The 144,179-nt window shown below is 46.5% G+C and overlaps 1 protein-coding gene across 10 annotated transcripts; it reads right to left on the bottom strand.

Moving 5' to 3' along the window:
* Positions 1–25,043: 25,043 nt before the first annotated feature.
* Positions 25,044–118,618, bottom strand: LOC146856466 (uncharacterized). 10 transcript variants are annotated; one of them, XR_014981497.1, is made up of 5 exons: positions 118,452–118,611; positions 87,256–87,316; positions 86,286–86,330; positions 72,109–72,279; positions 25,044–25,554 (listed from the first exon to the last, which is right to left on the bottom strand). XR_014981497.1 is itself a non-coding variant. In XM_085654632.1 (5 exons), exons 1-4 carry the CDS (start codon positions 118,508–118,510, stop codon positions 72,143–72,145), a joined length of 252 nt encoding a protein of 83 aa, XP_085510758.1. In that variant the 5' UTR covers positions 118,511–118,618; the 3' UTR covers positions 25,044–25,554; positions 72,109–72,142. The 10 variants fall into 10 exon arrangements, 2 of the variants coding, with proteins under 2 accessions (XP_085510758.1, XP_085510757.1); XR_014981496.1 differs by having other exon boundaries at positions 118,430–118,611; XM_085654632.1 differs by having other exon boundaries at positions 118,502–118,618.
* Positions 118,619–144,179: the final 25,561 nt, after the last annotated feature.

The following is a 144,179-nucleotide window of genomic DNA, read 5'->3' on the forward strand; positions in this document are numbered from 1 at the left end:
GAGCCACACTGGTGGGACACTTAGTATTGGAAATACATACTGGCTACAGGTGAGATACACTAGTGGGGCACTTAGTATTGGAAATACATACTGGATACAGGTGAGATACACTAGTGGGACACTTAGGCTTGGAAATACATACTGGATACAGGTGAGCTACACTAGTGGGACACTTTTAGTATTGGAAATACATACTGGATACAGGTGAGATACACTAGTGGGACACTTAGTATTGAAAATACATACTGAATACAGGTGAGCTACACTAGTGGGACACTTAGTATTGGAAATACATACTGGCTACAGGTGAGCTACACTAGTGGGACACTTAGTATTGGAAATACATACTGGCTACAGGTGAGCTACACTAGTGGGACACTTAGTATTGAAAATACATACTGGATACAGGTGAGATACACTAGTGGGGCACTTAGTATTGGAAATACATACAGGTGAGCTACACTGGTGGGATACAGGTGAGCTACACTAGTGGGACACTTAGTATTGGAAATACATACTGGATACAGGTGAGTTACACTAGTGGGACACTTTTAGTATTGGAAATACATACTGGATACAGGTGAGATACACTAGTGGGACACTTAGTATTGAAAATACATACAGGTGAGATACACTAGTGGGGCACTTAGTATTGGAAATACATACTGGATACAGGTGAGCTACACTAGTGGGACACTTAGTATTGGAAATACATACTGGATACAGGTGAGCTACACTTAGTATTGGAAATACATACAGGTGAGCCACACTGGTGGGACACTTAGTATTGGAAATACATACTGGATACAGGTGAGCTACACTAGTGGGACACTTAGTATTGGAAATACATACTGGATACAGGTGAGATACACTAGTGGGACACTTAGGCTTGGAAATACATACTGGATACAGGTGAGCTACACTAGTGGGACACTTTGTATTGGAAATACATACTGGATACAGGTGAGCTACACTGGTGGGACACTTAGTATTGGAAATACATACTGGATACAGGTGAGCTACACTGGTGGGGCACTTAGTATTGAAAATACAGGTGAGCTACACTTAGTATTGGAAATACATACTGGTGGGACACTTAGTATTGGAAATACATACTGGCTACAGGTGAGCTACACTACTGGGGCACTTAGTATTGGAAATACATACTAGCTACACTAGTGGGACACTTTTAGTATTGGAAATACATACTGGATACAGGTGAGCTACACCTAGTATTGGAAATACATACTGGATACAGGTGTGGGACACTTAGTATTGGAAATACATACTGGATACAGGTGAGCTACACTGGTGGGACACTTAGTATTGGAAATACATACTGGATACAGGTGAGCTACACTGGTGGGATACAGGTGAGCTACACTAGTGGGACACTTAGTATTGGAAATACATACTGGATACAGGTGAGCTACACTTAGTATTGGAAATACATACAGGTGAGCCACACTGGTGGGACACTTAGTATTGGAAATACATACTGGATACAGGTGAGCTACACTAGTGGGACACTTAGTATTGGAAATACATACTGGATACAGGTGTGGGACACTTAGTATTGGAAATACATACAGGTGAGCTACACTGGTGGGATACAGGTGAGCTACACTAGTGGGACACTTAGTATTGAAAATACATACTGAATACAGGTGAGCTACACTTAGTATTGGAAATACATACAGGTGAGCCACACTGGTGGGACACTTAGTATTGGAAATACATACTGGATACAGGTGAGCTACACTAGTGGGACACTTAGGCTTGGAAATACATACTAGATACAGGTGAGCTACACTAGTGGGACACTTAGTATTGGAAATACATACTGGCTACAGGTGAGCTACACTAGTGGGGCACTTAGTATTGGAAATACATACTGGATACAGGTGAGCTACACTAGTGGGGCACTTAGTATTGGAAATACATACTGGCTACAGGTGAGATACACTAGTGGGGCACTTAGTATTGGAAATACATACTGGCTACAGGTGAGCTACACTAGTGGGGCACTTAGTATTGAAAATACATACTGGATACAGGTGAGCTACACTAGTGGGACACTTAGTATTGGAAATACATACTGGATACAGGTGAGCTACACCTAGTATTGGAAATACATACTGGATACAGGTGTGGGACACTTAGTATTGAAAATACATACTGAATACAGGTGAGCTACACTAGTGTGGCACTTAGTATTGGAAATACATACAGGTGAGCTACACTAGTGGGACACTTAGTATTGGAAATACATACAGGTGAGCCACACTGGTGGGACACTTAGTATTGGAAATACATACTGGCTACAGGTGAGATACACTAGTGGGGCACTTAGTATTGGAAATACATACTGGATACAGGTGAGCTACACCTAGTATTGGAAATACATACTGGATACAGGTGTGGGACACTTAGTATTGGAAATACATACTGGATACAGGTGAGCTACACTGGTGGGACACTTAGTATTGGAAATACATACTGGATACAGGTGAGCTACACTAGTGGGGCACTTAGTATTGGAAATACATACTGGCTACAGGTGAGATACACTAGTGGGGCACTTAGTATTGGAAATACATACTGGCTACAGGTGAGCTACACTAGTGTGACACTTAGTATTGGAAATACATACAGGTGAGCTACACTAGTGGGACACTTAGCATTGGAAATACATACAGGTGTGGGACACTTAGTATTGGAAATACATACTGGATACAGGTGAGCTACACCTAGTATTGGAAATACATACTGGATACAGGTGAGCTACACTAGTGTGACACTTAGTATTGGAAATACATACTGGATACAGGTGAGCCACACTGGTGGGACACTTAGTATTGGAAATACATACTGGCTACAGGTGAGATACACTAGTGGGGCACTTAGTATTGGAAATACATACTGGCTACAGGTGAGCTACACTAGTGGGGCACTTAGTATTGGAAATACATACTGGATACAGGTGAGCTACACTGGTGGGACACTTAGTATTGGAAATACATACTGGATACAGGTGAGCTACACCTAGTATTGGAAATACATACTGGATACAGGTGTGGGACACTTAGTATTGGAAATACATACAGGTGAGCTACACTGGTGGGATACAGGTGAGCTACACTAGTGGGACACTTAGTATTGGAAATACATACTGGATACAGGTGAGCTACACTAGTGGGACACTTTTAGTATTGGAAATACATACTGGATACAGGTGAGATACACTAGTGGGACACTTAGGCTTGGAAATACATACTGAATACAGGTGAGCTACACTAGTGTGACACTTAGTATTGGAAATACATACAGGTGAGCTACACTAGTGGGACACTTTGTATTGGAAATACATACTGGATACAGGTGAGCTACACTGGTGGGACACTTAGTATTGGAAATACATACTGGATACAGGTGAGCTACACTGGTGGGACACTTAGGCTTGGAAATACATACTAGATACAGGTGAGCTACACTAGTGGGACACTTAGTATTGGAAAAACATACTGGATACAGGTGAGCTACACCTAGTATTGGAAATACATACTGGATACAGGTGAGCTACACTGGTGGGACACTTAGTATTGAAAATACATACTGAATACAGGTGAGCTACACTTAGTATTGGAAATACATACAGGTGAGCCACACTAGTGGGACACTTAGTATTGGAAATACATACTGGATACAGGTGAGTTACACTAGTGGGACACTTTGTATTGGAAATACATACTGGATACAGGTGAGCTACACTGGTGGGACACTTAGTATTGGAAATACATACAGGTGTGGGACACTTAGTATTGGAAATACATACTGGATACAGGTGAGCTACACTAGTGGGGCACTTAGTATTGGAAATACATACTGGCTACAGGTGAGATACACTAGTGGGGCACTTAGTATTGGAAATACATACTGGCTACAGGTGAGCTACACTAGTGGGGCACTTAGTATTGAAAATACATACTGGATACAGGTGAGCTACACTAGTGGGACACTTAGTATTGGAAATACATACTGGATACAGGTGAGCTACACCTAGTATTGGAAATACATACTGGATACAGGTGTGGGACACTTAGTATTGAAAATACATACTGGCTACAGGTGAGCTACACTAGTGGGGCACTTAGTATTGGAAATACATACTGGATACAGGTGAGCTACACTAGTGGGGCACTTAGTATTGGAAATACATACAGGTGAGCTACACTAGTGTGACACTTAGTATTGAAAATACAGGTGAGCTACACTTAGTATTGGAAATACATACAGGTGAGCCACACTGGTGGGACACTTAGTATTGGAAATACATACTGGCTACAGGTGAGATACACTAGTGGGGCACTTAGTATTGGAAATACATACTGGATACAGGTGAGATACACTAGTGGGACACTTAGGCTTGGAAATACATACTGGATACAGGTGAGCTACACTAGTGGGACACTTTTAGTATTGGAAATACATACTGGATACAGGTGAGATACACTAGTGGGACACTTAGTATTGAAAATACATACTGAATACAGGTGAGCTACACTAGTGGGACACTTAGTATTGGAAATACATACTGGCTACAGGTGAGCTACACTAGTGGGACACTTAGTATTGGAAATACATACTGGCTACAGGTGAGCTACACTAGTGGGACACTTAGTATTGAAAATACATACTGGATACAGGTGAGATACACTAGTGGGGCACTTAGTATTGGAAATACATACAGGTGAGCTACACTGGTGGGATACAGGTGAGCTACACTAGTGGGACACTTAGTATTGGAAATACATACAGGTGTGGGACACTTAGTATTGGAAATACATACTGGATACAGGTGAGTTACACTAGTGGGACACTTTTAGTATTGGAAATACATACTGGATACAGGTGAGATACACTAGTGGGACACTTAGTATTGAAAATACATACAGGTGAGATACACTAGTGGGGCACTTAGTATTGGAAATACATACTGGATACAGGTGAGCTACACTAGTGGGACACTTAGTATTGGAAATACATACTGGATACAGGTGAGCTACACTTAGTATTGGAAATACATACAGGTGAGCCACACTGGTGGGACACTTAGTATTGGAAATACATACTGGATACAGGTGAGCTACACTAGTGGGACACTTAGTATTGGAAATACATACTGGATACAGGTGAGATACACTAGTGGGACACTTAGGCTTGGAAATACATACTGGATACAGGTGAGCTACACTAGTGGGACACTTTGTATTGGAAATACATACTGGATACAGGTGAGCTACACTGGTGGGACACTTAGTATTGGAAATACATACTGGATACAGGTGAGCTACACTGGTGGGGCACTTAGTATTGAAAATACAGGTGAGCTACACTTAGTATTGGAAATACATACTGGTGGGACACTTAGTATTGGAAATACATACTGGCTACAGGTGAGCTACACTACTGGGGCACTTAGTATTGGAAATACATACTAGCTACACTAGTGGGACACTTTTAGTATTGGAAATACATACTGGATACAGGTGAGCTACACCTAGTATTGGAAATACATACTGGATACAGGTGTGGGACACTTAGTATTGGAAATACATACTGGATACAGGTGAGCTACACTGGTGGGACACTTAGTATTGGAAATACATACTGGATACAGGTGAGCTACACTGGTGGGATACAGGTGAGCTACACTAGTGGGACACTTAGTATTGGAAATACATACTGGATACAGGTGAGCCACACTGGTGGGACACTTAGTATTGGAAATACATACTGGCTACAGGTGAGATACACTAGTGGGGCACTTAGTATTGGAAATACATACTGGCTACAGGTGAGCTACACTAGTGGGGCACTTAGTATTGGAAATACATACTGGATACAGGTGAGATACACTAGTGGGACACTTAGGCTTGGAAATACATACTAGATACAGGTGAGCTACACTAGTGGGACACTTTTAGTATTGGAAATACATACTGGATACAGGTGAGATACACTAGTGGGACACTTAGTATTGGAAATACATACAGGTGAGATACACTAGTGGGGCACTTAGTATTGGAAATACATACAGGTGGGATACAGGTGAGCTACACTAGTGGGACACTTAGTATTGGAAATACATACTGGATACAGGTGAGCTACACTAGTGTGACACTTAGTATTGGAAATACATACTGGATACAGGTGAGCTACACTAGTGGGACACTTAGGCTTGGAAATACATACTGAATACAGGTGAGCTACACTAGTGGGACACTTAGTATTGAAAATACATACTGAATACAGGTGAGCTACACTTAGTATTGGAAATACATACTGGATACAGGTGAGCTACACTTAGTATTGGAAATACATACTGGATACAGGTGAGCTACACTAGTGGGACACTTAGTATTGAAAATACATACTGGATACAGGTGAGCTACACTAGTGGGACACTTAGTATTGGAAATACATACTGGATACAGGTGTTATACACTAGTGGGACACTTAGGCTTGGAAATACATACTGAATACAGGTGAGCTACACTAGTGGGACACTTAGTATTGGAAATACATACTGGCTACAGGTGAGATACACTAGTGGGGCACTTAGTATTGGAAATACATACTGGCTACAGGTGAGCTACACTAGTGGGGCACTTAGTATTGGAAATACATACTGGATACAGGTGAGCTACACTAGTGGGGCACTTAGTATTGAAAATACAGGTGAGCTACACTTAGTATTGGAAATACATACAGGTGAGCCACACTGGTGGGACACTTAGTATTGGAAATACATACTGGCTACAGGTGAGCTACACTTAGTATTGGAAATACATACAGGTGAGCCACACTGGTGGGACACTTAGTATTGGAAATACATACTGGATACAGGTGAGCTACACTAGTGGGACACTTAGTATTGGAAATACATACTGGATACAGGTGAGATACACTAGTGGGACACTTAGTATTGGAAATACAGGTGAGCTACACTTAGTATTGGAAATACATACAGGTGAGCCACACTGGTGGGACACTTAGTATTGGAAATACATACTGGCTACAGGTGAGATACACTAGTGGGGCACTTAGTATTGGAAATACATACTGGATACAGGTGAGCTACACCTAGTATTGGAAATACATACTGGATACAGGTGTGGGACACTTAGTATTGGAAATACATACAGGTGAGCCACACTGGTGGGACACTTAGTATTGGAAATACATACTGGATACAGGTGAGCTACACTAGTGGGACACTTAGTATTGGAAATACATACTGGATACAGGTGAGATACACTAGTGGGACACTTAGTATTGGAAATACAGGTGAGCTACACTTAGTATTGGAAATACATACAGGTGAGCCACACTGGTGGGACACTTAGTATTGGAAATACATACTGGCTACAGGTGAGATACACTAGTGGGGCACTTAGTATTGGAAATACATACTGGATACAGGTGAGCTACACCTAGTATTGGAAATACATACTGGATACAGGTGTGGGACACTTAGTATTGGAAATACATTCTGGATACAGGTGAGCTACACTGGTGGGACACTTAGTATTGGAAATACATACTGGATACAGGTGAGCTACACTGGTGGGATACAGGTGAGCTACACTAGTGTGACACTTAGTATTGGAAATACATACAGGTGAGCTACACTAGTGGGACACTTAGCATTGGAAATACATACAGGTGTGGGACACTTAGTATTGGAAATACATACTGGATACAGGTGAGCTACACTGGTGGGACACTTAGTATTGGAAAAACATACTGGATACAGGTGAGCTACACTAGTGGGGCACTTAGTATTGGAAATACATACAGGTGAGCTACACTAGTGTGACACTTAGTATTGAAAATACATACTGGATACAGGTGAGATACACTAGTGGGGCACTTAGTATTGGAAATACATACTGGATACAGGTGAGCTACACTAGTGGGACACTTAGTATTGAAAATACATACTGGATACAGGTGAGCTACACTTAGTATTGGAAATACATACAGGTGAGCCACACTGGTGGGACACTTAGTATTGGAAATACATACTGGATACAGGTGAGATACACTAGTGGGACACTTAGGCTTGGAAATACATACTGAATACAGGTGAGCTACACTAGTGTGACACTTAGTATTGGAAATACATACTGGATACAGGTGAGCCACACTGGTGGGACACTTAGTATTGGAAATACATACTGGCTACAGGTGAGATACACTAGTGGGGCACTTAGTATTGGAAATACATACTGGCTACAGGTGAGCTACACTAGTGGGGCACTTAGTATTGGAAATACATACTGGATACAGGTGAGCTACACTGGTGGGACACTTAGTATTGGAAATACATACTGGATACAGGTGAGCTACACTGGTGGGACACTTAGTATTGGAAATACATACTGGATACAGGTGAGCTACACCTAGTATTGGAAATACATACTGGATACAGGTGTGGGACACTTAGTATTGGAAATACATACAGGTGAGCTACACTGGTGGGATACAGGTGAGCTACACTAGTGGGACACTTAGTATTGGAAATACATACTGGATACAGGTGAGCTACACTAGTGGGACACTTTTAGTATTGGAAATACATACTGGATACAGGTGAGATACACTAGTGGGACACTTAGGCTTGGAAATACATACTGAATACAGGTGAGCTACACTAGTGTGACACTTAGTATTGGAAATACATACAGGTGAGCTACACTAGTGGGACACTTTGTATTGGAAATACATACTGGATACAGGTGAGCTACACTGGTGGGACACTTAGTATTGGAAATACATACTGGATACAGGTGAGCTACACTGGTGGGACACTTAGGCTTGGAAATACATACTAGATACAGGTGAGCTACACTAGTGGGACACTTAGTATTGGAAAAACATACTGGATACAGGTGAGCTACACTAGTGGGGCACTTAGTATTGAAAATACAGGTGAGCTACACTTAGTATTGGAAATACATACAGGTGAGCCACACTGGTGGGACACTTAGTATTGGAAATACATACTGGCTACAGGTGAGCTACACTTAGTATTGGAAATACATACAGGTGAGCCACACTGGTGGGACACTTAGTATTGGAAATACATACTGGATACAGGTGAGCTACACTAGTGGGACACTTAGTATTGGAAATACATACTGGATACAGGTGAGATACACTAGTGGGACACTTAGTATTGGAAATACAGGTGAGCTACACTTAGTATTGGAAATACATACAGGTGAGCCACACTGGTGGGACACTTAGTATTGGAAATACATACTGGATACAGGTGAGCTACACTAGTGGGACACTTAGTATTGGAAATACATACTGGATACAGGTGAGCTACACTAGTGGGACACTTAGGCTTGGAAATACATACTAGATACAGGTGAGCTACACTAGTGGGGCACTTAGTATTGGAAATACATACAGGTGAGCTACACTAGTGTGACACTTAGTATTGAAAATACATACTGGATACAGGTGAGCTACACCTAGTATTGGAAATACATACTGGATACAGGTGTGGGACACTTAGTATTGGAAATACATACAGGTGAGCTACACTGGTGGGACACTTAGTATTGAAAATACATACTGGATACAGGTGAGCTACACCTAGTATTGGAAATACATACTGGATACAGGTGAGCTACACTGGTGGGACACTTAGTATTGAAAATACATACTGAATACAGGTGAGCTACACTTAGTATTGGAAATACATACAGGTGAGCCACACTAGTGGGACACTTAGTATTGGAAATACATACTGGATACAGGTGAGTTACACTAGTGGGACACTTTGTATTGGAAATACATACTGGATACAGGTGAGCTACACTGGTGGGACACTTAGTATTGGAAATACATACAGGTGTGGGACACTTAGTATTGGAAATACATACTGGATACAGGTGAGCTACACTAGTGGGGCACTTAGTATTGGAAATACATACTGGCTACAGGTGAGATACACTAGTGGGGCACTTAGTATTGGAAATACATACTGGCTACAGGTGAGCTACACTAGTGGGGCACTTAGTATTGAAAATACATACTGGATACAGGTGAGCTACACTAGTGGGACACTTAGTATTGGAAATACATACTGGATACAGGTGAGCTACACCTAGTATTGGAAATACATACTGGATACAGGTGTGGGACACTTAGTATTGAAAATACATACTGGCTACAGGTGAGCTACACTAGTGGGGCACTTAGTATTGGAAATACATACTGGATACAGGTGAGCTACACTAGTGGGGCACTTAGTATTGGAAATACATACAGGTGAGCTACACTAGTGTGACACTTAGTATTGAAAATACAGGTGAGCTACACTTAGTATTGGAAATACATACAGGTGAGCCACACTGGTGGGACACTTAGTATTGGAAATACATACTGGATACAGGTGAGCTACACTAGTGGGGCACTTAGTATTGGAAATACATACTGGCTACAGGTGAGCTACACTAGTGGGGCACTTAGTATTGGAAATACATACTGGATACAGGTGAGCTACACTAGTGGGACACTTAGTATTGGAAATACATACTGGCTACAGGTGAGATACACTAGTGGGGCACTTAGTATTGGAAATACATACTGGATACAGGTGAGCTACACTTAGTATTGGAAATACATACAGGTGAGCCACACTGGTGGGACACTTAGTATTGGAAATACATACTGGATACAGGTGAGCTACACTAGTGGGACACTTAGTATTGGAAATACATACTGGATACAGGTGTGGGACACTTAGTATTGGAAATACATACAGGTGAGCTACACTGGTGGGATACAGGTGAGCTACACTAGTGGGACACTTAGTATTGAAAATACATACTGAATACAGGTGAGCTACACTTAGTATTGGAAATACATACAGGTGAGCCACACTGGTGGGACACTTAGTATTGGAAATACATACTGGATACAGGTGAGCTACACTAGTGGGACACTTAGGCTTGGAAATACATACTAGATACAGGTGAGCTACACTAGTGGGACACTTAGTATTGGAAATACATACTGGCTACAGGTGAGCTACACTAGTGGGGCACTTAGTATTGGAAATACATACTGGATACAGGTGAGCTACACTAGTGGGGCACTTAGTATTGGAAATACATACTGGCTACAGGTGAGATACACTAGTGGGGCACTTAGTATTGGAAATACATACTGGCTACAGGTGAGCTACACTAGTGGGGCACTTAGTATTGAAAATACATACTGGATACAGGTGAGCTACACTAGTGGGACACTTAGTATTGGAAATACATACTGGATACAGGTGAGCTACACCTAGTATTGGAAATACATACTGGATACAGGTGTGGGACACTTAGTATTGAAAATACATACTGAATACAGGTGAGCTACACTAGTGTGGCACTTAGTATTGGAAATACATACAGGTGAGCTACACTAGTGGGACACTTAGTATTGGAAATACATACAGGTGAGCCACACTGGTGGGACACTTAGTATTGGAAATACATACTGGCTACAGGTGAGATACACTAGTGGGGCACTTAGTATTGGAAATACATACTGGATACAGGTGAGCTACACCTAGTATTGGAAATACATACTGGATACAGGTGTGGGACACTTAGTATTGGAAATACATACTGGATACAGGTGAGCTACACTGGTGGGACACTTAGTATTGGAAATACATACTGGATACAGGTGAGCTACACTAGTGGGGCACTTAGTATTGGAAATACATACTGGCTACAGGTGAGATACACTAGTGGGGCACTTAGTATTGGAAATACATACTGGCTACAGGTGAGCTACACTAGTGTGACACTTAGTATTGGAAATACATACAGGTGAGCTACACTAGTGGGACACTTAGCATTGGAAATACATACAGGTGTGGGACACTTAGTATTGGAAATACATACTGGATACAGGTGAGCTACACTGGTGGGACACTTAGTATTGGAAATACATACTGGATACAGGTGAGCTACACTGGTGGGACACTTAGTATTGGAAATACATACTGGATACAGGTGAGCTACACTAGTGGGACACTTAGGCTTGGAAATACATACTAGATACAGGTGAGCTACACTAGTGGGGCACTTAGTATTGGAAATACATACAGGTGAGCTACACTAGTGTGACACTTAGTATTGAAAATACATACTGGATACAGGTGAGCTACACCTAGTATTGGAAATACATACTGGATACAGGTGTGGGACACTTAGTATTGGAAATACATACAGGTGAGCTACACTGGTGGGACACTTAGTATTGAAAATACATACTGGATACAGGTGAGCTACACCTAGTATTGGAAATACATACTGGATACAGGTGAGCTACACTGGTGGGACACTTAGTATTGAAAATACATACTGAATACAGGTGAGCTACACTGGTGGGACACTTAGTATTGGAAATACATACTGGATACAGGTGAGCTACACCTAGTATTGGAAATACATACTGGATACAGGTGTGGGACACTTAGTATTGGAAATACATACAGGTGAGCTACACTGGTGGGATACAGGTGAGCTACACTAGTGGGACACTTAGTATTGGAAATACATACTGGATACAGGTGAGCTACACTAGTGGGACACTTTTAGTATTGGAAATACATACTGGATACAGGTGAGCTACACCTAGTATTGGAAATACATACTGGATACAGGTGTGGGACACTTAGTATTGAAAATACATACTGGCTACAGGTGAGCTACACTAGTGGGGCACTTAGTATTGGAAATACATACTGGCTACAGGTGAGCTACACTAGTGGGGCACTTAGTATTGAAAATACATACTGGATACAGGTGAGCTACACTAGTGGGACACTTAGTATTGGAAATACATACTGGATACAGGTGAGCTACACCTAGTATTGGAAATACATACTGGATACAGGTGTGGGACACTTAGTATTGAAAATACATACTGGCTACAGGTGAGCTACACTAGTGGGGCACTTAGTATTGGAAATACATACTGGATACAGGTGAGCTACACTAGTGGGGCACTTAGTATTGGAAATACATACTGGATACAGGTGAGCTACACCTAGTATTGGAAATACATACTGGATACAGGTGTGGGACACTTAGTATTGGAAATACATACTGGATACAGGTGAGCTACACTGGTGGGACACTTAGTATTGGAAATACATACTGGATACAGGTGAGCTACACTAGTGGGGCACTTAGTATTGGAAATACATACTGGCTACAGGTGAGATACACTAGTGGGGCACTTAGTATTGGAAATACATACTGGCTACAGGTGAGCTACACTAGTGTGACACTTAGTATTGGAAATACATACAGGTGAGCTACACTAGTGGGACACTTAGCATTGGAAATACATACAGGTGTGGGACACTTAGTATTGGAAATACATACTGGATACAGGTGAGCTACACTGGTGGGACACTTAGTATTGGAAATACATACTGGATACAGGTGAGCTACACTGGTGGGACACTTAGTATTAGAAATACATACTGGATACAGGTGAGCTACACTAGTGGGACACTTAGGCTTGGAAATACATACTAGATACAGGTGAGCTACACTAGTGGGGCACTTAGTATTGGAAATACATACAGGTGAGCTACACTAGTGTGACACTTAGTATTGAAAATACATACTGGATACAGGTGAGCTACACCTAGTATTGGAAATACATACTGGATACAGGTGTGGGACACTTAGTATTGGAAATACATACAGGTGAGCTACACTGGTGGGACACTTAGTATTGAAAATACATACTGGATACAGGTGAGCTACACCTAGTATTGGAAATACATACTGGATACAGGTGAGCTACACTGGTGGGACACTTAGTATTGAAAATACATACTGAATACAGGTGAGCTACACTTAGTATTGGAAATACATACTGGATACAGGTGAGTTACACTAGTGGGACACTTTGTATTGGAAATACATACTGGATACAGGTGAGCTACACTGGTGGGACACTTAGTATTGGAAATACATACAGGTGTGGGACACTTAGTATTGGAAATACATACTGGATACAGGTGAGCTACACTGGTGGGACACTTAGGCTTGGAAATACATACTAGATACAGGTGAGCTACACTAGTGGGACACTTAGTATTGGAAATACATACTGGCTACAGGTGAGCTACACTAGTGGGGCACTTAGTATTGGAAATACATACTGGATACAGGTGAGCTACAGTAGTGGGGCACTTAGTATTGGAAATACATACTGGCTACAGGTGAGATACACTAGTGGGGCACTTAGTATTGGAAATACATACTGGCTACAGGTGAGCTACACTAGTGGGGCACTTAGTATTGAAAATACATACTGGATACAGGTGAGCTACACTAGTGGGACACTTAGTATTGGAAATACATACTGGATACAGGTGAGCTACACCTAGTATTGGAAATACATACTGGATACAGGTGTGGGACACTTAGTATTGAAAATACATACTGGCTACAGGTGAGCTACACTAGTGGGGCACTTAGTATTGGAAATACATACTGGATACAGGTGAGCTACACTAGTGGGGCACTTAGTATTGGAAATACATACAGGTGAGCTACACTAGTGTGACACTTAGTATTGAAAATACAGGTGAGCTACACTTAGTATTGGAAATACATACAGGTGAGCCACACTGGTGGGACACTTAGTATTGGAAATACATACTGGCTACAGGTGAGCTACACTAGTGGGACACTTAGTATTGGAAATACATACTGGCTACAGGTGAGATACACTAGTGGGGCACTTAGTATTGGAAATACATACTGGCTACAGGTGAGCTACACTAGTGGGGCACTTAGTATTGGAAATACATACTGGCTACAGGTGAGATACACTAGTGGGAAACTTAGTATTGGAAATACATACTGAATACAGGTGAGCTACACTTAGTATTGGAAATACATACAGGTGAGCCACACTAGTGGGACACTTAGTATTGGAAATACATACAGGTGAGCTACACTGGTGGGACACTTAGTATTGGAAATACATACTGGATACAGGTGAGCTACACCTAGTATTGGAAATACATACTGGATACAGGTGTGGGACACTTAGTATTGGAAATACATACAGGTGAGCTACACTGGTGGGATACAGGTGAGCTACACTAGTGGGACACTTAGTATTGGAAATACATACTGGATACAGGTGAGCTACACTAGTGGGACACTTAGTATTGAAAATACATACTGGATACAGGTGAGCTACACTAGTGGGACACTTTGTATTGGAAATACATACTGGATACAGGTGAGCTACACTGGTGGGACACTTAGTATTGGAAATACATACAGGTGTGGGACACTTAGTATTGGAAATACATACAGGTGAGCTACACTAGTGTGACACTTAGTATTGGAAATACATACAGGTGAGCCACACTGGTGGGACACTTAGTATTGGAAATACATACAGGTGAGCCACACTGGTGGGACACTTAGTATTGGAAATACATACTGGCTACAGGTGAGCTACACTAGTGGGGCACTTAGTATTGGAAATACATACTGGCTACAGGTGAGATACACTAGTGGGGCACTTAGTATTGGAAATACATACTGGCTACAGGTGAGCTACACTAGTGGGGCACTTAGTATTGGAAATACATACTGGATACAGGTGAGCTACACTAGTGGGGCACTTAGTATTGGAAATACATACTGAATACAGGTGAGCTACACTTAGTATTGGAAATACATACAGGTGAGCCACACTGGTGGGACACTTAGTATTGGAAATACATACTGGATACAGGTGAGCTACACTAGTGGGACACTTAGTATTGAAAATACATACTGAATACAGGTGAGCTACACTTAGTATTGGAAATACATACAGGTGAGCTACACTGGTGGGATACAGGTGAGCTACACTAGTGGGACACTTAGTATTGAAAATACATACTGAATACAGGTGAGCTACACTTAGTTTTGGAAATACATACAGGTGAGCCACACTAGTGGGACACTTAGTATTGGAAATACATACAGGTGAGCTACACTGGTGGGACACTTAGTATTGGAAATACATACTGGATACAGGTGAGCTACACTAGTGGGACACTTAGTATTGGAAATACATACTGGATACAGGTGAGATACACTAGTGGGAAACTTAGTATTGGAAATACATACTGGCTACAGGTGAGCTACACTAGTGGGACACTTAGTATTGGAAATACATACTGGATACAGGTGAGATACACTAGTGGGACACTTAGTATTGGAAATACATACTGGCTACAGGTGAGATACACTAGTGGGGCACTTAGTATTGGAAATACATACTGGCTACAGGTGAGATACACTAGTGGGGCACTTAGTATTGGAAATACATACTGGATACAGGTGAGCTACACTAGTGGGGCACTTAGTATTGGAAATACATACTGAATACAGGTGAGCTACACTTAGTATTGGAAATACATACAGGTGAGCCACACTGGTGGGACACTTAGTATTGGAAATACATACTGGATACAGGTGAGCTACACTAGTGGGACACTTAGTATTGGAAATACATACTGGATACAGGTGTGGGACACTTAGTATTGGAAATACATACAGGTGAGCTACACTGGTGGGATACAGGTGAGCTACACTAGTGGGACACTTAGTATTGAAAATACATACTGAATACAGGTGAGCTACACTTAGTATTGGAAATACATACAGGTGAGCCACACTGGTGGGACACTTAGTATTGGAAATACATACTGGATACAGGTGAGCTACACTAGTGGGACACTTAGTATTGGAAATACATACTGGATACAGGTGTGGGACACTTAGTATTGGAAATACATACAGGTGAGCTACACTGGTGGGATACAGGTGAGCTACACTGGTGGGACACTTAGTATTGGAAATACATACTGGATACAGGTGAGCTACACTAGTGGGACACTTAGTATTGGAAATACATACTGGATACAGGTGAGATACACTAGTGGGAAACTTAGTATTGGAAATACATACAGGTGAGCTACACTAGTGGGACACTTAGTATTGGAAATACATACTGGATACAGGTGAGATACACTAGTGGGGCACTTAGTATTGGAAATACATACAGGTGAGCTACACTGGTGGGATACAGGTGAGCTACACTAGTGGGACACTTAGTATTGGAAATACATACTGGATACAGGTGAGCTACACTAGTGGGACACTTAGTATTGGAAATACATACAGGTGGGACACTTAGTATTGGAAATACATACTGGCTACAGGTGAGCTACACTAGTGGGACACTTAGTATTGAAAATACATACTGGATACAGGTGAGCTACACTTAGTATTGGAAATACATACTGGATACAGGTGAGCTACACTAGTGGGACACTTAGTATTGAAAATACATACTGGATACAGGTGAGCTACACTAGTGGGACACTTAGTATTGAAAATACATACTGGATACAGGTGAACTACACTTAGTATTGGAAATACATACTGGATACAGGTGAGCTACACTAGTGGGACACTTAGTATTGAAAATACATACTGAATACAGGTGAGCTACACTTAGTATTGGAAATACATACAGGTGAGCTACGCCAGTGGGACACTTAGTATTGGAAATACATACTGGATACAGGTGAGCTACACTTAGTATTGGAAATACATACTGGATACAGGTGAGCTACACTAGTGGGACACTTAGTATTGAAAATACATACTGGATACAGGTGAGCTACACTAGTGGGACACTTAGTATTGGAAATACATACTGGATACAGGTGAGATACACTAGTGGGACACTTAGGCTTGGAAATACATACTGAATACAGGTGAGCTACACTAGTGGGACACTTAGTATTGGAAATACATACTGGCTACAGGTGAGATACACTAGTGGGGCACTTAGTATTGGAAATACATACTGGCTACAGGTGAGCTACACTAGTGGGGCACTTAGTATTGGAAATACATACTGGCTACAGGTGAGATACACTAGTGGGAAACTTAGTATTGGAAATACATACTGAATACAGGTGAGCTACACTTAGTATTGGAAATACATACAGGTGAGCCACACTAGTGGGACACTTAGTATTGGAAATACATACAGGTGAGCTACACTGGTGGGACACTTAGTATTGGAAATACATACTGGATACAGGTGAGCTACACCTAGTATTGGAAATACATACTGGATACAGGTGTGGGACACTTAGTATTGGAAATACATACAGGTGAGCTACACTGGTGGGATACAGGTGAGCTACACTAGTGGGACACTTAGTATTGGAAATACATACTGGATACAGGTGAGCTACACTAGTGGGACACTTAGTATTGAAAATACATACTGGATACAGGTGAGCTACACTAGTGGGACACTTTTAGTATTGGAAATACATACTGGATACAGGTGAGATACACTAGTGGGACACTTAGGCTTGGAAATACATACTGAATACAGGTGAGCTACACTAGTGGGACACTTAGCATTGGAAATACATACAGGTGTGGGACACTTTGTATTGGAAATACATACTGGATACAGGTGAGCTAACTGGTGGGACACTTAGTATTGGAAATACATACAGGTGTGGGACACTTAGTATTGGAAATACATACAGGTGAGCTACACTAGTGTGACACTTAGTATTGGAAATACATACAGGTGAGCCACACTGGTGGGACACTTAGTATTGGAAATACATACAGGTGAGCCACACTGGTGGGACACTTAGTATTGGAAATACATACTGGCTACAGGTGAGCTACACTAGTGGGGCACTTAGTATTGGAAATACATACTGGCTACAGGTGAGATACACTAGTGGGGCACTTAGTATTGGAAATACATACTGGCTACAGGTGAGCTACACTAGTGGGGCACTTAGTATTGGAAATACATACTGGATACAGGTGAGCTACACTAGTGGGGCACTTAGTATTGGAAATACATACTGAATACAGGTGAGCTACACTTAGTATTGGAAATACATACAGGTGAGCCACACTGGTGGGACACTTAGTATTGGAAATACATACTGGATACAGGTGAGCTACACTAGTGGGACACTTAGTATTGAAAATACATACTGAATACAGGTGAGCTACACTTAGTATTGGAAATACATACAGGTGAGCTACACTGGTGGGATACAGGTGAGCTACACTAGTGGGACACTTAGTATTGAAAATACATACTGAATACAGGTGAGCTACACTTAGTATTGGAAATACATACAGGTGAGCCACACTAGTGGGACACTTAGTATTGGAAATACATACAGGTGAGCTACACTGGTGGGACACTTAGTATTGGAAATACATACTGGATACAGGTGAGCTACACTAGTGGGACACTTAGTATTGGAAATACATACTGGCTACAGGTGAGATACACTAGTGGGGCACTTAGTATTGGAAATACATACTGGCTACAGGTGAGCTACACTAGTGGGACACTTAGTATTGGAAATACATACTGGATACAGGTGAGCTACACTAGTGGGACACTTAGTATTGAAAATACATACTGGATACAGGTGAGCTACACTTAGTATTGGAAATACATACTGGCTACAGGTGAGCTACACTAGTGGGACACTTAGTATTGAAAATACATACTGGATACAGGTGAGCTACACTAGTGGGACACTTAGTATTGAAAATACATACTGGATACAGGTGAGCTACACTTAGTATTGGAAATACATACTGGATACAGGTGAGCTACACTAGTGGGACACTTAGGCTTGGAAATACATACAGGTGAGCTACACTAGTGGGACACTTAGTATTGAAAATACATACTGGATACAGGTGAGCTACACTAGTGTGACACTTAGTATTGAAAATACATACTGGATACAGGTGAGCTACACTAGTGGGACACTTAGGCTTGGAAATACATACTGAATACAGGTGAGCTACACTAGTGGGACACTTAGTATTGAAAATACATACTGAATACAGGTGAGCTACACTTAGTATTGGAAATACATACAGGTGAGCTACGCCAGTGGGACACTTAGTATTGGAAATACATACTGGATACAGGTGAGCTACACTAGTGGGGCACTTAGTATTGGAAATACATACTGGATACAGGTGAGCTACACTAGTGTGACACTTAGTATTGAAAATACATACTGGATACAGGTGAGCTACACTAGTGGGACACTTAGTATTGGAAATACATACTGAATACAGGTGAGCTACACTTAGTATTGGAAATACATACAGGTGAGCTACACTAGTGTGACACTTAGTATTGAAAATACATACTGAATACAGGTGAGCTACACTTAGTATTGGAAATACATACAGGTGAGCCACACTGGTGGGACACTTAGTATTGGAAATACATACTGGATACAGGTGAGCTACACTAGTGGGACACTTAGTATTGGAAATACATACTGGATACAGGTGAGATACACTAGTGGGACACTTAGGCTTGGAAATACATACTGAATACAGGTGAGCTACACTAGTGTGACACTTAGTATTGGAAATACATACAGGTGAGCTACACTAGTGGGACACTTAGCATTGGAAATACATACTGGATACAGGTGTGGGACACTTAGGCTTGGAAATACATACTGGCTACAGGTGAGCTACACTTAGTATTGGAAATACATACTGGATACAGGTGAGCTACACTAGTGGGACACTTAGTATTGAAAATACATACTGGATACAGGTGAGCTACACTAGTGGGACACTTAGTATTGGAAATACATACTGGATACAGGTGAGATACACTAGTGGGACACTTAGGCTTGGAAATACATACTGAATACAGGTGAGCTACACTAGTGGGACACTTAGTATTGGAAATACATACAGGTGAGCTACACTAGTGGGACACTTAGCATTGGAAATACATACTGGATACAGGTGTGGGACACTTAGGCTTGGAAATACATACTGGCTACAGGTGAGCTACGCCAGTGGGACACTTAGTATTGGAAATACATACTGGATACAGGTGTGGGACACTTAGGCTTGGAAATACATACTGGCTACAGGTGAGCTACGCCAGTGGGACACTTAGTATTGGAAATACATACTGGATACAGGTGTGGGACACTTAGTATTGGAAATACATACAGGTGTGGGACACTTAGTATTGGAAATACATACTGGATACAGGTGAGCTACACTAGTGGGACACTAAGGGCCTCATGTAGGTAGCGAAATACCGGTCGGTAACGGCCGATTTTCGGTAAATATGCCGTTACCGACCGGTATTCAGACAAGTGAGATGTAGGAGTCCAAAAACCACTGTTCGGTAAATATGAGGCGGTAAATACCGATTCATAGTTACCGAATGCTAAAATACCGATTCATATTTACCAAATCGGTAAATATGAAGTGGTAAACAGTTAAAATGACATGTAGGAGCACTCGGTAATTAAGAAATCCAAGAAAATCGGTAAATAAGAGTCGGTAATTAACACGGATTGAAAGCAGGTGGTAACCAACAACAGTGCAGCTAAGCAATCCCAAAATGCAACAGCGTGGACACCCTGGCAGCTATGTACGTCATTGCAAGGCGCCTACGTCTACAGGCAGCAGGACTGAGGGTTTGGCGACGGAAGGAACGCATCCACAGACAGCGCATCACACTATTCCAGCTGACTGATGCAGAGATACATGAGAGGTACAGGCTACACCCCGAAACCATCATGGACTCAATCAGGGACCCGCACCCACTCCTGGACCAGCCAATAAGAAGGGCGCACGCCATACCCCCACATGTGCAGGTGCTCTGCAGCCCACATCTGCTGGCATCCGGCATTTCTCAGGTGGTGACAGCTGCGGTGGGTGGTGTATCCCAGAGTTGCCTGTCCCGTTCCTTCAGGAATTTCTTCCACCATTATATTGGCTGCATTGATGGGACACACATCCCACTCTGTCCACCAGCTGACACAGAGCACATCTACAGGATCAGGAAGTCCACCCACTCCATCAATGTGCATACCGAATGGAATGATGTTGTGAATGGTCCCGTGGGTGGCAGAACCAAAAGGTGCGCGTATGCTATTTACAACGAGGTCTGCAAGTTGTCGCACAGTGAGGCGGCTTCCAGACTGAGAGCTATTGACCAAGCAAACATGGAGAAGGCCTAAGCCGTTATAGATATTAGCTCTAGCACTCTCACTTCTAGGATTCATACATGAGACAATAGGCACATGCAAGTACACGGCGCATGCAATGTACAAGCCCCGATTTTGGCGTGCGTCCTACGAGGTATCCCAGTGCCTGTGATTACACCTTCTTTCACTGTGCTTGCAAACGGTATTCATTTAATTATGATTAATGAAGTTTGCTGCGGGATGTGAGTGGTAATCCCGTACATAACTGTCTCGCATAAAGTTGTCTGCTGCAATACTGTTCTTCTTCCACCCCCGCATGGGCGGCGGGATGTTTCCATCTGGCCTTCGATTCCAACCTTGAAAGCAGAGTCCAACAAGTTGAGCAGAATAGAGCGCCATTGTCCCACAAAGAGGTGCCTTTGACTTCCTCTCGTGAAATATTTGTCCTTCACGTTGCTACTACGCGCACTGAGGAACAGGCGCCTCTGAATACTGACCTCCCCCTGCATTTCGGCTCTTTGATCCAAAGTATTATCAATGCCTCGTCCACGACCGGCCTGGCTCAATTTTTTTAACATGTGGGGCTCGGGTCTCGTGACCTCTTTCCAAACTATTTTTGGTGTCATTCCGGCATTTGTTCATTCACTGTTCTCGAGCATCTTTGGAGGTGTTCCGCTGCTTCTGGCGCTGGTGGCAGGTGTGCTGCTTTTACTTTTCATACTACGGAATGGCTGCTCCTACTGTGCCACACGAGCACCTGTCCCGTCTGCATCTTCTTCGTGATAGGATGCTTGACTTCTATGGTACTTTGCCATTGGCGACTTTGAGCCTGGCTTATGGATTATCCTTCAGGTATTCCTACTTCACCTGCGTACAACCTGTATTACACTGCCTGGATTGTCCCTTTGAATGGCCTCTGGATTTGTGCTTGACCAACATGGTGTCTCCGGTGCCGGATTTCGATCGACTGATGCGGCCCTTAGTGTCTCACGAGTTGTCCTGTTCTGGTGTCCGGATCATGGCGTGTGGAGCGGCGCATGGTATCCTGGGTAATTGGGACATCTCAGCGGCAGCCTACGACTTCTTGTCCATGAGCTATTTGGAGGAACATTCCGGGTGCCCTCTGATTGTGCTAGAGGCTCCGTTGGTTGGAGAACACGTATGTTCCTTTTCTTTACTCAATTGGATGGCTGAGACTTTTAGTGGCCCTGAAAACGATTGCTTGTTGGAAGCCGTGGCCACATATGCTGCCTATACATTCATGGATTAACTGGATTGTCGTCCATTGCGCCTGTGCTACTGGACAGCACCCTGGCGCAACATTTATTTCTTTTATTTCTCGTTTTTCTCTTCCTGATGGTCTGCTTGAGTTTTTTACTATACTTGCATTGTGTTTTTTGGAATTGTATGCTGCAATTAATTGGACTGTAGGACTTTGGCGCTGCATTGGTTACGCCCTGTTCTGCTCTGACGAAACTGAACTCTGCGTTCTCTCTTTTCTTGCCTATTACATATTGCTTCGCTCAAGGGGGCGTGTAGTGAGTTCTCCCTGAATACGTACATGCATTGTTCAGTTGGCATAACCACGTTGAATGTTATGTAGCCATATTTGTGTCTTTGCACACGACACTGCGTTTACATGTTCTTTCTTGAATAAACTGCTGACTCGAGACTTCCTTCCGACGAGTGCATTCTGTTGTTCCCATCCCAAGCTCTGCGCAGCGACCTTGGTCTGTACATGCTGTGACACACAGTCTGGAATTTTACACAATGCATGTTTTCCACTCTAGGTTGTTCGACCCACGATTTAGCCATGGCACACGCGCAGCTGCACATACCTGACAGTTGGTGCTTTTCATATCTCAGACATCATGTTTATTATTCAGACCGAAGACGAGCCTTCCTGCGAGGAGACTCCTGATGCTCCTGTGATGTGATTTCACTAAGCTGATCTTTGAGGTATGGGGTCCCCTATTCAAGCCTGAGAGACCTTCTATAATGACATGATTATGATATTGGCTACTTAGTTAAGGGAAGGTGGTAGTATCCTCGGTATTTTCCGATTCGCTAAATACCACCTCGGTATTTACCGATTCGGTGGATACCACCTCGGTATTTACCGATTCGGTGAATTCCGATTCGTATTTACCGAATGTTACCGAATCGGTAACTGTTACCGAATTTTTACCTACATATAACTTACCGGTTCTAATTTACCGATTCGGTACGGCTCGGTATTTATGAACCGGTAAAATTTATTTACCTACATGAGGCCCTTAGTATTGGAAATACATACAGGTGAGCTACACTAGTGGGACACTTAGTATTGGAAATACATACTGGATACAGGTGAGCTACACTGGTGGGATACAGGTGAGCTACACTTAGTATTGGAAATACATACTGGATACAGGTGAGCTACACTGGTGGGACACTTAGTATTGGAAATACATACTGGATACAGGTGAGCGACACTAGTGGGATACAGGTGAGCTACACGTAGTATTGGAAATACATACTGGATACAGGTGAGCTACACTAGTTGGATACAGGTGAGCTACACTAGTGGGACACTTGGTATTGGAAATACATTCTGGATACAGGTGAGCGACACTTGGTATTGGAAATACATTCTGGATACAGGTTTAATTTCTTATTAACTTTTACAGTCTCACCCTTTGTAACCTTGAGAACATAAATCAGCAACACAAGTGGAGAAGAAAAGACTCAAGACCTACTAGGCTAAGGTTGTCCCTGGATTCAATTAAGAGTTATCAATGCAGAAACTACATTTCACAAGTCTTAAATTAGACTTACTGTGGGTGCAGCATCAAAATAAAGACTGCAGAGTCTTGGAAAATTAAAATTGTTTGATTTTATTGAATCACTAGTTCATAGCGAACAAAAAGAACCAACCACATTACAATGAAAGATGGGAATATAATGCACATTTGGTCTTCTAGCTTTGACATTTGATTTCTCAAGGATCCCCCCCCCCCCAAATACTCAGTGACCCTTAACACAGAACTTAGTGAAACAACCAATAGGACATGATTCAATTCACTTACACAACCCATTGTCTATGAGAAATCCTAAATACAAGCTATCAAAATAAATTATTTCAGCCACAATAACAGCATCACATTTCAGGGGTTACAAAATAGTTCTGTGCAAACTTCCTTTAAACTGCCCGAGAGCTTGAAGAGTCTGGAGTACCTTATTCTTATTCAAAACTCCAATTAGCGCAGCTCCAACAACCAGTCAAAGGTAATATATTACCTTCTGGATCACTTAGGCAATATACTGGCGTCCAGTGAATCCGAGTATACAACAATTTTGAAATGAAGTTCAAGCACATATTGTCCAAACATGTTAATCTAAAAAAAAAAAAAGCAAAAGAGTTACATATGCTAGGTGACTAGCCAAGCACAGGATGGAAGGACACATTTTGAGCTCTAGTGTCACATTTATGCTAATCTCACAAATCAGAAACTGTTCAACTAATCAATGCCATGCCAGTTCTTCTATCGTTAATTACCAGCACTTGTTCACAACTTACTGGAAACACGTGGTAAATGATGTCAACAGGAAGACTAGAGAAGAGCAAGCCAATTGAGCTATTTCCACTTGTTTAACTGACCTCTTTTGGATTTTAAATCTCCAAGTTTTTCCTAAAAACTCATCAGGTGGTTTGGGCATTTAGGCTGTGAGGAGATACTTTTTGTTTCAAGAGAAGTGGTTTTGAAGCCTAAACAACTGCATACTAAGCACAACACACTTATTTCACATCCCCGTGCTGAAGGTGAGTAATCACTGGAAAGCATCACAGAGCTTATTCCTGTTTTCAGCTGAAACAGGCATTACCTGGGCAAAGACTTGGAAGAAACCCACTCAAGTGTATGTGGCAGATAAAGACTGGGCAGTGAGAGTATTATAACATGTATCCAGAGTAACAACAGGAGCAAACATTGCATGAGCTGCACAACATTTAAAGCCATTTTGGAAGGAGCGCAAGGTTGGGAATTGGACTGGTTGACATAATGGTGTGAAATCTTTGTTGGGCCATCATCATTATAGATTATTCTACTATCTCTTTCAAAGCTAAGTCTCAGAATTTTTCGGCGTAGTCGCTGCCCTGAAGTTACACGCTCTACCAGTGTGCTCTTTGGTGGTACTGACCACCTCACAATCTGATGTCCATTCTTTTGGAGATACTCACCCACAGCAGCCGGGACGGAAGTACAACCGGCGGAGAGATAGATGCCCTCCCAGCCCATCGGCCCATTAGCCCTGAAGAAGTCTTGGGTCCAATACCCTGACGAAACACGTGTTGGTTGGGCATATGATCGGCAATAAACAGAGAACAAACGCAACATTGGATTACTGCGATTGTTGTGTATCTGTACACTTGTATTATAGACTTGCAGTATTCGCTCTGCTTTTATTATTCACTTGTGCACAGGCCACTTGTATCAATTGTTCAGAGACCTTGTATCTGGTTTGGGGTTATCACCCTGCTTGTGGCACCGTCTCCTACTGTCCTTTTCCACACACACACGAGCAGGCGCCAACGCATACCGCATCACTTGAAACCCGTTTTGATTGTCATGCTAGTGTTGATGGCACAAGATGCTGTGTCTGCCGCATCTAGTGCACAGTTGATGGAAGTGTTGGTAATGAGCTTCCCTTCCTGAATGAGGTCATTAGCTTTGGTTTTCTACTCATCTGGCAAATGTTGCATGAGTTTTTCCAACTCATCGTAGTGAGCACTATCATAGCGTGCTAAGAGAGCTTGAGTATTGGCAATACGCCAATGGTTAGCAGCCTGCGAAGCCACTCTTTTGCCTGAGGAATCAATGAATTAAGACTACTCATGAGGAGGAGGGGCGTCTCCTGTGGTTTGAGAGTTAGCGCTCTTGCGGGCATTAGATACTACCAGAGTCTCTAAGTGCAACTGTCCTTTTATATATACAGGGTCTGTAGGAGCGGGTTTGTATTTTTTTATCTACTCTAGGTGTGAGTATTCTGGATCTAACGGGGTTTTTGCATACCTCATCCGTGTGTTTTAACATGCCCTTGAGCATTGGTAAAGTATTAGTAGACCTTGGTGAGTGCGTTAGTGTCTCAACAAGAAAATCCTCTTAGAGGATCAGTACGAAGCTCCACCCCGTGATATTGAGCAGCCCTGTTGATAACCTGAACATAGTCAATGTTGTCGTCAGGTGGGGAGGGTCTGGAGGGCTACAGGTCGGGGTCATTGTCTTGATCTGGTTCCCTATTATATTTCTCCCAGGGTTCAGTGTCCTGTGGTATGTCCTCATCTTGTGGCATATCCTGCTCTTTATCCCCATCCCCATAATCTTTATCCTGTGGGTCAGGTGATAGTGGAGGTGGTGGTGAATTTGATGGTGTAATGATTACATTTGGGTTAGGAGGAGAAGAGGGAGGTATGTAAGGGGGAGAAGGGTTAGTACCCATGTCCTTTTTCCTTCAGAGGTATAGGGCAATCCTCTGAGAGATCCAGCTTCCGTTTGTTAGGAAGAGTGGCCAGGAGGTGTCCAGTTTTATGGTCAATACATAGTCTCTTTTGTTTTGGATCCAAAGGTGGGTCCTCAGACGGATGCTCTTTGGATGAAGTATCTTTTCCTTTATGAGTTAAATTCGACGTTGAAGATTTGGGCTGAGAGTCTTTGGGCGTCGAATGTTTCGAATCAAGAGTGCTTGGCTTTAGCCGGTTTGGGCTCTGAAGCTTTCGGGGTGGCAGGTTTCGGCTCCGATCTTTTTGGCGCAGAGGATCTCGGCTCCGAGCCTTCAGGTGTTGAGGATTTTGGCTCCTAAGCTTTAGGTTTGGAAGATTTCTGATCCAAAGTTTTAGGTTTGGAGGATTTCGGCTCCGAGGCCTTCGGTGTCAAAGTTGTCTTCGGTGCCGACGGTATGGAGACTGGCAAATGCTTCGTCTTATGTTTCGGTGCCGAAGGTGTTGGTTCGGCACTGGAATGGGCCAGCTTGAGCCTGAGCCGGAAGGCTTGTCTTTGTGTTTCATAGCCGAGCTGGAGGGCGGGGCATCTGAAACTTTTTCTCGGTGTCGACCTGAGCCCGAGGGCGAAGGTGATACTGGAGCCTTAGATTTTGGTTGAGTGGGCACATGGGGATCTGTACTCGCAGTACGTTGATCTGGAAAGATGTTTAGTTCTTCTTCCATAGCCTCAGACACGGAGACTAGTTCTTCGTCCTCGGCTTCTGCAGATGGGCGGTGGTAATCTGAATCTTCACCGAAGATGTCTAGTATGGAGCCGCTAACGCGTTGCATCTCGGGGCGTCGAGCCAGACGATCACTAACTGTCTTCTTCGATCGTCAAGCTTCACAGTCCTGTTCGTTGTGTTCCAGGGATAAGCAGAGGTTGCAGACCTCATGCAAATCAGTGCGTGGAAATTTCGCATGACACCTGGGACATAGCTTAAATGGAGTCTGTTCCATCGACTGCTGGCGTGGTTAGCATGGGTTGGTCCGACGGCCCGCCTCGAAGTTCCAGATCAAAGGTTTTCTCAGTTTAAACAATAGGTGTGGAATGGGAAACCACAATCGAAACACAATACCATCAAGGGTAGAGGATTGCGCGATGAAGGGGTTCGAGAACGATACCGAACCGGAGCACAGCAATACACATCCGAACCTGATGGCGGAAAAAAACAATCTGGGGATGGAGTCGATGCCCATGCGCACCATCACCGAAAGGAGGAGTGACGTACCTCGTGACTGCAAAGACTTCTTCAAACAAAAACAAAGTGCAAATATCTGGACCCAACACTAGATAGCGATCTATGCTAAAGCATATGATCTACAGCTCATATGCCTCGAACAGCCAGTTTAAGTAATGAATGCAGTTAGCACCATATTCCCAGAGTAACAATCTACCCCAGAACAGCATTCTCTCATCGCAACACATCCCAACGGGAGCAAATTTACAAAGGGTGTTATTATATATAGAGCTGTATTAGCCCACAGTATACACACTATCCTTTCAAAACAATGCAGTCTAGTACAGTGCTCGGTCATTCCTTTAGACAGTATCCAGCTCAGTTCTGATATGAATAAGGCGGGAGACCTAGCATTCATCCCTGAAGCTCTGCTCACCGCCGCCAGCTTCCCTCAGCTGGGGTCCCTATGCTCCGCCCGTCCCAGAGCATATGCCTCTGCACAGCACACAAGGAAACACCAGCAGAGGCCTTGACAATAAATCACAGCCCATAGGACTTGAACAATCATTAGGAGTCCCACCCCACCCGCCTCTTCATGTAGGACTCAAGCCGGAAGTCACCTGCCTGATGGGAGTAGAGTCCCCAACAGGCAACAGCACAGCGCACAGCACTCCCCACATGCTAACCTTGTTGCAGGGATTCTGCTTATGCGCAGAACTATGCGCAGGAACCCAGGCCCTCAGTGAATTGTGGTGTACCAAAAACTCACCTCAGAACCCAGAACCCCTTATCCGGCCAGCATCAGTGTCCCATTCGTTATCCGAGGTTTAGCTCGGCGGTCCGAATGTATAGACAACCCAGAACAAGCGACTTAGTATATTTCTCAGGAATGGTGGGAATCAGAAATACCTTTTCATAATTATTCTCGTACCAGTCCACAACAGAATAAACAGAGACACGGTAAAAGTTTAAAGAGTTTATTTTATAAACCTTGTGTCCTAAGATGCAGCAGTTTGGCTAACATAAGCAGACAAACGATTAAAATCAAAACCATCAGCATAGTTACAATACCATAGAAAATGAAAGGAGTAATCATACTAAGATGACAGTGGATCTAAGCCACCTTCCTTTCTCTAACACTAATAGTATTATTAGACTAATAAAAGGTCTCTAGGCTTGAATGGGGAACCCCATACCGTCAAGATCAGCTCAGAGAGTTCACATCACAGGATCAGCTATGCTCTGCTCCTAGGAACGCTCTTCTTCCGAATGTAATGAAAACATGTAACACTGCAATATTAAAAGCACTCGTCTTTCAGGTATTTGCAGCTGTGTGCGTGTTATGGCTAAACTAGTGGGCCGATCAACCTGAACTCAACAACATGCACCGTCTAGCGACCCAGACTGTTTCTTTTACACTGTGTACAGACCAAGGTCGCTGCTCACTGTTTGGGATGTTAACAACAGACAGTTCTCATGTGAAGCAAAGTCGAGTAAGCATTTCTCAATTTAAATAACATGTGACTACAGTGTCGTGTGCAAAAGCAGCAAAAGCGGCAAGATGGCTTTCTAACATCTAACGCGGTTATGCTAACTTAGCATTGTACATATGTAGATCACGATCTTCACTACAACCTAGCCCCTAATCATGAACTCAGCGCAACACACTTATCAGCTCAGACGGAGCAAACAGGCCTTTCTTCCTCCTAGGGCCGCGCTCCTCTATCCAACCCTATAACTGCTCTTCACGGACCCCCGGGCAGCCTAAAAACATTAATAGCAGGACGCTATTGCTCTATTTCCACAAAGGGCGTCTAGGTCATACAACAAGGGAATTTAAGGAAAACTGTTCCACAATTGACTATCTTCATGTGCTGGAGGACACCCAGAGGTCCATAGAAAGGTTCCGGGGCCAAATATTGAGTGGCTTAGAGGGACGTGGCTAGCAGTTGACCTAGATGACCGCATCTTGAAGGGGTTCCGGCGGCTCTCCGAGTAATGCCCCTATAAAATATGTCCGAATATCCAATCCTGCATAGGCCATTAACTGGGCAGCACTAAATAGGAGCCCAGACGGCCCGGAGAAGAGATGTGGGCCACGAGAAGCGAGAGAATCGCCGAAGGCAGCAAGAACAAAGCAGAGCCTACGTGCATAAGCAGCACTCGGGCGTAGTGGTTGGGAGTGGTCGAGAGAGACACCCATGAGACACGGCTGACAGACCAGAGCACAGCCCGGTGAGAAGTGAGGGAGCAAGGTGATCGATGCGGCTGCTCCCAGTCGGGAGCTGTGAATAAAGTACCTGTGAATGGCGACTGCGGGACCGCAGCGAGTGCGGCAGCAGACGGATTGGCTGTCTCAAGCCACAATGGAGGGCTGCGCGCCGGATGTGAGAGTGCCAAAGACGATCGCAGAGGATGCCGTTGAGTAGGCAGAAGCAGTGGTGGCCGACCGTGTGCTGCCTACAGGTACCGGAGATGGGAGGTCCCAAAATCAAGGCAATCGGTTACTACCGGCTTGACGGCAAGGCCATGTTCAGTTGCATCCTAGTGACAATACGACCTGCAGCTCAGGCCCGGGCTCCCCCGCAATCCATTCTCTTTCGCGCTCCCCCCCCCCAGTTGTCTGACCTGTCTAGAGAGCTGCCTCAACCAGGAGACAAGGGCAGATACGGGCCCTAACTGAGCCTCAACCCATATACTATACGCCTCGAAGACTGGTCTCAGGCCATAGTGTCTATATAGTGTCACCATTTCTCTTGTTTGCCGAGGTCCTAATCACTCCCAAAAATTGAAGGGTGACCAACCCGATAAGAACGATGTCGGGGAACAAGGGTGCGCGTGCAAAGCACCAAACAAAACTAGATACATATGCCCATGCCAAACCAAACTCCCGGAAATACCAAATGAGGAACAACTAACGCTCTCCCTTGTCCTGATGACACTCCTATACTACAGGACATCATGACGGCAATCCAGGAGGGACGCACGGCTCTGAAAGGGAAAATAGACACAGTGGCATCAGAAGTCACCCTTAAGCATGCAGATCTCTGAAACCTCGGCTCTTGCGTCAAATCTATAGACACCTTGCAGACCTTCAACAAAACATTGGAAACTTGACACTTTACTAACCACTATGGCTGCACTGGAAGCAAAGGTGGAGGATTTCGAGGGGCGATGCTGGAGAAATAATGTCAGAATTCTGGGGGTGCCAGCGCGGGCGGAGGGCCCAGCATGGATCTCTTCGTGGAAGACCTCATAACAAAACAGCTACAGCCTTGTAATCTCTCTACCTTTTTCTCCGTGAAACGAGCACATTGAGTTCCACAGGGCCCACCAAGACCTGGGCTCACACATCGCCCAATAGTGGCACAAATTTTCAATTATAGAGACAGACATTATATTACAGACAGCTCGCACTGGTCCATCTCTCAAATTTGAACATGCGGCAATAACTTTCTTTCCGGACTTTACAATTAACCCCTTCGGTGCTCATGACGGAATGGTTCCGTCATGACCCACGGTTGAGCTGTGCTCATGACGGAACCATTCCGTCATGACCACACCCGCGCAAGATTCCGTCAGCACAGCGGCGGAATCTGCGCAGCATCGAAGGGGTTAAAGTACAGAAGTTGCAATGCTTGTTTATAGAAGTCAAGAAGGCCCTAAGGGAATGAGAAATTAAATATGCAAGGATATTTCCAGCCAAGCTCAGAGGTCAAGACTTGGTTTTTTCAGACCCCTGATGATGCATGGGCCTGGGTGGGCAGCTGGTGTAAAGTAGGGAACCAAAAAACACGGACCGACCAACGGAGAAATGATAAAGACCCTGCAAGTAAAGAACTACATCGGAACCCGAGGGTCCACACGATGGATAAAAACTCCTCCAAGACTGTAGCTACCTAGACTCTCAGGCGCTGCTGCAACTAAAATCAAAGCCATTACAGCCCATCTATACGAGTCCGCAGAGCTGGAAGCTGCTCTGGGTCTCACTGATCTGCCTACAAGCTGTACAAGTGACTGATTGACTTGAAGGGGGGGAGAGGAAGGGTGGCCGCGCCAGGTTTGGGTCACGTTTTCCCCCATAATGGGGTATTGGGAACAGGGTACACAGGCATTCTGCACAGTTGGGGGGGGCAGTTTTGAGTCCACAATGCAGGGAGGCAGGGGAGGGGGTTGAGACGTCAATGTTTTACCGTTTTGAAAGTGATGGTTACTAGAATTGGCAGGGGGCACGATACGGCTCGGATGCCCAAGCACCTTATAATGATATGTGGGATTGTTGCACTTAATAGCAGATGGAGGGGCCCTGTCTGGTCCCCCGGGAGACATGGTAACCTACCTTTTTCACCACGTGTTGCGGTTCCATCCAGCGTTGACACATTAAAAACCAGAAAAGACACCCAAGCACGGCACATCGGAGTACTCATAGCTTCTAGACCCTATCCTGGAACATGAATCATCTGAGTAATAAGATTAAGAGAGGAGTGGTACTACAATATTTGAAAAGACAATTACCGGACGTTAGCCTTCTGCAGCAGACTCATTTACAGGGGACATCCTATGGTGCACTAAACAGACGGGGTTACAAATTAGTCGCACACGCATGATATACCAGAGGATCAAGGGAAGTGGTCACCCTACTCCGAAATACATTTCCTTTTACTATCCAACAAATTTCACATGACCCACAAGGGCGCTTTGTGGCTATCTCCGGGTACTAAGTTATTTAACATCGTTTCTCTTGACATTCCAATCTTGTCTTCCAATCAAAATATATAAAATAATAAGATTGCCCCCCACTTGGTAACCTTTTTTAATGAAAGCCTAGAGGCAGGGATATTACCAAATGATCAAAGGCTAGCCAATATTGTTGTGATCAACAAGGTGGGAAAACTGCCGGACTGTTTTTCATCTTATAGACCAATTTCATTGCTGAATGCCGAAGTAAAGATCTTCGCTAAATTATTGACAAGTAGTTTAGCCCCAGTCTTGGACTCCTTATTACATCCTGATCAGTCAGGCTTTATGGCATTAAATATGAGAGTCACCAATGAGCCTAGGATCTTCCTTGATGATCCCATCTTCAAAAAAAAAAAGAGTGGTCACTGATCGCTTGGAGATGCATACGCGATTGGGTGATCTAGATTATTACCACGGCATAGAGCCTGTCGGAAGTCCTTCTCATCAATATCAATACGAGTGCGGATGCATTGAACACACAGATCAAAATAACCATTTATAAAAAGAAACTCAAGGAGGTTAATAAGGAGATCAGCAAACACAAAGAGTATTTGAAGCAAAGCAAAATCAATAAGTTGCAGAAAGACTTAAAGAAATTCTCCCATGAGAAAGTTTACACGTATATCTGGGACGATTACAAAAAACAGCAAGACACGGACACAGGTTCATCCAACAGAAGTGAGCCTGGATCTTCATTTTCAGATCAAGATGAATGGTCTAGCAATAACTCCACCAAGAGCTGGAGAGAGAAACAAAGAAGACCAAGGAGAGGGGGTTTTAATCAAGCGTACCCTCCACCACAGATGTATCCATGGCCAGACCCATATGGTCACCCGCATTTTCAAGGCCCTCCCCCTGTACAAAACATACCATACTTCCAGCCTAACTAGAACCAACAGCATTTATTAGGCCTGGGCGGGAGAGGAGGCAGACAAGCCAACAGAAGGGTCCAATGGGACGACAGCACTGAAGGGGTGAACACAAGGAGCCAAACAAAGGACCAACAGCCAAGGACGAGCTCACCCCTGATGAACTGGGGGTACTTAATAAGGGCCTCGGTTTTGTTCCAACCGCCAGCATCGATAAATTCAAGACTCGGTGCAAAATCAGCAAATTCTTCAGGAAGATCCGCATAAAAACCTCCTTTACAGGAAAACCCCAACAGGAGACAGACACGATTGAAGTCAACTTTCTGTCCACCCCTATTCCTTATGCCACCTGAAGTAATCACCTTTGAGGAAGTGGTCACAAAGGAGAGAGAGGCCTTGCAATCAAGAAGGAACACATACAATAACCTAAAGAAAGAAAGAACGAAAGGCACTCAACACTTTGAGTAAGCGATACAATCTGATTATCAAACCTGCTGATAAAGGAGGAGCAATCGTGATACAGGAAGTCCCTGCCTATAGAACTGCATGTTTATCCCTACTCCCAGATGAGACATTACAAGAAACTGCAGAGGTACCCGACTCACTGATTGCAAAAAACGATATCTACTATCACGACGGAAGCACTGGAGAGGGATTGAAAAACGAAAAATGAGAGGGATTTCTTGAATAAGAACCCAGGACACCTCTGATCTATACCATCCCAAAAATACACAAGGGCAGGGTGCCCCCACTAGGCAGGCCCATCGTCTTCGGCATTGGAACCCCTCTCTAAATACACCGACTGGTTTTTGCGCCCCCTAGTGACCAAAATTAGGTCCTATGTGAGGACACAAAACATCTGCTTAACATCCTAGCAGAGTTCGATTATGACCCACTTAGGGAAACCATGGTGTGTCTAGACGTGGAGGCCCTCCTACACTAGCATTCCTCAGGAATAAAGCTTACGTGTGATTGAAAAGATACTCAACACACAAGAGTGGCCCTGGGAGGGCCCTGTCAAATGGATCATGGAACTTATGTGCATCGCCCTCATGGAAAACTACTTTAGGTTTGAAGATCAACTTTACCTAAAAGTACACGGATCATCCATGGGCAGTACTTTTGCCCCAAGTATTGCCTGTCTGTATATGAGTCAGCTGGAGGAGGAACACGTTTGGGCGAACGACCCGTTTGCGGAAAATACCCGTTGCTGGCTCAGTTACATAAATGACATTTTCATCATATGGCACGGAGATGAAGCCAGCACTAGGGCCGTTGGAGCATGGGTTAATAACCTTAACCCCTTCCTGAAATTCACAATGACCACCAACAATATGAAGGTCTCATTTCTGGATATCAACATCACTGCTAGGAATGGGAGACTGGAGAGCACATTATACACCAAACCTACGGATCGTAATAGTCTACTGCATTTTGACAGCGCTCAACCAAGATCGCTGAGAGAGAACCTCCTTGTTGGGGAGTACCTAAGAATACGCAGAAACTGCTCAGACCTTGCAAGCATCAACGATGAAGCAGACAAACTCTCAGCTAAACTAAGAGAAAAGGTACACCCTAGAAAGGTTATTGAGCAGGCACGAAAAAGGTCACGCAACACACCAAGGGCGGCCCTACTAGAAACCAACACAAGAAGGGACACAGGCATTAATATGTGTCACCAGATACTTTCTTGATGGTATTAGATGATGAATTGTAACAGAAAATGGCCCATACTGACCTCAAATAACCTAACTTTTGAGAAACCCATGTTTTCATTTAGAAGCAATAAAAGTATTAGGAACTCTATGATACACACAGACAGCTGGACACAAAAACAAAGCACTCAACTTAGACTATGGAGCCAACCACATGTGAAAGGCCATTATCCATGTGGCTCATGTGTTGTATGTTGTTTCACGTCGCACACCACCAGCATCGATCTGGGACTGACAAGTCAGTGGGAAGAAAGGAACCATACCAATTGTAATACTGCAAACGCAGTATACATGATCACATGCCCCTGCAAATACATCGGAATGACCACGATGAAGGTAAAGGTGCAGATCAGTGAACATTGGAGTACGATCAGACGGTCAGTCACAGCTACCAAACTCACTCCCCATTATGTAGAAATGGAACACACTGATAACGATCTTGAGTGGACAATAATTGAGAGAATAAAAGGTGGCCCCAACTTAAGTAAAAGACGACTGGAGAAAGAGCAGCGGTGGGTTTATAGATTACAGACACATACCCAGGGACTCAACAATTCCATTCCTTGGAACCAACTGAATCAACACTGACAAAAGCAGATACTAACAGGGTTTGAGGATTACCCTGTATGGACTGTCTCTTTACTTTCCCCCACACCCCCTTATTGGGGTTGAAGAGGAGTACAAATGATGAATAATAGTTTTTTTAGGGGTTACACTGATTAGCCATAAGACTCTTTAGGGGTTCACAGCTGCCCCCCCCACAGCTCCTGGAGGTTCATGCACCCCAGTCTTTGTTCAGTCACAGACTACTCAGCACCATATGCCATAATCAAAACCACTTAACTCAGTAGCCCGTTGGGGTGTCGCATTATTTATGCAGAAATTACACTTGGGTAATATTGACATTTTTTTGGGATGCACATCCCCAGATGAATGCGGTATTATCCCCTGAGGTTGTGTTTACGTATTATTATAATACAAACAAGTTCATCAGTATACCATTAAAATATGTTCCGATATTACACACTCTAGGACACTAGGAATATTGTGATTTAAAAAAATTAATGTATTTATGTTTCATACAATGACAAATAAACATGCCAAAAAATAAACATTCGGTTCCAGCATTGGTACAGACACTACAGCACGACAATACACAATACAAAGAAGAGGATGCATGCATTATTTGTTGATAGACCTAAAGACCGTTTCTTCTGTGCTTCTTAGTGCCAGCCAAGGCAAGTAGCATAGTCATGTCCATGTTTGTGCAGGAAGAAGTAGCGACATCCTGGAAAGACAGTCCCTATACGCAGCCATAGGGAACAAATCAAATATGCAATTGATCAATTCTTGTACATAATACAGAACAGCTTCCCCAGTTGTGCGTGTGCGAGATCAAACACTCTAGGCAGATGTTGAGATCTTGTCAATAAACGCCGTGAGTGGGTGTTCTATTAAGTACACTGTTAGGGGAGCCCATATATCTCAAGGTCTGGATGATACAGGGAGGGACTCAGCGTAAGTGTTCAGTTGCTCCTGCTACAGGATCAGATCACCTAGCCATTCCTTAAATTTTGGTGCCCTCCCCCTGCCCCACCGACAGGCCACCCTGCGCTTGGCTAAAAGTATGCTGAAGGAGACGAACAATGCCGAGATTGGTATTTCCAGCTGGGTCATGTGTGCCAGGGCTTCGAATATCTGCTGCCAATATAACTGTACTGCCGCACAGGATCATGCCAGAAGTAAGAAATCGGCATTATCTGCCTTGAATCTATCGCAGCGTGCATCCTCCCTGAGCCCATAACGATGTAGCCGAGCATGAGTGTAATATGTACGATGCAAGAATTTACTGTGTGCGATACGGAGCCGGCTATTGGAGGAGACAATTTCGGTTTGCTTGCAGCAGTAGTCCCACTGCTGGTCTGTAATATCATAACCCAGCTCCATGTCCCACTTATTTCGGGCTGGGCAGAGCTTGTAGGCAATCTCAGTGTACAGGCTATGGTATGAAGTCAGGACCAGATGGGAGGCCTCAGGGCCGCGTAGCATATTATGGAACAGGGCCACTGTGGGGGGATCTCTAGGGTATGATGGGAGTATATTCCCTAATACCCTGCCTCAGTCACACGTACAAAAAAAAAATATCCATGGAGGACGCTTGTGCTGTGTGAAACTGTTGCGTCATATCTTTAAATTTACCATTTAAATAAAGGTCCCCCCAGGTAGTGATCTGGAATTTTGATTTAGTCTTGGAGAATACTCCCTCTGAGAGAAGGGGCATCTTCGGATGATAAGTCAATGGGAGCCTTGGAGAATAGAGCATTGGTGCCTTAAGTAGATGAAGGAGACGTTGCCTGACCTTAATAGTGCAATCTACGGAAGACGGCCCCCCCAGGCCTACCCTCCGGTTCAGACAGAAGAATCCCGTCCAGCGGGATGGGATGCGCTAGCCAATGTTCTGTGGCTACCTGTATCTGGGGGGGTGAAACCAATAGTGTGCAAAGTGCACCTGGGCACATAAGTAGTACAATTAGAGATTGGGCACATCGAAACCGTTCTGTGAATAAGGCTGAGTAAGTATCTCCCACTGTAACCGGGGTTGCTTACCCCCCCCAGACCAATCTTATGAGCTCCGATCAGAGCATATTAAAGAAGGGCCGTCCGGGGTAGAGCGGTATGTTTAAAATTAAATATAAGAATTTAGGGAGGATGATCATTTTAATAAGGGAAATACGTCCTTCCATCGTAAAAGGGAGGGCTATCCATCTATTGATGCAGGTGGTGACATACTCCAATGTACGTCCATAATTGCAGCGTAGGAGTTCTTCACGATCATTCGTGATCTGTACCCCCAGATATCACACAGTGTCAAGACACCATTCCATGGGGTAGTCTATGGGGAAAGGCTCCGCAGCGGCAGTGAGTGGCAACACCTGTGACTTAGTCCAGTTAATGGTGATTCCCGACAGGCCGCCGAAGCGTATGAATTCCCCCAACAGTGGGTTGAGATTTTGGATAGGGTTTTTCACATATAGAGTAACATCGTCCGCATATAATGAGACCAATATGGGACGCTAGAAACACCAAAGGCCCTTTTCCGGATGATGTTGCCGGAGTCTCGCTGCGAGGGGTTCAATTGCAAGGGCAAACAATAACGTGGAGAGCGGACATCCCTGCCGAGTACCTCTTGTAAGCATGATAGGGGACGAAACATAGCCATTTATATGTACCCGAGCTGTGGGGGAGACATAAAGAAGACGGATCCACGAGATAAACCCACCCGGGAGGCCCATGCATTGTAGTATGGTAAACAAGTAATCCCATTCTACTGAATCAAAGGCTTTCGAGGCATCCAGAAAGACCGCCACAAGCGCTAGTTGCGGGTGAACGCTGTGCATAACTGAGAACAGGGTATGCAAATTGTGAGAAGTCACTCTCCCCAGTATGAAGCCCGCCTGGTCTGGCAGCACCAGGTTCTCCATTAGGAGGCGAAGTCTATTCGCCACAAGCTTGGCCAGGATCTTCGCGTCCGTGTTGATCAGGGAGAGCGGCCTATATGAATCGCATCGATCTGCAGGCTTGTCTGGTTATAGTAGGGATACAATGAGGGCCTCCCTTAGAGATGCCGGCAAGACCTGAGATTCCAGCGATTCATCATAAACTTCCCTTAATATGGGGATCAACTGTTCGATGTAGGTTTTATAGAAGTCAACCGGCAGGCAGGCAGAGCCCGGGGCCTTGCCCGATTTCATTTTCATAATCGCTTCTCTAAATTAGTCTGTCTCAAAGGGTGTGGCGAGAAATTCTCGGTGGTGATCTCCCAACCATCCCAAAGCAATATCTTTCAGGAAGAGATTGAAATCTGGTGGCGTGGAACGCCGGGTGGCATACAGTGTCTCATAGAAAGTGGTAAACGTATCAAGAACTGCACGACTATCCCTGTGACATGTGCCGGATGCATCTTGCACCTCTAAAATATAATTAGAAAATCTTGGCTTTTGCAGGGTCATGGCGAGCGCTTTACCTGGCCTCTCACCTTCCCCATAGCGACGGGCAGTGAAATCTTTCCCTCTAAAGCGATTCTCCCGCTCTGCAGTATCCATATATTCGGTGAGTTTGGACCCAAGGTCGGCTCTCCGGGTGCCCGTTGGATCGCACCACATATCCGTTTCTAAAAGTTTGAGTTCCCCCTCCAGTCTGCGCAAGCTACGCCAAATGTCCCGAAGCACTACAAATCTTTTAGCAATACAGAAGCCGCGAATAGTAACCTTAAAAGCCTCCCAGAGAGTGCTGATGCTAGAAACAGATCCCCTGTTCCGGCTAAAAAAATCTGAGATCTCCATTCCCAGTTCAGCCTGAAAGACCGTGTCCAGGAGTACCTCCGGCACCAGCCTCCAGCTGACAGGAGGAGCAACGGTGCAGGGGAGGGTCAACCGCAAAAGCACAGGCGAGTGGTCGGTGAACGTTCTGGCCATATGGGTCACGGAGGTTATCCAAGGGAGCACCCCCCGGGAGACAAACCAATAGTCCAGGCGGGACCAGGTGGCCTGAGCGGTGGTGTAATATGTACCTTCTCTCTGCCCCAGGTGACCATGACGCCAGGTATCCACCAGACCGTGAGTTTGGAGGAGCTGTGACAGAGTTTCCTGTGTTCGCGTGTAGTGGTGGGGCTGAGGGTGAGACCGGTCTAGTGTGGGGCAAAGCGTCATGTTGAAATCCCCTCCCCAACATATATGCGTGGAGCCCACTCCCAAAATTTGCCCCCAAAGCGAAGTATAATAATTGGGGTCATCTATGTTAGGGCCGTAGCAACAGACCAAGGTGATTGATTGTCCTCCTAGACTACCCCACAGCAGACAATACCTGCCCGAGGGGGTCACCTGCTGAGCCGCCCAAGACAAAGGGAGAGCTCTTTTTTGATCAGTATTAGTGTGCCTCTGGAGTAAGACAAGTATGAAGAGAATACCCTTATCGGCGCCCACCTACTCCCAAAGCACAGCAATTTGTGGGGGGTGGGGTACGTTTCCTGTAATGCGGCTTTGTGTATTTGCTGTCGTTCTAGGTAGGCTAAGAGTTGTCTGCATTTACGGGGGTCTCCCAGGCCTCTAACATTCCACGTGAGTAGATCGATCCGCCAGGGGTCAGTGTTGGATGCCATGGTCATGATGTGAAAAGACAATAGTTGATGCCCCATGCAATAATCTGCCTGGAAGCCGTGTCATATGCGTCAGGAGATGCAGTTGGTGGTGCATCATATTGGAACCGTTGAAGTACAATAACAAAGCTCTCCCCACCCCCACCCACCGCAGCACCCCAATCGTGCCGGGAATAGCCCGCCCACCCACATCACGAGTTTGCAAGAAGCTTGCAAAGCAATTGAAGATATGTTGAACAGTTAAAACAAATAGAACCAAACATTGACGAGGGGGATTTCCCATGGTGGGGGTCACTAGGGGAGCACAGAAACCACTCCTCCTACCACCCGGGCCGAGCTGTACACAGAGTCCCACTACAGGGAAAAATCGACCGGGGGGGGGGGCGGGGGAGGAGGGGGTCCCTTGGCTCAAACAGAGTTTTTACCATTTGCCATGCTGCAGAAGGGTTACCAACAAAATACATAAAAGGGGGCGAACAAGATGCGTGTTTCAAGTATAGTCACTTATCTGGATACCGCCGCCAGTGAACCACCCCTCGGTCAGCACGCCGTCTCCGTCAGGCCCCCAGCTCCTGCTCACATGGATCATGTATAGCGAGATCTGCCGAGGGCGCCAGTTCGAGAGGGGTCCCGCAGAGCTCTCCGCATCACCCTCTCCAGGGAAAGTCAGCGACCAGTTTGAGGGGAGTGAGACCTAGATACTCGATCCTCCGAAGCACCTCCGGGAGAGCGACGTTGTATAGATTTAAGGAACTCTTCCACCTGTTGCGGATTGGTGAAGATGTTGCTCCTCCCTCGATGAGACCCGTAGGCGCGCCGGGTACAGGAGGACGTATTCGATCTGAGCTTTTCGGAGCTTCTGTTTAACTCCCATGAACTTTCGCCTCGCCTCCTGCACTGCCACAGTGAAGTCCAGAATTGTGGGGAGAACGGATTTCCTTCACTCGTAACAAGTGCTCCACATATTCCTCCATACGGCCCGTGTTTGTGCTCTCCGGAATTACCAGGATTCTGATGTTATTGCGGCGACTGTGGGCCTCCAACTCCTCATTCTTCACTGCGATGACTTTGAGCAGCTTGTCCATTTGCGAGGTCTGTTGCTGTAGCTTCAAGGTGGAATCTTCGTTGTTCGATATACGCCTCTCCGCTTCTTTCAGCTACCCATCGTGTTTGTCAACCTTATGGACCAGGAAGTCCAGACACGTATTCATGGTGTCCATCTTCCCGGACAGATCGGTCTGCTGTGTTGTAGGGCTAGGAGCAATGACTTGACCTCATCTCCCTGCACTGGAGGCTGTGCCTGCGCCATATCTCCTGTAGCTGAGTTGGAGTCTTCGGAATTGGAGCACGTGGCCGCTCTCTTTGCATCGAACACCAGCCGCGTCTGCCGACGATCTGGCTTGCCCATGTCAGACGCCGGAGTCGTAGGAATAACCCTAGTCAAGTGTCCAGGGGGGCCGCACCCTGTCGGGCTGAAAGATGGCAGAGGGAGAGCAGGACGCAACGCAGTGCTGGTAGTCACAGAATCCCACTATCCACCGGGGGCTCCCGTCACTTCTACGGCAGCCCGCCCCGAAGAAGGGCGCCAAGGAATGAGCCACCACCCCTGCTCAACTCCGATGTGGCAAGCCAGAGCCTGGTCCTTCTTAAAGGGTAGAGCTTCAGCCAGAGTCTTGTCAGTCTCCGCACGAGAGCCGTTCACGCAGTGTGTGGAAAAATTGCCCAATTGTGCCGTCTCGGGGAGGAGGGGGGGTGACAGCATGCAGTGTTCCCATAAACGCCCGGTCTCCGTGCGCCCACAGGGCTCAATAAGGACCAACCCGCCAGGAGAGAGAGACAAGGTGCGCAGATGATGGTGCTAGCAGTCCGAGGGGGGCCGCAGTATGTCCCAGCCCGTCCCCACAACACCACGAGTCGGCTACACCCCAGGGCTGCAGAGACTCCGGGGCTGCAGCGCGCGGTTCACACCTACTGCTCTCCCTCTGAAGTCAGAGCACCAAAGTGAAGCTCGCTGGGCCCGAAGGCCGATCCTCTCAAGTCTTTAAAGTGCGGGCCGCGCAGGGGACACCTGCCCGCACTTTCAGCTCTCACCACTGGCCGCAGTCGGTGGTCCGCACACTCACAGATGGAAGGCTCAGCTCAGGTGTATTTTGCTTTCCCCCGCTGACCCGCAGACGGGCGTCTCGCGGCCTACCACCCAAGTGGGCAGCCACGGCACTAGAGTAAGCAGCGCCACCGAGCCGGGCTCCAAGCAGGACACTGGGGCACACCGCTGTCTGTCCTCCGCGGCTCCGATCACCGCCCGGAGCGTAGACCGGCAGCCGAAAAACGGCAGCGGAGCTTGTGGGAGTTATAAATTGCCGATTCCCAGTGTCCGCCCGCAAAAAGCACAGCAGAGGCAGAGGATTATTGAAGGATATTGGAGCCAGGTTGGCGGGGCCTCACAGGCGTGCGGCCATCTTGGTCGTGCACCACCTAGCGCCCCGAGGAATATTGTGATCTTTCCTAGTTTAACCAAATTTTGAACTACTCCTCCCAAGAGTCAGTGAGGTGGGCGTAGCTCGATTAAATATTCTTGGAATGAATTTAGCTGGAAATAGGACATGGGAATTATGGATATAGTAAGATTCAGACCGCTATATAATGCGGAAGTGCGAAAGCAATCTCCGCTTTCTGATTCACATATGTTCTATTGTGAATATTTGTACACGATACATTTGGGAAGTACACAAACCAATATAGAACCACACCTCCCAGGAAGCAGTGGGGCTTATGTAGTCCAACAAAATTTTCACGATAGTGACGTGGTGTCACCGCGACACGGGAGGGGCTTTGTGCCCCGCCACCACGTACACACTCAGAAACGCTGTGTTTAAAACAGCACCGCGGCAGAAGACAAATGCGAACGCCGGGAGACGCGGGACTGAAATACTTTTTTATGGGCCAGGACCTTTGACAAAGTAAGTCGGGACCGGGGGGCTTTCTCCCGGACAGGAGCAGCACACCTTTGGCATCTTTTGGATTGGCATAAATGACCCGATACAGGAGTAGTGAGTGATGTGGTTTTCTCTCATTTTGTCTCCCACCCAACTTGACCTACTTTAATCGCGTCAGTGTATGACTAAAAGCTACCCTTAATACCGCTCCCCTTGAGATATATGCAATCCACCATAATTGGATAAGAAATTCGTGGTGTATGAATCAACACTTATGAAAGGAGGAATATTGATCTTAAAGGTGAACTGCATGCGTGCAGATCATCATGGTATGATTATGCGGTTCCAGTTTTACACATGGAGTTCTTAATAAATGGGTGTTCACAGATTGTTAATAATGTGCAGGCATTTTTCGCACGCCGCATAACGGAACCGAATGGGACAAATAAGTCCACTATGAGCTCACCGTGGGTGACCACAAATCATCACGTGTGTTCAGAGTGAGAGCACTTGACACCAGGTATGTTGTTACTAAACGGGTGAAATGTATAAAATGTGATGTATAAAATGTTTTTGGTCGCCTCTCTCTCTCTTACAGGCAGATATAAGACATAAGAACATTGAATGGAAGATGAGTATATCTTCCATACCAGTTGTTGAGAATGCAGCTTTCTGCATTCTCCATTTGAAAAGTTAAGGAAATCCCTTTGAATATAACCAGCGAGGGAACCTCTACTTGCCCTGAGGCCCGGGACCTAAGTGTCCTTTCTGAAGGGCTGAAACATGTCAGCAAGGCACTAGGGTCATAGGACCATCACCCCCTGAAGACCCCTTGTATATATATTTGTAATATCCCCTACGCCTCCAAAAATAAAGGGATACCTGGAGACAGAGGGATTTTAATCTTTAGACCCCCTGGCCTATCACTCATAAGCGCTCCCTGGAATATGGTTGAGCCCACCCAGATCTTTAGGAGTTAGGGTGAACCCAATGATGAAGTAGGACACCACTAGGGTGTGTCAGGGTTACTAAACAAAAAGGAAGTGCTTCCTTTACCGCGTTGAGCGGACAACACCACAAGGGTTTAGCGCTGAGCCCAAATACACTGGGTGGGATACTTCTAGTAGTTATTGCCCCCTTTCTCCACTGATATTTTCCTTGTCTCTGGAATCCCTGGCGGTTTGGATCAGAGGTGATCCTTTGATTAGAGAACTTGAATGGTCAGAAACCTGGGAGGACCAAATCTCCCTGTACGCCGATGATATCCTTTTATACATGGCAAATCCCTACTTCTCGCTCCAAAGGATTATCCATATTTTGGCCCTATACCAAAATTACTCGAGCTATACCATTCACTGGGACAAATTAGTAATATTTGCCCTGAGTGGCGATAACCCACGTATTCCACGGTCCTGCGTAGCCAAAGTGATGACGGAGGGATTCCAATACCTGGGTCTATAAATCACTGGAGACCGGGTGGTCTTCTAAGGCCGCAACCTGGACCACCACCCCGTGACAACTCAGAGATGACGTTCAAAACTAGAGAACCCTGCCCCTTACACTGTTGGGAAAGGCCTCTCTTCACAAGATGATGACACTACCCCGATTCTTATATATACTGCACAATACACCATACCCGGTCCCACCGACATATTTCCAAGCCATAGAAGCGACAGTGATAACACTGCTGTGGGACGGGAAAATCCTGAGAATAGCTTTGCACAAACTAACAACGAGCAGGTATGAAGGCGGAATTGCCCTACCGGCCCTACAATACTACTACTGGGCGGCACAACTGACAGTAGTTAACCACTGGGTCCACTGGCCACCAGACGATCCAGCCTACCAAATGGACAGATATAATATGGCAACATCTTAGAGCAATATATGGGGGAGGACGCAATATGCCAACACACTCCCCCAACTCAGTGATAATTAAAATCTGGACTGCGACACTGACATTAGGATGGCTTGATACAATTACACGGGACACTCCCCTGTGGGACTCGGTACAACTAAGCCTATTGGTGAATTGCCGAGGTTTCGATAAATGGGACCTTATAGGTCTCTCACAGGTAGGCAAACTGTGGACTACTGGAGGGGTAAAACCTTTTACTGAACAGCAGCAGGAGTACAAGTTGGCTCCCTCAAAAATATTTCGCTTCAAAACTTTCCAGTTAGCTTTTCTAGCAAAGCAAGGCTCTTACTGGATAGCGCCACCGGATGCCTACATGCCGGCATGGTTGCAGGTGGAGGAAGCCATCCTAAACAACCTAAGCCCTCTCGCTGTACTAACAGCAAACAAATACCCCTATACCTCAAAGCCGATCTTTAAAAACAATAAAATCGCCCTACTAAAGGTAGATAAGAAGCTAGAAAACAGAATCAAAGGGTTGAAAAATGAATCACTCTGTGCCAATAGCAGGATTCTATACAAGGGGAAAAGTTTAACCTTTGAATCATGGATTGAGAAAGGGATCTGCTATCCTCTCCAATTAGAAAACGAAACCTACCCCATCACATTCGCCGCCCTCAAGGAAAAACACAAACTAGATGATATTGAATTTTATAACTTCCTAAAAATCAGATCGGCCTTGTCCAAAACCAAATTCTTAACCTCGCAACCGTAAATCTTCCAGCTCGTATCTAACATAAATAAATTAGGGCACCAGGTCTCACACCTCTACAAACTCCTCCGACCTAAATCCTCTAAACTTAACGACAAGACAATAGTCTACTGGAACAATCAAAGTAAAGCCACTTTTAATGATCGAGAATGGGTCACACTATGGGCATTGGTTTCACGTAATGAGATTTCCCCAGTGCTCTCACAAAGAAAATTTAGGTTGCTTCAAAGGGCTTTCTGGACCCCTGCACGATTGTACTCATTGGGCCTCAGAGAGGAGGAAGTATGCTGGAACTGTAACAAAGAAAAAGCAGACCTGGCACACCTTATCCTTTATTGCAACATTCTGGGGTGAAATCTTTAGGTTTTTAAATAAGATGTTTGACTGCACGCTAAAAAAAGATTTCTCCACTATCACCACAAGATTTATGAACACAGAGCTGAGGTCAGTAGATGACAGGGACCTTCTGGACTTACTACAGACTGCAGTGGTGAAAATGGTCCTAACAAACTGGAAAGACACTACTAAGACATTGTACAAATGATGGTTCAACTGGATCACGCATCTTAGAGGAGCAGACAACATGACACTACAGAATTCACCCTGAAAACCGGCCTCCAGAAGGTTGTGGAGATTCCTGGACATGTTCCTAGACTCTTTTGAGCCCCCATGAAAAGTGGCAGGCCGGGGAGACACATCCTGGCACCCAAGTGAAGCCCCACCCTCTCAAGAATGTAATTGGGCCCTAATGGTCCTATCCAATGTCAGACGTAATTCATAAGCAATGTAAATCTTAGGTACCTACCCTCTATCTCTTCTTTCACCCCTTGCTTTCATGCTCCTTTCTGTTTTCCTTTCCCTTATTCACTGTTAAGACAGGGGGCATGCAAAGAATTATATAGTCTAAAATCGAGTGGATTAATCGATGTAAACCCTGTAACAGAATTACGAATGTGGTGTTGTAAAATTTTATTAAAACATGCTGAAATAAAAAAAATAAAAAATAATTCGCTACCACCAGATCAACCATGCACTGAAACGATCCATTCCACAAATAGGGGGAACTTCCTGAATCATCCCCACTAGAGGATAGACTGTTTGATGAGGACAGAAAATACTAAATAACTCTCCGGGGAATTTAACTTAACTCAGAAAAAGATGGGGAGAGGACCTGGGACATATGGAAGATGAGGAGTGGCTGGGGGCAACTGCATCCCCAAAAGAGGTTGCCGTACGCTCCTGTTTGACTGATTCAACTGAAAATTCTACACAGAACTTACTATGCCTTCACCACTCTTGTAAAAAGGGGGGGGGGTTTGTGGGGGAGAAACCTTGCTGCAATGTGTCTGGGGCTAAGGGCGTGAGGGCATTTTGTTCTATATCTGGTGGGACGGTCCTGTAATTCAGGAATACTGGGGGGGGGGGAATGATGTCCCAGGTGGAAGCAATCTGTGCAGAGAGGGTTGAATTCATTCCCCGATTATGTTTGTTGATTGTATGGAGAACAACAGATCTCTCGAGTGGAGGAAAATGATGGGTTACACTTGGCCTCATGGTCATGAAACGTAATATAGCAAGAAACTGGGGGCGGACTCTACACCGACCCGGAGAGATTGGGATGAAGATATGGATTGGTGTATGCAAGCGGAACGTGTGATTTATGAGAGTTGGGGATGTGTCCAAAAATGTCTAAAATCTGGGGAAACTGGAACACTACTAGAGGGATGATCTGCCCACTTGCTCAAGGAACCTCTCAACTGGATGAACAGTGACACCTTGCAGGGGCAACAGGGTCCATGTTTCGACAACTATTCTATTGTATTTCTTAAAAATGTATTAGGTAGTCCTTGCTTATGTATGCAGTGCCACAACTGTCCATCTGTAAGAACTAAACTGCTGCTGTTCTGTTTTCTGCTTACAATTAAAAGCTTTAAAAAAGAAAAATTGAGCGACTTAAAACTATACTGTTACGGTAAACGCAAAGTCTGCACTTTCACAAAGTCAGGCAACAGAATATAAACATAGGGTTCATGATCTTATTTCCTGACCAGTGTAACTTTCAAAGCATAACCTACACAGACATTGAAATCTCTGGGAGCCTCTATCCCAAGACACACTCAACTTATAACAGGGCTTTGTCCCGGAGGATCTCTAGTGGATACTAATTTCCTTTTTTGGGTCCTGCCCAGATCGTGGACACAGTCATTAAAGTCATTTTTAAAATAATAATGTAAAAACATACTCTAGCTGCTTTCTCACTGCTTTCCCTGAGGAACCATTGGCACTTATGCATCACTAGAGGATAAAATATACAGCAATAAGTGCTCTACTAAAGAACAGAAATGGCAGAAGAGTAGGGGAGGGTGAAGAGGCTAAGCACCCGCTTCTCTCTGCATCATAGATATCAAAATATTATCTCTACACCACTGGGATATTCCCCCACACAACTCAAATTTTAGCCAACATATATTCAATGTCGAGCAGGCTGTCATTTAAAGGTAGTGTGGAAGGCTTTAACACCCTGTATGTACACTGTACTTCACTATTGCCCTAGTTTAAGCCGGTTAACTTTAATCTTTAATGGATATGGATCAAACTTTGAATTTCAGTATCTCTTTAACAATTACGCCGTCCCCCCAATTTCAAAGCCTTCGTTTTTCTAAGTGTGCCACAAAGTCAAACAGAACTGGCCATGGCCTATGACTGAGATGTAAAACTGGTAATAAGCTGTAAGAGACTCCACAACGTACCCATTGGGAACACTAAACATTATCTCATACGATGCAGAACAGACTAACAGATATGCTCAAAACGTCTAACCCAATTAAAATGGTGATCCATTTGTCATACGTGCAATATTTGAAACTGGGCAGAAGTTGGGTGGGCAAGGTTCATGCAGCAGAGTGAAAACTTAAAACTAAATGAACAACAAATGTAAATAATTACATTAGTAGATAAAACTAAAGACGGGGCAGTAGATTTTCAATGCTTTACTAATTACTCTCCATTAGTACAGTCCAACTTCTGAAAATTATATACATATCGTTAAGAAAATCTAATTTCCAAGGACCCTGAAGCAGAGATCAAACGGGGCTCCTCAGTTTACACAAAAAGAAGCCCAGCAATGCTTTTTTTTTGTGGAACTGTCCACTAGATTACTAATAAATTGACGAGGGCTACCTCAAGAGGTTTTCTATACAAGTAAACATTTGAGAGGCTGTGTCTGTTAATTTTTCTTAGTCTCTGCTGCTCCAGTTAATCTAGAAACGAAATCCTCCAGCACATTAATTTATAGATGTGTTATCAAATGCCAGTAGGAAACCAATTGATTTTGTAAATATGCCTGAAGGCCTTAGAGAGAATGGCAGTTTAGGATGTGGAAATAATTTAGTTAAACACAGCAAAACCAAAAATTCAGTCAATATCAAAAGTGGCTGCTTCTCCTATTACCAAGTTGCTTTTTAAGCACGCACGCTTTCCATGGGAGATCAACATTATGGCCAATAAGAACAAATATATATATGTATCTCGAAAGTTCAAGTTCAGCACTGAACAGCAATGAAAAGGATGTTACAACTATTCACCAAATGTTTGATCTATTGTCAAGAAGATATTATGAAAGGTGAGGCAGGGGAATGGGTACACATTGCGGTTTAAAAGTCTCACAAAAAAAAGTAAAGGTAACACTCACAATATGCCCACACATTAATTAAGCTTGCTCAAGAAAATTTAGAAAGCTGGGAATAGCTTCCAGCTCCATTGAATAGTCAGAAAGAGTTTTGATAGCTGCAATTACTTTGCTTAAGGCCTCAAATGTCTACATAGAAAGTGGTAAGATTAAATGGGTATGCTGAAAAACACATTGAAAATCTTAATTTGCCTACATGAATCATGGACCACAGCATAGTGCACAGCCAAGTAAAGATACGGCTGCAAAAAGTCCCTATTAATTGTGGATATACATTAAGATGGAGGATGTAGCCTCACTGGGGAACCGGGTTCGAGTCTCGGCAACGACGCTCAACATCCTGTGACTATGGGCAAATCACTTAATCTCCCCGTGCCCAACAAAAATCAATGTGTCCATTTGTAACGAACTGGTGCTCATGTAAAGCGCTCTGATACCCGATCTCTCGGATCTAGTTCGCACTATATAAAACTAAAAAACAAAACTAAAAAAAACACCAAGTCAAAGATAAATTTTCACTACACCTTTTTAACACCCATATATTGGCTATACGCATGTAAAATACTTTTTAAATTACATTTTGGATATATATCATATGCAAAGGAATAGGATGGCACAGAGGTATTTAGTAAAATAATTAAATGCTAATATCTCAGAGGATATTCATCAACAGCTTGACGAGTATGCAATACTTTTAATCAAGCTACATAGGAAAGAAGGAAAATAGTTATAACAATTTATTATGAATTTGGCTGTGATCCTTAATTATAGAGTCCACTGTAATGCAATAGGAAATCATGCAGAATGCTCGATTGACTATGTAATATCCTCTTTATTTCATCAAGTAGTCTTGCTGAAAGCGATCAATACTATTGAGATAAAATACCAGTGTGCAGTATTAGTCTTTTTTATTTAGTTAATTTTTTCAAATTTTAGTTAGGATGTCCAAGCATCCTCCCTTATTCAGGCCTCCCTATTCTGCTGAGCTATTTGATATCCTGTTTTAAAGGCTTGCACCTCATCCCAATTTTGTGGTATCTTTAAGGGCTGTCATAAGATTTCTATGTTCGCGAAAGCATGAGGAAACAAATCAGCTGTTGCACTTGTCCTTTCAAGTATGCACATTGGTGGCCAAGAGTGTTAAGAGGTCTTTGGACATGATATGTAAAACAATTAACTGCTATAACATCAGCATGTACATTTAAGTAAACCATGACATCTTCCCTGGATGAAGTCAGATAAGAATTGCATGGGGTTAACATCAGCCCGTTTCACCGACACACCCTATGTTTTCACCAACTTCAAGCCCTAAAGTTTACATGTCTTTATGCTAGTGATCACAACCCTCTCAGTGTGTGTTCTCCTGGGGCAGTTAGCTAAAACAGAATATATAAGTACAAAAGATAACAAATCTTCCAAAAACATGGTAAAGACAAAGGTACTAAAAGATCACTGGTCAGTGAATGCAGAAGCTATTTTAATTGGAAGTAGGGCTGGAGGAAGGTGTGGGGGGGGGGGGGGGGGGGGGTCATGCCTTGAATCAAAAACTGGGTTATAGAATACCAAAATGCTGTACAGTGTATCATCATAAGGATCATGATGGAAACTAAACTGATTCTCCCCTTGTGTTGGATATTCCACAAACAGCTACATAAGGTAAATGAGAAAGGTGATAATTAAAATCCCAGTCCATAAAATTGAAAAGGTTTTGTCCTCAACATTTAAATATCTTTCCAGGTCATGGACAAGTGCCTTTATAGTATCTGTATTTCGGTGGTCATGCGTTACAAAAAATATTAACCACAAAGATATAATAAAACTCTTCACACACTGTACAGAGAAGTTGGTAATGGGGGGGTGGGGGGGGTGGAGAATCTAAACAAGACTATGATATGTTTCCGTGGAAATAGAACCAAGACCAGAATTGCCAGCCCTCCCTTAGTCCTACCAGACCTAGACGGGGGAGTATCATATGTGAGGTAACCATAGACATGAAAGTTCTTAAGAGCCCATGTCTCTTAAAGGAAAGTTAGATCATATCTATGGATAATTCAGATTGGGATACTTTAGTCATGTTTGTTGCTATTACCAGCCACATTCCATGAAATAAATCCAAACATATCCAAAGCATTTTCAGGTTCAAACGCCAACTCAACATTAGAGGCAGAGACTGGTGGAGATGGACCAACCACTTGACTGTCTTGAAAACCTGTGTGGAACAGCAATTCTCGAAAGTAATGTTCTCAAATCAGTAATTCTCTTTCTAATGAATCAAGGAGAGCAAAGTTGTTGATAACGGCTGGAATGAAACAAAATATTACATTAAAGATTACAGCGAATTATGAACACCATTTTAGGAGAACGGTGAAGAAAAGGATAAAGTGAAACAAATTACAATTGAACCATAAATTCTTCTGCAAAATGATGCTACATTTATTCACTAACAAACATTTGTAAAGATCATACGCACAATATAAAAGGGGAGCAAAATTAGATTTGTTCTTTACATCAGCTTTATGCTGTAGGCAAAAAGCAATACAAAACAAATCTTGCACATGATTCCATTACCAATGTTTTTACATTTTTATTGAATTTAGCAATTGTAAAACAGCAAAATTAGTTTTAGCCAAGAACTGGTCGCAATTACTGAAGACGAAGATTTCTCACTACACTATGGCACGAGACAGAGTTAAATTTAATAGTAAGATAGTTCCTTTTATCAAGAATGCTATAAATTGGATTACTATGGCTACAAAATCAGTAGCTTACAGTCCTGATCAACTCCCAATTCAGTTATAAACTATGCCAGCTTTACAAGGACAAAGTCAGGCTATCTTGTTCAATTCCCAGCTGGTGGTGGGTAAATATTTAACACTATTTCCCAAACAAATCCAATCGGGAAACCAGCTATAGTCTAATACCCTTGTTAAATGTAATGTGGAAGCCATTTGTAAAAAACGTAATTCTACTGCCTTCAACAAACGGTCAAGGATAATTATATCCAACCTGTTGAACAATTTGCCTTTAAAAACTAATTCCTGAATCTTCATAAAAGTAGCAGTAAACTACTTTTTGACAAAAATGCTTTAAGATGGCAACCACTTTCAACTGTCTATTGATCAATCCACAAAATGTGACCAGCCAGGTCATTCTACCTTGTTGCACAAATTAGCAATCCTGGGTGTTCAAACAGTCCAGTCACACCTTTTGATACTGCTGCATAAAGGCTTCTTGGTACTGCGCCCTAGTGGGGGTAGATATGGACTGTCTGCACATATACTGCACAAAATTAACTGGTTAAAGTGAAGTGCATTTGGGAACTTCTGAACTTCTCGTGTTTAGCTAATTTCCCATGATTTTAGACTGCACTTGCAATTATCCTCCATGCTTCCACGGGGAGGTAGACTAATTCATACTCTGCTATACGTCAAAGATGCAGCAACATTCCATTGAACACCTTTAGTGTTACAAAGTGGTTCTCAAACTAACATTTTAAAAACCTGTAGCACAACTGTTAAAATAACCCTGACAGGTAAAAACTCCCTTTAAATATTAGTAAGTCAGGGGCGTGGCCAAGATGGCAGTCGAGTGAGACGTAAGGTTGCGTCTCTAACTCAGCCAAGAAATTTGCAGCAACTAGCGCCGTCCTGCCAACTCCACAGCACCAGGGAGGCGCACTGAAATCCAGGGGAGTACCCCCCACCCTCGATGTTAGAGCCCGACAGCAGCTAAGTTAGCTTGAAAGTGGGTCTTGAGATTGAGGTCTGCAGGCTTCGTGGTTGGTCAGCAGCAGTGGAAAGAGAGAGAGGCGGCCGCCCGATGCGAGGAAGTGTGACCGCTGTGGGGCCGGCTAGCACAGCCATTGAGAAGGTGGCACCGACTGGCGGATGGGGTTGCGCAGACCAGCCGGCCAGAGGAGGGCACGTCATGTAAAACCAAAGGACAGTTGCGCTGGGAGGAGGAATTGGGGCGCTTTCTCTCCTCCAAGGAATGGGCTGACATTTTGTACAAAACACACCACACAACATGTCTGGTACGGAGGCAGCCCACAAATAGCCTCCTACTGGTACTTTACACCTACTCTTAGGTGGAACAAGCGTCGCTCAGAGAAATGCTGGAGAGGTTGCCTGCAGACTGGTTCTCTTCTTCATCTTCTATGGCACTGCCCCAAGCTGTCCAGATTCTAGGATAAGGTATTGAACAACATTGATTCAGCGTTTGACACTACTCTTCCGCTCTTTCCCGCGTACACTATACTTTGGCTGCCAAAACCCTGACTTTCCAGAGGGGCGTGGCTTGACCAGCCAGCATGGCGGACATGTGCTGAGAGCGCTCCGTCCAGCCTAACATTGACCCTTAATTATTCTACTTCTCCGGTCACATCCTGTGCCCCAAAGCTGCCCAGCTGACATCGGAGACTGGCGTCCCTTACCTGAGCCGACCTTGGCTTTGTGGAGTGGTCTGTGGCAGCTGTGAGGCGTTGGAGAAAGGACAGGGCCTACTGAGGGCGCGGCCTCGTGTGAAGCCGGGACGTCGTCTGGGTCCTTCGCCGACTGGGAGTGACCTCACCGCCGCCGCGGAGCTGTCGCGCTGCATGGCTGCAGCGGCTGGAGTTCCGATGAGTGCCCCCAGATTGGGTGTCTCCCCCCGGGGGTTGGCTGCCCCTCCGTACTCGAAGACTCCAGCGGGAAGTGCCGGGCGGATCGGCAGCCATGTCGGGCCGCGGCGGCGAGGTGCCTGGAGTGCGCGTGGCGGCGTCGGCAGGCTACCGGTTCCTTACCGCGCAGGAACCTTCGGGGTGTGAGGCCCAATATCTGCCAGCGCACCTCCCGTCCATTGGGCGCTCCCACACTTCTCTGTTTTCTTCCCCTGCACACATCGGAAGGGGGTTTGGCGGTCACATCGAGCGGAAGGGGGTGTGCAGCGGAGGTGCTTTGAGGTGGGTGAGTGCGGCCTGCGGACGAGCAGAGTAATAGCCCACTTGAGTCTTTGCTGGGCAGGGATCAATCGCTGTGCCTTCTCCCTCGATCCCCGAGGAGCATATATCGACGGTCTGTCGGGCCGCGCGGGTTAATAGTGACCACACCGTCATCCGCTTCAGTCAACACGCATACACAGACGTCACCCAATGATTACACTGACACTTTATTTGTGGGTGAAGAACTGCTGCAGGTTTATTTCATACAACATAGTATGATAATAAAATTGGGTTATCTTACGGGCGATCCAGGGCAGGCAGCCCCTTGCTGCTCCGCCCGCCTGGTGAGCCAGCACACACGGTGGGTCGATGCCCGGCAGTGTGGCACATAATTATTTACAGATCATCCACTGGGTCACGTGATCTGTATCCTACTCCCGCCCCTTCCGACAGGGGCGGAGCGTGTTGTGGCACACCCCCGGTTGGTCAGGCCCCCCAACCGCCCGAAGGACTAACGGGGCGCCGTCGCGGTCTTCCCAGAACCCCCTTCGGCTCCTGGACCTTGGCTCGGGCACCCTTACTGTGCCGGACAGGGGTACCCTTACTGTACCGCCTGTCGCAGAGGTACCCTTACTGTACCCGTCTGCATCCAGATCGCCCTGTAACTCCGCCTGCAACGCAAAAGAAAACATTAAAACATTCCAAAAAACGCGCTGTGCCTGACACGTGGGGTAAGTGGAAAGGGTGGGAAATCGCGTGTCCAGGCTGGAGCGGCGCGCAGGAAACAGAGGAGGAACTGGGCGAGAGGGCCTCCTAAGTAGGGGGGGCAAGCCGCGCCCCCCGCCCCCAATGGCCCGTCTCCAGCTCCAACTATAGGGAGTAATACCTAGTGGGCGTAGCCTCGCGCGCGAGGCAGCAAAGGGGAAGGCTCCGACGGGCGGCCACTAACAAGCTGCCCTGCTGATGTCCCACTGCTTGGGACGCGGGCAGCGGCATTCCGCTCGTGCAGGTTGCGCCTGCTCATCCGCAGTGCCTGCTTACTGACCCACCCTAAGCTACAACAGTGTGCTGCGCTGGGAGTGCGGTTGGTGGAGGCGGCGATCCCGGTGGGGGCCGGCGTGCAAGTGCCTTACTTGGTCCTGAAAGTATTCTTGCTTCGATGGCCAAATCGGGCCGCGTGAGCACCATCGGTGGCACTTGAGGTTTGGAGCCTGGCCCTGGGCGGTTTCCCATTCATCCAGTTGGGCGTTGCGGTCCCTCTCCCCCCCCTTGCGGGGTATCCACTGTGTCAGTCGGCGGTCTTATCGGGCCGCGGGTGGTGCCTACCGGGGGTGCTGTGAGGTGGACGCGCTAAATTGGGGGCTGTCTGTCACGTCCCCCCTCCGTATCCTGCTGCCAGGCGTGGGCAGTCCTTGTGCTCCATCCTCCTCCCCCATACAAGGAGAGCCTACATCGGCGGTCTATCGGGCCGCGCTGACCTCCTCCAGGGCTCCTGGTCGTGGACCGGGGCCGTTGTGCTTCTCGGAGTGCATTCAGATCCCTGGTGCTTCTTGGTGGGGGGCCCTCAGTTCCCTCCCGGATTGTGGTGCGTCTTCCCGTCGCTGGTGCCTGTGGGATTGTCAGGGCCGTGTTGCCTCGTTACGTTTGCTCCTGTCTAACTGGGACAGTCTCACACATCTGAAAGGTGATACACTGATCGTAGGCAGGCCCTGGTCCGGAGCGGAAGGTGGGGAGTGATCCATCATGACGAGGGATAAACCGAGGGGAGGATCGAACAAGCAGAGCACGATCAACAAATTTACAGGCCAGGAGGCCTCTGCTGCGGCCCCCGGGGTGTGGGGGTGTTGGGGGGTGGTCGCAGAGTGTTGTGCCGGACAATGCCGCCCTCATGGCCGTCATCACTTAGTCCAGAGATGCTTTGGATGCCAAGATTGGGGCAGTTGGCTCAGATGTTAAGCTGCTGCGACAGGACTTGCGGAATGTGGTCGCACGCATCACAGAGACAAGGATCTTGGGCGTGGAGGATGTCTTCGCCACTCTGCAGCAACGGGTGACATCTCTGGAGACCACACAATGGGGCCTTGCATCACGTGTGGAGGATGCCGCGGGGAGAGCTTGGCGCAACAACCTGCGCCTCGGATTCCCAGAGGGCTGTGAAAGTGGGAACATGGAGCGGTTCCTCACCGAGTAGTTAGAGGGCTGGCATCCCCCTGGGGTGTTGTCTAAATGCTTTGTGGTGGAACACGCACATAAGGCCTTAATGCAGAAGCCCCCACCGAGAGCTCGCCCAAGGCCCATTATTGCTAAACTTAATTACCATGACCGGGACGCTATCCTGAAGCAGGCACAGGCCAAAGAACCGCTGCTATTTGACAATTTCCACATTTTGATTTTTCCGGACTATACAAAACAGGTGCAGCAGCAGCGGCAGTCTTTCCTGGCACCCAAAGCCCGCCTCCGGGAGCTCAAACTCCCCTATGCCTTGCTTTATCCCGCTAGGTTGCGGGTGGTGTATAGGTCCCGCACCCACTTCTTTGATTCACCAGAGGAAGTATTCCTGTGGACAGATGAGACAGTACGACTGCGCCCCCACTCGCCGCCAGGGAGGGTATCTGACTCTTCAAGTGGGACGGCCCGGAATCAGCTCAAGCCAAGAGGGAGAGGTGGCAGGCGCTCCAGGTCCAGGCGGAGCTCCCAGTCATGTGGTGCCTCCGCGCAGGCTGGGTCGGCTTCGCGACAGCATGCGTCAGCAGACTAGCTGTAGGTTGAACACGTAGTCCCGTGGTCCTGAACTTCTTGCTTCGACCGGAGAAGAACAGAGGAAGGCCGGTCTCTCTGTGGGGATCTACGGACAGAGAGAGGGCCAGCTGACAATGGGCTGTGAGTTGGGGATCCATTGGCGGGTGAGGGGTGGGACCTCCTGTTGGGGTCAGCCTGCTCTGCCTGCCGCGACAGGTACTTCACTGTTCTCGAGGGGGAGGGGGGCAATTGGGGATGTTGGGTTGTGTTTTGGTGGTTTTTGTCTCATAGCTGCACTGTCCTACAGTATTCCAGAGTCTAAGCGCGCCCACGCTGATATTCTGATGTTGCAGGAGACACCTCATGCGGACGAAGGTGCTGTGCTTTCAGCATTTTGGGTATGTTCATGTCTTCCACTCAGGGTTTGTGAGGGTGTCCCGGGGGTTGCTATTCTGATCCATCGTATGGTTTCCTACACACAGGTCAAGACGTGGGGGGCACTCAGGGCAGGTACCTGTTTGTGCAGGGCACTGGGGGTGGCGATACTATGGTGCTGGGGGGTGATGACGAACGATGTGATGGATATGGCCAGGGATCGGTAAAGGCCGGGGGGGGGACCCTGGAGGCCCGACACCCCACTAAACTTTGCTCCCTAGTGACGAGCCTTGACTGAGTTGACCCCTGGCGAAGGCTACATGGTACAACGCAGAGCTACACTTATCTCTCGGTGGTACACGACTTACTCCCACCTTGACTACTTATTTGTCCCGCGGACAGCTGATAGCAGGGTGGTGGTGGCTGACATTCTTCAACGGGGGCTTTCGGACCACTCACCGGTAGCCATTGCTATACGGGCTGTAAGGGCCCAGGGGCCTTTCAGGTGGCGCCTCTCGGCCTGGAACCTCCAGAAGGAGGACTATAGGGAACGGATGGAGGACGCCATAGATCAATACTTGGCTTTTAATGTTGGCTCGGTCCAAGGGGCTGCGCCTCTGTGGGAAGCAATGAAGCCCACTATTCGTGGCGTGGACATTTCTTTCTGTGCAGCCCCAAAAATCGTGTAGGGAGGCACTCGTGTGGGCAGAAGCCGACATCCTCGGGCTAGAGGCGCGCAGCAGAGAAGAGGGGAGGGGCGACAGGTTCGCCGCCAGTTGCTTCTTGCGCAGCAGGACTATTCGCATCTTCTCCTAGATGAGGTCCGTCTGGCGTGGCTGGCAACCAGTAGCAGGATCTATCAGTGGGGGGATAAATCCAGCAACCTGCTACATAGACTATGTCAGGGGTCACTTCGCCCCCAGGCTCTCCCGGGCATTGTGGGACCGGAAGGGACACCTATTTCCGACTCATCGGCTATTGCGGAGAGCTTCGCTCTGTATTATGCCGAGCTGTGTGCCCCCAAGGAATGCTTATCGGCGGAGGTGATTGGTTGTTTTTTAGATGACCTCCCGCCTAAGGCCCTTTCTGATGAAGTACGAGTGGAGGTGGATCGCCCGCTCACGGAGGATGAACTGGGAGCTGCCCTAGGGGATTTGAATCCCAGCAAGGCCCCGGGTCCGAACGGTTTCCCGAACGAATTATTTAAACGATATTTCCTGCCGCTGGGTCCCCACTATCACAAAGTGGTGTTGGAGGCCAGGGACGGGGTTGCCTGCCTAGTGATTGTAGACATGCGGAAGTGGTAGTGTTCCACAAGCCCGGCAGACCTCTCGAACACCATGCCTCGTATCGCCCCATCTCTCTTCTGAACGTAGAGGCCAAGATTCTGGCCAAGGCATTGGCAAATCATCTCCAACCACATATAGCTTCATTAGTGCATCCGGATCAGGCTGGGTTTATGCCCCAACGGGCGACCCGCCACAACATTAGGCGGGCTCATGTGGCGGTTGCGACTGTTCATGGACTGGGGGAACAGGCGGCGCTCTTGCTAGTGGATATGGACAGGGCATTTGACTCATTAAGCTGGGTGTACTTATTTGCATTGTTGCGTAGGTTGAACATAGGACCTCGTTTCTTATCGTATCTAACCCTGCTGTATACTGATCTAACTGCATCCGTCTCCTCTACATTCTCTATTGGGCGGGGCACCAGACAGGGGTGTCTGCTGTCCCCCTATTTGTTCGCATTGGAAATGGAGCCCCTAGCCGCCTGGGTGCGGATTGACGCTCAAGTGACTGGTCTCGAATGGGCGCACGGACTGTCCAATCGTATTGCTTTATACGCCGACGATGTGCTGTTCTTCCTCACGAATTTGGATAGGACAGGACCACGGCTGCTGCGCATAATGCAGGTCTTTGAGGATTCATGTATAGGCCCGAGATTTCCCCAAAATCCACCCTTTGGGTTTTGGGTGATGGGGGCGAGCTCGGCTCCTGGGCATCTTCGGTGCAGGTGGTTCATGGGGGGATGAAATACCTGGGAGTATTCCTGTCAGATTCTCCCACCACGTCCTGGTATCGGAACTTGGTGCCTGTATGGGATTGTGTGCGTGAGGACCTTAAGGCCTGGTCTCACATGCCTTTATTTATTGCAGGTTGACCATTTTAAGAGGGTTTCGCTCCCACACCTCCTGTACCAAATACAGAACCATCCGTACCAGATTCTCCCTAGGTGGTTACGTCCGGTCAATACAGTCCTGGGTCAATTTCTCTGGGATGGTGGAGCGGCAAGGGTAGCGCTACGGACTTGCTTTCAGTCTACGTACTATGGGGGATTGGTGACCTCAGACATTTTGTCCTACTATATGGCCTCGCACTTGCTTGTCCTGAACGAGTGGTGGTATGGGGACAGGATGGATTCGGCTTACGTTGTTGAATGACGGTGCATGGGGGAACACACTTTGCAAACAAATCTCTACTCTGCCCCGTTGAGACGCTCCCCTACCGTCTGCCATGCGGACTGTCTTCCAGACCTGGAGGCAGGTGTTACGGAGGATGGGTTGGTGGAACAGATTGACCCGGGAAACCCATCTTTGGCACAATGGACGCCTACCACACTTGGCAGCTCTGTCTGGATTCCACGACTGGGATAACATTGGGATCTCCACCCTGGGCGACGTCATGCGGGGACAGGTTTTGAAATCCTTTCAGGATATCCAGAAAGACTTCCAGATGCCGAAAACCCAATTCTTTAAGTATTTACAGTTCCGACATGCCATCTCCCCTAGCTTGGAGGGGTTGGAGACACTGGCAGAGTTCAGTCCGGTGGAGGCCAAAGTATTTATGGGGGACCTCCATGACCACAAGATATCTAAAATATACCAGTCCCTAGTCACACATTGTTCCCCATCGCTGCAGCATCTGAGGGAGACTTGGGAGTGCAACGTTGGTCAGATGGAGGAGGAAGACTGAACAGAGGCATTGTCCTCTCCGTGAGGGGCGGCCATCGCAATGAGCCAATGACTTATCCAGTTCAAATACCTTCACCGGGTATATTATACCAGGGTTAGGCTTTGGAGGGCGGGTTTGTTAGCTTCCCCAGAGTGTCTCCGATCTGAACATGAGGAGGGAACCCTGTTGCATACTGTCTGGCACTGCTCCGTATTAGCGCGATTCTGGAGGGGGGTGTTGGCCTGTTTCTCTGAAGTGTTGGGGTGGGATCTTCCCAGCTCACCGAAGCTGGTCCTCCTGCAAGTCATGGAAGGGATCAGGGGCAACATTTATAAATGCCATCTAATGCTTCTGGGATTTACCCTGGCGAAAAGGGATATTGCTAGGGCTTGGAAGGCAGCGGTGGCACCCTCCGTCTCTGCCTGGAAAAATGGTCTGGACTTCTGTATGTGTCTAGAGAACCCAATATTTGTGGCCAGGGGGTGTCCGCGAAAGCACTGGGCAGACTATCGTGGCCTGGAGATCGAGCCGGCACAGGTGGACCGATGCCGAGACCCAGAATGACCTCTCCACTTTTCTTTATTTCCTCCTTCTTTGTTCTTGTTATTTCCTTTCCTACAGATGTGATGACATGTTACAATTGTACAACTGCAGTTCTCGATATGATGTGTTGCTCTGGAATGGACGACAGTGCGCTGGGGGGGGTGGATTGGGGGGGGTTACAGTTCTAGGGTTGTTTTATTTGTATTGCTTTTCATTTTCTCCTGGAAGTACATGAAAATGGTAACATTCGATTGATGTATATTGATGCGGCAGAAGCTTCTGGGTCACAGAGCTCTACGTCATATGTGATGTTTTGACAAATAAAATTTGTTTTTAAAAAACAAAACTGACTTTCCCGTTCTACTCGTTACGGGGTTGGTTGGTAAATGGCCCTAGCATTAAATGCTGCACACCAAGTGATCCTTGTGCTCTGGGGTTCCGAGAGCATTCTGGACCATACCTCCTGGGTTCACAGACTCTGGATTTTATTGGCAAAGGAACGACTGTCTCTCACAGTGGAGACTAGAGCAGTTGCATACCCTGATCTATGGTCCCCCTTTATTTGTATGCTCTCTGCAGAATTCAGGAAAGGGACGTACCCCAAATACCTACAGATTTTGTGCTTGCTTCACCCATAAAAAGCTGAACTGGCAGAGTCCCTCCAAACAGGCCTACACTCCTTTCTGGGCCCTTAGGGGACTTAATCCAGCCAGTGGTGCAATGATAACATGCTTCTGGTGCAGAAGAGAGGGGGTGGGGGAGGTGGCGGGAGGCTGAAGTTTTGCCATTTTTTTATTTTGTTTATTTTTGTTGTTTTTCTTGTTGGAATGGTCCCTGCATCGCTGACAACCTCCGGTTTGTGGGGACACAGTTGTGTACTGCTAGCTCTCATGACATACACTGCCAGCCACTGTTTGTAGGCAAAAACTGTTATTCACACTGTGGAACTCTATCAATAAACAAATGTGTTCCATAAATATTAGTAAGTCACCCTAAGCACACCTTGTAGCCCACATGATAGGGTGCATGGTTTTTAAAAAAGGGGACAGGTAGAAAATTAATGTTACGTGTACATACAGGGATAAGACTCAAACAAATCTATTTTCACAATGGCAGGCCTAGCTGCCCTGAATATAAAACCAGGCTACAGATTCAAATACTAATACTGCATCTATGGAATAGGATCAGCTAGGAAAAAGCACTATTTTAAATTATTAAAATTTAATGCAATGTTTTATGTAATAGTTACATGTAGTCCTACATTTCACAGTAATATATTTTGCCACTGTACACTGCAGTTGTCTCTCCCTCCCAGCTGCATCAATAACTTTTGATTTACATCATGGAACACACCTTACACAAGTTAACCCAAACAACTTTCCTAAGCGTGTCTTTTTTTTGCTGTAGCAATTATTTTTATTGGCATAGATTAAGTACTGAAAAATAACACCGAATACAGTGAAATGCAAGCCAGCATGGACCCATATGGAGATACAAAGGATGATTGTGATACATGCACCAATAACAAACAATCCTAATATATTAGAAAAGGAGAAAAGAAAGGAGGGGCAAGAACATAAGCTAGAGAAAGAGGAAAGTAAAGAGAAGAAGGGCAGAAAGAAAAAGGAGGGAAGGCAAAACTTCAAAGTATGAGCGAGGTGGTCGGTCTGGCAAAGCCAAAATATAGTAATTTCCCCTAATTCTCCTCCATGACTTATCAGATCTTTCCGAGCGGACCCACCAAGCCGGTCACAATTCTAATATACAAGAAAAGGAGAAAAGAAAGAAAGGGGTAAGAAAATAAGCTAGAGGAAGGGAAGAAGGCAAAAAGAAAAGAAGAGAGGTAAGACGAAACTACAAAGCATTGACAAGAAATCCGATCAGGGGACGGGGAGGTAGATTAATTCATACTCTACTATACGCCAATGATGTTTATGTTTATGTTTTTGGCAATTTTTATAGCGCACAACTACCCGTGGGTGTCTCGGCGCTCAATGAAACAGAACGATAGCTAAGGCAGATTTTAATGAGGGAAAAGCCAGGTTTTTAATTTCTTCCTGAAGCTAATGAGCGTTGGGGCCATTTTAATGGAAAGGGGGAGTGCGTTCCAGAGTCTAGCTGTGGAAATGCTAAAGCATCTATCACCCCAGTTGACCCTCTTTGTTCGTTGAATTGTGAGCAGATAGGCTGAGGAAGAGCGAAGAGTTCTCGGATTTTCCAGCGGACAGAGGGCATCTTTGAGGAACTGTGGGCCCAAGTTGTTGACGGCTTTATAGGCAATACACAATGCTTTGAATTTTGTACGGCTCCTGACGGGGAGCCAGTGAAGCTGTTGGGTATACGGGGAACTGGAGGTGAACTTAGGTATGCCCAATAGGATTCTGGCTGAGGCATTCTGTACTAGCTGGAGCCTGTTAAGGACTTTCTCCTGGGCATTAAGCAGGCGGGCGTTGCAGTATTCTGTTTTGGCGAAAACCAGAGTGCTAATAAGGGTTTTGCCAGCTGAAATGGGAAGGTAAGGGAGAAGTTTTTGGATTTTCTTCAGGGTGAAGAAGTAAGTGGAGACTACGGAGTTGACATGGTGGTGAAAGGTCAATTTGTTATCGAAGATAACTCCAAGGTTACGAACCTTGGTTACAGGTTCTGGTGGAGGTCCCATCTCAGTTGGCCACCAACGAGGGGACCAGGTAGGTTCCAGTTTCCCGAATGTCATCACCTCCGTCTTATCAGAGTTTAATTTAAGACAATTTGATGACATCCAGGAACTGATTGCAAGCATTCCTTTTTGAAAGTTTGCCGCGATTGTCGCTCCGTCATTGTGTACGGATAGGACCAGTTGGGTATCATCGGCATAGGTCGTGAGGGCAATGCCGTAGGACTTGATCACCCTCGCTAAGTCCGAAACATATATGTTGAACAAGGTCGGACTTAGCGAGGAGCCCTGTGGTACTCCGCAAGGAAGAGAGAAAGTAGGGGAGGTGAAAGGGCCCATCTTTACTGCCTGTGATCGATTGGCTAAGAAGGAGGCAAGAAGTTCTTTGACCTTGTTCTGGATGCCTATTGCTGAGACACGGTCGATCAGGATGGCATGATCGACCGTGTCGAAGGTTGCGGAAAGATCCAACAGTACTAGTACTGCCGCTCCTCCTTTATCCAATGTCATTCTTATTTCGTCTGCCGCTTTTATTAAAGCAGTTTCGGTCCCGTGTCCCTGCCTAAACCCAAATTGGGTTTCATCCAGTAGATTGTTTTCATCTATGAATTTCGAGAGTTGAATATTCATAGCTTTTTCGAATACTTTTGCTGGGTAGGGGAGACATGCGATGGGTCTGTAACTGGATGGAAGGGAGGGGTCAAGGGTGGGTTTATTCAGGAGTGGCTTAATGATAGCCTTTTTCCAGATTGTGGGGTAAGAGCCGGTAGTGAACATAGAGTTGCAAATGTTCGTCAAAGCAGGGGAAATGGCTTCTGGAATGAGATTGAGAATAGCCGGAGGGCAAGGATCTTGGGGGGAGCCCGATTTGGTGCTGCAGATTAAACGGTGGATTTGTTCCTCAGTGACTGCTTTGAACACAGAGAAGGATGGAGCGTTAGTGGAAGATGATTGATTGTTTATAGTAATAGACGGAGATTTTTGAATGAAGGCTGAGAAGATAGAGGTGAATTTGTCCTTAAAGAAACTTGCAAGGGAGTTGCAGAGCGTTTGGGATAGTTCGGAAGGGGGGGGGGCGGGGTATTTGAGAGATGGTTAACCACTTGAAACAATTTTTTTGCTGAATCTTTTGCCTGTTCAATTTGGGAGGTGTAATACTTAGTTTTTTCGGACGTGATGAGGTCTTTATAGTTGGAGAGGGCGCTTTTGTATACGATTTTGTCGGTAGGATTGTAGTAAATTTCTACAGTGTTGTCTCTGAAGACGGAGAGATTCCGTGAACCATGGGGCAGAAGGAGACTTTCTATTTCGTTGTGAAGTTTTCAAAGGTGCTAGCCATGTCTAAGCTGTTGAGGTAATTACTGGAGGCTAATGATGAATTAAGTTCGGTGGTGATGATGCTCTTGGTCAACATAGAAGCAAGATGAGAAGTGTTGATGTTTTTCCAGTCTCTAAAAGGAGGTAGGAGAAGGTATTCCGGTTAGAGATGGTGGAGATTTGATTTTTATGGAGAAGCAGACTGCTGAGTGGTCAGTCCAGCTAAGAGGAATTACATCTGAAATCATAATGTGAGGGTTATTGGTGAATACACCATCTACGGTATGGCCTGCTTCGTGAGTGGGCTGGGCGACAGTTTGCTGGAGTCCGGCTGCTGATAGATCGTTTTAATTAGCGCAATGGTATCAGTGTCGCATGGGGATTCAAGATGGAAATTGAAATCTCCTAGTATGGTATATTGTGGAGCTCCAGCCATAACCTCGATTAAGTTGTTACGGTTATTGAGGAATTTGGATCTGGACCCAGGCGGGCGGTAAATTAGCTTCTTCACATTCATTGTATTTAAGATCGGTAAATTTGACTTTGAAGTGGTTCCTATAAATGATGGCTAGTCCGCCACCTTTTCTTTTTAATCTGTCTAGTCTATGCACACAGTAGTCTTTGGGGATAGCTGCCTTGAAATACAGCCCGGAGGATTCGTCACCCCAAGTCTCAGTGATAAACAGGAGATCGAGGTTATGGGACACAATAAATTCTAAGATTTCAGTTTTATGTTTAGGAAGGGAACGTACATTAATGAGTGCTGCTAAGACCTGTGAAGGGGTATTCGCAGCGGGGGTATGAGTAAGGCACGTGGGGCATTTACAGGGGCCTACCAAGGGGTCCGTGTGTAGCAGGTGTGGTACAGAATGTGGAAGGTTAGCCGGAGGATTGAGATCTCGGAGTTGAGAGGAGTTGAGAGGAAGTGTAATTGATCGAAATAGGGGTTGCAGAAGTATGTGGTGAGACTTTGCCAGGGGGGGGTGGCCCAGGGCCCGGTCTCGGCGCGGACGAGCGCAGACGAGCTTGCCTTAAACGTCGCGCCCGCTGCGCTCGTCCGCTGCGCTTCCAGTAGGTGCACATGCTTTATGGGAGTGAGGAGGGTGTAGGAAGGGGGCGTGGCCAACACAAGTGGGCATGTCTTGTGTCTCCGGAATGGCGGCAAGAAGGAAAACACCATTGAACACCTCTAGGGTTACAAAGGGTTACAAAGGGTTGTTAAATACGCATTTGAAGAACCTGTATTGCGATCTGTTAAAATAACCCTGAGAGGTAAAAAACTTGTTTCACCCTAAGCGTGTCTTAACCATGTGTGCCTTTCTATGGTCGTCTATCTTGTGTGAATGCCAGGTGGCGAACAGTACTACTGTGTGTGAGGGTAGGGGACTTTTGGCTAGGTTAGTCCGCTTGCAGCCTTTTACATTGATTTTCCCCCAGTTAGCTTTGCTATGACCCATATAGTCACTCGAGTCAGAGTCTCTCTCTCACTCTCTCTCCCCTCTTAAAGGGTTGCTGCTGTCCTATGTCCTCAAAGCTGGCTACCACTTCCTGCCACTGGTCCACCAGGAGCTTTCTGTACAGCCCTCTGTAGTCCTCCAGTCAAAGTGCTGTCACCTGTGGTCCTGCCCAATTCAATTCAGCCATTTTCTATAGACTATGTGGCGGGCCACCTCTTGACTTCCAATGTCTGGTAATATCTCTTCAGGCTATAACCAGCACCTGGTCCCGGAATTTGTGTCCCACCTTCTTGGTCGCCCGTCTTTTATATAAACCAAGGAGACAAATCTATGCAGTGTAAACCCTGGCAGTTCAGCGTATGCTCCAAGTCGGCCATCAATATCTACCAAAAGCATGTAATCCCTAGGCATCACCCAGACCATGTGAGCAAAGTCCTCCTCTAGTAGGCTGCATCCGGGGCAGCTATTATTTGTAGTGTGGTACATAACATTCAGGTGGTGAGGTAGGTGGTGTAAATAGTTAAATTGTGTGTATTTCAGTGACCTCTCCCATACCTTTTCTCACAAATTGCCAACCTATTATGGCCTGCCACCTGGCCCGGCCCATCTAGGGTCAGGGCAACCATCATCTGACACAGCCACAAAACAAGATGGCAACTGCCCCTGAAGTTTAATACCGTTTGCAACAGATCATGCTTAGGTGCTATACTGCCTACACTAACGTCCCGTAAACCAGAAACCTGGGAGGTGATATTTCACCACTAAAGGGGCAGGACGCTAACAGCTCCATCCTCGTAGCAATCTCCCAGCATCGTTGGCACCACCACAGTCCACTACCTCATCTGTCGAGCATTGAAGAAGCCCCCTCTAACCGTGGGCATCCCCACCAATGGCATGGCTGGTGCATATAGTGGGTGCCTACCAATTCACTTAATTACACCCTCCCAACATCAGAGGGCCACTGCCAGCAGTCTGGATTTTTTTAGGGGGCATAACCTCACCCTAAGGAGCAGCACGACAAAGGCTCCCTCCCTGTGTTAGTCTCAGAATACCCCTATTTCGGCCCTCTCATGCCAGCCAGCAGATGCAGCTATGCTGCGAATAGTAGAGCTTACAATTTAATACCCCTAGGCCATCCTCCTGCAGTGATCAGAGCAGAATGCGCATAGACGCCATGTCGCATGTTCCGTCCCGTATAAACTCTTGGAGTAGGGTGCTGAGGGAGCGGAACCTGTCCCGCGGGATAAAGGTCGAGAAGTTGGCAAAAATAACAGTATCTGTGGTAAAACCATCACCTTCATTAATGCTATTCTAGCCATGATAGGTAGCTGCAATGTGCATCAAAACACTACAACCCAGCAAGGCACTCACAAGATTACCCTCCTTAGTGTCCTCATCCAAGTGGTAAACCCTAACACAGTAGCAGAATGCGCTGGGCACCCAATGGATCCCAGCGCTGCCCGTCTCTGCTAGAGGCATGGAGTAGGCTGCCACCCTTGAGAAGGCACATGCCTTCATCCAGTTTGTGCAGAATCTGGTCCCCCTCAGCTAAAACTAGGTTTGCCCACTGTACCTTTGTGGATGCCCTGTCGCTGTTCCTAAGTAAGCACTATCCTAGTGAACGGTTTGATGGCTAGCGTGAACAGCATTAGCGACAGCAGCCCACTGCATCTCCTACCTCTATGCACCACTAACGATTCAGTTCTGCACTGGCCCATGCAAACCAGCGCGCAAGCATTCGTATACAGAAGTGGAGCCCATTTGCGCCACCGCTCACTCAATGCCACCCCCTGCATTATCAATGGATAACACCACTGCCTCTCGGAAGAAGTTCAACTGGGCCTCTCCGAGCACACGAGTCGAATGTTGCAAGATGTGTTGCATTGTGGAATTAAGGTTTTCCGATTGGCATGTACCAATGTTTGTAGATGAAGCTGCAGCTGGCTAGCCAGTACTTTACTGAGGATTTTATAATCCAAACAGAGCGGTAGGACGTCACCTTCAGACCTTCACCAGTGGGCTTCGGTATGAACACTATTCGGGCTTCCCTGGAAGTGTTGGGTAATTTCCTACAGGCAAAAGCCTCCACATATATCTTTGCCTGTCTCAGGACCAACAGATTAGCATGCCTGATGAAACTAGGCTGGCGCCCTATCACTCCCACCCACAGCAGTTAATCGAGAGCACTTGGAATCTTGGACAACGTCCCCAGCCAGTATGCACGTGAAGGGGTGCCCTCCCCCAGAACGCACCCCCCCCCCCCCCAGCCCTCTGTGCGGTCAACCATGAAAGGAGTCTCCCCATTCAACTCCCTTCCATATGTGGAGAAGTCTCTGCATCTATTTAGGAGGCACGTCTTGTCCAGAAGCTCCGCAGGAGACTTATTTTCCTCCTGTATCCAGGCCCTGACTCATTGGTCCACCTCCACCTTCAAGGTGCTGTATTGTGTCCTCCACCATCGCCAGGTCTCTGGTAAGTGACCTCCGAACTCCAACTGAATTTCCGAGGCAGTTACCTCGTACCAACACTTTGAACGCATGGGTGGTTAGTCAGAAAACATTACTGAATTAAGTCTGCCTGGAGTTCCCTAAATGTGGTCTCAGTCTGACTGACTGATTGTATTTGTAGAGCGCACTTATGCCGAGGCGTCTTGGCGCTGGAGCTTCCAAGTAGGGATAGACAATATGTGCTTGCCTCAGTTCATACAAATGAACAACGGGTTAGGGGGCGAATATGTACACCCCAGATAATCCATCCGTGCAACTTGCCCCGCCACCTCTGTGGAGCAGATCAGCGTATTAAGGCAAAAAGAGGTTGTATGTGTAGGGAGAAGAATAAGTACTCTCGCCACCCCATGTTTGACAGCCGCCAGGGGTCACAGGGTCCCCAATTGTCCATCCAGTTTTGAAAATCCCTTGCAAGGGGTAACAGTTGGGGAGTCCACGTGTGGAGGAACGTACCCATCAAGGTGTACGCCCACCACACAGATGTAATCGCCCCTTGAAAACACTGGAGCAGAGTCACCTTTCGGAAGGACCAGGAACAGTTTCCTGAGAAAGAGAGCCTTGCCGCTGTTCGGGCTTAAATACTGCCCATTACTATGCATAAGCCATCTAGTTCACCTAAGAGAATAACATAGCAACACTCTTTATCAATCCCGGTGCTAATAGCCTCGAAAGGCACATCTGACCTGACCCGTATTATGGCCCCCTTGAACAATGAGGATTTGGTGGTTGCAAATATTTGGAAATTACATTGGCCCTGCAGGGCTAGGATCTGGTCTCTCGTAATACGAGTCTCCTGTAGGAAGGAGACGTCTAAGCCCCCGTGTTTTAGATATGCAAAGATTTTATAAGTTTAGAACTGGATCTCATCCTCATTACATTCCCCGTAAGTAAGGTGAACTTAGTAGCCAGGGTCTGAATTGTGTCTGGAATATGGACCCTCTGCCCGTCTCTGCCCACTTCCTCAGTGCGGTCCCCCTCTTCTTTTCTCATTACATTTGGATGGTTCCACTCGCATGCTCCCACACCTCAACAAATCAGGGATCATGCAGCCCCTCCAAGGACAAAAAATCTTGGGTAAACAGAATACATTGAATCCCAACTTTCCCTCCCCAGGCCATGTTGGCAATAGAACATCAACAGCCCAATAGATCATCAACATTATCAAAATTCAAAACGCCAATACCAGCTCAACAGCAGGAGATTTTTTTTTTAGGGGGCAGAGGAGTTAGCTGCTTCACTAGCCTGACCATCGCTGTTCTGATCCCTTGTAGGAATAACAGCTCAATAAGACCTGGCAGTTCAGCCCCAGAGTAGGCTAGCGGGGTGCCATGTAGCTGATCTGTTCCATCCCTCTCCCCCTGCTGCCCACTGCCGTTCCGTGCCTGTAGCAGTGCTACCGTTCAGCAGGACCCTTGAAGGAGGGGGGGGGGTGAATAATAAGTCTGTTTGAGGGGTCACCTTCGAACCCTTGCGGAGGGTTTGAAAACCACTCTCAGGGTCAGTTGATTCAGGCGTCGAATCAGTCAGTCCTGTCGCCACTCAGTCTCTGCAGAGTGTGAAAGGTGGATGTAACAGATGTTCCCTGCTCTCTCCTGTGCGGTCTGGGTTTTGACGGGACGAGCCGTTCATCCTGACCCACTCTTCTCCTCCTGTGTTTCGGAAGCACTGGTTTGCTCGAAGGTTCAGCTTCTGTCCCCACCTTATGTTTTTCCTTCTATTCACATGTAGCCTCAGGTTCATCAAAGATCCAGGGCTTCCTCACCCATCTTGATCTGCAGAGAGGGCAGAAAAAAAGGAGCACATAGCAGATCCCAGCGTCTCGATTCTCCTCCTTGTAACAAAATCTGTTTTCTCTGCACAGCCATTGTGTAGTGAGGGGATATGGCAACAGCATTCAGTAAAGGAGCAACTTGGCCTGCCTTAGCTGCTTATACACCGCATCCTAATCTTGCTAATTTAGATACAGAAGAATTAACAAGACCATTCAAAGATCTATTAAAGATTTACAGAACTCTTACACAGTTCATAATGGGAACACTCACAATTAATCCTGTGTGGACTACACAGGCTGCACAATCACAATTGGCTACCACGGGTATCAGGCCGCAAACGCTGAATTCCGTAACTGGAAAGATTCCCATCAGTAAGGAGCAAATTCAGTTCTGGATAGCATAAAAGCAAGACCGCTTGAAGCAGTAATTCCAGATATGGGCCTGCAGGAGAAACACAGATTATTAACAATTTGCTTGCAAATGGGACTTGCTCCTCCAGTGGAAGACTGTGCCACTTGGGGTACAGTTTTCATTGCAGTTTACACCAGAACTCATGGTACCCCTTCACTGGCTGTCTTACCAGATGTATTGAAACAGCTTATGAATGAGTACGGGGGCAGCACCTGCCCTGGATGTAGAGATAAAACTGATGGGCAATTTTGCCGCACCCGAAATGACTGATGATCCTGTACTTTCTTTATCTGTCCTGACCCCTCCATTATGTTGAGTAACATAAAAGGAGAGGCAGCTGCCTTAGCTATACACCAACACCTGAGGGAGTTTCCTCCTGCACAGCAGGAGTGGGAATTGCCTAAAAGTATTCAAGAAATCTATGCTACACTAGGGAGAGATAATTTGGGAGCCAGACCTGGGAAACCACAACTTAGGAGTAATTCTGAAAAGGATAACGAAGCAAGGACCCAATTATTCCAAAAAGAAATGGGTTGATAAAACAAAAAAATAAACAAACACTATCACATGGGGGTCCCTTCAACAGAACACCACTGAAAAGAAAAACAATCTTAGGAACCTTGATAACTTTAGAACGCTTGACAGGTATCAGGATACTGATACATGTTCCTCTAGTTTCTTTGGAGAGAGGTGGACTGTCAGAGCACAGATCGGAAGAGCGAGTGAAACCGAAGAGGGAATCACAATGCTCGTCAGGCTGTTGAAATGTAAAATCTGATTCTCTCGTTTTTTGATTAAGCTATGCTTCATCCATTTTTCACCCCTGCCCTGTTTCCAGCCCGGCTCTATCCTTGACACTGCATCTGTATAAACATGACTGAAGAATCTAGATTGGGGCATTGTAGGCTGTGTATACATGCAGAGTCAGCGCAAAAGAACAGCTGGCGTCTGCTTGGGATTTTTCAGACAATGGTAAAGCCTCACGTAAAGTTTACCCAGATAGCTTATCTTGTTGTGCAGCTTCAGGACGTGACAATTGCACAAGGAACCAAGGATGTCTATTCTTACCGGTACCCAATTTGTGTGTTTTTCCCAAAGCTCTATTTACCTCTGGACGTCTCTTGTTTGTGATCTTTTGCTATAAAAACCCATGTAACCATCGTTCAGTGTGCTCTCTCCTTAAGTATCTCTATGGTGCTTGTCGGACGAGGCCCCCATTCATGAATGCTAATAAATGACCTATGATTTGTACTTCGCTCCAGTGTCGATTCCTCCTTACTTGTTAGGAACCCGTGGTCGTAGTGGTGACCCTGCACCAGGGGGTTATTAATAATCCGCTTACACAAATTGACGCCCAAACGTGGGGCCCCATCAAGGACTTGCAGTTGGATCAGGTGAGGAGATCGGGTTGGTAAGACGAACTTCGCTGAGGGGCGCCCCACCTGAAGAGACTAGTGTTTCTCGTGGTCCAAGGTGATTTTTCAGCTCTCTGACTCTGATCTTCCTGACGGCTGCTGGCCTTGACCGGGACCTTCAGATGGTCATTCTTATGCATCAGGGAGGATCGACAGGTGGGAGTCGAAGACTACACACAAGGTAAATCTGTATTGGACCAGTTCATTTGGTTAGGATTTGTTTAGTATTTGCTTGGCATTTGTTTTGGTATCCGCTCGGAATTTGGAATCTGTTTTGGAACTTGCTATTTGTTTTGGCTAACATTTGTTCCGTACAAGTAATGTGAGAATATTTGTTTTATTTCTCTCTGTTTATAAGTTTTTTATATTTTATATAACATGCCTGTATTTAGTACTCTTGGGACGTTTTGTTGCTGCTGCTGCTGCTGCGATAAGCAGAGCATTTTGGAAGCAAGTCAGCTGGTGCCACCAGAAGGTACGCCGAATTTTGAGTTGTACATCAAATATGGTATTTGTCCCATCATGTATAATGCATTGTGGAACAAATATACAAGAAGTGAGCCCCAGTTGCAATGACCATTAGAGGGAACAATAGACCCTCACAAACTCGAGTATTTAGAGAAACCATTGTTTTTAAAGAAAGTTAGGCCAGCTATGTTTGACAGTTTGCGTATATGTGGAGGAAGGAAGTAAAGGAGCGGCAGCTCAAGGCAGAGAAGGTACAAAGGAAACAGGAAAGGAAGACAGAGTATCAGAAGTATAAAGAATTGAAGGATAAGGAAGCTCAGGAGAAAAAGGAATGTTTAGATAGAGAGCATGGATTATTAATATCTAAGGAATATATAGTTAGACCAACAATAGCAGTCCAGGTCCACCAAGAAGATGTGGATTCAGATATTGATGGATTATGGATTGAACGACCCCCGTCCCATATGTACCTTTAACACCTCTTCCCCCTGGACCACCAAATGTCATTAGCCCTAAACCTCCGGCTCCACCTACTTTGCCCGCGGTTGTCCAGCTCCCTATTTTCCAACCAGTACCGGTACATCTTTTACCCCCTCCATCCCAGGCCACTGCGCCCCCATCCCCGCCACTGCGCCACCATCCCAGGCAACTGCACCCGAAATGACTGATGATCCTGTACTTTCTTTATCTGTCCTGACCCCTCGAATTCTTCGTTTTACTGTATCTCAATCATGTTACTATGCGATAAGGTTGATGGTATTAAATTGGATTAGTGATTTAGCAATGGAAGTAGACGAAATGATAGATCAGATACAGGGTTTTCCTGAGGGCGAGCTTCTTTGTCTCAAAAATAAGCTTTCTCATCAACTTATGGTCCAATGGGAGATGACTACAGGACAAAATGGCCCTGATAGGGCTATTAATCGACAGCGTCAGATAGGAGCCTTCCCTGTAAGTAGAGTTAACACTGCCATATCAACGATAATTGGATATCGTAATGAAATCTCTTCCTCTCCTCGAATAAGACCTATGAGGTAAGCCGCGCCTCAGTTCATTCCTGGAAGAGGGAATGCAGATAATGATGACCCCAATAGACCGGATGCTAGAGCCCATTTTTTGTATAATTGGATATATATGCCCTGGAAAAGGACGGATGTACTCGCTTTAAAAGCCTCTTTACCAGACAAACGGAAAAATGCTTGAGGATTTTATGATGATGTACAGGCAGCCATTGATTCTTGTATCATGACCTTAGCAGATGTTGATATGTTTTCTGGTATGATCCTGCCACCAGATATGTGGCGAGTTACCCGGAAACAGGATCATGCTGTTGATTTGGGAGGAGACTGGGCTGCCATAGTAGCAGCCGATAGGGATAGGAAGCCTGGTAAGAAACCTAGTCAGCTCATACTGGTTCTTCCTGGAAATTTACTCAAATAATTTTTTTTATTAAAACAGGTTGATAAACTGACTGATACCATTTGACATTTGCAGATCATGTTTTGTACATGTACATGGCAGCGTGTTAAGCGATACATATTACAGATGTGATTAGTCTTCCAAATTTCCATACATCAGATAGTGAAGTTTCCATATCCAAGCTGTCCCGGTGCTCCTTCGACACCTGGTGTGGATTAGTCGCTTAGATCCGAGTCGGAATCCTCAGCTGGAATGCGTTCCATTTGCCCCACACCCGTGCCCATTTCTGGGGACAACCCCTGTGGAGGAATACAGCCCTCTCTGGCTCCATAACCTTATCTAAGTCATGGCGCCAATGCTGGTGCAGGGGGGCAGTAGGTACGCCCCAGCGTTGTGCTATATTCCGCTTAGCCAGTGTAATCCCTAGGGTCGCCCAGGCCTGCACTGCGTGGTTGAGGTCAGTTGGTTCCCAGATATTGAGAAGGCAGCGCCGGGGTTCTGGGGGGGGACCTTCTCCCCGCTGACCCGGGTGATTTTGGCCATGACTGCCTCCCAGTATTGGACTACCTTGGGGCAGTCCCATATCGTGTGGAGAAATGTGCCCAGTAGTCCACATCCCCGTAAACATAAGGGTGTCTCAGCCCGCCTGATCCTGTGAAGCGTCGTTCACGTGTAATACGTTCTGTGCAGTATTTTCAGTTGCACAAGCTGGAAACGCGACGGGACTGCTACCTCCCGCGGGAATGATAGGGCCTCCTGCCAGTCTTGGTCGTCCATGTCCCCCAGTTCCGCCCACCACTTCTCTAAGGGTATGTGTAGGGTCTTTTTGATTATTTACCAGTTTGCGGTATGTGAGAGATCGCTTTTTTGGTGAGGTGGTCTGTGAGGAGGCGGTCCTCGAGTGGTGAGGATTCAGGGAGGTCGTCACCTTTGGGTTTGGCCTTGGTGAGTGCGGGTTTGATTTGAAGATATCGGAACTGTTCCGAGTCAGCCATTTGATATGTTGTGCGCAGGTGAGCAAATGTTACCTTCTCTCCTTTTTTCCACAGTTCCCCTACCCTAGAGATCCCAATAAGGTCCCAATGAGCAAAACCTTTGCTATTTCGAAGCATACCCAATTTTGGAGTGTCCCAGAGTGTTGTGTGTTGGGTGAGTAGTCCCTCCCAACCAAGCGCTCGCTGTGCCGTGTACCAGGTGTGTACTGTGTGCGCGGTTGGGCCGAACAGTGTACGTATCTTAGCCTTGTTATAAAGCGCCCCCAAGAGTCCGTCCGTGCCAAGGGCGTGTCGGTCAAGTCGTAGGGTTGGTTCCTCCTGTGGGGCGTGAAGCCACTGGTTCACTATTATAAGCTGGGAGGCCCAATAGTACCATCTTACATTTGGCAGGGCAATTCCACCATCGTACCATCCCCTGGTGAGTTTGGCCATTGCTATGCGGTGGGGTCGTCCGTCCCAGAGAAGGAGGCTCACTTCTGCTTCGATGGATTTGAAATAAGAGTGAGGGACAGGGGTATGCGTATTTTGGAGGGCTTACAAGAACCTGGGGAGGGCCATCATTTTGAAAAAGGCCGCTCGGCCCAACAGCGTCAGGGGCAGCGAGTGCCAATATTTCATGTTGCTTCTAAGTTTCCTGAGAGGGGGTATGAGGCTACGCTCATAGAATTGAGTGGGATTAAGAGTGATGTAGATGCGAGGTATTTAGACCCGTCCTGTCTGAGTAGAATTTTCACTCCCCTGGGGAGGCGCGGGGGGGGGGGGGGGGGGGGGGGGGAGACAGGAAACATACTCACTTATATAAAAATGATAGTCTGGGCAAGAAAAATAGATTGGACACTTCTCACTGCTCGTATACAAAAACAGGGAGAGGCCGTCCCGGATTTCTTTACTTGCTTTGAGGAAGTGTTCCACAATTTTAGTGGGCAAGATACATCTACACCTACGGTTGCACATCTATTTGTAGACCGATTTGAGGGAAATTTACTACAAGAGATACCAGTTCGCTAAAAGAATTCTGAGAGTACATGGACTTCAGTAACCCCGAAAGCTATATTAGATATGGCTGAGTATTATTCAGAATCAGGTGACCACTGAGCAAGAACGAAAAGAAGGAAAACTAAAAGAATTGAAAACTAAGGTAATGATGGTCCAGGCCTATGGACCCCAAGGTCGAGGTCGTGGTCATACCTATGGGCAGAATTTCAGAGAAACACCTCCAGTAGGGCCACTGCGTAGACAAACTCCACTAGGACTGGATCAATGTGCTTATTGTAAGGAGAAAGGACATTGGCGTTCAAAATGTCCTGTTTTAGCTACTGGTGGGAGAGGAAGGGGACAAGTGAATGGTAGCCGGGGGACTTCAGCTCCCCGACAGCAGCCATAGCAGGTTCAAGCTTCAGAGAGAAATAGGTCAGGAAATTATTTTGATCAACAAAATAATCAATATTCTATGGAGGATTGGGAATCAGAGGAAACTGTGGGAACACATTTTGCCTAGGACAGCGTAGGACAAGGAGGACCAGTTGAGATACCTGTAGACCAGTCACGACCCTATATAACAGCCACCATACTTGGGAAGGATGAGAAATTTTTAGTGGATACAGGGGCGACAAGTAGTGCGATATCTCAGAAACTGGTCCCTGGGACACCCTTGTCTGGCCAAGTAATTACATCAATAGGATTTGATGGAACAACTTCTCCTAGCCCTGAGTCCCAAAAACTACCTTTGCGGATTAGGAATTTCATCACTACAGCCCCCTTTTTAATTCCCCCCACATGCTCCAGATAATCTGATGGGACGTGATCTTTTGAAATATTTCCATGCTACTATACATTGTTCCTCATCTGGAGTGCGTGTCATTTTTGGGAAAAAGACATTGCCTAAACAATATAATTTTTCTTTATGTTCGATCTTGATTCTGTCCCTTCATGTGTTTGTGCTACTGCTGACACAGATGTGGAAAGAATGGACATTTCCCCAGTACACATACAGGTTCGGGAGGATGCTTCCTTACCGAGGGTCCGGCAATATAAAATATTAAAGGAAGGTGAGGATGCGCTGATCTTTATCATTGATGACATGATACGTACAGGAGTTGTTGAGGAAGTTTCCTCTAATGTATGCAATAGCCCCATTGTCCCCATCCTAAAACGGTGCGATCGAACAGGGAATACGATTTACCAATTTGTGATTGACTTAAGAGAAGTCAACAAAATAGTGATTCCTCAATATCTTGTTGTCTCTGATATTACGACCTTGTTGACATTAATCCCACCTACAGCCACTGCATTTTCCGTTATTGACCTCAAGAACGCCTTTTTCTCTATTCCTATACATGAAAACAGTAGATCTCTATTTGGATTCTCATTACGGGGCCGCTCATTTAGATTTTGTAGGGCTCCACAAGGCTATACAGAAAGTCCTAGCATTTATAGTCAGGCACTTAAACAACAGTTGGATGAACTTCTTTTGCCACCAGGAGTTACACTTGTGCAATATGTCGATGACATTTTGTTAGCAGCCGACACAGTTGAGCATTGTAAAGAGGCCACTCTCTCCCTATTACATCATCTTGCTGTTAAGGGACACAAAGTCTCTAAGAATAAGCTGCAATATTGTCAGTCTGAGGTCACTTATGTGGGTCACCTCTTGTCTAAGGAAGGCCGCACTATGACTAAAGACAGGATTCAAACTATCCTAAAAATTCCTATTCCAAGTACTCAAAAAGAAGTCAGGGCACTTATTGGTATTACTTCCTACTGTAGATAGTGGATCCAGAACTTCTCACTTATCAAACCTTTTTTGTCCCATGTTACTAAATACACTCCCTCTCCTCTACCAAGGACATCTGAATGTCAGGAAGCATATCTGCAGCTTCATGCATCCCTTTGTTCTGCTCCAGTGTTAGGCACTCCAGACTAGTATGAAAAGTTTTGCATATATGTACACGAGAGAGAAGGATGTGCATTGTCAGTTGTGACACAACCATATGGTAATAAGTATCGTCCATGTGCTTATTTCTCAGCTGTATTAGACCCAGTGGCCAGAGGACTTTCAGGTTGTCTCAGAACGGTTTCTGCCATCTCTATACGACAATCTGAGGGGATAGTGTTGAGTAACAAACTTATGGTGCCACATTTTGTAGATGCACTCCTGAATGAGACTAAGACAACACTTGACTAGCGCTAGACTCACAGGTTACGAACTTACGCTTTTGGGACCTCACATCACACTCAAGAGATGTTTGACATTGAACCCAGCTACATTGTTACCCTTGCCAGCTGAACAAACTCATGATTTGCACGACTATATTTTCCTAACAGAAGAACAAACTAAAGGAAGCATATATCTTAAAGATACACCTTTGTCAGATCCTGAAGGGAGAAATATGGGTGGATGGCTCTTGTTTAAGACTACCTGATTGCACCACCTCTGCATCCTTTGCCATAACCACATTAAAGACAGTGGTGGAAACAGCCTGTATTCCACAAAAATCTGTCCAAGCTGCTAAACTCATTGCGCTTTTGAGGGCTTGCGAACTCAGTCAAGGATTATCAGTAAATATTTATACGGATAGCCAGTATGCATTTGGTATGGCACACAATTTTGGCAAGCTTTGGCAGAACAGGGATTCCTAACCTCCCATGGTTCTAAAATACAACATGGCAAATTGGTAAATCGTCTTCTTACTGCCTTGACATTGCCAAAGAGTGTAGCCATTATCAAATGTAGTGCCCACAAGAAAATTACAGACAAGGTGGGACAAGGAAATGCTTTCTCTGACGAAGTTGCACGAGATACTGCAAGTGCACTCACGAGTAAAATATATGTAAAACGATCCCAAGCTGAAAGATGGGAAAACATGTATACAGAGATTAAAGAAATACAGCAGTCAGCCACTGAACAAGAAAGGGCAGAATGGCAAAAGGAAGGAGAGTTAGTAGATAAGGGATGTTGGAGGTCAAAAGATATGTCAAAGTGGAAGTTGCCCTATGCCTATTTATTGCCTTTTGTGACTATGGCTCATGGACCTGCTCACGTTAGTGCCAAAAACACCATCTCCCAACTAGAACCGGTTTGGGATAATAAGCACATTCGGAAAACGGCTGAGCATTTGGTTAAACATTGTATGATATGTCTACAGCACAATCCTGGGAAAGGAGTATCAACCCCTACTGATGGATTTTCTCCACCTCAGGTTCCCTTCAAAGCACTCCAAATGGACTACATCCAGTTAGAGCGCTGTAACAATTTAAAGTATGTAATAGCAGTGGTTTGTTCCTTTAGTAAGTAGGTAGAAGCTTACCCCACCAAAGACAACACAGCCTTGACAACAGCCAAGATTCTGTTAAACGGTTCTTCCCCGGTTTAGGAATTTGTAGAGTCCTATGGAGTGACAACGGCCCCCACTTTACTGGCCAGATAATAGAGTACCTAATGAAGGGTTTGGGGGTAAAACAGAAGTGTCATGCTGCTAATTATCCTCAGGTAGCGGGTCTGGTAGAAAGGTACAATGCAACACTGAAGTTGAAACTAGCAACAACGGGCCTTAATTGGCCAGACGCCTTACCTCTAGCATTGTTATCTGTTCATTCCATCCCACATAGTAGGATTGGACTTTCTCCTTACGAGATCGTCTTTGGTAGGCCTATGGATGTATGGGGACCCCCCAGGCCAAATGTAATCAAAGAAATACAGTACCCTGTTTTGAGTGATTACCTAAAAAACCCGACTGAAAAACTGTCCGATTCATCAGCAGGTGCGAGAAGCCATTCCAGACAAGTCAGAGTCCGGATCATAGTCTTCAACCTGGAGATTATGTGCTTATAAAGAACTTTCAACATTCCAAGAACTTGGAGCCTCGCTGGAAGAATCCAAAGCAGATCCTGCTTGCGACTCGAAAAGCTGTCCGTGTCACCAACAGACACCATTGGATCAATGCTGCACACTGCAAGCGAATCCCAGCAACTGTTCTCCAGCCAGAAGGCAGAAACGATCTGAAAGACATCTTACAGACTCAGAAAAGTGTTGCTCCTCTGAACGAAGACACTTTGTTTCCTGATCAAACTACGCCTTCAGCAACAAGGTACGATTTACGACCAAGGAAGGGAAGGAGCAGAGAGAGATACCGGAGGACCGGTTTCAATTAGTGGAACGGTTCGACTGTGACACGGTAGGATCACAGAATCGGCTGGACTAGGTTCAGAGGGGATTGTGATAAGTTTTCAGTGGTGCCTGGATCTCTCTCTGACCTGTGGTTGTAAACATACCGAGAAGGAGAAATGCAGAAATTGGGATCTAAGTTACGAAGCAATGACGAGACTGTGTATGGTGACTCTGATCCTATTATTGATAATATTGGCAGCAGTTTTTTGGACAATGGAGAAAGTGATTCCGGCTCGAACCCTATTGCCCGCTACTACTCCTGTCCCCACAGAATATTATTACTTCACTCTTCCCTACCATGAACAGAAACACTGAATGTCCTACCTCAATAACCCTTTCATCCAAATGTTACAAACACTTCCAACTGCTGGGAATGTGGAATGATGCCAGCCCATCAGAAAAAGGGAGGAACGCCTTTCATTCCCTTGCCATTTTCACATAATGGCTCCTGTAGAGCCTGGTTTGCATTGTTGTGGGTCTCTGAAATTGCTAACATTACTTCAGCTGGTGTGGGAAGACTAACGCAAAGCTGAGTAAAGTGTGTTACCCCGATGTGGAAGGGGACCCACAAGCCAAAGGAACTGTATGGGAAATGGAGGAGTATCGCAGAGGAAATTCCTCCATACGTTATGTCTTCCCCAACACTCGAACAACTAAGGGTAATGGGCCTCCTGTCATCGTTGTAACCAGAGTCCGAGCAGATCTTTGTGTGAGCAGTATTGGCAGTATCCTAGTGGGAAAAAGTGACTGTACTACAGTATTGAATATCACTGGAACGAACAATAGCAGTTTTTTATCTTCCCATAACACTTACTTCATTTGTGAAAACAAAGGTTAGATTATCTACCAGTCAGTTGGTCCGGCATCTGTTTTGTGTCCTTTTTGATTCCTCCTGTGTTCTTAGCACCTGCCTCTTATCACAAGGACCAGAAATTGTTTAATGACATTTCTTTGAATCGATTCAAAAGAACTCTAAATAATGATGAAGTAGATCAAACTGACACTACATTACAACAATATGTTGATTTTAATTTGGGACTCTTTTTCTTTGTTGATGCAGCCCTAAATAGTAGAAAGATTAGACGCCTGACCCGAGTGGTAGAAGCAGTAACTAATCAGACAGCAATGGCTCTAGGAAATATTACGGAAGAGCTCCAAATTACTAGAATTGTAACATTACAAAATAGGATGGTCCAAGATGTAGTGTTAGCTGATCGTGGTGGAGCATGTCGAATCATCGGTAGTAGTAGTTGTGTGTTCATTCCTGGCCATGCCCCTTCTGTCTATGACGCCATTTCCAAATTACATAAAATAGCTACAGAAATACATCAAGACCAAGGAACCTGGTCCTGGTCCGAATGGTTACAGGGACTTATTTCCACTTGGGGTTGGAAATTACTATTGGGAATAGAAATTATAGGAGCCATCTTTCTCACTTGCTGTTGCTGCATTTAATGTGCCCCTACAACAGAGGTCTTCATACTTTTTGATGCCGAGACCCCCCCTGTCAAAATGTTTTAGGTGTAAGGACCCCCTCGTGACAAAGTTTCTAGAACCTGGTACTCCTCATCCTCAACAACTATAAACGTCCCCAATTCCCACGGCAAATACTTTTTATGGTGGGGAAACAATATTAAACAGTGTTTAGCAAACCAAAAGTTTGTGTGTGACTGGTTTGGTATCAGAGGCTTACTTCACAGGTCAAAGAAAAAGTCTCCAAAAAGAATTACCCAAAAATTTACAATGGTACTTTTTCACTAATAAAATATAATTTTGCAAAACTTATTTGGAGAACACGTTTCTGAACTAATGTGATGGGTGTAACTGTATCTCTCCAGAAAGAGGGTCAATCTGTGATTGCACCTCATAAATACCAGTTTAACACCCAAATATAGCAATAAGCAACAAAACACAGTGACCACTCCAGCTTTGCAAAGGGCCCTCTACTGTGCAGCAACATGTGTCGCTGCTTTTTGGTAACTAGTAAACCGGTAGAGCTATAACACATTTTTTTGGTTAAAATTAGCAGCTTATGTGGCAGATGATTGACTATGTGGAAAATTTATAATTATGCGTAAACCACTGCAGTTGCACAATCGCATAATCACAGTAGCCCTGGGTATATTGGCTGAAATGCATGGGTTGCAGCTTGAGTGCACGGCATTCGAGAAGAACCATAATGAATTTCATGGGATGCTGGTGGCTTGGCTTTTACAGCTGCAGGGAACTGGAGGTTGCTTAACATCATTCATCATCATTGACACATACCATTTACAGTCATTAATGATGAACTGTAAGGTCTAAGTAGGATGCTTTCTTTAATTCCAGGGTAGGAAGTGGTCTCAATCTTCTTTCACACAGTTTTTCTAAAAAGGTTTTATTTTTAACATTATGAAAACAGACACTTCTACTTTAGTAAAAACTGACTGGTTATAGTGGTTTGCTGCTGTTGACTTCAGTCATGTTTGGGGGCAGCTGGAGGGCTTTGAGAGTGTGAGCGCTTGGGCGGGTCAACAGTGTGGCTAAAAATTAAATATTCTGTACGTTTTTTAGGTCCTTCACCATCAGATAGCTACATATAAAATGAGGGTCAGCTTAAATAAAAAATAAAAAAAAGTACTACTCAGTGGGCAATGCAATATAGTACATTATTAAACCTCGAGTAGTTAATCCACATTAAATGGTATGTGTGTAACTAGAGAGCCACATAATTAAATTTTGGTTGGTACAGTGGAGAATAGTGTTTTGTGTATTTTAGTGCTGCAAGGTCGCAGCCTGTGACAGAAAGCACTGTGAATGTGGAAGTCATTATTATACTTGCATTACACACAGTATAAGATAAACTGCTATAATTGCGCAAAAAGTTTTACGATAAAATGGTGCTTCCAAAATATAGATTTAAGTCATACCCAGACCATATGCAATGCAATTTTTGTACACAACTGTCTCTTCAACACCTCCACAGGGATTGTAAGAACTGTGCAAATACAATTACAATTAGAAGCAATCACTTCAGAGCTCAGTAGTCCATACAGAAGCACCTTTTCTAGTAAGGTCTTCCAGAACATTGATACTTTTTGAGAAAATGTATTCGAATATGAAACTGAAGTACCCCACCATTTTAAATTACTGTCAGCTCCCATACAATGGATCAGGGCTACTGATCTGCTGATAAGAAGTTAGATACAGGAAAGACAGAACAAAAATTTGCAATGTGCCTGTTAGGTAAGTGACAGTTTACAGCAGCAAGATGTAATGCATATTTCCAGGCACTTCACTAGGTATGAAACACTCCCATTCTTCCAACACATTTCACCACAATTTATTTTTCAGCTTGCCCGCCCTATCGCAGCTTTCCCTTTTTTCAGTGTTTTCATCAATGAAAGCCAAGACCGGCTCCCAAGCATCCTTTACAGTTGCAAATTGCTCTTTACATTTTCAGATTAACTCATAGCGCATATTTCCACTCCCTTCAGGCAAGCAGGCATCCTGGAAGGAAACCTGGTTTAGCTGTCTGTTCAGCTCCGGTTTCACAGCACGAAAGAACACTCCCTGAATGGCACTGCAGTTAGAAGTATTTTAACTTTCATAATAATCCGTCCAGGGCGATTTTCTTTTTCGAGATTCAAGGCAGAAGTGAGGCCGAGGTATGCGTGACCCCCTTCCTATGACCCTACGACCCCCCCATGGGGGTCGCGCCCCACAGATTGAAGACCTCTGCCCTACGATATGTTCAGCTTGTATAGCAACCTGTAATATTAAACCTCCCCAATTAATGTTCATGAAATGAATCGAGAAATGATGATGCACATTGAAATTTATGAACTTTCCAACATTGATATACGAGATTAATATATATACTTTTAAAAATGGATTCAGCATAGGCTGAAAAGGAAGGACTGTTGAAATGTAAAATCTGATTCTCTTGTTTTTTGATTAAGCTATGCCTCATCCATTTTTCACCCCTGCCCTGCTTCCAGCCCGGCTCTATCCTTGACACTGCATCTGTATAAACATGAGTAAAGAATCTAGATTGGGGCATTGTAGGCTGTGTACACATGCAGAGTCAGCGCAAAAGAACAGCTGGCGTCTGCTTGGGGTTTTTCAGACAATGGTAAAGCCTCAAGTAAAGTTTAGCCAGAGAACATATCTTGTTGTGCAGCTTCAGGACGCGACAATTGCACAAGGCACCAAGGCTGTCGATTCTTACCGGTAGCTCATTTGTGTGTATTTTCAAAAGCTCTTTTTACCTCTGGGCATCCCTGGTTTGTGATCATTTGCTATAAAAACCCATGTAACAATCGTTCAGTGTGCTCTCTCGTTGAGTATCTCTATGGTGCTTGTCGGACGAGGCCCCCATTCGTGAATGCTAATAAATGACCTATGGTTTGTACTTCGCTCCAGTGTCGATTCCTCCTTACTTGTTAAGAACCCATGGACGAAGTAGTGACCCTGCACCAGTGGGTTATTAATAATCCACTTCCACAAGACTACATCATAAAAAAAAAGAAGACAAACCGAAGACTTCTAAACTTCAATTAGAAAAGAAGAAGGTAGCGGGACGTGACTCACCTCGATATTTTCCGATACTTCGGTTTCCGATGACGTCGACAAGACCTGGAAGAAGAAACAAGCCTCAGTCGAAACACAAAAGAAGGACTATCCTTCTTTAACACAGACGGAGCGGGAGGACAGCAAGAAAAAGAGCCAATCACAGACGCGGGAGGGAGGACAAAATGAAACCCTCCGAAACAGGAAGAGGCCCGGACAAGGAAGGAGGTGCGAAACCAGCAACACAGAAGACGTCGAAGAGGAGAGGACCAGCAGAGAACCACAGGTGGACCCAGAGGACGTTGGAGAAGCCTATCCACCAGACTCTAGAGGAGGAGACGCCGAACTAGACGGGAGTCCAGGCGAGTGGTGCGAGGAGTGGTGGTTGCCCAAGGAGGACGTGAAGGAGCCATCGCAACTCGGGAGAGCTGCGGCAGAGGCAGTACGTTATGCGGGTGGAAGTGGAGAGTCAGGGGAGGTCAGAAAGGCAGTTGTAAATTAATGTATTTTTATTACTGTTTTTTCCCCTTTCTTACACGGCAGGGGTGAATAAAAAAAGGACCACTGCCTGGTGGACCATTAAACAGCTCAGATTTCCTCACCGTTAATAACTAAAAGGGGGCAATTGTTCATTATTCACTAAGGGGTTTGGGGTGATAGGTAGAAAATATAGCGGTCCCATCACCTGCACAAAACAATACTTAGAGTGTGGCAAGAATTCCTTTTGAGCAACCCTAAGAAGGGATAAATGTATTCTTTTTCTTATAGCGCAAAAAAGAAAAAGTCCCATCACCTCTTGGTTTATCCTAGGATACCAAGGAACACACCAGAGGCAGAGACACCTTATAGGAAAACCTCTAATCCCAGGAAGAGCCCTTGCATAATTTTCCTTTTGGGCCATTTTTTAGTCTTTTCTGTCACTTATTCTCTCCTGCCCGGGTGTAGTGAAGGGGTCTGTCCTTCCCCTTCGTGGGGAGACATACTTACTTACCGTCTTTTTCTTCTCTTATCTGCGAGCCTCCCAGGGGCCTCCTCCAGAAAAAGCAGAAGACCTGGAAGAGACATGAAAGAAGGAGAACATTATAGAAGACTTTCAGTTAAAACAATCACTTTGGTTTAAATTGTGAATAAACTCACGCCGAAATACACCTATACATCCTCTTCACTTCTTTTTCAGCCCATCTCTCCCACACTGGGATTAAACTTAGCCTGCCGTAGGGACAAGACATCAATATTCCGCGTCGTGCACAATCGTAAAGGGGCGCATGCATGACAAAGCTCTGCCCAGAAAAAAACACACATGCAGTCCCTAGGGGACTGTACAGCGCAGCTGGCAGAACTCAAAGCCCTAATACTGGCACTATCAAATACAGATGAATACTTTCACAATTGGGGTCAGAGTGGATTTCGAGATTCTAAGGGTTGCACAATAAAGCACAAGCTGCTTTGGAAACAGATGGCAAAGCTGAAAGAATGCTTGCCACGGGCTCATGTTAGCCACACATTGAGTTATCGTGTTGGCGTTCATGTTGCAGGAAATTCCACGGCTGAAGAAGCCGCTAAGGCAACAGCTCGCACTGCTACAAGTTAGATGGACAAAACATTCTGTCTGCTCAGATTACAGGAGTGGGGGATAAGGTTATACCAAACCTTGATCGCAGACTGGGTTTAATACTAGCTGCACATGAAGGTCTGGGTTTCATACACACTGGGGTTACTGCTACAGTTTATTTACTGAAGTAGGAAGCTGGCTCTGTATATACTATACCAAAGTACGGTATAGTGTGTACGGAGTCCAGTGGGACCCCAAAAGTAGGCAGAGGTAAAGTTAGATAGCACCTTACTCTCTATTTGTGGTGGTGTGGTCGAGCAGTAAGGCTCTATCAGAGGACAGTGTTAAGCATTTGTTGTTCACACCATCAACAGATGATTTCAAACCCTCAAAGGCTGGACTTCACACCAATTGTTTTTGTATAAAAATATTCTTTTAATTATTTTATTTCCTAGAACCAAGCAAGCCTGGCACAGGTAAGTGATATGTACTTTGCAGTAAATATACAGATTGTAACAGTTTGGATTGCAACTGTAAATGTACTTTGATTTGATTACAGTAGTGTTACGGATAATGCAATGATTTTCAGAATACAGTACATATACTTTGTATAGGATTTTGAGTAAAATTACAGGCAAGTTACTTTTGAGAATACTTTTCTTACACAGTGTAGTATACATGGATATTAAACTGGGCCATTTCATGTAAACAGGTAAGTAAAATCGTTTTTGTTAGTCAGTACAATTTTAAAGAATTTCTTTAGGTTTTCGAACTCAATACTTAGAAACTTTTCCAAGAAAAACAGTCAATGTTATCCTATGGAGGAAAATAGTGTTATCGGTTTGAGGGTAAGTATTCGGTAGTGGGTGTTGAGATTCTGGGGGTAGACTCAGGGGTCCCCCAGGGTCAGGGATGAACTCTTGTTACACCCTCAGCGGCACTAGGGCGGCCGGGTGCAGAGTTCTGAGGCCCAATGTTATCCAATGGGTGATATGGGGCCTCCGGCTGGTGGCTGCTGACTAGCAGGCCACTTGGTTGTGGAAGCAAAGCTCCTGGACTTTAGCTCAGGGCAAATGGGGAAACAAGCCAGCACAAAAGGTGCACCCTCAGCGGCACTAGGGCAGCCAGATGCAGGGTGCTGTTTCGACGTCAGGCGCCCTGTTTGCAATAGGGAGCCTCCGGTTTGCAACGGCACTGCAGGCTCGGGGCGAAGGTCTTCTGGGTGCGACCACCACTTCGAGAGGTAAGACGGGATGTTGGGGGTTAGTTAGGCACCGTTGGTTGGTCCACCCAAGGCCATAGGGCGTTGGGTGCAGGGGTGCCTTTTAGGGTTGGATCTTCTTACCAGCTTCTGGTCGTGGTTGGGGGGACCTCCGGTTTGAGGCTGCAGGCGTCAGCTGGAGGCTTCAGGCAGGTTAGGGGTCACCGGATCTCGGGTCAGGATCGCCGGGGAGATCTCCTTGTGGTGTTTGCCCACTCGAGCCGTGGAAGGCGGGTGCAAAGTGGTGCGGATTCGCTGTTTCCAGCTTGGGCCAGAGGTTGGTGATGAATAACTCCGGTGTTCACGGGAGACACAGTCTTTGTGGTTGAAGGCAGGCAGGTCCGCTGGGGTTTTCAAGGTTGCTGGCTGCAGGACACACCGGGATTTCACAGGTGCAGGTTCGAGGTGGAGACAGGCAGGTAGGGCTGGGACAAGACAGTGGGCGTCTTCATCTTGTTAGCTTCAGCACGGCTGTTCAGTCCTCCTTTTCTTGTAGCTTCTTCTTGTCTGAGGAAGCAAGGTTCAGGGGGTTCAAATACTAGATTTAGGGGCGTTACAGGTAGGTAAAAGGTTAGGACCAATGGGTCCCTTCCCTAGGGTGGGAACACCTCCTATTATGCAACCCTCCAGTGGGAGGGGGCATAAGCCTTTCCCTGGTTGGCTGAGTCCCCCCATCTGCAAGATGGCGGGGACTGAGAGTTGTGCTTCACCTCGCCTCCCCCACCTGAGGGGAGGGGTGGAGTTGGCAGAGTTAGACACACCTCTCCTTCACTTGTTTTTGCCGCCGGTTCTCCCACCCAAAGTGGGGGTCAGAACCAGTGGGGACCAGTTGCTGAAAGCAGCAAGTGGCCTGGGGAAGTTTACAAAGGTGGCAAGCCTTTGAAGTTTCCCCTTCGTGGACCATGACCATCCTGGGGGAGGAGGCTTGGCACCTCGTCCCAGGATGTACATTGTTTCAGGCCCCTGAGAGTAGCAGGCTCTCGACCTAGGGGTACAGAAACATGTCTGGTGGTGGCAGCTTAAAGCAACCAGCCTGGACACTAGTGATAGGTTAGTTTTCAGGGTGCATTTCTAAGATGCCCTCTGTGTGCATTTTTCATTAAATCCCACATTGGCATCAGTGTGGGTTTAATGTGCTGAGAAGTTTGATACCAAACTTCTCAGTTTTCAGTGTAGCCAATATGGTGCTGTGGAGTTCGTAATGATAAACTCCCAGCACCATATACTCTTAATGGCAGCACTGCACTTACAATGTCTAAGAACGGACTTAGACACTGTAGGGGTACAGGGCTCATGCACCTGTACCCTCACTACTGGTATAGTGCACCCAGCTAGAGGGGTGACTGATCTATGCCAGGGCAGTGGGTTGTAGGCATGGCACACAGGGATGTGTGCCATGCCGACTTCACTTTCTTCTGCACCAAAACACGCAGCCTGCAAAGGCAGTGTGTGTGTGTGTAAAGATACAGGGCCTCTAAGGGTGGCACAATAAGTGCTGCAGCCCTTAGAGGCCTTCTCTGGTCACAGTGCCCTGGGTAGCTGTGGTACCATTTACCAGGGGCTGACCTGTGGCCAGAGATGCCAAATGGGTTTAGGCAAAAAGCAGGGCCAACCATGCAGAAAGAGGGCACTTTCTCACAAGCAGCGCTATTGGTGGGCTGGTCTTACAAAACAGACCAAGGACTTCGTCCTTAAATATCACATCTGCCAACGGATGAAGGGCTCCACCGTAGCACGTACACCACAGACACCTCTATTGATTTCTGACAAGTCTTTGGCTTACAAGTACATCTTGGTGGCAGCAGATTCATGCTCCAAATTCCTGTGAGTTTGAGTGTCAGCCGACCGCTGTGGCCAAACTGTTATAAAGGATTTGCGAGTCTTCATTGGGACATACGCAATTAGCACACTACATTCAGAACAGGGTCCTGCGTATAGCTCTCAGGCTTACAACAAAGCCATGGGAAGTTTGGATGTGGCCTTGCGGCACTCTTCCTCTTTTCATCCCAAGGGAAATTCGACAAGATGAAAAAAAAGGGACTTAAAGCAGTCTTTAACACCAAGGCATTCGGCAAGGGTCGCAGTTAGGTTAATCACCTATATGGGGTCCAGAGTGCACTCAATAACATGCCAAGAAAATACCTGGGTGGTCAAACTCCATATGAAATCCTTTTTGGTGTGAGAATGTGGATCCCACACCTCAATAATGTCAGCACAGTGGTGGCGGAAAGACTGTTTGACATCAATGAACGTTTGGCTGTTTTAAAGGAACTCAATTAATTCAGGGGCGCACAAAGCAACGTCCAAGTAAAATGCACCACCACTGGGGAAGTGAAGGTTGTACTAGCAAGTCCCAGCTGGGTCCCAAAGATCGGGGATATGGTCAAAGAAAATAATTGTGTACAAGAAAAAAGGTGGCCCATCTTACAGAGCGCCTGTCCTGGCTGTCGAAGGTACCAGAACTGTACTTCTTCCGCCTCTTGCCGTTCGCCGAGACAAAAGGTTTGTCTCAATTAATCTGATCAAATCACACCATGTGTCCGATTCTCAATAGTAGGCTGCGTGGGCTCCTGGGTAGCCGCTGCACTCCTCCTGCTACAGTTCAGGAGGTTCAGATGGAAGCTTTAATAACTACAGAAGATTCCCTTCTCCAAAGAGAAAATGTAAACAATGAAGTAGGGATTCAGGGCCTGTACAGGGACGGTGGATCAAGCATTTAGGTTGCTCTTAATCTACTGGAAGGTTGTTGTAATTGGCAAGGGCAGTCTTTATCTGGCCTTTATTGACCTAAAGACTGCCTTTGACCTGGTCCCCCGTGAGCAGTTGTGGCATCTACTAGATGATATGGGGGTCCCACCAATGGTTCTGAATCTGTTGATTTGTCTTCACAAGGGCAATTATGCCCAAATGAGGTGGGGGTCCCAAGACCAGAAGACAGACCGGATCCCTGTAAACAGAGGCGTACGCCAGGGTTGTGTCATGGCGCCCACCCTGTTATCTTTATATATGAATGGGGTAGTTGGCTTTCTCCAAGAATTTCCCTCTTATGCCGCTGCCCTGGCAGAAGATAGGGTTCCTACCCTGCTCTTCGCAGATGACACACTTCTTATATCTAAGACGCCGGCAGGGCTTCAAAAGCTCCTAGATAGATTTCATCTTTTTTGTGAGTCTAGGGGGCTGATTGTTAACACCTCTAAAACCAAACGTATGGTGTTTAACCCCTACAGGCCATATAGAGGTAATTTTACCTTAGATGGAACCCGCTTAGAACGAGTCGCAACGTTTGATTATTTAGGCATACGGCTCGCTGAGAAAACGTGCGGCAGGAGCATTAGTTAGAGAACATCGCTCCTCGCAGAGCAGACCTGTGGCTCCTGCCCTTACGATCTACGCAGCGAAAGCAGTTAGTTCAGCCCTTTATGGTGCTGAATTATGGGGTTTCTACAATGTAGATGAAATTAGCAGATCTGAACATACATTTTTAAGAGATCTAGTGATGCTCCCCTATAATGTACCACTAAAATCCCTGATGAGCGATATGGGCAGGCGTTCTTTTAGAGACATAGCACGGCTGCGGCCCTTGTTATTCTGGGCCCACCTGCGTCGGATTCCTGAGCTTACCAGCTACGCCTCCGCGCTCACAGAATTGATGGCCTTAGATGGCAACCAAAGAATCAGTTGGTTGCTTAATCATCAAGAAAACACTTTTTGCGCTTGGCCTCAAGGAGTCGTGGGATACTCAAACCCCACCTAGTAAGGTTGAGCTCAAAAAGCGTTACTGGGCATGGGTTGATGCCCAAGAGCTTAGCAATTAGAGTTCAGGAAGGCTTACAGAAGAATTTTACCTCCATAAGCAGCGTATACTTTTAGAGCCATATTTAGACTTTATCCAGACGCCACGAGATAGGGCACTTTTACATACAGTTTAGGTTAGGTTCACTCCCAGTACGAGAGCCAACTGTAAAGTGGAGTGCCCCTCATCAGACAATAGCGGATTGCCCCTGATTTAAGGCACCGATCGAGAGTGTGGCCCATCTTATGTTTGCTTGCCCCACCTACAAGAGGGCTAGAACAAGATGGCTTAAACCTATCTGCAGCCAATTGGGCACCTATAAACATAATGTTGCTTTGCGCATCCTCAAGTCGGAGGCAAGGACCCTCTTTGCCTGTGGCGTGGCCAAGTATCTTGGCCGCGTTTGGATAGTAAGGTTTAAATTCTTACGTGGGACTTCTCAATGAATTATGTTTTTACATTATTTTTATCCTGAGCTCAATTGATCTGTTTATTTATATTGCACTGTCACTTTATATAATATCCTGCATACAAGTTAGAATCGAATTAATTTTATTGTGTATTAAGATTTTATCTCGTGCTTAAGGATTTGCATATTTTAACTGTTGATTTATGATAACTCGTATTTTATTGATGATTGTATGAATGTTAATGCTTTTAAGATACAGGTTATCGAATAAAGCTATCTTTGACCAACAATGAAGTATTTCTTCTCCCTGTTGAAACAACTACAACTGTACAGTCAGCAAATACACAAACACAGATCTCAATTCTGAAAATTGACTACGTTTAAGTGAATATGCCACAGATAGCATCATCTCCCAGTTCTACAAAACCAGCTGAGCTGCCAAAAGTACACCGGACGACGTCTGGCTACTTTGTGCATTAGGACGACTTTTCATCAGATTCAAGAGAACATGAGATACCACTGCCTCTCCCTTTCAAGCTACAAGTGCATGCTCTCTATCTTTGGCTGAAAAAGACATACTCTGTTACTCCTTGGTTACATCTCAAGATTCCAATTGAATTACTATTCCTCGTCCTCTGGATTTGTTTGGTGACTGTCTTTTTCTTGCTTCTGAACAGACACTATCTGCCAGAATGTTCTGCAGTACGAGTGAACTTTGATCTGAAACCACATGCATCATCACACATTGAACTAAGGGACATGTCCCTGGTGAACATTACAGCAGTTCCTGTTTCAGAAGGAACTGTATGGGGCTGGATATTGTATGATGTGTATGGTCCTTCTGAACTTTTACAAATTCCATATTTGTTTAAAATTTCCTTAAATGATATCATAATCTCTAGTACTTTCTCTGATGATTGGGACATCAATACATTGCATACCACGCTAGGAGATCTTGAGCAGTCAACTGTGTTTTCATGTGATGAATTTTATGATGGTACATCTAATTTCAATGATATAGTCTGCCATCAACATTATGGTAACCATTTTTTTTTTACACACAGCTAGTATCTCACGTGCTGTTTATAATTACACCCAATGGGAACACTGCCCAATACCATCGAAAGGTAGTTCAAAAACATTTGCACAAAAGTTTGCCTATTTGTCTGGTTTTGAAACATAAGACCCAGCATCTTACTACTATAGAATTGCACCTACACCTGCAAAGAAAAATATGCTAACAAACACCAAGCTGATATACTCTGCTTCCTTTCTTTCCCAGCTGTCTGTACAGGTTTTCGACTTTTGGAAAGACACCATAGACACAAAATCTGTCTTGGGGACAAGGATTGGCAGGTTCAGAGAACTGGGCCATGTTTAGAGCATGCCTAATACCACATCAAATCATTGTCCTGAATATGACAGTGCAACAGACTTCCTGTCTTGAAACAGCCTAAATTAAGGATTTGAACACACCACATTTTCCCAGCCTTTTACACAATACAGTGAGGAAACACTAGATGCCATGATACAAAATGGTTCTTAACAACTCATCGGACCCCAATTTGGAGGGATGGTTGGTTTGGCCTGTGGACACTAATGGGTGTCAGTCTAGATTCCTGGGCAATACCGAAGGGTTTAGAATCAATAGGCCTAACCAGTGATATGTACAATCAGAACACTCGGGTGGTGACATCATATAGTGTTGGTAAGTTGTGCCTTGATTGGCTCAAAACCTCAACACTTTCTCAGGTTAAACAACACTTGTCCCTTCTTTCTGGTGACATAGAACTCAGGGATTTTTTATTAGGACCTCGGAAAGTTTCTTAACAAGAGGCTGCTGAGAGACTGCACAAGATTGATAGAGTTAACTTATAAAAGGCTTTGGCTGTGGTTGACAATGGTATGACCACATTAACATCCAGAACATATTCACTGGGCAACAGAGTATCCTCTGCAATTGGCATAATACAAAAGGATATGTCTATTTTGCAGCATGGATAATTAGAACTACAGTCCATTGTATTATTAAGCTGGACTCTTCAGACATTACGTTCTGGCCACGTGCCGTGGTCAACACAAGTCTGTTTTTGGCATATGATCCAACTGAAAGACAGATATTAATGGCATGAAGAGATGCAAAACATACCATGCTGAGGGCGTGGCCTAGCGAGCCGACATGGCGGACGTGTGCTAGTGAGCTCCGTTCAGCCCAACGTAGATCCGTCGATTATCCTGGCTCCCTCGGACCCCTGACGAGTCCTGGAGGGAGCGTGGCGACTTTGGTACCTGGTGGAGGGTGCTGGGTGAGCAGAGGCGGCGACCGTCGGAAAGGAATCCGGATGCTGGAGAGCGCGCGAGGTGCGGCCCAGGGAGTGACGGTGAAGCCGGGGCCTAGAGTGTGGCGACCCCAGGGGCTGAAGCGAGGCGCGCGGCGGCAGCAGAGAGCCTGAAGTGGCGGATGGTGTAGCGGGAGGCCCGGAGGCGGTGGTAACCCTCGGGGGGGCAGGTCGGCCCCTGGGACGACACATAGAGACATCAGGAACACCGGTGAGGAGCTGAGGGGGGGGGGGGGGACGCCACGGCCTGCATGAAACGTGGGCTGTGATTGATCAGTGTGCCCGGGAGCTGGGCCGGCCTCGGCGGCTCCGGGCGCGGGGGCCCCACTCCGGGACAGGAGATAGACAAAGCGGGGCAGCAGCGGCAGGGGGCACCTGCACCCCCCCTCTTAGTGGGACTGAGTCTGGAGTTGGGGGTTCGGCGGCTAGATCGGGCGGCGGGGCTGGGGAGTCCTTGCGGGAGCTGCCCGAAGAATCCTGGGTTAATGGACTCCAGGGGGTGAGATCGGTCATCGGGCCTTGAGGTGCCTCGGCCTTGGGGGTGCCCTGGGCTGCTGATGAGTCCTGCCGGGCGGAGGGGATGCTCCATCGGGGGCGCCCTGCGACGAACCGGGGGCGGAAAGAAGGCCAGAACGATCAGTGCGACCATAGGCATACGGCGGTGTACCCGGAGGATCTGTGGCTGCTTTGTGAGCCCGGGGAGAGACCGCTGGTAGGTTGGCCTGTGTGAAGCTACGGTCACGGACTTGGATTGAGACAATGGGGCCTATGATTGGCGGCTGTATCGGGTCGCGCCTCCTGTGAGATCGCGGACCATTGGTGGGGCCTGGCGGCCTAGGTGCTGGACGACCTCGACGGGCGACTAGGGGTGCGGCTGAATTGCTGGTGGTGGGCTGTGGCTCTCGCCGGCGGATTGCGAGCCCAGGGTTGGGGCTGTCTTCCCGCCTCTCGCCCGTTCATTCGCAGCGGCGTGGGCCGGGCAGAGACTTTGTCGACAGTGTGCCGGCACAGGAGAGACACTGGTTCGGGCGCCCCATCCATCTTGACCGGGAGGTGCGGAAAGTTTGCTGCAGCTTACCATGACGAGGGACAAGGGTGGTGGTGGTGGTTCCACGAAACAGAGGCCGATTGAGAAGTTCACGGGTCCAGGGGCGACGAGTGGGGCTGCCGGGGCCTCCCAGGATGTCGTACCGGACAATGCTGCTTTGCTGGCAGCGATCACCCAATCCCGGGATATGTTGGATGCCAAAATCGGCGCAGATGTAATGCTACTGCGTCAGGATCTCCGAAATGCAGTATCTCGTATCACGGCGGTGGAAGCCCGCATATCAGGGGTAGAAGACTATGTCGGTGTCCTCAAACAGAAAGTGGCGGGCCTGGAGAGTACCCAGAAGGGATTGGCGCTCCGGGTCGAGGATGCGGAGGGACGGGCCCGGAGGAACAACCTGCACTTTGTTGGCTTTCCGGAGGGATGTGAGGATGGGGGTGTGGAGCGATTCCTCACGCAGTGGTTGGAGAGCTGGATCCCACCAGAGGCGCTCTCCCGGTGCTTCGTCGTGGAGCGGGCCCTTAGAGCGCTCCTACAGAAACCCCCGATGGGGGCCCGTCCAAGACCAGTGATAGCGAGATTGTTCTACTATCTGGATCGTGACACTGTGCTGAAACAGGCCCGCACCAGAGAACCTTTGCTCTATAATAATCACCGTATTCTGGTGTTTCCAGATTATACCCGACTTGTACAACAACAACGCCAATCGTTCATGGCGGCAAAGGCCAGGCTGAGAGACCTGAATCTCCCGTATGCCCTTCTTTTTCCTGCCCGTCTGGTTTTCGAGTCCCGCACCCACTTCTTCGACTCCCCGGAAGAGGTCTTTAAGTGGACTGACGAAACTGTGCGGGTGCGGGTACATTCGCCGCCTGGACTGCACTCAGACTCATCCCTAAGTGAGGGGCCATCCACCAAGAATGCTCGTGGCCGGCGCCGGAGAGGGCATGGACGGTTGCGCTCCCGGAGGTGCTCTGCATCACGGGGGGCCCTAGCTCCGGGGGATGCTGCTACCCAGCCCCATCCAGTGGATCCTTGATGCTTGTGAGGAGGGTGATGCTGTGCCGCCTCCTCCCTTAGACTCTGTGGCTGTCTGCTTCTAGGGGTCGTGAGGGAGCTCCTAAAAGAGGGCTCTGTCCCTACCTGTTCAGGATGGTGGGTCTGGGCGACATGGGTTGTTCGTTGGGGATCGATTGGCGGGTGCGGTCCGCGCCTCCCTGTTGGGGGCCCGGAGTCGCACACGCCGCGAGAGGTACTTCAGTGTTTTTGAGGTATGGGGAGGGGGGGTTGTTTTGGGGAAGGGGTTTTGTTAATGGAACGAGTTGCTCTCTTGCAATGTGCTCATCTGGTCATACACACCTGCAGTTGGGACCCTATATTTGTGTCTTATGTCGGCTGAACGCCTCATGGCTGGGGGGAACGTAGGGACTGGGGGGTCCTCGGCCACCCTCCGCATTGTGAGTTGGAATGTACGTGGGGTTCTGGACAAAATTAAGCGAGGTGCAGTCCTGCGCCAGGCCAAGAGGGTTGGGACTGACATTCTCCTATTACAGGAAACGCATTTGATGGGCTCCAAGGCCCTGTGCCTGCAGCGCTATGGCTTCCAGCAGGTGTTCCACGCGGGGTTCGTACAGGGCTCCAGGGGGGTCGCGATATTGATACACCGTAGGGTCCCGTACGTGCATACACAACAGTGGCTTGACCCACAGGGGCGGTACCTATTTCTCCAGGGTAAGATAGGATACAAATCTATTGTGCTCGGCTGCGTCTATGCTCCCCCCCCCCTTACAGTGGTCCCTGGTGGAGCGGCTGCTCTCGTTGTGGGCGGCGATGCCGGACGTAGCTGCGGTTGTTGGGGGAGATTGGAATGACGTAATGGACCTGGGGTGGGATAGGGATAGGGCGGGGGGATTTGGGGGGCACCCATTCCACGAAACTGCGTTCTATGGTGAGGAGCCTTGATTGGGTTGACACGTGGCGCCATGTCCATGGCGATCGGAAGGAATATACATACCTCTTCGCGGTACACAAGTCCTTTTCGCTGTTGGATTATGTTTTTGTTCCCCGGGCGATCGCCACAAGGGTAATCTCTGCAGAGATCCTTACTAGAGGGTTGTCTCCGTAGCGTTGCAGTTGGCCAGGGGGCAGCAGCCGTTTCGTTGGCGGCTAGCGGTTTGGAACTTGCAAAACCCAGACTATGCGAAGTATGTGAGGGAGGTGATCGCGGATTACTTTTTCACTAACGCGGGGTCGGCCCCCAGTGCAGTAATACTTTGGGAGGCATTGAAGCCCACCCTTCGTGGGGTGGGCATTGCATGGTGCGTGGCAGCCCATAGAAAGCATCGGGAGGAGTTGGTTAAGGCGGAGGTGGAGGGACTGGAGCGTCGGAGTCGGGGGACAGATGGCCGACTGGCGGTGCGACAGCTGCTGCTGGCACGGCAGTCTTATGCCTCCCTCCTGATGGATGAGGCTCGCCAAGTGTGGCTAGCGACGCGCAGCAGAATTTATCAATGGGGCGACAAGTCGAGCAAGATGCTGCATCGGCTCTGCCAGGGTGCGTTTGCTCCACAGGTCCTACCGGGGGTGCTAGATGAGAAGGGAGGGTTGATCATAGACCCCTTGACTATAGCAGAAAGCTTCGCCGCCTACTATGCAGATTTGTATGCCCCAAATGAATGCCTATCGGAGGCAACGGTGGTCAAATTCCTTGAGGATCTCCCGCCCAGGGCGGTGCCAGACGAGACGCGCCAACACCTGGAACTCCCCCTCTCGGAGGAGGAACTTGGTAAGGCCCTAGGGGAACTCAATTCCGGGAAGGCGCCGGGACCTAATGGGTTCCCTAGTGAGTTGTTGTAATACTTTATTCGATAACAAGGTATCATAAAAGTAAATACAATGCATCATAAATCACATAAAATTTAGTAAATACAATTACATCATAAAATTTGCTAAAAGCAATATTCAAATGCAAACTAAAGAAAAGAAAAAAAAAGCACATTTAAAAATGAGTTCTCTTAAGAATCATGATTAAGAATAAAAAGGACAACAAGCCCGGGCAAATGTGATCAGGGCCAAAGGATGCTGGTTGATAAAGTGCTAATTCATAAAACGGCACAATTACACATTTTAAAGATCTACCCAGTACTCAATCGAACAAGCTTGGTTCATTTTTGCCACGCTTTCCCCAAAAATGTTGCAACCCCACAGATTACCATCAGAGATGTAGTGTCCGTTGTCAGGATGCGAAGGGCCACTGAACACTGCCTTGTCCCCAATTCTCTGCAAACTGGGCTTAACCATCTTTTCCTGGCCCCCCTGTACGCCCTACAGGCAAACAGGAAGTGGCCCAGTGATTCAGTTGGATTAGGGCACCCCGGACAAGCTACATGATGGTGCTTAAAATTTTTCCAACTACTGGTAAAAACATTCAGGGGTAGCGTGCCATACCTCATTTTAAGAAACAAGAATCTGTCTCTTGGTGTAGTAATAAAATCAAGGAATGGTTCCAGCTTCGGTACTGGCTTATAGATCAAAAATTGGTCGGTTCGTGCACCCCACTTGGGATTTCCCAAGTCCCTTGCTTGTATCCTCTCCCAGTACAATTTTTTGATAGTGTCTTTCGGCGGGGGCAGCTGTGATAACCATTCTTCTTTTAACCCCAAATTGATCGCCAAGTCCCTTAAATTTTTCAGCCAAGGAATCACCCTAAAGCCATTCAGATCAATAAGTTCGTCAAGGACTGCGGCGTAGTTACTAAGCTCCGGCGTCCTTCTAAGGCGAGCCCAAAAAAGTAAAGGCCGGAGGCCAACAATGTCTTTAATTGAGTGGCGTCCCAGGTCGTGAAGTAATGGTTTATAGGAGTAGAGACCGGAAGACCCACTAACTCTCATATAAATGTATGCTCCGCTATAACTAAGTCAGTGACTCTTTCAGATCCCCACAGTTCAGAGCCATAGGTTGCAGCGGACAATGCCTTGCCCTCATAGACTGCTAAAACAGGGCTGATGGGTTTACTAGAGGTCAAGCGATGGTCTCTGGCAATTGCTCCTGTCACTCTTTTAAAGTTTAACAGCATCTTGGCAATGTGAGAGTCCCACTTCATTTTACAGTTTATCCTGACCCCTAGGTAATCAAATGCATCAACTTCCTCCAGTAAAGTGCCATTTAATACAATGTGTATTTTCTTAAATTTTTTGTTTCTAGACAAAACCATCAATTTGGTTTTGATAGTATTAATTGTAAGGCCGCGATCTTTACAAAAGGCACTAAACCTGTCTAGAAGTTTCTGGAGACCAGATGGGGTTTTGGACATAAGGAGAATGTCGTCTGCAAAGAGGAGGGTAGGTATTTTTTCCCCTGCCAGGGCGGGTGCATCCGCTGGGTCCTCCTTCAAATGGTCTGCCACCCCATTTATAAAGAGGGAGTTTCATCGTCGCTACCACTTACAACTGGCATCATACTATCGGGCGGCGGTTGAGGAGGCCAGGGAGTCTGGCCGGCTCCCACAGGACTGGCGGCATGCGGAGGTGGTGGTGTTCCACAAGCCTGGTCGGCCACCGGAACATCATGCGTCATATCGCCCCATCTCTCTCCTAAACGTTGAGGCCAAGGTGCTGGCCAAGGCCCTGGCTAATCGCCTTCTGCCTCACATCTCGGCTTTGGTCCATCCGGATCAGGCCGGCTTCATGCCTCAGAGCTACGTGGCACAATATACGGCGGGCTCATGCAGCACTGGCGGCGGTTCGAGGGACGGGGGAGCCAGCGGCGCTCTTACTGGCAGACATGGACAGGGCATTTGATTCTCTAAGCTGGGTTTACTTGTTTGCCCTACTTCGCCGGATCAGTCTTGGCCCTCGGTTCCTGTCATATGTGCAGCTGTTGTATACAGAACTGACGGCCTTGGTCCGCGTGGCGGGAGCGGTCTCGCCCGGCTTCCCTATTTGTCAGGGTACTAGACAGGGGTGCCCCCTGTCGCCCTATCTATTCGCCATCGCCATGGAGACATTGGCGGCATGTGTGCGTATGGATGCCCAGTTGCAGGGATTTGAATGGGCCCCTGGCTTATCGGACAGGATAGCCTTATATGCCGTTGACGTCTTATTCTTCCTAACAGCATTGGACAGGTCGGGGCCGCGCATACTGGAGATAATGCGAATTTCGGGGAAACGTCCGGCCTATATATGAACCCCCGTAAGTTCACATTGTGGGTCTTGGGTAACCGGATGGGGGTGGGAGAGTGGGCATCTGTGCTGCGAAGGGCCGACGGAGGACTCAAGTATTTGGGTGTCTTTCTGTCGGAGGTGCCGGAGATATCGTGGGAACGAAACGTGGCGCCGGTCTGGGAGCGCGTCCGGGAGGACATTACGACCTGGTCCCGTATGCCGCTAACGATATATGGTAGATCGGCGATCTTTAAGATGGTGGCACATCCCAGTTTATTGCATCAACTTCAGAATCACCCGTACCCGATTGCGCCTCGCTGGTTCCGAATGGTGAATTCGGTGCTGGGCCGGTTTTTGTGGGGACAGGGGGCGGTGCGGGTGGCGTTGCGCACGTGCTTTCTCTCTATCTACTGTGGACGGCTGGCGACCTCCGACATACTATCGTACTATCAGGCCTCGCACTTGTTGGTCCTCAACGAGTGGTGGTACGGAGACCGAAGAGATCCGGCTTATGCACTAGAGAGGCACCTCATGGGGCGGCATACTCTCCACACAATCCTATACTCAGTAACGCTGCGGAATGCGCTGCCGCAGGTGTCCAGAGTGGTCTTTCAGATTTGGCTAAAGTCCCTAAGGAGAATGGGGTGGTGGAACACACTAACGGGGGAAACTCCTTTATGGCATAATGGACGACTGCCGGAGTTGGCGGCGTTGCAAGGGTTTGGCGGTTGGGACGACATTGGCATTTCCACCCTGGGCGACGTGATGAGGAATGGGTCCCTTAAATCGTTTCGGGACCTACAGGAAGAATTTGGCATGCCCCGCACACAGTTCTTTCGCTACCTCCAGCTCCGTCACGCACTCTCCCCCAGTCTGTAGGGCCTTGCGGACATCCCCGACTTTAGCCCATTGGAGGCGAAAGTCTTTATGGGAGATCTTGCAACCAAAAAGATCTTGCGGATCTATCAGTCCCTGGTCACACACACTGCGCCCACTCTGGACAAACTGCGGAGGGTGTGGGAGGAGAATGTAGGCTCGCTGGAGGAGGAGAATTGGAGGGAGGCCCTGGCCGCCCCTCGGGGAGCGGCCATCACGATGCGCCTCCGCCTTGTCCAATTCAAATACTTACACCGAGTATACTATACTCGGGTGCGACTGTATCGGGCGGGCCTGATAGCCTCCCCGGAATGCCTCTGGTGTGGTAGGGCGGAAGGCACATTCATACATACGGTCTGGCATTGTTCGTCACTTGAGCGATTTTGGAGGGGGATCTGCTCTTGTTTGTCTGAGGTCCTGGGATGGTTGTTCCCGTGCACGCCACCGCTCGCGCTGTTACAGGTCATGGATGGCATCGGGGGCAGTATTTACAAACAGCATCTTATGGTGCTGGGCCTTACATTGGCGAAACGTGATATTGCCAGGATGTGGAAAGATGAACGAGCTCCCTCAGTGGCCGCCTGGACAAATGGCCTAGACTTCTGAATGGGGCTGGAACAGCCCATTTTTGTGGCCCGGGGTTGTCCGCGCAAGCATTATAAAATTTGGAAGAGGTGGGCGGATTATTGGGGCTTGTGGCTGGAGCCCCCAGCGGTGACAGAAGATATCCCAGTGGGATTAGGGCAGTGCTAGAGGGGTGGGGTCTGCGATCTGGGGGGGGGGCACGGGGGTTGCAGGGGTGTTCCGTGTGGGATGGTCCTCTATTAGAGCGAGTAGGCCGTCATTCTTATTCCGTTCATTGGACCTTGGGGGCGGGTGGGTGAGCGGTTCTCAATGGGAAGAGCGCAACTTGTGGGGGGAAGTTGGGGGGGTGGAGATCCGAGATTACACTTTAGATCAAAGAATGTTTTTGTTTTGTTTTTTTGTTGTTCTTTCTCTTAAAAATGAAAATGTCCTTTGCGGTGTTATTACTCTGTAATTTGATGCTGCAGCGGCCTCTGGGGTACAGAGCCCTGTGTATACTGTGCAAATGACAAATAAAAATTTGTTGTTGGAGGAGGAGCCTAGCGCGCAACCAAGATGGCCGCGTAGGTGCGAGGCTCCCGAGGACCTCCGCAACCTCCTACGTTTATCCTGTCTTCATCCTGCATCGGTTGAGGGGACTGTGTCGGTGAGCCTGAGCCGAGGTGGTACCCGTTTCCCGTTTTCGAATCAGACCTCGGGCGCCGGAGTGAGCACCGATTGAAGTTTGCGGCCTACTTCTCTCCTGACCCCGGACTTGCGCAGGGGGGCGACCCAGTGGCAAAGTGAACAACAACGGCGGGCTGGGCCTGGCGGGTCGCGTACCCCGCACTTTCACTTTCACACCCCCTTGCCGTCTCTGCAAGTGAGATCGCGGAACTCTTTGTGTCGGGGTGACCTCGCTGGGAGACCCTGCCTGTCTGCCTGCTGTGGCCTGCTCCGCCGTCCTGGGGTGGCCCCCCGGAGCCTGTGGCCTTGATTGCTTGCTTTTTACGGCGTGGCTTGTGCGGGTGTGAGAACCGCGACAATGGCCACGAAACAAGATGGCGATCGGTCGAAGGCCAAGTCAACCCGGCATGGCGCCGTACATCAGGCCAACATCATGGACCGCTACACCCTCCAGAAGGGATCTCCCGGCGGACCGCACAAATCCTCCGAGTGCCCCCCGGATGCCCCGGATTTGCCCACGGATCTAACTCTGCAAGACGTCATGGGCGCCATTGCTGAGATGAAGGCCTCTGTGGGCCAGCGGTTCGACACCTTGGCGCATAAGATCGACGCGGTCCTCGTTGATGTCAGCCTGGTGAGGGCCGATCTCTCAAAAACCAACGACCGGGTCGACTCTTTGGCCCACACCGCGTCGGGCCTCACGATTGAGGTGGCGGCCCTCCAAACGGAGGTGAGCCGACTGCGTCAGGCGAGTGCACTCACGGATCGGCGCCTGGAGGACACCGAGAGTCGGGCCCGGAGGAATAACATCCGCATCATTGGAGTGCCCGAGGGACGGGAGGAGGCGGCGGCGGATCTCTACCCATCTCCAGCCTCGGGGACTGAGTAAATTCTTTGCCGTGGAGAGGGCTCATAGACTTCCCGGGGGAAGGCCGAAGGTCGGAGCCCCTCCGCGGCCTCTCATTACCCGTATTTTTAATTTTCGGGACAGAGACGCGATTCTGCAAGCCTCTAGACTGCAAGGGCCAATCAAATTGGATAACATGGAGGTGAACTTTTATCCGGACTTTACCCAAGCGGTCCAGAAGCAGAGACTGAGTTTCCTGGGCGTCAAGCGGCGGCTTCGTGACATGAACTTAAAATACGCCATGCTCTTCCCGGCCAGGCTGCGGATAGAGGTGGATGGTCGCACGCACTTTTTTGATCGTCCTGAAGCGGCCGGGGACTGGCTTGACACTCTGTCTGGGGGTCGTGATGGGGATGGCGGGGGGATGGGGGGGGGGTGGCGGGAGGAGACGGCCCCTTGGACCGGGACTGAGGTGTTGACACTGGGCCTCACTCTGGATGGATATGGTGCCACTTTCGGCCAAGCTTAGGGTCTTTCGTTATGCTGTATTCAGTATTTTTCCCTCCTTTGGAGGTGGTGTGGGGTCTAGAAGGGGTACTCTTTCCTCCTCTAAGGGGTTTAGTTAGTTTTACTATCTAGGGGCAACAGGCACACTGCAAGTTGGGGGGGCTGTCTGGGCTCATGCAGGGGTGCAGGGAGGGGGGAGTTTTGTTGGGGCGGTTGGGATGGGGTGGGGTGTTTGTTTACTTCACAAGGCAAAACCATCGTTGTGCTGTTTCTAAAGTGCTCTCTGGGGGACGAATGATTGCTTTTGTTTATGATGGGGGGTAGGGGGACTGAGTCTTTTGTCCTGGAATGTTAATGGACTGGGGGACAGGATAAAACGAGGTGTGGTCCTGCAGTTCCTGAAACGAATTTCACCCGATATAGTTTTCCTGCAGGAGACACACCTCATCGGCAACTCCTTTTGTGCTATGAATCGACGGGGTTACCGCTTGGTGGCCCACTCGGGCTTCACGTCTGGTTCAAGGGGTGTGGGCATCATGGTCAAGAACTCGCTCCCGTTGGAAATTGATGAGGTGCTCCATGAGGACAGGGGACGTTACACGGCTTTGGTGGGTAGAATGGAGGGCAGAGTGGTCTTTTTTGTGTCTGTCTATGTCCCGCCGGGGTTGCAGACGACCACCTTTGCGGATCTGGGGCGCCTCCTCCTTGGCCTTCCGGAGGGGATTCTAGTGGTTGGGGGGGATTTTAACGCTGTGGTTTCCGTAACTGAGGATCGTCACCCCCCTCGGGATCTCCCCCGTGCCCAGGCGTGGTTGTCTGGCCTCTTGGACACCTTGGGGCTGGTGGATTGTTGGCGTTTGAAACATCCCACGCAGCAACAGTACACCTTTCATTCTGGGGCCCATGGTAGTCTTTCAAGGCTAGATTATGTTCTGGTGCCGGCGGTGCATGCGGGGAGGATAGGGGAGGTGCGCCATTTGGCGCGGGGTATTTCAGACCACTCCCCGCTCTTGTTGCACTTTGATATTCTCCCGAGGGGAGGGGGTAGGGTGGTCCTGATAAATCCCTGGTACCTGCGTGACCCCACCATTCGTGCAGAATTGGTTAAATCCCTTAAGAGATACTTTGACGAGAATGTGGGGTCTGTGTCATCGGCGCTTTCTCTGTGGGAGGCGTTCAAGACGGTACTCCGGGGGGAGGCCCTGTCCCTTATTTCCCATTCCCGGAGGCGCGAGCGGGAGGAGGTGACCCGTGTTGAAACTGAGATATCCGAGTTGGAGGGTAATTTAGAATGTGGGGTGACGGATGATAAATTACATGTTCTCCAACTCAAGCAAGCGGCCTATAAGGCCCTTGTCACGGAGGCGGCCAGGGGCCTCAGTAGAGAGCAACAGGGGAGACTGTATGATGTGGGTGATAAGGCTGGTAAATTGATTGCGTGGCTGGACAAAAAGGAGAGAGCGAGTCGAGTTGTCCCAACGATTGAGAAGCAGGATGGTGTGTGTGTTACTGAACCGGAAGAAATTGTTGACTGTTTTGCAGAATATTTTCGTGGGGTGTATTCCCCGGTGTCTTCCCGCTCGGAGGCAGATTCCCATGCCCTGCTCCGGGACATCGCGCTGCCTTCCCTCTCGGAGGAAGACAGAGTGTCGTTGGATGCCGCCCCTACATCTGAGGAAATTGCCCTCGCCATACGTTCGGTCGCTTCCGGCAAGGCCATGGGTCCTAATGGTCTTCCCATTGAGTTGTACAAGCTGCGACCGGATACGCTGGCGCCGCATCTCCGTGCTATGTTTCTCGAGGCCCACTCGGCGGGTTCCCTCCCGCCTGACCAGCGCCTGGCCACTATCGTGGTTATTCATAAGGAGGGGAGACCACGGGACCGGGTCACATCCTATCGGCCAATTTCGCTGTTGAATGCGGAGCCCAAAATCCTCGCCAAGGTGTTGGCTAATCGGCTGGTTGGCGTGGTGTGCGACTTGATTCACCAGGATCAGTCCGGCTTTATCCCTCATCGCAATACTGCGCTTAACCTGCGACGTCTGCATGGGGTGCTCGCACGTGTCCCGTTCATACGGGAACCGGCCATTTTGGCATCCTTGGACGCCACTATGGCGTTTGATACACTTGAGTGGCCATATATTTGGGCGACACTCGCGAAGTTTGGGTTTGGCCCAGGATTCATCAGTTGGGTAAAATTGTTATATTCGGGGCCGGCAGGTGGTTGTGAACGGTAGAGTGTCGGCTCCGTTCGAGCTGGGCAGGGGCACGCGGCAGGGCTGCCCATTGTCGCCGCTCCTTTCTGCGCTTGCTTTGGAGCCCCTGGCGGAGTGGCTGCGGTGGCATCCTTCTATCCGTGGTCTCCGCTGGACCCCTGAGTATGAGGACCGCGTATCTCTATACGCTGACGACATTCTTTTGTACCTGGCTTCCCCACGTAAATCACTGATAGTACTGGTTGATGTATTGCACTCATTTGGCCTCAACTCCGGCCTTGTCATCAACTGGGCTAAATTGTGTGTATATGTTCTCTCTGGGGAGGATCCGATCCTTCCGCGGGGTTGTCCTATCCGGATCGCCCCGCGGGGTTTTAGGTACCTGGGTGTCTTCATTACTCTGGACGCGGAGGCCCGCTATAGTCAGAATTTGCTTCCCCCCCTCCATCGCCTGAAGGAGGACGTCGCGCGTTGGAGGCTCACGCCGCTCGGCCGGGCGGCATTGTTTAAGATGATGTCGCTGCCGCGTTTCCTGTATGCTTTACAGAACACAATGGACGTCGTCCCGGCGCGATACTTTCACGAGGTGGAGAGTCTGCAGCGCCGATTGTTTTGGGAGGGTAGACCGCGTATCGCCCTTGCGAAGCTGACGCTCCCTTGGTATGATGGGGGGGTTGCCCTCCTGGATATCAAGCGATATTATTGGGCCTCCCAGCTGGCTGCGATCAATCACGGCCTGTACGGGCCCGCTCTAAACCCTGCCTTTGAAATGGATAAAATGTTACTGCCGGGTGGTGATTATAATCGGGCGCTTTACTCCAACTCGCTCGACGCGCGTCTGACGGGCCCCACGCGGGTCATGGTACGAGTGTGGCACGCGGCTAATGCGGCGATGGGGTGGAAGGACCGCTTGACCCGGGCGACGCCACTATACGCATCTGAGCGGCTGGGCTCCCTGTGGACCTCGAAGGGTTTTGAGAAGTGGGACATGATAGGCATTAGCCGGGTGGGCGATCTCTGGACGAGGGGGGGATTCAAGACGTTCGATGTGCTCCAGACAGAATTCCAGCTGCAGGATAGGGAGTATTTTCGATATCTGCAGATTCGTCACGCATTGTGCTCCATTTTTCCGGACGTCGCCTCCATCCCGGAGTACTCCCCTCTGGAAGATAGAGTGCTGGATGGGCACGTCCCGGACAGCACGATTTCGTTAATTTATAAAAAACTTATTAATGACCGTTCGGGACTGCTGACCGGCCTTCGAGAGACATGGGTTGCTGATGGATTGGAGCTGGATGACGAGGACTGGGTGTCTGCGGTGGCCTCCCCGAAAGAGGTGGCCATACCGGCCCGCCTTCGTTTCGTCCAGCTCAAGATACTCCATAGGGTCTATGTTACGGGGCCGAGGCTGATGCGCATGGGCTATGCTGTGGATGGGTTGTGTAAGCGTGGGTGTGGATCTTTGGGGACCTTTCTCCATATTTTGTGGGAATGTCCGGAGGTGGCGCGATTCTGGCGTGGTGTGCATGAGGTCTTGCGTGCAGTCACGCGTGTGCCGTTGCTGCCCGAGGCGAGGAGATGTCTTTTGAATGTGTGGGAGCCAACCGACTATTCGGTGCCGCAGACGTGGTGGGTGACTCTGGGATATATGGTGGCCAAACGTGACATTGCTCAACTGTGGGGTTCCCAGAGGTCGCCGACTGTCTCTGCGTGGAAGGATAACATGGATTGGTGCATGTTTCGGGAAAAGGTGGTGTATGTTGCGAGAGGTAAGCCTGGTACGTGGGTGAAGGTGTGGGGCCCCTGGAACGCCTACCGTGGGGGAATCTGTATCCCGCCGGTGTTGCCTGACCCGTCACCGGCCCCATCTCCCTAGCCGGTTTGTCCTCCCGGTTCTGGGCACTGAGTCTCATTAGTCCCCGTCCTGGTCTTTTCCCCCCCTCGATACTCCTATGGATTGGAGGGGTCCCCCTCTTAGGGGAGCACATGCTGCTGTTTCCGATTGTGGGTTGCCTTGTGGATTTGTTTTGTGTTGTTATTTATATTAAAAAGAAACCGTTATGCGGCGTCCGGATGGTGTGGCTGCCAACGTTTTCTCCAACTCCTGTGAATTTCCCTCTGCCGCAGCATGCGTGCTATTGTTTGTATCACATGCTCCTTTTGCTTGCTAGCAGCCGGCCTGAAGGTTGTAGGCCCATCTTTGTATACTTTTTGGATTCAGTAATAAACGGTTTAGATAAATAAATAAATAAATAAATTTGTTGTTAAAAAAAAAAAAACATACCATGCTGCACATTGAAAAGTTAGACAAATTACCTTTCACCATGGCTGAGACACCTTCCACAGACTGGATAATCCATGGTTACATCACCCCAAGAGGTCACGACTTATCAATTCCAATATTGTTTACAATACCACCAAGTAGGCAGATATGAAGTGCTCGGGGAAGGCTATGTGCATGAATACTGGGAATCACCATTCAGGTTTAGATGCAGGAATGGGGACACAGACATTTGCAAGGAAATTTCACTTCATGGGGCATGCAATGCTTCAGTTGCGAACTGGTCCTGTTAGCTGAAGGGTTCTCCGGCTGCCATCATTCATCTGGTTTTCAGGCTACTCTCTAATGGGAGCTATTTGATGCTGAATGATAAAGGTTACTGAAAAATGGAACCAGTTATCGTTTATCTGATAACAGTGAATTCTATAATAACTTGTTGCACACAAGTACTGTTTCCACCTGCCTGCACAGTTAGGGAGGCAACGCTATGGCCTTCGATAAATGTTTACAACATACGCTTTGATTGTCTGAGGAGGCTGAAAGTCATGCTTTTTCAAAAAGATGTGGCTTTAACATCAGCAAGAGAGACGTTTGGTCATCAGGTTGTAAGGTTCTCGTCCGAGATACAGACGCTACTCCATACTACTTTCCCGCTGTATTTCGGGGAGCTGGTCCACCGTATCTTTAATATGTCTGATACGAAGGGAATACCACACTTTGTTAAATGTATTGGCTCTAGACTGGTTAGCACCTTTCTGACAATTTTTGGAGATATACCATCTTTTATACACTCTGTGTTGGGAAGCGTTTTTGGAGGTCACCCACTTGTTCTGCTACTTGTGGTGGGAATTCTGATTTTCATTTTTCTGCTCCGAAATGGACGTACCAATTCAACCCGGAATGGAGACACCACTGGCTGTGAGCGCATGATACACAGCTTCGGCATACCTCGGCTTCGAGAACTGAATGAGCACTGATTCTTGTCCTTCTGCACCGTTTGGCATCACTGCGTACAACGTGTATTGGATCCATGTCTCAGATAACAATCGGTTGAGCCACTGGACATTCAAGTACTGATCGACCCCTTAAAGGCCCATGGGTATTGTTGTCCCAAGCATGTTCCATTGTTGTTGAATGCATTCTTCGAGCCACCGCGAGATGCTTTGGCTTCTAGTGAACTGGATCACAGCTCTACGATACGATTACAGGATGCAGTCCCTCCTTCAGCGGCTGCTGTGGGAACTGGATGGAACCACCTTTGCTCCATAAACCTGCTTCAACATGCGCCCCTGGGAACGCCGTCTGCGGTTGCCAGCTACAGCAAAGATGCGACTATCACTCACAACACAAACTGGCTTGTCTGTGTGGTAAGAATGATTCCACCTATTTTTCCTAGGCACCTTAGCTTTCTTGTTGCTTGGGATTTTTAAAAGGTATATTGACTTTTTAAGGCTTTTATGAACATTTTAAAGGGAAGCTTGCTTTTTAGAGGAATTTTAAAATGGTTTTAGACCATTTTAGCTTGAATTCCATTATGGCATGCTGCCTTTTTAGACATCTTTTATATATCAACCCTTAGTATGAGTGGGTGTTCTGTGCAAGTTTTAGGCCCATGTAGCGAAGCTGCTCATTTCTTACATTGTCCTCTTTTTCACAATAACATTTCACCTTTGACCTTTTGCACATATTTGCATGTGTGACAATCATAGATTAGTTTCTCTGAAATTACTTCTGTTTACACATCTGGCTTGGCATAACATTATCACACTGCCTCGAACACCAAGTACAAGGCATCTACGCACGAATATACAAATGTCATTGTATCATTATCAACCACGGGGCAACAAGGCTATCTACATAGCCATTACATGCTAATCTATACATACACGGCAAGGATGCTTTTTATTGTAAATAATCAGCATCACAAAGAATTAGCGGAGGAGGCACTTCAGCTGAAACTGAGGGTCCCTGCATGCTGAGACTTCACAACGCAGAGGTCTGACATCTCTGTGAGGGGTGTCCAGTTCATGACCAAGACAGTGTCCTATATTCTCTCTTGCCAGGTAATGGTTTTGGATCGTCCCTTGGGGGGGGGGGGGGGGGGGGAATTCTTGGCTTCACACTTAGACACACTCTAGGTACACACAGCATAGGGTTGCTTAGTAGGAGTACAATTAATTACTAGCTTGTTTTAAATACCTGCCCATATACTCTCTCTTAGCACCATGGTAGACCTGTATCTACTATTTTGGTTCTTGCAATCACTTTAATCTGCTTCTGTCTATTGATTATCGCAGCACATGTATTTTATACAAGAATAACGTTGGTTCAATAAATATATTAAAAACGGCCCACTGTGTATTTTCTGTATATTTCTCAGAGAACAAGTAAGCACGAGTGACTGAACGAACGGTCCAGATCAGTTACCACGATCCCTGAGGGGTCAGGGAAGTGATGTTCAGTGGTTGCTAAAAGCCATGTGCTCCCTGGTAGGACTAGGGGTGGGCTTATGGTGGCACTGTGAGCTAGCTGGTCTCTAGGCCAACACATCCTGAGGTGGTGCTCAGAATCAGTCCAGGGCTTAAAAAATCATAAAAATTGTACTAGACCTACAGGTCTAGTAACGTGAAACATCTACTGGACCTTACTGAATTGCACTTGACCTCTGACTCTGAAAGCTGAGCAAAAGTGACAAATTAACAAGATTGAAAAAGCATTTTTATTGCTCATTCACTTTGTGAGCAATAAAGATGCCTTTAAATCTTGTTATCTTCTCACATTTGCTCTGCTTTCAGAGGCAGAGGTCAAGTGTCAGTTTGTCTTACTACTCGCCAGAAAGGGCGGGTAGGAACTAAAAATAGCTCGTCCTTATTGAATCTGACTTGCAAATGCGAGCAGGCGAGTGGATTTTTCGAGCCCTGCAGTCTAGGCACCTCAACCAAAGTTAATGTTATCCAACAAACGTGCAGATCCTATGGATTAGTGGGAACTACACGACAAGGTGTGTGGACAGTAGAGTGTGAGGTGAGAGTATGCGCATGAGACTGGTAGCAGAATAGTGGATGAACTGGTGCTTCGGGGGGAGGGGGGGGGGGGGGGGGGGACACACTTGTGGCGATCCCGGCAGAGTATTCCTGTAGTGAAGCTTACTAGAGATCAGAACAGTGTGACTGTGATAGGTACAAACTCAAGATTCAGTTATGCTATGCCAGTGGTTAGTTTGTGGGGTAAAAAAATATGTGTTGGGGATCTCGTCAGGAGGTAGCTTGCACAAGCCCATTTCTCCTGTTGGCGATGCCTAAAACAGAACAGACTACTAACCATAAAAGTGGTGAGAGGGTGTGGCGCAATGGCCAAAGCTGCCAACTTCGGAGCTGGGGAACAGGTACAAATCTCGGCATCAGCTGAACATACTGTGATTCTGGGCAAATAACTTAATCTGCCAGTGCCTACCATAAATAAATGTGTCCTTAACTGGTGCCAATGGAAAGCGCCAGTGTTGATGATTAAGTGCTGGTGCTGAGCACTGGAAACCACTTGCTCAAATTAAGCACTGAGCTACGCACACCACTTGGTACCAGGTCCATTTTGCATTAAACCACCTTGATACAACTTTTCAGCACTCCTGATTACAACTCAACCATGTTCAAAACTTTAACAATCACACTCCTCTCACAAAATTCAACACAACTTGGCTCAGTGAATTCCCCATTCTATAATTAAAGTTACTTTACCAGTGCACACTCTCTGCGCCATGTCCTTTATATCTGGAAAGGTGCGCAATCTACTGTGCCCATTTTGCATTGGGCTTTGACTGCATGAAGTTAGTAGAGATTGCGTTCAATGTTCACTTTAGAGCTGGGTTATGCATTTTAGAGAGATGGCAAGTGGTAGTCTGTTTTGCAAGCTCATTGTAGAATTGCATTTGGTAAGGCGTGAGCTCAGGAATTTGGGGTTTCTCCCCTAATTGGGTGCATCATTGTACAGCTCCAGTTAATGTTCATTGTACATCTCCAGTTAATGTTCTATATACTTGTACATCACAATCTAGGTAGGTAATTATCCGACACTGCATATGGCATATGAGCAAGTGGTTTAAGGAAGCTACGAGAGTAGCTCTAAGATTTATCTTGGGGTATGATGGAATACTGTATATTACTGAGAAGCAGTGGCATGTGTGCAGAGACATCAAGAGTCTTCCTAATCGGCTGGATGAAGCCAAATAAAAGATTGAAAATTTGCAGTGTAGTTAGTTATGCGAAAGTAGCAAGCTATTTTATTTTTTGGTACAGCAATGCAAACTACATGGCATACATGAGCTGTGCTAGGTATGTCTTGTATTCGGCCCAATGTGCTTGTTGTTTATTAGTGCATTGTCCTCGGCGTCTAACAAGACCTCTTTCCACCCTCCATTTGATAGTAAGATTGTAATGCATGACCAAGTTACTCATCAGGTCTGGCCCTTGACTGAAGATGTAACCTAGCAAAGCAACATACATCAGTTTGCTCTTTCCTACTGCAAAGTAAGCAATTGTAGTACTCCATCTCATAATGTAGAAAGAGAGGCTGCAGCGGCAACTCTGGTCACAAAACACTATCTCACAATACAACTTTAAGAAAAGTGATAGTGTTACACATACAACCAGAAAAAGTTGGCTCATACGCAACAAGATACACTCGCATTTCTTTCTATCCTTATTTGTTGTCCAAACCAAATGAGAGCTGTGCACGCAAATTACTCATTACTCCTGAAAATGGTGGCTAAGAGAGATTTGCCACTGCAGCAGACTACGGGAACCCTGAACATTTTATCACTCGCTCAGAGAAACAACGGTTAGTCTGAAAGAAAACTCACAGCAGGTGTCCTCTGTTGCTCAATAAGTAATCGAAACTCAACCAGTACAACTTTTTCTAGAACGAAAGTCCTCAAACACTATAACGCCTCACTGCCACAATACCTTCTCCTGAAACAATATCTCCTCCTGCGGCAATCTCAGTGTGGATGAATGCATAGTCACTCGACTTAAGTTCGTAGAGCACTCAGCATTCGTTCTTTTTACCAATGCGGGGTGGATAATAAAACAGTGCCAGATTAAACCCTGTGAAGACCCCTAGGCAGTCAAAAATCCAGGTCCCCTCGCAAATTATTCCCCAATACCCAATGCACCTGATTTTTTTATACAAGCTGAAACCTGCCAGATGAGCTTTTAAGTGAAACTTATGTGAATCGGATGTCTCTGGTTTATGTACTTTAAGTAGTTAATGGGTACATTACATTAATACAGTATTTTCTCTATGTCAAGTGTTCGTTTCATTGAGTTGATACATTTTTTTCTATCTTTTGGAAACAATATAGCAGGGCCCATAAAAGGAGTGGAGCCCATAGGCCGGTGCCTACTTTGTCTGTTTGGTAATCCGAAACTCTGGGTAAACCTATACCACTTAAGGCAAGCATATCGACATCTGCAAAAATCTGTTCAGGGACAGAGAAACTCCTCGCTTATCCAAAAGCGGGAGCCGCTATGCTTTGCAGTCATACTCCTGTTCTAACTAAAAAAGAAATTAAAAAAAACTAAAAAGGAAACCTATTGATATAAAAATTCAGCTAGGTAACTCAGCGAGTTAAGCACTCGCAGCTGAGATAATGTGACACCAGGTTAAAAATATTGCATTCAGTGGTCGAAGTTGGGCGATCTGAAGGGCATGACATGTCCTTACTTTTTTAATTTTAGGAAAACAGTTCCCCTACTCTGTCAAAAGTCAACCCTTCTGGGACAGTTAATTCCGTGAGTTGAAAAGCTTCAGCTGAAGTGTCATGAGCCTCATGAGCTGTGAAACTGAGGGAGGGGCAGACAGCTAAACAAGCCTACTTGGCACGGTGCCTGATTTCCTGAAATAAGTGTAGATGCGCACAAATTCTCAATCTGCAAATGGAAAGGGTGCCAGGAAGCCTGTATTGGCTTTAACTGACGTTATCACTTGAAGCTTCCTGGTGACACACATTTAATCATTTTGAAAGGTATTGTAAGGGTGTTACCCACTAAGATGTGGTGTCTACTTTTAAAAGACAAATACCTAAAAAAAAATTGCTTCCCGGTGACACACATTCCTTCTTTTAGAGAGGTATAGTAAGGGAGGTACAAGTTAAGCTGCAAAGGGTGTGCTTTTAAAAGACAGTTATAATAAAAAAAATCAACATGCACTATGTACAGCCTGCAAAAAAACAATATTTTGGAAAAACTATCTTAAACTTTCTTGCGCATTCTGTGGAAGCCTATCATATACTGTGCGTAATGCCAGTTTAAAAAAAAAAAAAAGACTTCCATGATCACAGCATTTTCTGTCACAGACTGGGACCTGGTAGCACTAAACATACACAAGCCACTATTCTCCACTGCACCAACCGGGATTTGGGGCGATGCATTAACTAATAGCGGTTTCATAATCTACAGTAGTGTATTTCCCACTGATTATCATATTAATTTTCATTTAAGCTGTGTGTTATGTTATATGTAGTTACCAGAAGGCGAAAGACTGAATAAAGTAACAGAATTTTTTTGGCCACGTCCACACCCTAACTCAGCCGCCGCCTGCCCCGCCCACTTGCACACAGCATCACAGTTCCCATACTTTTTTAGGTCGAGCCTGAGCCAGCGCGAATGGGCTGGTCTGCGAGGCTTTTTGTAACCACTCAAAACTTTTCTGTGTGGGTCTGACTCCCCCCACGCATTTGGTTGGCTGTTTCTTGTGTCAATTTGAAACAGGAGGCTGCAAATGGCAAAAAGCGGGAGCATGTCCCACCTTTTTTGTAAATGTTCACTCCCACAGCGTTTTGCTTGCGGGAGCGAGCAGCCGCGTGCAGGGCGGCAGCGGCAGTGCCTCCTTGTCTCCCCCACTACTCCTTTTGAGCAGTTTGTTTATTTAACCTTGTGCTTGGCAGCCCTGGCGTTTCTTATCTTTAGGGCTCGCAGATGGACACATTCCTTGCAGCGCGAGCTCACCACTCGCGGGCACCCTTACAGTGCGCGCACATCGCTCGTGGGACGCTCACAGGATGCTAAGTAAACAGTACCCACGTGCACAGTGAGGCAAATCACAGGCTTAACCCAGATACGTGTAACAGATCGCGATGGGATCAGCAAATTAATATGCGGGGCGGTATCCATTCACAAAAATCTTTTTGGACAAACGTTCACACTTTGCAAAGCACGTGCACAGAAAGGTGTCTCCTTCGCAGGCAACTGCACTGAGCAGCGGCACAAGCTTTTTTCTTGCCCGCCCCTTTCTGCGCTCCACAACTCACTTTCGTCCACGGCTCCATTATGGGCCTGTAAACTGGTGCTGTCTTTGCCTCCTGGACTGCTGGTGCCTCCATGACCAGCTAGCAAGAGGTTGTCCTCTGTAACTACAATGGAGGAGGAAGTGAGCATATACTGCAGGAAGCTTGTGCGGACATTGAATTCATCACTGACCCGAATTCTCGCCATCAGCATCCGAACAAGCCCATGCAGGCGAGTCGCTGCAGCCAAGGCAGGGAGAACTCTATCCGCTGCCCCAGTGTGTCACTGATGGGCACGTTATAATTGGAATTCTGTACGGTCGGTTGAGGTGAGTGAGTGATGTCTTACGGAGGGGCCGGTCCACCTGACCATTTTCCTAACCTGTCTTTAGGGCCTCAGGCCCTGCAGGGCACATCTCTGTGGCACAAACTCCCTTCACAGATTTATAAACGAGCAGTGTCAAGCATTTGTACCAGAAGGGGGCATTATCGCAAGTCAGGAAATACTCATATGTTGTATACACAGCGGGGTTATATTGAGACATTCACCTCACAAGACTTTTAAATCTATCCGCTTTACTTTTCATTGGGGCAGCAAGCACACTTCTTTTCACCACACGAGGTATCATCCCTAAATAGAACCAGCCTCTTCATTCAGTTCACTGGGGGTTCTACCAATCATCCATCTCACGGGGGCACCAGACCCATCCATTAGAACCAGAAATAGATCGTAAGCCACCCATTTACAGTGCACGAGAGAAAAGACACGGATATTCACAGGACTATCCTTACCGTTCCCCAGGTCCCAAAGGCGAGACCTATTGGCGATGCCAATGCATGTTTCTCACGCACTAGTCTACGACCACTGATTGCAGACTATGCTTTGGGCTGAAAGGGTATTCTTGCGGCTAAAAAAAGAATTGCCTTCCCGACAATGACACAACTGCTCCCTCTACGATGTAAGTACTGGAGTGGTCAATCTTTACAACAGAGGGCCCAGACCATACAAGTTTCCTAGGTGAACAGGTGGCGGAGAAAGCACGGACTTGAAATAAATATTAAATACGCATGGCATCTACGAACAGAGACACCTACAGCTATAATACAGACTCAATGACTCTTTCTATCTAATCTGTACTCACGGCGCGCAGCGAGAAGACTAACTTTACCTAGCTAACAGCAGCTCTCTGTTGCTGGAAAAAGATAGGAAGCACAAAGAATATATCGATTACATTTACATCACTAACAAATAAAGGGGGGGTCCTTCAAACTGGAAATAACAGCAACACAACCTGACGCAGACGTACTCCCCAAATTAACACAAAGCAGCAACTAAGTGAACATTACTCAATAAGTTGTCCGCACTTGCTTTCTTCCACTTGTACCGGGATCACCCCCTCTGCGTTCCTGTGAACTCACTTCGACCATACTCAGCCTAGGGCCCGCGCTGTTTCCGGCCGAACGTACAGCTCACGTGACATTGAAGCGTGCGTATCTACAGGTCACGTGATGAGCAGCGCCCCCTGCGGCCTACACAATCACCCAAGCGGTCAAAACATGAGTATAGCTGGTATTGGCAAATATGTAGTCGTCCCTACCCCCTGACACAGCGCTTTGTGGACAGATATCACGCAGCCGAGCCTCTGTGCGATCCCAATGTTAATGATTTCATTCTGCTCTCTGTTCTGTCATGCTCAATGTGTTTTGGAATATTCTTAGTATGCACATTTTGTGCAGACTATAGGTGTGCATGAATTTCCTTGCACTAAGGTTGCTGGCATTTTCACACACTATTGTTTGTCTTCAATGTCGGATTGGGATCACATTTAGGCTTGGGCACTACTACCCCCCCCCCCCACCCCCCCCCAAAAAAAAGTAGCCCACATTCTTAATTTTTTTGTAGAATTACCTGGTGTGAACTCTGCCACTGGCAGGAAAAGGAAAACAACAGAAACTAATTTATGCACCCCCCCCCCCAACACCTTCAATGAAGGCGGAGGGACACAAATAACCACAGGAGCTCCCTCGCTGGCTCTAACTAGCCCCCACCACCCTAACTTTCCTGTTCTCCTCCATACCAGGGTCGGAATGGCAATGCGGGCACTCAGGAAATGGCTGAAGGGCCGGTAGTCGAGTTTGAGCTGTGGGCTGCTGGGGGCTGTCTGTGCTGTTAGGATGCCGCCAGTGGATGCCAGAGTAGCCTTTCTAGAGGCAGATGGGCTGAGGTATCACTCCCTTTCTCTCGCTGGGCTGGCCCATTAATGTATGCTGATTGAGCAGGGGCAGAGGGACTAAGCAGAAGTGGTCTCACTTGCATTTATGTGTGGCTCAGCAGTGTGAACTAATCTGTGTATTTTTTTTTATCTGTCTGAAGTTAATAAAACATGCCCCCCCACCCCCTTTCTTTTCCTAAAACTTCGCTGAAGCAGTGTTCTGCGGAAAGTAATACAAAAATGTGGGCCACTTTTTAGGTCGAGCCTAAAATATGCGAGGCATACTGTAGTAGGTACAGATATGGAAGTGCGTGGAAGTTCCGCCCATATTTTTCATTGGCTGGCGTCATCGTCCATGGTAAATGCTGGCTTCCGATTGATAACTTGGCTTCTTAGTCCCGCCTTGTTACCGCCCTGTCTCCTTTTGTGACTGCCCATCAGGACTGGATGTTTTACTTGGGGCGTTACACTGACTCCTTCATTAGTCGGTAAGCACTATATTTTTGTCACAATGGCAACAGCTTGTCTGGTATTTGTATTTCAACCTTAAGAACAGGAGTCAATTGTGCACGCCGATTACACTTATCACTGGAAAGGTAATAGGTCTCCCCAAAGCTTGTAAGCAGGGTAAAGTAGAGGGAAGTGCTACTTTATCAACGAAACAGAAAAATTCTGTGGAAGGGCAGAGGTAAGTGCTGCTCTCGAGAAATACAGAATTCTTGTATGAATGAACCACATTTTTCTGTATGAATGTGCGTACGTGAAATAGCATTCGATTTATTGTGAAACTCTGGCCATAATTCTCAGGAGCAGTGTAGTCTCCAAATGTGTTTTATCTCCAGAGAAACGGTAGCCATTGCTTGTTAGCAGGGTAAAGTAGAGGGAAGTGCTACTTTATCGGTGAACTGAATAATTCTGTGGTAGGGCAGAGGAAAGCGCTGCTCTCGTGAAATAGGGTATTCTTGTGTAAAAGGTCAAAACTATCTCTTTGGTTAGCAAAGCGGACAATGGTGGTGTTTTTATGTCGTTACTAACAAAGATTTGAGTGAAAGAGAATGTAGAGTAAGTTTGCCAATAAAATTGTAAAGGAGGGGTCAGCAGGAGTAGCGAGAAAAGCTGATGTAAGGAAGACCGCGCTGGGATTGGCCAGCCATTAAGTGACGTAGACGCTCTTGATTGGTGCGTTAGTGTGAGTCGCGCTGCAATTGGAGAATTATAGAAGTGACATAGACGCCCCTGATTGGTGCGTTAGTGTGAGTCGCGCTACGATTGGATAAGAACACAGAATAGTCGTAGAAGAAATCTAGCGATACAGAAAAAGAAAATGATGTATTACGATCCACCAGAAAGAGAGAAAAAATCATGGTTCGGGAAAATCAAGAACCTATTTAAAAAGGATAAGCCAATTGTGACTAGGGAAGGACAGATACTTCCCCCACCGAAATCGCCTGCATCCTTTATGGTGGCTAAATATGGGTACCATACCTGTATTTGGTTAGATAATTGGGCAAAGTATACCAAAGACAATGGAGTATTAGCGTTCCCAGAGAATGGCTCCTTTAGTCTAGCGGTATTAAGGAATCTAAGAGAAAGGATGATGAGACTAGAACCGAGACCTAGACCTACTCAGTTTGAAGCGTTAACCGAATGGGAAGATGAGATATATGAAAGAGAGCGACAGCGGAGTGGCAGCAGGTATAAATACATGTTTGGAAGACCATGTGGGCAGGAAAATCATGATGACAGAATGAAAAGATGGCGAAGTGCGAATATGGCTGATGGGATGTTCCCTATGAGAAATGCTGAAGAGACTAGTAGTAGGAAGCGTACAGAGAAGAGAAACAATACAGGGTCAGAAGGCTACAAGTATGGTGTGAATGAGTCGGAGGATGATGTGCTCGAGGACATGTTTTATAAAAATCCTGCCCCGTACCAACCAAATTCCACTTTGCTGACACCAAGTGCCCCAGCAAAAGAAGCACTGCAAAATAAGACATTTGAGCCGATGTTGGCTGATTTGAGAAAAAACAATCCATTTAGAGGATCTGAAAATACACAGCCTAATAGGATGCCAAATGAAAATTCAGCTGAATTGGCTAGAACTACTTTGGAATTAACTGAAAAGATTAGGGAATTAACAAAAAATATGGAGGCTGTAACCGTTCCTGTAACGATACGACCAGTAGTGCCTGTCTTTGATAAACAAAAAGATAGTGAGCATTGTTTAACGATTCCTTACAATAGTAATAAACAAATTGAGACAAGAAAAAGAGATTCAGAAGAGAATCCATGGGGAAAATTAGTAGGTACTTCCGGGCTAAGCACTCCTAAAAATTTAACGATAAATCAAAGTCCAACCAGTAAAACATTAATGACAACAGAATCCGCACCTGAATCCCCAGAAAGAAGTATAGAGCGAGCAAGGAATGAAACAATCCCTGTAGGTCCCACTTCTGATGAACTAAGCGACTGGTTATGGAGCTTACAGCGGAAAGATGCAGAACCACGACCTTTAGATGTGCAAAAATTAAAAATAACTTTGGAAGAATTGATAGGGACAATTCCAACAGAAAAGTTAAAAGCATATCAGGATGAAGAGCTAATGTTTCTATGTAAAAGTATAACTTGGAGAGAAAGAAGTTTGGACAATAGGTTGGAGGAAGTGGCGAGTGAAATGGGTATTGATTTTGAAAAGGTAAAATCGTTACAGAAACCATATAGAGTAGATCTTTCTGAAAAGGATATTGAAAATCTGAATACAACAGGAAGGTTGACTGAAATCAAAGAACTGATTGTTTTGCTAAGAAAATGGGGTGATGTGGATAAATGGAAGAGCAGATGGTTTCGGAAACGAGACGATGCAACAGATAAGACTTTTTCAGCTTTCCCGGTAAGAGAAAAAGAGGTTGTGGTAACTGAGTGTCCCATGAGGGAAATTCCAGGAGGAGGTTATATGCATGTTCCTTGGACTAGACAGAACATTCTATCATTTACTAACGATTTTCCCCGACTCCGCGAGAAGCCAGTGGAGTGGTATAGGCAGGTAGATAGATTTGTCAAGTTATCAAAAGTACTATGGATAGATTTGAATGGTCTGTTCAATATAATTGTACCAGCAGATTTATGGACAGAATGTAAAATCACAATAGGATGGCCCACTCAAGAGTACCCTAGAGATCCTAAAGCAGGTGCCCCTAATCCAGAAGTAATGAGAAAATATGAACAAGTAATTACTTTTTTTGAAAAACAAAGTACCTCCAAAAGAAACTGATTGGGTAAAAATTGATAGAACTCACCAGGAAGTAAAATAATCTGTACATGCTTATTATGAGAGACTGTTGTTGGCATTTAAACAATACAGTGGTGATGAAAATCTGAGTGAAAAGGATTTAAGTCATTTTGTATATCGATTTGTATATGGGTTGAGACCTGAAGTAGGCGAAATGATAAAACAGCATTCTTTGGATTGGAAAAATAAAAAGAGAGATGAAGTATTGAGACATGCAAAATATTTTAGTGACGAAATTGAAGCAAAGCAGTGTAAGCTAAAAGAAAAGGCCATGTGGGCTCAGGTTAAAGTAGTGGAAAGACAGGAAGCCCAACTTATTGAACAGGAAAATGGCATGGGCCAGGTGAGACAAAAACCTAATATTGGAAAAGGAAAAGGACAGATTAGTATAGATGAAGCCAAAAAGAAGTGGCCATGCCATAATTGCGGAAAGATAGGGCATTGGAAAACCGAGTGTAAATTACCCCCAAGTGCTAATGGCGATAATGCATCATTAAATCCGCAGGTGCAGACTGAGGCGAGTTGTCAACCGCAGCGACAGCAGCAGGTTGTTACCCAACAGAGTCAGGGGCCAAAGCCACCTTTTCCACAGAGCGTAAACCCTCAGAGATACAGTAATGAGACGGGATTCTACACCGAAGAACAGGTAACTAAGCTGCAGCGCGCTAGTGCTGTTTCGCAGTATGGGCTGCAACGCGATGAAAGTGAGTCAGAAGAGAGTTATTGACAGTGCCGAGGAGAGGAAGAAGAGTGCGTACTTGGCACAACTCTGGAAGTAGACCAGGCAGGCCCTTTTGTGGATGGAAAGATACTTTCCTAGTAGATACTGGTGCTATTCGCTCAACTGTTAGATCAGCGGACGTTAAAAATCTTCCTCTCTCGAACGTCACAATCCAAGTAGTTGGAGTCTCGAATAGATAAATAAAAACGCATCTTACTGAACCAGTCAAAGTTAAAATAGGGAAGTTTTTCGACATGCATCGCTTTGTCGTATGCGATACCAGCCCTGTGAATCTGTTAGGGAGAGAACTGTTGTGTAAGATGAATTTTACGATATTCTGTACTCCGGATGGCATAGCTTTTGAGACTCCTGATGAGGATGTACTTTACAAAATGACTATAGCCAATATGGAACCTGAGGTTACAGAAGCATTTGCTGTATTTGATCCTTAGGAATTACCTCAGGAACTGAAGAAAACAGTGCGACCCGAAGTATGGGATTTCACGGGAGAAGACATGGGGCTAATGAAAAATGTAGATCCCGTAAAAATTACTGTAAAGGAAGGAATAAGTTACCCAAATATTCCACAGTATAAATTGACCCCCGAAATAACTGCAGGAGTAACACCTATAATAGATAAAATGAGTGAACAAGGTATTTTGAGAGAAATTTTGAGTAGTCCATGTAATTCACCAATTATGGGCTTGAACAAGCCTAACAATACTTTCAGGATAGTACAAGACTTGAGAAAGGTGAACAAAATTGTTGTATCATGTTGTCCCATTGTACCAAACCCTTCTGTGATCCTATATCAGATTCCTCATGATGCGGAATGGTACACAGTTATTGATCTGTGTCATGCTTTCTTCTCCATCCCATTGCACCCTGACAGCCAACAGATTTTTCCGTTCCGGTTTGGTGAACGTACTTTGGCATGGTGCTGAATCCCACAGGGGTATAAAGAAAGTCCATTGATATTCAACCAGATTTTGAAGAAGTCCGAAGAAGATTTAAAGATGCCTGAAAGTTCAGTACTAGTCCAATATATCGATGACCTATTGGTGGCATGGAGTACACGAGAAGCTTGTGTAGTGGATACGGTTGCGTTACTGAATCATTTGGCGGATGGGGGACTTAAGGTATCCCCATCAAAATTACAATTCTGTCAAAAGGAAGTTCAGTATTTAGGTCATAAAATTGAAAAAGGGTTGAGAAAAGTGACTGCAGACAGAATCAAGATAATACAAGGAATGAGAGCACCAATGACTCAAAGAGAAGTGAAAATGTTTCTTGGAATGGTTGGATATTGTCATCAGTGGATCAGCAACTTTTCGCTGATTGCAAAACCCTTGGTACGTTTGACAAAGAGTGATGTGAAAATACCCCATTGAATTGAATAAGGAGGAGTTGAAGGCTTTAAAACAATTAAGAGATGGTTTGTGTGAAGCCCCAGCTCTCGGAATGCCTGACTATGAAAAGGAGTTTGAACTCTATTGCAGTGAGAAGAATGGATGTGCACTTTCCGTACTGGTACAGAAACATGGGAAGTTAAGGCGACCAGTTGTATATTTTTCAGCTATACTAGATCCTGTAGCTGTGGCATTACCTGGTTGTTTGAAAGCCGTAGCGGCTACCTGTAAGAGCTTGGAACAGAGTGAAGGAATTGTGATGGGATATCCTGTGAGAGTGTTTGTGCCTCATGATGTGGCGATTCTCCTAACTAGGAGTCGCACCCAGTTTATGACACATAGTCGTCTAACTAGGTATGAGAAGATCATTTTGGGTGCAACAAATGTGAGCCTTGTAAGGTGTCTCAATGTGAATCCATCAACGTTGTTACCTGATGCTGAGAATGTGGAAGTCAGGGATGACGTGGACCATGATTGCTTGAAAGTGCTTGACTTTAGTACTAACCCACGCCCTGATATAAAAGATGTACCTCTGAAAGAAAGTGACTATGTGATGTTTGTGGATGGGTCATGCTTGAGAACAGATGAAGGGAATTTGAGTGCAGCACATGCAGTATGTACTGTAGCGGCTGTATTAGAAGCGTCTTGCCTGAGAGGAGTGAGATCTGCTCAGGTTGCTGAATTATGTGCATTAACTAGAGCGTGCAAGTTGGGAAAGAATCTAAGAGTCACTGTGATTATGGATAGTCAGTATGGCTTTGGTGTGGTGCATGACTTTGGGCAGATCTGGTCCCAAAGGGGTTTCTTGACATCGAGTGGAACTCCTATAAGGAATGCTGAAGTGGTTGGAAAGTTGCTTGAGGCGATACAGCTGCTTAATCTTGACTACGACGACAGCTGTGAAATGTGCCAGAGTGAAAAACTGGATTCATGCGAGTCATACATTGCGAATCCCTAGTCCAGTGAATAATCTTGAAGAAGAATACTTGGAAGAATCTGATACCAGTTCTGAGTCGGATTCAGAAGAAGCCCGAACAAGATCAACTCCTGGAATGGTGGAGTTGGAACCAAGTCCAGTTGTAGCACCAGAGAATTTGCCCTTAAGAATGAGATTGGAGATTTCTGACACTAGCTCCGAATCAGATACTGAACAAGTGCAAGTACATGACAAGGAAAAAGAAAACAGAGAGGAAACTGTCAAGGAAGTTCTCGATAAAGAAGCTCCATCTGAAAGAACACGAGAAATTCCACCTGAAGTTACAGAAGTAGAAGGTGAGGTACTAGATACAGAGAGTAAGGGTAAGATTGTTGCGGAAGACCCCCGAGGAGGTGTAGGGAAACCACACACCCAGGTAGAAGAAGGGACAGTTAGTCAGCAGGAAGATTGTGTGGAAGAAACACGAGGAGGGACAAAATTATATAGAAAACAGGAAGTTGTGGAAAGAAAATCTACCGAAGGTAAGTGTCAAGGTGGAACTGAATCTGAGGATAGTGAAGAAGAAGTACAAGAAGCTCGAGTCTTGAGGAAAAGAGCATGGAGAACTGAAAGAAATGAAAAAGGAAGCAAGTTGAAAAGGCCAGCAAAGGAGGGAGTTTGGCCAAACAAGATAAATAGATTAAGATATCGATTGACACAAGTAAAGTCTTCTAGAGTAGAACAAGTGAATGAGGTGTCCAGCCAAGAAAAATCAAAGGACATTGATCAGACACCCTTGGAGAAGGGAAAACGGACTAAGAAACCCAACCAGAAGTATAAGTCACCAGAATGGACATACGTGGCACTTCCTGAAATTCAAGAGGAAGCAGACAGCCAAGGAAGTCTAGGTGTGACTATACCGGAAGTGGTTGAGGAAGACGAAGATTCGGAAATCCTGAGAGTTATCTTGTCCGACATCAGAGAAGAGACGGATGTTCAGGAAATTCTGAACCAAGACTGTGAGGACGAAGAGAAGAGTGATCAAATGCCAGCTTGAAGAGATGAAGGTTTCACAGAGAGATTGAATTACTGAAAAGACATACCCGAAAAGAACCAAGTAGGCGCGTAGAGCCTTGGGTTTAGACAAAACTAGTTGTGAGTAGACAAGGCTAAGTCAAAAGACACTGATCATTTCCGAAATGGCAAACACAGAAAGTAGAAAACCCACATGTGTGTTCCTTCGTGGATGGTGCAAGTTGTGTTGTTGCTGTACAGGATTATTAATGCTTCTGTGGAGTGTATTAGTTTTAATAGTTTCATTTAAAGTAACAATTGAAACAATAGAAGGTCATAGTGAGAATAAGACTAATATAGAAAAGATTCAGGATATTCATCCAACTAGAATAATAGATAGAACTGATTTACATAAGGATAGGTCCATAACTAATTTTTCTAACAATGTTTTTTCAAAGCTATTATATGAATATGTAAGAACTATGGATGTGAGGGATTGATACGTCTGCATGCAGTTACCTGCATCAGTGTCTGAAGGTGTCACTTATCACCACCTTCCGTAACATATGGAATAACATGTAGTGTATTAGCAAGTTTGTTTTATAAGACAGGGAAACTAGAATATTATTTTTCTGATGTGGATAACATATTTTCACAAGTACCCGTAATTCCTGAATTAAATAAGTTAAAACCTGGTAAAGTTTTGGGTGAATTTTTCTTAGAAACTAGAGAATTAACTTTAAAAGCAGTATTTAAAAATAATCTCACTTGTAGTCTGGCGAGGGAAGAAAATACTTTTTTAGATATGGTAGAAGAAAGGAGAATCAAGATGCAAAGGAAGATACCTGAGGGAAAAGGAGAAAAGACAGTTTGGGACGTTGAAAGGGAAAAACATTTGAAGGGAGAAACCAGTCCAGCTATGGCTTTAGATTGGCCTCAGAGAGGGAATTGTGTATAAGAAGAAATGAAACTGTGTATGATAATTATTTTGTAGGTACGAGTGAATGCCATGATACGTATAGAATCATGGGAGGATGGGGATTTAAAAGGAGGAAACGATCCGGTATTCCCTGGATTATATTTTATCTGTGGGAACAGAGTTTATTATCGATTACCGGACCATTGGTATGGCACATGTTATCTAGGCTTGGTCTTCCCAAAGATATGTCTACCACAAAAAGAGATGCTCCTAGTATGATGACCCTATTAAAGTTACAAAAACATTGTGAGTGAAGGCATCTCACAAAAAGTGACGGACTGGTCTCACACACCACCTGGTGTTATGCTTCATCATTGGCCAGTCCTCGCCCTCTAAAACCTTCGTTTGATAGAGGGCGGGCATACACCTGACGACAGGGATGCACTTCTAAACTACTAAGTGGGGGCTCGTGAAAAAGTGAGTGAGAGTAAAAATCATTATAATTATCATAAATCTATTTTAATGTGGCTAATAACTATATGATACTAAAATCAGTGGACGGTGAGTGGGGTGTTTATTGTTCCCTAGCCGTCACGTGAGTGGTCAACATGTTTCTGCTGTGTCGGCCCAGGTGGGTCCAAGGCATTCATCAGGACCTAAGTGTAAAAAAGGGGGCTCCGTTCTTACCAACTGGTGATAAGAAGATACCACTGTGCGGGTGTGGCGAAGGCCACTCTCCACTTCCTAAACGGCTGGCAAATGTCAAACCTAGAAAAAGTGCGGTAGAAAATATACATTCTTGTAACAATAGATTTGGGTCAAGAGAACATGTATAAACACATTAAGAAACAATGCATGCATTGGTTCATTACAGGTGAGTGACTATTCATGTGACATGTTGTAGCGGTGGGTCAGGGACAGACGGGACACGTATACGTTGTAACCTGGGTTTTATTGATATATATCGTTTCCTTAATCGACTTGTCAGTCTTTCTCGGGGCCACACGGCGGGATCCGTTGTTGCTCTGGGATGGTGCTCTTCCAGGAGGGCTGGGATCCGGGGTCTTTACTTCTTGGGAAGCTTCGTGGGGATGGATGGTACCGCGGTTCTCCCAGGATACTCCGGCCCAGAAGAGAAGAGACAAAGAGGACAAGTATCAGGAAACTTTCCTTATATAGTATCTACCTGTGACCGGGACCGGGGAGTGAGGATACACCCTAAGAAGTTCTCGTGACCACCTATACTTCGTGCGGTATATTGCATCAATACACAAGAGGGTAGGGAAACAGGGGATTATCCACAACTCTTTACCCTGGCTACGGCGGCTGCTTTTCCCCTCTCGCTATCCACCCCGCTACCCGGTTCCGTACCTGTCCTAGCCACGCTCCTCCCCTGGGAACGTGGCTGGGCGCTTCGCGGTGTCCTGGACCTCCGGGCCGACCGTCGCTTCTCTCTCGTCCTTCTCCTCCGTACTCCGTGCTCTCTTCCGGTGCCTCCCGCTCTCCTCCTCCGCTCAATCTTCTTCTCTTCTGCTCTTCCGCTCCGCTCGATTCACCTCCGCTCCGCTCGTATACTCCACTCCTCCAGGAAACGCCGTTCGTCTGTTCTTGGAGTCGTCCGCCTTTTGACGTCCCTGCGTCACTCGGGGGTGTGTCTCTGGAGCCGTCCTCGCTCCACTTAAAGGGCTCCGCTTCTTCCCAGCTACTTCTCGTATTTACAGGTTCTGGCCACCACTCGTTCTGCTGTGAGGGGATAAGAGGGGGTGAAAACGGTATGTGTGTCCACCACTCTGTAATGTCCTTTCGTTCTGCCTGCCCTGCCCCGTCACACTCCTCCCCCCTTGGCTGCTCCCGATCGGGGAGAGGAAAGGATCTGGATAAAAAGTCTGCGTTAGTGTTCTCGCTCCCCTTTCTGTGCTGCACCTAAAAAGTGAAGGGTTGAAGTGATAAAAACCATCTAAGGACCCGGGGATTCTGCCTTTTGTTTTTATACATCCATTTTAGGGAAGCATGATCGGTGTATAACGTAAAGGGCTTGCCTTCGAGGTAGTACCTAAGCTTTTCTACTGCCCATTTAATAGCCAGGCACTCTCGCTCTATGGTAGGATATTTGGCCTCCCTAGGAAACAGCTTCCTACTTACATACAGAATGGGGTGTTCGAATCCATCCACCCCTACCTGGGACAACACCGCCCCTATCCCGGTGTCTGATGCATCTGTGGCGACCATGAAGGGTTTATCAAAATCGGGAGAGATTAATACTGGCTGTGTGGTGATCAATGTTTTTAGTTTCTGGAAGGCTTGTAGGGCCTCCTCCGAGGGGGTTCTTAACCAACATGTGGAGCTCTCTTTGCGGAGGAGGTCGGTTAAGGGGGAGGCTACTTCCGCAAATTGAGGTATAAACCTCCTGTAATATCCAATGAGACCCAAGAACCCCCTTAGTTGTTTTTTTGTAGTAGGGAAAGGTGTCTCGTCTATGGCTTTAATCTTCTCTGTCTGGGGTGCTATGACCCCATCTCCCAAGACGTACCCTAGGTATTTAACCCTAAAGAATGCCGCTTTTGATTTTTTTGCGTTTATGTGTAGGCCTGCACATCGGAGGGCATTGAGGATAACTGCCAGATGTTGCAAGTGTTCCTTCCACGAGCGGCTGTACACGACAATGTCATCCAGGTATGCCGAGCTGACGGAGGCATATGGCCGTAGCACGGTGTTCATCAAACGTTGAAACGTAGCCGGAGCACCATGGAGTCCGAAGGGTAGAACGGTGAACTCGAACAACCCTTGATCGGTGGAGAATGCCGTTTTCTTCCGGTCCACGTCTCTCAAGGGCACTTGCCAGTAACCTTTGGTTAGGTCGAAAGTGGTGATGTAACAAGAATCTCCGATCTTCTCTATTAGTTCATCCACCCTTGGGATTGGGTATGCATCAAAGGTGGAGATTTCATTCAATGCTCTGAAGTCCATGCAGAAGCGCGTAGACCCATCCGGCTTCGGTATCATCACTATTGGGGACCTCCAGTCGCTCGTGGAGGGTTGGATCACCCCTAATCGCAACATGTCCTCGACTTCTCGCTGAATCGCCTCTCTCCGGGCGGCCGGTATACGTAGGATTTTTGTCGGACAATCTTGCCAGGCGCGGTCTGTATCCCGTGTTCCACCAGACGGGTCCGGCCGGGTAAGTCTGAGAATATGGGACTAAAGGGTGTTAACACCTCCTGTAGTTCTTGTCTCTGGGTTTCATTGAGCTCGGGGTTCACCACTAAGTCGTCTTTCGAGGTGGTTGGGGTTTCCCCGCTGGGAATCAATAAGTGGGCCGCTTTTGGAGCCGGCCCCAGCCATTTTTTTAGCAGATTGATATGGTAACACTGCGCCTTTCCTGGCGTCATCTGTAGTTTGTAGGTCGTATCCCCTAGGGCTTCCCGCACTTGGAACGGACCTTGCCATTCGCTCCTGAATTTGCTAGTGGAGGAGGGAAGAAGCACTAGTGCCCAATCCCCGGGCTGTAGTCGTCTCAATTTCGTGCCTTTGTCGTATTGCTTCTTTTGTCGGGCTTGGCTTCTTTCCAGACTCGAATAAGCGAGATCTCTTAACTTGCTGAGTTTGGATTTCAATTGCGTTGTATACTCGAGAAGACTGCAGTGGTCCTGGCGAACTTCGGTTTCCCATGCGTCTTTCGTCATCTCAAGGAGCGATCTTGGTTGTCTCCCGTATAAAAGTTCAAAGGAGGAACACCCCAAGCTGCTCTGTACTTGGGAACGGAGCACATATAACGCCAGGGGGAGCAGTCGGTCCCATTCTCGACCTTCTACCGTTAGCATTTTCTTCAAGGTGCTTTTTAGTGTTCTATTGTACCTTTCGACGAGTCCGTCGGTCTGAGGATGGTAGACCGACGTACGTATTTGTTTGATGTCTAAGACACCACAGACTTCTTTCATCAACCGCGACATAAAGGGAGTTCCTTGGTCGGTTACGACCTCTTTGGGAAAACCTACGCGTGAAAATAACTCGATTAGCTTTTCCGCCAGGTTTTTGGTTGTCGGGGTCCGAAGCGGAAATGCCTCTATGAAGCGGGTGGCGTAGTCAACTATCACTAGGGCATGTAGGTGTCTTTTGCTGGTTCGTGGTAGGGGCCCTATCAGGTCCATCCCTATCCTTTCAAACGGTACCCCTATGATAGGCATGGGGTGTAAAGGGGCTGGAGGAGGTCTGTAGGTGTTTTTCTTTTGACATGTCTCACAGGTTTTACAAAAACCTTCTATGTCTTTATAGATCCCTGGCCAATAGAAACATCTTAATATACTCTGTGAGGTTTTCTCCTTTCCGGCATGCCCTGCGGTGAGGTGGGTATGAGAGAAAAACATGACCTGCTCTCGGAAGGGTTGAGGGACCAACAACTGCAGAGGTTCTCCTTTCCCGCTTTCACGGTATAGCAGGTCATTCTGGATCCTGAATCTGGGGTATCCCCCCTCCCTTTGGTTCTGGTTCTGATGGGCCTGTTCGCAGGCATTGAACAGGGTTCTATCATTGGTTTGGGCAAACCGAAAGCTGCGGTCTAAAACCCAAGGCTCAGGGCTGACTAAAGCACTAGCAGGTACCTCACTACCGGGCCGGGTTTCTTTTAATTCCTCCCTAAAGAGGGCTTAAAAACTCGGATTGTCTACCCCTAATATCACTTCCTCGGGGAGCGTATCCACTACTCCTACTCGGACTTGTTGAGTGGGGTGGTTGCGGGGAGTTAAGGGGACCACGGCAAGGGGGTATGGCCTTACGTCCCCATGTATACATCGGATGTGAACCACCTGTTCTGCCAGGTATTGGTGCGGCCTTACAAGGTTCTTTCTCACTACAGACTGTCTACACCCGGAATCCAACAGTGCCTTGACTAAAGCTCCATTCATCCTTACGTGTACATAGTAGGAGGAACCCAATTCCGCTGAATATAAGACAGTCTTTGGTAGAAAACCAATGTCCATGGGTACTTCACTCCTTTTCCGAGGGCACAGGCGGGCAATATGTCCCCATTCCCCACAGTCGTAGCATTGGGGTCCCTTGAGGGGGGTGATGTCCATATGTGTCGGTTTTGCCCGTACCACTTCAGGGAGTACCTTGCCCTTCTTCTCGGTCCGCCCCAACAGGGCTCTTTTTTCCGCTTTATCATAGTCTCCGGCCCCATACCGTGGTTTTGCTCTCCCGTACTGGGTCGCCATCTCGATCGTTTGTGCCACTGGCAGGTTAGAATGCTGCTTTAACCATCTTTGGGTTCCGTAGGGCACCGCTTCCATGAATTGTTCTAGATAGATGCGGTTCATGATGTCTTCCTTGGTACTGCTATCTGGCTTAAGCCACTTATCGGCGGCCATTTTCAGGCGAAAAAATAGAGTCTTCGGGTTTTCCCCTACCGCTCCTCTCTCTTTGCGGAAACAAACTCGGTAGGCCTTTGCGTCGAGGCCGAGGTAGTCTAGCAGGATTTCTTTGATAACGGAGTAGGGAGTGACCCCGGATGGATTGGCTACCTGATAAGCTGCCTGGGCTTCGGCCGATAGTAGGGGTGCTAAAAAGAAGGGCCACTTTTCTTCGGGCCACCCACAGGCCCTTGCCGCCCTTTCGAAATTAGTCAGGAAGGCATCCGGATCTTCTCCCGTTACGTACTTCTGCAAGGCCAGGCCGGTAGGGTGGGACACATGACGCACAGCCGGTACCGGCATCGCTGAGTCTGTGGAGGTCTTTTGTAGAGCAGCTAACTGAGCCTTCATGGTGTTTTGAAAGGACTCCCTATCGGCTTGTGCGGACGTCATTTGCCGTTCCACCGCCTATTCTAGTTTTTCCTGTCCCTGAATCAAATGTTGTATGAGGGCCTCCATCTCGTTGCCGACGGAGTCTGATGTTGATCCCACTTCTGACACCAGTTGTAGCGGTGGGTCAGGGACAGACGGGACACGTATACGTTGTAACCTGGGTTTTATTGATATATATCGTTTCCTTAATCGACTTGTCAGTCTTTCTCGGGGCCACACGGCGGGATCCGTTGTTGCTCTGGGATGGTGCTCTTCCAGGAGGGCTGGGATCCGGGGTCTTTACTTCTTGGGAAGCTTCGTGGGGATGGATGGTACCGCGGTTCTCCCAGTATGCTCCGGCCCAGAAGGGAAGAGACAAAGAGGACAAGTATCAGGAAACTTTCCTTATATAGTATCTACCTGTGACCGGGACCGGGGAGTGAGGATACACCCTAAGAAGTGCTCGTGACCACCTATACTTCGTGCGGTATATTGCATCAATACACAAGAGGGTAGGGAAACAGGGGATTATCCACAACTCTTTACCCTGGCTACGGCGGCTGCTTTTCCCCTCTCGCTATCCACCCCGCTACCCGGTTCCGTACCTGTCCTAGCCACGCTCCTCCCCTGGGAACGTGGCTGGGCGCTTCGCGGTGTCCTGGACCTCCGGGCCGACCGTCGCTTCTCTCTCGTCCTTCTCCTCTGTACTCCTTGCTCTCTTCCGGTGCCTCCCGCTCTCCTCCTCCGCTCAATCTTCTTCTCTTCTGCTCTTCCGCTCCGCTCGATTCACCTCCGCTCCGCTCGTATACTCCACTCCTCCAGGAAACGCCGTTCGTCTGTTCTTGCAGTTGTCCGCCTTTTGACGTCCCTGCGTCACTCGGGGGTGTGTCTCTGGAGCCGTCCTCGCTCCACTTAAAGGGCTCCGCTTCTTCCCAGCTACTTCTCGTATTTACAGGTTCTGGCCACCACTCGTTCTGCTGTGAGGGGATAAGAGGGGGTGAAAACGGTATATGTGTCCACCACACTGTCATGTCCTTTCGTTCTGCCTGCCCTGCCCCGTCACACATGTGACACTCTATGTGTGTACACAGTAACAGATAATTGTAAGAGTGAGATGACTCTCACAGTTCTTACCCTAATTGCAAAAACTACTTGCCCCATGGGGGGAGGGGGAGGGAAAACTCCTGTTGTCCGCTTTGAAAGGGAAAAGATATACAAACCACAAACTGCGTGAATGAAGGTTTTGGAAAATGGAGGAAAACCTCCAAACACAGATGCATACACACCCACACTCGCACAATACAGGATCAAAGGATCCTGGTGTAACTCTCAGCTCAATCACACTCTTACTGTCTCAGGAAAGTTTTCCTCATGCGTCCTATGTGGCTGCTCCCGGTCCTCCCGAATGTTGAAATGAGGGAGTGGTGCTGTCGACTTTATAGTGCAATTGTTTTGTTAATTGATGGTAATGATGTGAATAATAGCCGAAAATTGCCTCCCGGTGTGTGGCTTCCGGTGTCCTCTTCGATCGTAGGCTCGATCGTGCTGGTGAATGCCTGATCTTAAAATGGCGGCGGTGCGCGTCCTGTGATTGGGTGGACGGAGTGAGACGTACCCTTATAAGGGCCGTCCGGGGCAGGTTGAGGCTATAGGCGAGGAAAGAGTAAAGAATAAGTATTGCGTGACTGGCTGGGGGAGTGCGCGCATGGGTATTAGATATATCATGTGTGAAGGGGAAAAGATGGTGCGCATGAGATAGGTAGACAGCTAACACGTAGAAGGAGGGAAAGTTGGTCAGAAATTGTAGGGGATATTTTTGGAGCACTGATACCAGCCGTTGGACTATCTCTGAATGCACACAAAATTAGAAAATTGTCTACACTACTGGATCGCTTATCGACAAGTACTGCTGGAGTGTTTTTATTAGTAAATACAGAAAATGGTTGCCATGCGAGCTATGGTGTGCAAAATCGATCTGCCCTTGATAATATTTTGGCAAAAGAGGGAGGAGTCTGTGTAATGCTGAGAGTGCAACACTGTTGTACTTATATTCCTGACGAGAGTCATGATTTAAAGAAATATATTCGAAATATTACGGACTTGCATGAGGAAATTGTTCCATTGGAGGTTGAAAGTGTATGGGAAAAGATTTGAAAGGGATTCTCTACTATTAAAACATTTCTAATAAAACTAGGTAGTACAGTATTTGGTAAGGTTCTAATTCCAGTAACTTGTGTGATATTAGTAGTATTAATTCTGAGATTAGGATGTTTATGTGTCAAAAGAAGAAAATTACAAAATAAAATAAAAAGAGAAAAGAGAGAAAGAAAGAAAGAAAAGAGAAATGGGTGATATAGAACTGGAAGAATGGAAAGAAAATATGTATATGAAATCAAGAGAGGAGGAGACAGGGGAAACCATGATGTGATATAACGAAAACTAAGAGAACTGAATTCATTTTCGTAAAAACTTTATCAAAATTTAGAGTGATTTGTGGTGATATTAAAAATCACCAAAGGGGGGATTGATGGAGCAGGTAAAACAAAACTTTGTATATCTTCCCCATTTTGCATGAAAATACTAATGACGTAATCAATTTATATATCAACTTATATTAATTGAGTGCTGTGATATAGTAATCAACAGAATGCATTTTTGGTAAACATGAATTACACGCGGGACTGATTGCTATTGGCATGGCAAATTAACTTTAATAATTAACTGTGGTACGCATATTAATAATAGAAGGTGTGATGATAGAAAATTGCATGATTTATGTTGCTTTTGTGATGTTTTGCGTTCCTGCTAGGACCGAATGGTGAGTATTATTGCTTTAAATGTCGCTATAAGCTAGGAAAATACTAAAAGGTCATGGGATTAGTGTGGGTTTAAATATTAGAATCTTTATTTCAATATATTAATTCTATTTTGTGTTTGTTTCGCTTAAGTTGGCATTCTGGCCTGCTAGGCCATGTTATCCAAAATGGAGTTCGGAAGTGGCCACCGTCTTGTGAGCGTGAAGTCTACTGCGCAGACTCGGATGGCTCCGAAGATCTCCAGGCGTCCCCAATGCAGAGCACAGTGTTCCTGGTCAAGGATAGGAACATGGAGGATTGCCAAAGTTCAGTCAGTAAGGTCTACCCGAAGAAACAATAGTCACCTATATTAAAGACTTAACATTATTGCTACATTGGATATTTTCGCATGAGAGTGACATAAACTGAGGAAGTGACCAAGCGACTTTCATGGGAACCAAACAAATGATGAAAAATCAGACCACATTGCGGATTTTGCAGAACTGGCCAATCACCGAATTTCTTGGGCCAGTAAATGTTTCATGTTGTCCCAGAATTTATTATAAAAGAAGGATAGTAGAATAGGGAGTAGTTAGTGGGCGATTAGGCTGCTGCTGTGGGTTGACGCTGGTCAAAGTGCATTAGTGTTAGTGCGTTCCGGAGGGATATCCTGAATTGCGTGATCAATTTGCCGGTATGACTGCTTGGTCCTTTGGAGTTCTTTGGGACTGTGCGGTACTGAGCTAAAGAACTTTCCGGACTTGTTGAGATCTTGATCTGCATTCGATTGGGACGGGGTTTTTAATAACAGAGATTCGAGTTATGCAGAGCCAACAGAATTAGAGAAAAGCCTGATAGCAAGAATAGGTAAATATAAATGTCATACAAAATTGTGTTGATTGATTAATTTGATCTATGATGAATAAATGACAAATTATACAACTGAAGCAAATAATTAGATAAACTAAACATTGATTAACAGAAAATGAGTTTGTGATTCTTCAAATAGGGTATTAAATGAGAAATTCAAAGCCTTAATGTGTTTAGCTGGTTCTAAATCACCATCAACCAATCCAACTAATTGGTGCGATCGACCAAGTGGTGGTGTGCCTTGATGTTAAGGTTAGGATTCTATGGTTAGAGATGTATATATGTAAGATAATGTAATAAACTTTCTTTTCCTATAGGTAGTAAGGTACTCCCCCACATTTCCAGCGTAGATTCATCATCCTCCTGTGTGCAGATTCGGAGTGAGACGCATGAGTGTTCGTGTTATGGGCCCCACCAATGAATGTGTGTGTGAATGAGCGAGTGTGGTGACGGATCTGTGACGCAGGGAGGATCTGTAAAGTTGCCCCTTTCCGCTGGATAAGCATCTATGAATAGAGACACCTACAGCTATAATACAGACTCAATGACTCTTTCTATCTAATCTGTACTCTCGGCGCGCAGCGAGAAGATTAACTTTACCTTTTTCCAGGTAACAGCAGCTCTCTGTTGCTGGAAAAAAATAGGAAGCATAAAGAATATATACATTACATTTACAACACTAACAAATAAAGGGGGGGTCCTTCAAACTGGAAATAACAGCTGCACAACATGACGCAGACGTACTCCCCAAATTAACACAAAGCAGCAACCAAGTGAACATTACTCAAGAAGTTGTCCGCACTTGCTTTCTTCCATTTGTACCGGGATCACCCCCTCTGCGTTCCTGTGAACTCTCCTCGACTACACTCAGTCTCGGGCCCGCGCTGTTTCCGGCCGAACGTACGGCTCATGTGACATTGAGGCGTGCATATCTACAGGTCACGTGATGAGCAGTGCCCCTTGCGACCTACACAATCACCAACCAAGCGGTCAAAACATGAGTATAGCTGGTATTGGCAAATACGTAGTGGTCACTACCCCCTGACACAGCGCTTCGTGGACAGATATCACGCAGCCGAGCCTCTGTGCGATCCCCTTGTTAGTGATTTAACAAAGTTTACTGATAAACATGCTGCTCTCTTTCCTGTCATACTCAATGTGATTTGGAATATTCTTAGTATGCACATTTTGTGCAGACTATAGGTGTGCATAAATTTCCTTGCACTAAGGTTGCTGGCATTTTCGCACACTATTGTTTGTCTTCAATGTCGGATTGGGATCACATTTAGGCATGGGCACTCCCACCCAAAAAGTAGCCCATATTCTTAATTTTTTTGTAGAATTACCTAGTGTGAACTCTGCCACTGGCAGGAAAAGGAAAACAACAGAAACTAATTTATGCACCCCCCCCCCCCAACACCTTCCAGAAGGGGGAGGGGCACAAATAACCACAGGAGCTCCCTCGCTGGCTCTAACTAGCCCACACCACCCTAACTTTCCTGTCCTCCTCCCTACCAGGGTCGGAATGGTAATGCGGGCACTCAGGAAATGGCTGAAGGGCCGGTAGCTGAGTTCTAGCTGTGGGCTGCTTTTTTGGGCTGCCTGGGGGCTGTCTGTGCTGTTAGGATGCAGTCAGTGGCCCAGTGGATGCCTGAGTAGCCTTTCTAGAGGCAGATGGGCGGAGGTATCACTCCCTTTCTCTCGCTGGGCTGGCCCATTAATGTATGCTGATTGAGTGGGGGCAGAGGGACTGAGCAGAAGTGGTCTCACTTGCATTTATGTGTGGCTCAGCAGTGTGAACTAATCTGCATTTTTTTTATCTATCTGAAGTTAATAAAACATGCCCCCCACCCTCTTTCTTTTCCTAAGACTTCGCTGAAGCAGTGTTCTGCGGAAAGGAATGAAAAAATGTGGGCCACTTTGTAGGTCAAGTCTAGCGTTGCAGCGCATGCGCTGCTCGCTCTGCGGGCTTATTGTAGTAGGTACCGATATGGAAGTGCGTGGAAGTTCCGCCCATATTTTTCATTGGCTGGCGTCATCGTCCATGGTAAATGCTGGCTTCCGATTGATAACTTGGCTTCTTAGTCCCGCCTTGTTACCGCCCTGTCTCCTTTTGTGACTGCCCATCAGGGCTGGATCTTTTACTTGGGGCATTACACTGTCTCCTTCATTAGTCGGTAAGCACTATATTTTTTTCACAACGGTAACAGCTTGTCTGGTATTTGTATTCGGGGTTTTAGCTCGCGGCTGTAGAGCCTGAGAACCAAGTCAGCAGAGCCGCTCTAGAGCCAGAGAACCAAGTCAGCAGAGCTGCTCTAGAGCCAGAGAACCGGATCAGCAGAGCTGCTCTACAGCCAGAGAACCAGGTCAGCAGAGCAGCTGTAGAGCCAGAGAACTAGGTCAGCAGAGCCGTTGTAGAGCCAAAGAACCAGGTCAGCAGAGCCGCTCTAAAGCCAGAGAACCAGGTCAGCAGAGCCACTCTAGAACCAGAGAACCAGGTCAGAAGAGCTGCAATAGAGCCAGAGAACCAGGTCTGCAGAGCAGTTGTAGAGCCAGAGAACCAAGTTAGCAGAGCCGCTGTAGAGCCAGAGAACCAGGTCCGCAGAGCTGCTGTAGAGCAAGAGAATCAAGTCAGCAGAGCCGCTCTAGAGCCAGAGAACCAGGTCAGCAGAGCCACTCTAGAACCAGAGAACCAGGTCAGCAGAGCTGCAATAGAGCCAGAGAACCAGGTCTGCAGAGCAGCTGTAGAGCCAGAGAACCAAGTCAGCAGAGCCGCTCTAGAGCCAGAGAACCAGGTCAGCAGAGCCACTCTAGAACCAGGTCAGCAGAGCCGCTCTAGAGCCTGAGAACCAGGTGACCAGAGCTGCTGTAGAGCCAGAGAACCAGGTCAGCAGAGCTGCTGTACAGCCAGAGAACCAGGTGAGCAAAGCTGGTGTAGAGCCTGAGACCCAGGTCAGAACAGGTGCTGCAGGGACTGGAGAGGAACAAACGTAATCAGACACAGAAGAGGTGCAATAATGCAGTGTAATATGGCACATTCTGTCGCAATATTTAGCTATTTTGTCATTTACAACACAGTAGTACTGTCTGGGCAAACGTTTCTCCTCATTAGCAGCACTCTAAAATCAGAATACAGCCGTCCCCGGGGGACCACGGCTGATGCTTTTTAAAACCTCTTTTGATCCATCTGAGCTAGAATCAATGTTTGCAACTGATACAGAAGATCTGACTCATGCGGCAATTGTGGAAAATATGTAAATACTCCGAGAACGCGGCGGCCACATTATTGCGTTATTCCAGTGGTCCTGTCTATGAGCCAAGACTTGTAGTGTAATGGCCTTGATTTACTGACTGTGTTGTAAATCCATGGAACTGTCTCCTTGAAGAATATTTGGGTAAAAAATTAACCTCCAAGTACTGATTCTGTGGTACTGATAATGTAAGGGTAAAAGTGGAGGCCATGCAAGGTCACTGAAGTCAGGAAGGAATGGGCAGTTCTGGACAGCATTGTCATTCTCCAGGTAGGAATTCCCATGCAGGGCAGTGCCAAGTAGCTGGGAAGAAACAAGCATTTGTAATGCAATAGGTCTCTCATTTACACGAGTCGAAGCTATTGGCATTTTAAATAACAATGTCTTTTATTTAAGTTTTAAAAACCAAAACATGAATAAAAGGCATTGTCATTTACAATGCCAATAGCTCAAACTTGCATAAATGCGATACCTACTGCATTGCAAATGTTTGTTTTTGGTGTGCCCGGGCCGATTTTTGATGCCAATCCAACTCTGCTCCCTACCCCAGTCCTCTGCAAGGCGAGTGCTAACGGCTTCACATCAGCAGCACCTTGAGGCCTCTGTTGCACCTGGATGGAGCCAGGGGCAGGGACACCTCATGCTGTGACAGAAGGAGCAGCCCTTTGTCATTCTGGCTGTGACAATTAGCCGGCCTGAGGTGGGTCAGGCTCAGTATATGTATGCATAGACTGTAATAACAGGCTTTTACATTGTGCACTTGCAGTGGAGACAGGGATGGCATACATGCCAACCCTCCTGATTCAGAAGGAGACTACTGATTTCAAAGCTAGTCCACTGCCTTTTGATTCCTGCATTCAAAAACCCGATTCCTCGGCGGGCTTCAGCAGACCGGGACTGGTCTACTGAGACTTGTAGTATTCACTGCCAGTAACCTGCTCTTGCGGGTCAGTGCACCACATTTTTGTCACACACTCTCCGCCTGCCATAACGCCTTCTTAGTGCTCCTGACATGTAAGGGAAAAAAACATGTATCTTTATTTATAATATCCGGTCCTGCAGCAGCACATTTTCAAGTCTCATACATGACAACAGACCCGATTCAGGCCTCGATACAAGTCAATGGGAGAAACACATTCCTCCGATTATTTTACTAAAATCTCCCACTTTCCTCTTGTAAAATGTTGGCATGTCTTGGATGACCCTGACTGATTAAACTGCTTAGTCCACTAAACAAACAGCCCACCAACTGGCCTCAGCATCAGGCCTATCGGCCCATGTCCCTTTGCTCGCCATGCCAATCCGAGCCTGTTTGTCATGATGAAAACTTAGTCGCCATACTGCTTTTTATCTGGCTGTCATTCATGCACAGTTTTCATGCTATTATTAGCGGAACACATTTATTATATAAGAAAATAAATAGTTTTGATATTTAGTCATGCTAACTTCTAAACTAATGGGCTGCATCCAGTCAGAGTAACAGAAAAGGAAATACGAGCATTAATTATCTCAGAACCGATGTGTGCACCGCTTCTGTGCCAGTGCTGCTAAAAACACACACATAATAAAAGTATCTATGCAAAGGTATATCTCTAAGTAGCTCACAAACTTAAGTAACTGAGAAAAGTGGCATGAAATGACACAGATCTTCCAAACTTGGCTTTCCAAAAATATATACCCAGGAGTGTCGAAATAAGGCACAGGTGCACAAGAGCTCTCAAGTTTTCAAGGTCCATCTGTGAGAACTCCCCATGTCAAGGTTTTGTAGTCCTGTTTATAAAATCTGATCTACAAGTCCCAGAATGCAAATAAAAAAAACAGTACTGGATGTGTTACTTTAAAGTATATACAATCAAGCAGATAAAAAACCTAGTGTACATAGAAACTCTGACCTGTTGTTTGTGTCTAGGGGCCCTCAGACCGGCACATGTTTGTGTATAAGAGTTTTGATGGGATTGTCCTGTGTGTACGCACAACCACTTTTCTACCCAATATTTAAATATAGTTGTTTAATTGAACAGGAGAACATAGTAATGTTATCTAAACCTACACACATACAGTACTTTTTTTTTCTCAAAACGTCTATGCTTGGATGAACTTAGCATGATAATCCAAAACACATTTATAAGACTACTAATAATTGTTCCCAAGCAAAGGCACATAATTAGGGTTATTAAAAGGTTCCATGTCACCAAGCCCCAGTGCTCTAGTCATGGCCTTTGATTTTACTAATAAATGCGCTCTGATGGTTGTAGTTATTCACATAATTTTTACCAATTAGACAATCTGACCTGGTCCAACTGGCCCGGGATGTCATATAAATTGGCCCCAAAACTATATTCAGTGTTCACCTTCTGGAGCTCTGCACACATGTGGAGGAAAATGAGAACCAGAGATACAACTCTTCCATCTTTGAGTGAGAACAGAGAAGAATGTAGCTTCTACTAGTTTAATGATCAGAGAATCTGGATTTCATTTAAGACATGGAGGCTAGCATTATGCATAACCTTTTATTGCCACTCCAAACTGCAGCACTTTAAAGCATATCTCAAGCACAGATAACATTCCAGAATTAGAACTCCACTAGTCTATATAAACCAGTGCGCAGCAGCCATCTTCCTCTTTTTAGCTGCTCTGTTAGACATGGGATCTCTGGTTGGCTAAGGTTTGTGCCAAAGCCAGGCAGAGACCACCACTCTAGTCAGGGCGAGGGAGTTACACGCCAAAGATAACCCCTGCTCACCCCCTTGGTAGCTTGGCACGAGCAGTCAGACTTATCCCGGAGGCCATGTGTAAAGCGTTTGTGCACGCACACAGCAACAACATACCAGGCACACCACAAAAGGAACTCCACACAAGGTTATATCAAAAATAGCCGTTGTATTCTCATAACACATTAGAATAGTAATCACATAATATACATTGTGCCACCTGGCACTAGGTAATATCCACAGGGGATTATGTACACCTGACAGGGCCAACTGGACTACTGTCAGAACAATCACAAAGTGAACTTAGTAAATGTAGGACATCTCATAAACATAGAACACAGCCAGTAATCACTGGCAACCACTGTACTCAGCATCATCCTGTACATAAACCATATTATGCACAGTATCACATTTAGGCGTGAATTACATTCTGCGCCAACCTCACCAGAATAAACACATTATGCAATCATCTCATAAGTCTAAACACATTAGACCCTAACCTCCTAAGCACAACTCACATTAGGGGCATAACTCACAGTAGAGAGTAATCTCACTAGCATAAATACATTATGCAAATAACCTCATACATAAACCACAGTTAGAGGCATAAAGGGTGCATAAATCATAGTACCTGAATCACATTTCCTAGCACCACATAAATCACATTATGGCCTGGCGCACTACAAACCCAACAGTCCCCCTGGCCCACTGGCCTTCTCAAAGGGGCTCAAATGCCCTATGTCCCAAAGTCAGGGGGGCTGCCAATGCAGCAGAATCCACGTGCACCATTGCGCTGGGGCGTAGGAGTGCATCTCATTCTATCTCTCTTTAAAAAGGCCCCCAAAGAACTGTTGGCCTAAACGTTGCAGGTGGCACTAATTGCTGTGCAGCTGTGATGCAAACAAGGCCTAGCACCACTGTGCCCTCCAAACCAATGTGCCCAATCGTTGCAGCTGCCCTCTATCAGGCGGGGCAGCTGTAAGAAATCCAGTAAAGGGGCCCTGGCACATCTGGGCCTCTTCAGCTCCTCTGGGCCCTTCTCTAAATCAAGTTGCCCCCTCGTTGCAGCTGCCTGCGCTCTCGCAGGACAGCTGGGATCATACATCAGCCCACGGGCACCACTGTGCCTCAGGCCCCCCCCCCACTGGGGCCCTTCGAGTAAATGTGCCCCCGTTGCAGCTGCCCGCTGCGGCGGCGCAGCTGTGACACCAT

The sequence above is a fragment of the Triturus cristatus genome, chromosome 4_1 (genome assembly GCF_964204655.1).
Source record: "Triturus cristatus chromosome 4_1, aTriCri1.1, whole genome shotgun sequence".
NCBI lineage: Eukaryota > Metazoa > Chordata > Amphibia > Caudata > Salamandridae > Triturus > Triturus cristatus.

Bases quoted from the DNA above. Each gene is read 5' to 3' on its own strand.
- LOC146856466 (XM_085654631.1), bottom strand. From the start codon at position 118,510: ATGGTCGAAGTGAGTTCACAGGAACGCAGAGGGGGTGATCCCGGTACA. The intron at 87,317-118,447 runs GTGCGGACAACT...TGTCTCTTCCAG, and splicing joins GTACAAGTGGAAGAAAGCAA to GTCTTCTGCTTTTTCTGGAG. The intron at 86,331-87,255 runs GTAAGTAAGTAT...TTCTTCTTCCAG, and splicing joins GATAAGAGAAGAAAAAGACG to GTCTTGTCGACGTCATCGGA.